General features: G+C 47.4%; 4 protein-coding genes and 1 pseudogene across 6 annotated transcripts in view; 1 reads left to right on the forward strand and 4 right to left on the reverse strand.

Moving 5' to 3' along the window:
* Positions 1–11,045: 11,045 nt before the first annotated feature.
* On the reverse strand, positions 11,046–17,349 carry SNAI1 (snail family transcriptional repressor 1). The gene is made up of 3 exons (XM_066235236.1): positions 17,193–17,349; positions 15,981–16,508; positions 11,046–11,969 (listed from the first exon to the last, which is right to left on the reverse strand). The coding sequence occupies exons 1-3, from the start codon at positions 17,272–17,274 to the stop codon at positions 11,785–11,787; spliced, it is 795 nt and encodes a 264-aa protein (XP_066091333.1). The 5' UTR covers positions 17,275–17,349; the 3' UTR covers positions 11,046–11,784.
* An 18,861-nt stretch (positions 17,350–36,210) lies between these two features.
* Positions 36,211–56,640, reverse strand: RNF114 (ring finger protein 114). Its single transcript, XM_066237993.1, has 6 exons — positions 56,476–56,640; positions 51,702–51,852; positions 48,204–48,310; positions 47,002–47,116; positions 40,626–40,733; positions 36,211–37,943 (listed from the first exon to the last, which is right to left on the reverse strand). Exons 1-6 carry the CDS (start codon positions 56,613–56,615, stop codon positions 37,878–37,880), a joined length of 687 nt encoding a protein of 228 aa, XP_066094090.1. The 5' UTR covers positions 56,616–56,640; the 3' UTR covers positions 36,211–37,877.
* On the reverse strand, positions 44,829–45,482 carry LOC136308403 (microtubule-associated proteins 1A/1B light chain 3B pseudogene; annotated as a pseudogene).
* A 15,820-nt stretch (positions 56,641–72,460) lies between the features above and the next one.
* SPATA2 (spermatogenesis associated 2) lies at positions 72,461–84,075 on the forward strand. Its single transcript, XM_066237992.1, has 3 exons — positions 72,461–72,618; positions 79,481–79,924; positions 80,969–84,075. Exons 2-3 carry the CDS (start codon positions 79,589–79,591, stop codon positions 82,193–82,195), a joined length of 1,563 nt encoding a protein of 520 aa, XP_066094089.1. The 5' UTR covers positions 72,461–72,618; positions 79,481–79,588; the 3' UTR covers positions 82,196–84,075.
* A 14,064-nt stretch (positions 84,076–98,139) lies between these two features.
* SLC9A8 (solute carrier family 9 member A8) overlaps positions 98,140–142,199 on the reverse strand; it is a 62,890-nt gene continuing 18,830 nt past the window's right edge. For 2 of the 3 annotated variants that reach the window (XM_066234253.1, XM_066234252.1), the window contains 13 exons: positions 138,660–138,718; positions 133,688–133,771; positions 128,443–128,544; positions 126,917–126,951; positions 121,902–122,045; positions 115,259–115,397; positions 113,740–113,845; positions 110,257–110,373; positions 107,569–107,651; positions 103,684–103,795; positions 102,727–102,947; positions 100,647–100,793; positions 98,140–99,733 (listed from right to left, as the gene is read on the reverse strand). In XM_066234253.1, coding sequence (XP_066090350.1) covers positions 99,626–99,733; positions 100,647–100,793; positions 102,727–102,947; positions 103,684–103,795; positions 107,569–107,651; positions 110,257–110,373; positions 113,740–113,845; positions 115,259–115,397; positions 121,902–122,045; positions 126,917–126,951; positions 128,443–128,544; positions 133,688–133,771; positions 138,660–138,718 — 1,457 coding nt within the window. In that variant the 3' untranslated portion in view covers positions 98,140–99,625. The remainder of the gene's footprint in view (positions 99,734–100,646; positions 100,794–102,726; positions 102,948–103,683; positions 103,796–107,568; positions 107,652–110,256; positions 110,374–113,739; positions 113,846–115,258; positions 115,398–121,901; positions 122,046–126,916; positions 126,952–128,442; positions 128,545–133,687; positions 133,772–138,659; positions 138,719–142,199) is intronic. The other variant, XM_066234254.1, reaches the window with a different exon arrangement.

A 142,199-nucleotide genomic window follows, 5' to 3' on the forward strand; every position in this document is an offset into this window, starting at 1 on the left:
TAGGGGAATGGTGGGGCCAGAGAGGGAGTGGACAACTGGGGGGACGCAGAGCCCAGGGTCTGTCTACTCGCTTGCTAGTGTGAGGCATCAGGACTCAGGCCCCAGGCCTCAGCTGAACGGGGAGGGTGGGGGGTTGGTTCTGGAAGAGATGGCTAGGGCAGGGTCCAGTGAGAAGAGAATTATAAAGAAATATGTTTCATCATTTCCCTCTCTGTCTCTTCTCCCAAGAGTCAGTTTTGTCAATTGGCACCACCATCCATCAGCCCCCTTCCCGTGGCTCAAGCCCACGTGCAGGAGTGCTGGAATCCTTCCTCCCATTCAATCACTCTCCACCCTCTCAGCTCATCCACAGATACATCTCCCACCCTTCTTCCTCCCACCACTCTCCAGCGGAAGCCACGGCCTGCAGGTGCCTCCTCTCTTGTCTCCCACTTCCTTTCAGTTCCCTTAGTCTGTTTCCCACAACAGCCAGAGGGAAGTCACTCCTCCGCATGAAATCCCCTGGCGGCTTCCCATGGCTTAGAATAAAATCCAAACACCTGGCTGGTGAGCCCCTGACCACCTCTCCCACCCCATCTCCCACCTCTGTCCCATCTTGTTCCCCTCCAGTCACATTGACCTCTTTGCCTCTTCTTGAACGCACCAAGCACATTCCCACCTCAGGATCTTTGCACTTACTATTCCTTCCGCTTTAAAGCTTCCTCCTCCCACTGGCATTCTCCTTGCCTGGCGAACTCCTGCTTCTTCAGCATCTCTGAGAAGGGTTCCTCGAATGTCCCTCACACATCACTCCACTCGCTGTTCTGTCAGCTCCCTGGAAACGTGCCTATCTATTTGCTGCTGCATCACTAGTGCCTGGAACAGTAGAGGTTCAGTGCATGCGTGCAGGATGCAACAGGACTGAGCTGCAGTCACAGGGGCTCACAGCTAAAGGTGCGGACCATCCGCAGACCTGCCCTTTGCCCAGAAAGACCAATGGGAGAGTCAGAGCTGAGGCCCATCAGGGGTACCCCAGCCTCTTCTTCCCAAGGCACTGGATCCCACCAGCAGAAATCACCCTGGCCTGGGGCAAGGCAGACCCTGGTTCAAATCCTGGTGCCTAAGTAAAGACCCCACAATTTTACTCCTTTATTGCCCAAGAGGAATAAAAACATCTAAATTATGCTTCTTTTTTTATATTTTTTACAGAGACAGAGAGAGAGTCAGATAGGCAGGAACAAAGAGAGATGAGAAGCATCAATCATCAGTTTTTCATTGTGACACATTAGTTGTTCATTGATTGCTTTCTCATATGTGCCTTGACTGTGGACCTTCAGCAGACTGAGTAACCCCTTGCTCAAGCCAGCGACCTTGGGTCCAAGCTGGTGAGCTTTGCCCAAACCAGATGAACCCACGCTCAAACTGGCAACCTCAGGGTCTCGAACCTGGGTCCTCCGCATCCCAGTTCAACGCTCTATCCACTGCGCCGCCACCCGGTCAGGCTAAATTATGCTTTATATACAGCAGTTTATTGTAGGTCGGTTATAGCTTGAGAAAACTGTTACACACTCACACACCTACTAAGTTGGCCGAAATACAAAATAAAAACCAATCATACCAAAGTGCTGGCAGGGACATAGTACAACTTGAACACTTCATTCATTGCTGTGGTCCGCACAAAACCTGTACGGGCATGTTCACAGCAGCATTCTTCATAAGAACCCAATAGTAGAAACCACCCAAATGCCCATCAACTGATGAATGGATAAACAAAATCTGGCATATCCATCAATGGAATATTACTGGGATGGAAGAAGGAAGTCCAGACACGCCACAACATAGATGAACCTCAAAAACATATGCTGAGTGACAAAAGCCAGACACAGAAGGACACATGGTGATTGGTACCATTAACTTATATACGTTCCATATTTGTATGAAAGGTCCAATTCCCTCTGCCAATCCGTAGAGATGGAAAGCAGATTACTGGTTGCCCAGGGGTGAGGGGAAGAGGAAACAGGGCGTGGCTGCTAATGGATATGGGGCTTCTTTTTCCGGTGATGAAATGTTCTGGAATTAGATAGTGGCGATGGTTGCACAACCTTGTGCGTACACTAACAAACCACTGAATTGTACCCTCTAGGCGGATGAATTGTACGGTATGTGAATTATATCTCAATGAAGCCGTTGAAGAAACACCTGGTGGCACCAATGACCTCACAGCTGCATGTCCTTGGGAAAGTCCCCCGTGCTTTCTGAGCTCAGTCTCTGCCTCGCTCACTCACTGGACTGACCTCCTCACGGCCAGTAAACAGCCTGCATGGTAAATATTTACACTCTTAGTGAATAACGGACCCACTGGGGCTGGAGAATGGGCCACCCAGAGACACAGAGGCTGAGAACGAATTCAACCCATGGGCAGTGCCCAGGGTGGACACCAAATGACGTCTAGATATCATCCCGCTGCCCTCAGGAAAGTGATAGGGTGGCCCTGGCCGGATACGTCCCTTGGTTAGAGCATCAGCCCGAAGCACAGAGGTTGCTGGTTCGATCCCCAGTCAGGGCACATATAGGAACAGATCGATGTTCCTGTCTCTCTCTCTCTCTCTCTCCCCTCCTCTCTGGCTAAAATCAATAAAAAAATTTTAAAAAAAATAAAATCTGTTACAAGTACTAATAACTATGAAAAAAAAAATAAAGAAAGTGATAGGGTGGCCATGACCATTCAACAAGAGTGTCTTCCTTCATCCTGCGACATTACCAATCTTGAAAATTGTTCTTCGGGGTATCTTTCTGTTTAGGAAACAAAAGACAAAAACTCACGAGTGCTTGTCATAGAGAATTCAGAAATACATGAAGAAGAGAATTTGAAGCCCAGCAACCCCGCCACCCAGACAGAACCATCATTGATCCTGGGGGCACACATTTCCCCGTCTGTGAGGGCAGAGGTGGATAAGAAACCGAGGTGACATTTATACGCACATGGAACCATACTGTTCCACTAGCTGCTCCCAGCACCTGTCAGCACATGTTGGCACCTTTTGAAATAAATATGTTATCATCTAGTTTATCCACAAAAAGATTGATTGATTGATTGATTGATTGATTATAAACCAAGAGGTGCTCTCACTGTGGGGAAGATAAACAATAACACAGAAGCAGAAAAGGTAAAAATGTTATAAAAATGCAACATCCTCCTCACTGGCACCTCAACCTATCCCTGGAGACAATCACCATGAATCGTGGTACACTTCTTACAAATCCTTTTTTTTCTTCCTCTTCTTCTTTTCTTCCTGACAACAGATATGCATTGAGTACCAACCACTCGTTTGTTCGTTCATTTAATCATTCAAGAAATATTTGGAGTGCTTGTCACGTGCCAGACATTTTTCTTTCTCTGTTCACGTGCTGCACACATGATACATATTTTAAGGACTGCATTGACGTTTGTAATAGGCGCAAAGCTCTCAGAGTAGGCGAGGACCCCAGTGGACACATTCAATCCCCTTGTGCTGGGCATGTAGGTTGCTTATGGTATTTTGCTCTTCTGAGAAGTGCTGGGGGCATGTGTTTATGTACTTTTTATTTTATTATTGGGTCAAAGGTTGAACACGTTTTACTGATGTGTAAAGTGAGGCCTAGAAAGGGACTCATCCAGGACCACGGAGTGAGGGATTGGTGGCACTCGGACCCACAAAGAAAGGATCGAGTGTCTTAGAAAAGCCTCTGATCAGCCCCAAACATGTTCCTGGGGGTAAAATTCTGTTTCCTTGTGGTCCTCCCGCCCCAAACACCCCCAAGGAAACACATGGGGTTCACATCTCCTTGTTTCTGACTTTTGTCCCCCCCATTAACATGTTTATTTCAGGTCATATCACCAGCTGAATAGAATTGGGTTTGGGAGCATCAACTGCCTTCACCTGAGACCCTTTCAGCTTGTACCCAGAGGGGTGGCGAACACCAGACTTCTCAGAGAATCTTCCAGCTACCCTGCACCCTGGTCATCCGGCACCACTGAAGGCTCCTGAGGACACGGGATACCAGACCCTGCGAGTCAGCAGGCCAGCTCAGGCCCCTAGACTTCCACAAGGGCGAGGAGACACAGAGAGTCAGAGACTTTAGGATTATCCTCTGTGTGACCTTGGTAAAGCTCTCTACCCTCCTGGAGTCCCCCAGTAGTCTATTTGTAAAATGGGCATTATAATAGCCAGTGTTTACTGAGGCTTTACTCTGTGCCAGGCCCTGAGGCCAAGCAATTTGTAAGTATTCACTTATTTAATCTGCACAACAAGCCTGGGAAGGAGGCACTCTTCTTCAGATGAGGAAACGGTCACAGAGAGGCTGGGCCTCTGGCTACAGGTCAGGTAGCAGGTAGGCAATGGAGGAGGGGTGTAAGCCCCAGCGGTCTGGCTCTGGCACCCACATCTTACACTCAGATTGCCCAGGGTTGTTGTCAAGATTAAATCTTTGCAAAACCTGTAGTGAACCTTCATGAAAGGTTTCGTTATTATTATTGTTATTAATTACCCGATTTATGGCTCTTTGCCTTGCTGGTCTTAATTTCCCTCAGTGGCTGAAAAACCCAGACAAGGCATCACTCTTGGCCCTCCCCTCACTCTTTGCATCCACAAGTTGCCAGACTTCCCAAATATCTCTGACTCCACCCTTCCCTCTGTCCTATCAGCCACACGGGCCACCACCGGCCACTGAGAGGGCTGGGACCTCCCTGCTGCTGGCCTTGCTCCCCACATAGCTTCCCAGAGGATCTTCCCAAAGAACAAATCTATTCATGTCCCTCCCCCTGCTCACACCCGCCCACGACTCCTCTGCTGGCAGTGCTGTCAGAATAAAGCCAGTTCCCCCTCAGGCCTGCGTGGCCCTGGCCCTAATCCCGGCTGACCCCGCCCACCTCAGCTGGCTCTCCGCCAGCCCCGGGGCCTCCTCACACTTCTGAGATCAGGGGTCAAAGGAGCTCTTGCCTTTGGCCCTCTCTCTTCCAGGAACCACAGGGGCAGAATTCAACTCCCACTCCTCCTCCTAAGGCTCCCCCCACCCCCACGCTTCCAGACTCTCCCTCAGGGTTTGGCAGGTAAATAATAAAAAGTTCCAGATCCATTCCAGACCCTGAGCAAGACCTGCAGCACCCTTGGCTCTGGCCACCTGTAGGGGGTTGAATTATGTCCCCCCAGAAAAGATATGTTCAAGTCTCAACTTCCAAAACATGTGAATGTGACCGTATTTGGAAACAGGGTCTCCCTAGATGTTATCGAGTTAAGATGAGGTCATACTGGGTTAGGGTGGGCCCTAATCCAATCGCTGGTGTCCTTATAAGAAGAAAGAACATGGAGAAATAGAACGCAGAAGCAGGCCCTGTGAAGATGGAGGCAGAGACGGAAACGAGGCAGCTACAAACCAAGGAATGCCAGGATTACCAGGAGCCGCCGCAAGAAGCTGGAAGCGGCAAGGAAAGCTTCTCCCCTCGAGCCTTGGGAGGGAGCACAGCCCTGCTGACACTTGATTTCAGACTTGTAGTCTCCAGAACTGTGAGAGAATTGACTTCTGTTGTTTTAAGCCACCCAATTTGTGGGAATTTTTTATGGCAACCCTAGGAAACTAATATATCACCCAACTGTGGTTGCCCAGACTGGGTCCAGGCCCTGGGTGGGGAGGGAAGTCTTGCCAGGTGGGTGGTCCGGCCCTCATGGAGCTCCTGGTCTGCAGGGACCACCTGGGTCCATCCTCCACCCCATATCTACAGATACCTTTGGCTGTCTACCTGGCTGGTGCAGGAGGTGTTAAAGGGTGAAACGAGCCCCTCTCTGTAAGAGGGTCTAGGCAAGCAAGTGTAGTAGTTAAAGACAAAGGCTTTGCTATACTTCGATTTTAAAAGTGTTTTGTGTTTTTTTTAATGTTCATTTTATTGATTTTGGAGAGAGGAAAGGAGAAAGAGACAGGGACGTCAATCCGTTCCTGTCTGTGCCCTGACCAGGGATCGAACTGGCAACCTCTGCATTTTGGGACGATGCTCTAACCAACCGCTATCTGGCCAGGGCTTAGTTTGAAAAATTTAATTATATTTATCCCAAAGGTAGAAAGAACAAAATAACAACAGTAATAAAAGAACTCAGGGTTCAAATCCCAGCTCTGCCACTTACATGTTGTGTGACCCTGGGCAAGTTATTTAATCTTTCTGTGTCCCAGTTTTCTCTTTCTGGGGTTGGCCGTGAAGGTTTAATGAGTTCATCTATGTGCGGTGCTCGGCCCTGTGCCTGACACATAGAAAGTGCTCCCAAGAGTGGTGATCACGCTGCATGTCCTGGGTTCACACATACATGCATTCATCACCCAGTCAGCAAAGTTCTACTGAGTATACGCTTCCTGTATTCAAGACATGAGGCACCAGGGACCTGGCAGTGAATAAAGCAGACAACATTTCCACCTGCGTGAAGCTGACCTTCTGGTGGGAGACACAGTCTACAGAGAAACTGTGAACAGTGAAATACGTGGTTTGTAACTGGTGACAAGTGCGATGGAAAAGAACAAGGGGGGGGGGGGCACTGGATGCAAAGGTGGGGAAAGCCGGCCATGTGACTCTCGGAGGGCTCAGTCCTCCCGGCAGAATTGTAAGTGCAAAGGCCCTGAGGTGGCAGAAAGCCCCCTGCGGCTGGAGGGAGTGAGGGAGGTGCGGGAGGGAAAGGTAGAGGTGATGGGGCCAGTAGTGCAGGTGCCTGTGGGCCAAGGTGAGGACTTTGGCTTTTCCTGCCAGTGAGATTAGAGCCAGATGTGCTTGTGAATATATATGTCTATTGTCTCTAATCTAAGAAGATATTCACAGCATCACACTGGGGACAGTAAAGGCATCAAGATGGGGTGATCACACATCACTTCAGCCTCACATCTAATCTTCATGTTTTTAAAAGAAAAAACAAATTCCAAAAACCTGTGTGAAATTGACACATTGAAAGCAACAAGGGGCAAGGAGGATCCAGATCCCTGCCCACCAGAATACCACCCATCCCAGCTCAAGGGACACCCATGAGTAGCTGCCGGGTCACTAATGAGGCCCAGATGTGCCCAGAGGTGGCCCCAGCCCCAGTCCTGCCTGCCTGGACACTCACATGATGATCGGCTTTATAGCCCATTTATTTTCTGGACTCGTTTTAAAGAAAAGTCCAGGGGAGGATCTCATGGCCCCAGCAGACCTTGCTGCTCCCCGTCCCACCTCTCCCAACCCCACAGCTCGGAGCCGCTGCCTGGACAGAGGAGAGAAAGCTCTTCCCTACAGTAGAAAACCAACCAGTAAAAATAGAAGAGACGATGGAGCTAGAAAATCACCATTTGGCAGCCACCTTAGTAGTAATTGATTTAAGCAAAAATCACCAGTGAGGGCTAAAACTCATGGGTGGAAGTTTGAGGAGTAACAGGATATTCACATGGTCTCGGAATGTCTCCCCACACGATATGGATTAAGTACAAAAGGGGAAAAAGAGGGCCTTTATCCAGGCAAAAGCTGGCAGGCACCATCTTAACCAAGTGGTCCAAGTTAACGTCAGCAGTAATGGTTCAAACTGACCTTGTGTGCCCCATGATACCTTGCGCTAAGACACAGCGCCGTTTCTGGGATTCTGCCAAAAGTGCACAGCCCAAATTTAATCACGAGGAAGCATTAGGAAAGTGCGATTTGGGGAACATCCTACAAAACAGTTGGCCTGAACTCTTGAAAAATGTCAAAGTCAACCCTGGCTGGTTAATTCAGTCAGAGCATTATCCTGAAACACCAAGTGTGTGGATTCGATCCTGGGTTGGGACACACAGGGGAAGCAACCAATGAAAGCACAACTAAATGGAACAACAAATGAATGCTTCTCTCTCTCTCCCTTACCCTCTCTGTCTCTCAAAAAGCAATCAATCAATACATAAACAACAACAACAACAAACCCAAATGTCAAAGTTACAAGAGACCAAGAAAGGAGTTGTGCCAGAACAGAAGAATAGACAGGCCAAGTAAAGGCAATTTGTAATCCTAGGTCTCTCCCGACCTCCAGCCTCGGAAGAACTTTGGAGGACATCATTGGAACAGTTGAAAAAACTTAATTATGACTGTCGATTAGACATAGCATTGCACTAATGGTAAATTTCCTGATTTTGATCATTGAACTATGGTTATATGAGAGGATGTCCTTATCCTCAAAAAATACATGCTTTCAAATGGTGCCGAAGAAAGTAACATGTGGGTATGCGAGGGAGAAAATGCAAACATGATAAAATGTTAACATGTGAAGAATTCGAATCAAAGATTCCAGTTTAGCCTGACCTGTGGTGGTGCAGTGGATAAAGCGTCAACCTGGAAACGCTGAGGTTGCCGGTTCAAAACCCTGGGCTTGCCTGGTCAAGGCACATATGGGAGTTGATGCTTCCTGCTCCTCCCCCCTTCTCTCTCTCTCTCTCTCCCCCCCCCCCTTTCTATAATGAATAAATAAAATCTTAAAAAAAAAAAAAGATTCCAGTTTATTGCACTTGTCTTACAACTTTTCTCCCCGGTTGAAATTATGTTGAAATCAAAAGCTTTAAAAAAACAACAACTAAGAAACTGCCCTGGCCGAGTGGCTCCATGGATAGAGCGTTGTCCTGGCATGCCGAGGTCGCGGGTTCGATCTTCGGGGCACATACACGAAGCAACTAGTGAGTGTACAACTAAATGGAGCAACTGAGTGGAAATTCGAGTTAATGCTTCTCTCTCTCTCTCCCTTCCCTCACCCCTTCTCTCTCTCAAATCATCCCGTTCCACCTCATGCAATGTCCCCCCACCCCAGAATACTTTTATTAGATTATTGTAAATCCTTCTAGTTTCCACAGGCAAGTGTAAATGAGAATGAATAATGTGCTCATCCCACCCCTCTTCTTCCCACAAAAGGGAGCATGACTGCATGTTATTTTTTCACGTAACAATGTGACTGTTCCAGGTCAAGTGGGTTCCTCATTCTTTTCAACTCCACCTCCACCCCCACCTGACCCACCCGGTCCAACGTCCCCTTTTAATGATCCCAAATAACTCAACCACTAACACTCAGGTGTGCCCAGCACAGTACCGCTGGCACACCTGCCACAAGGCTTCTTAAATCCGATTGTCCCCCAAAGCCTCCCCTGCCTTGGGTCAGGCCAGCTGGGCTCCCAGCCTGGTTCTCTCCTCCCGGAACCCTCTAACTCCATCCTCCACCAGGGGCCAGGGAATCTATAAGAGAAGCAGGCCTCAGCACTCCCCACTTAACAGCCCCAGCGGATGCCCTCTGGGCTGCACTGTGAGCCCAATCTCACAGGCTCTGTAGGATCTGGCAGGCTCACCAATCCCACCTGGCCTCCCCAGCCCCCAGGCCCCAGGTCTTTTGGGGGTAGGGGGCAGCTCTTCCCAGCCTCAGCCTTTGCACTTGCTGTACCCTCCCCTGGTTGGAACTTTCTCCTCCTTCAGGGTTCCACTGGAATGTCCGACTCTCCAGCTCTGGGCCAGCCTAATCAGAGGGAGCCCCACCCATTGCTCTCCAGCACGTGCTCACTTTAATTCCAGCTTGGCACCGTCACCGTAGGAAAGCAGCTTGTTTATTTAATCATTTGTTTGTTTTCTGTCTCCTCGGCTAGAACATAAGTTCTGTGAGTGCAGGGACTGTCCATCTGTCCACGGCTGTAACCCCAGGGCCTAGAACAGGACCTGGCACATGAGCTCATCAGAACCAGAGGAAGACACTATCATCAGCCTGTTTTAGAGAAGCAGAAACTGGGGATCCAGGAGAGCCTGGCAGCAGGCCCCCTGAGACGCACAGGCATGAGCCAGGCATACCTGGCTCCCGGGATAGACCGAGTATTGCACCTACTGTGGGGTGGATGTAAACAGCCTCCAGGGAACCTGGGACGTAGTAGGTCTTCAGAAAATTGGTGTCCAACCTCGCTTAACCCCCAACACGCTAACTTTCTCCCCCAAGTCTCTAACTTCCCTTCAGGGAGGCCGGCTACAATTTGGCGATTGTTAGAGAACTTTTTTTTTTCTTTTGGGAGGAAAGCTGCAAGTCATTAAGGGCTGCTCCCGGCCTGCGGGTCACCATTTCCTGTTTAGAAGAAAGAATCATCTCTCCTTTGGAACATGAAGCTCCCCCACCCCCAGCCTGACTCCGGGCCTCTGTGCTCTGGGACGCATGCACGCCTGCTCAGCTCCCTGCAGGAAACTGGCACCTTTAGCACCTTTTGTGCTCAAAAAGGACACTCATTTTCTCCTGGCCCCAGGAGGGCCCCAGAGGTGAGGTCACCAAGACAGCCTGCCAGCCAGGAGTGAATTATCCCAGCCCAGGACGCAAGCTGACCGTCTTTCCCGTCCTGTCCTGGAGCAGGAAGCTAAATGACCCCTACCCTTTGGGCCTGGCTTCTCACCCTCCTGGCTCCAGCCAGACAATTTCCTTGCATCAAAGGCCATTTGGTACCCAGCGGCCAGACAGAGGTGTGGGTCCAACAGGGAAGCCAGAGCTGGGCCCAGAGCCCTCGGAAACAGGAAGGACATCCTCTGTCCCCTTCTTGCTCACCGCACTCCACTCTATCAGCTGGGAGAAGCAGCCAATCCCTCTCTCAAATACTGTAGCTCAAGGCAAAGCCCCAGCCTGTCTAGTTGATAAGACCCAGGGAGCCAGCTTCTCAGCCCGGGGTCCTGGTCAGCTTCAAAGTGGGGCAACGAGAATCACACGAACAGAGCGCAGGAACCTGCACACAGCCCTACTGTCCAGCCCGCCACAGGTGTTTCCCAACCTCCACACCAGCAGGACACAGGGCTCAGAGGAAAATCCATTTGCACAAACAAGGTCCCTGACTGTCAAACCCAGGAGTCCAAAGTCACATGATGTTTAAGAGGACAAGATTTAAAGCTGTGTCAGGAATATCTGAGCTTCATTAATCCCTGCCCCCTCTCCCCTCCCTAAGTGCCCTTTGAAATACCCACTCCTCTAGAAAACCAAGACTTTGTTACATATAAATTAACCACTTTATTGAATATCAATAAACTGTACATATAACTATACAAAACGTTTCCTTAGTACAAAATGTTGCTTGCAATATAAATACCAGTGTACCTTTAAAAAATGTAAACATCTTCCTCCTGGGCCCACCTGTCAGGGCCCTGAAAATAGTTCTGGGAGACACATTGGTTGGGCCGAAGCACCCTACTTGGGCCTCCAACAATTGACGGCAATTACTCACATTCTCTTTTGAGATGCTGTTAAATTGCCCATGAAACAGGTGCCGCCATGATTAACAGGAGGCTGAAATAGCTGCCCAGGCCCGGGGGGCATCCTGGGGTCTAGACATGTCCTTGTGTCAGCGACCACGCAGCAGGCCCCGTGGGTGCCCTGGGGGTGGATTATTGCAGTTACTCACGCCTCCTGGAGAGGTGGCCTGAGGGTGTCGGGTGGGGAGGAGTGGGGTCCCCTGAGTGGGGCGGAAGCCTCCTATCAGTCTGTTGGCTTTTGTCCTGTAGCTCAAAGCAGCTGTATCCAAACAGTTTTGGATACACAAGCCCACACAGAAATGCTAACTCCAGAACGCTCGGGAGCTGCCAGAAGGGGCCACCCTCCCATCAGCCGTCCGCAGAGCCGGCCGAGGCCCCCAGAACACAACTGGAAACGGTCCTCAGTGTCCTGTGGGGCCGATACACCAAAAGGGGAGCTGAGAAGGGAGTTCTATGGCTGTGAGAAGGATGTGGGGTCCTTCCTTCCAGGGCTGGGGAGGCGGCTGCAGGGGAGGGTCTGAGAGGCAGTGGAAGGAGCCTCAGGGTCAGCGGGGGCCCCCTGAGCAGCCCGACTCTTCGTGTTTGTGGAGCAGGGACATGCGGGAGAAGGTGCGGGAGCAGGTCTTGCACTGGTACTTCTTGACATCGGAGTGGGTCTGGAGGTGGGCCCGCAAGTTGGAGCGGTCTGCGAAGGCGCGGTTGCAGTGGGAGCAGGAGAAGGGCTTCTCCCCTGGGGAGAGAAAGCAGGAGGCAGTCAGGAGACTGCGAAATAGCTTGGGGCAACAGCTGACATTTATTGAAACCCCTCCCCACCACCCCAAACCCTGAAGGAGTCCCATGACCCCAAATCCAGTGTCCAAAGGCCTGGTTTGGATTGGGAGCTGTGCCGCTCCCCAACGTGTGACCTGGAGCAAGTCGTCTGGCGTCTCTGAGCCTCCACTGGCCCATCTATAAAATACACCGTTCACCCCTCCTCACCGGGGCTGGTAACTGAAAGAAGGTATTCATCAACTAACAACGACGACGGCAACTGCACTGACCGGACACTCACTCCACAGTGAGGAGCGTTTTGCATTTCTCGTTTCATGCCACTTGCCTCGGATTAGAGATGGTGAAACTGAGGCACAGAAGTTAAACAGCGTATGCAGAGACACCCAGCAGGGACCCTGCAGCCCGACGCCAGAGTCCCGGATCCCGACCACTACCTCTCAATTAAGAAGGCCGTGGCGGGTGTTCCTTATTATCACTCCTACATTCACTTCATCTGGGCACAGAGCTCGAGTCAGTTTTAGTTTTCAAGGCCCCCTCTCCTCAGCGCTCCCCAACCCCAGCTGGTTTGGGCACTGCTCTGGGCCAAACTGACGCTGACCACGCTCAAGGTTATTGCACGTCTCCCTGTCTGCCCCCAAATCAGCCTGAGTCCTATGAGGGTAAGGGTCTCCCCTGAATCCAGCCCAGGGCCGGCCGCCCCCCCCCTCCCAGGAGGCTATGGAAACCTTTTACCCTCAGGACTTGTTTGAAACTCCCCCGCACCTGTGACCCTCCTGCCACTGACTGGCTAAGACTGTTTTTGGAAGTCTTGTACACAGGGCTGGCTGGGTACACGTAAGTGCTCAGTAAGTACTTGTACAATGAGTAGGTTTTATTTTTCTTTTTAAAGGCCTCAGAGGAGCCCAACACGTCAGTCACCATCAGATACCAACCACGTTCAACTTTTCATAATTTCTGCCAATTCCAACCAAGAGGATATACTGTTGTATATATATCACGGCCCAAGACACTGGCAATGTTATGTTGGGTTTTTTTTTTTTTTTTGGGGGGGGGGGTACAGCATTTCCCAAAAAGTCAGAATAGGCCCTGGCTAAGCAGCTCAGCTGGCTGCTGTCACCCTCATCCGCCAAGGTGGTGGGTTTGATCTCTGGTCGGGGCACACCCAAGAATCAACCAATGGATGCATAAATAAGTGGAACAACAAATTGATGTTTCTCACTCTCTCTAGAGTCAATAAATAAAAGTTTAAAACAGTAATTCATTAAATAAATACCTGTCAAGCTCCTACTATGAGCTGGGCAGTATTTTATAACACTCAATATTATCTTTTCTTTTCTAAAAAAATACAATTCTACTCTCCTACTGATTAGCCCCTAGGCCGTGGCCAACTGGTTAAATCCTGAGGCTGGAATCCAAGAATAGCAGGGAATGAATGAATTACAGCAGCTTACTGGGTGCCAGGAGCATTGTGCTGGGGCACTGGAAAGGAGGGGTCCAGAAGTCAGGTGCCTGAGGCTAACTGTGGAACCATCCAATCAAAGACGCAGTCTCCTGAGGCACAAAGGGGGCCACCTAGCCAGAGCATTGGGAAAGAAATATAATTTGCTTTGCCATTATTAAGCACCCTCTGCATACCAGGCCTGAAGGGTTTGATGATTGCCTTCTACAAGGTCTAAGTTCTTCCTCATTCACACACTTTGTGTGAATAAAGGTCTTACTATATGCAGATCTGGTCATGGGATGACTGTTCATTCTATATATTCCTCAGGGCACAGAAAGCCAATTCCCTCTTACCCACTTGGTGAGGTGAAGGAGCCCTGGCCCCAGCCTTATAAGCTGTGACTTGGGAAAGTAACATCCTGCTCTGTGCCTCAGTTTCCCCGTCTGTAAAGTGGAAATTATAGCACCTCCCTCCTAAGGCTGTTGATGGAGTTACTGCGTTAACACAGGTGAAGAAAGGCTCAGTGAACACTACCTTCATGTTATGTATGACTAGACAGAAACCTGACCAAAGTGGGAAGGAGGCCTTACAGGATGTGATGGGGTGGAGGTGCGTATGCAAGCAGGAGGCACAGACCTCCACCCCTGACTGCACTCCCACCCCCAGACGCTTTTATGGTGCTCCTGGTGTGAAATCGGCACCAGGCCGGCAGGGACAAAGGCCGCCAAGCGGGGCACTGTACATGTGATACTCCCTGGATTAAAGGGGCCTGACACGCTGTGGGCCAGCAGCTGCAACCCAGAACAGGTGCTGGGCACCGCTGCCCTATGCACCTGCTCCACCCCGCCAGCCCCCACCCGCTGGGGCCACCATTGAGGCACACAATGGGTGTCAACCAGGATGGCATGGCGATGGTGATTTTCAACAAGCTTTTTGTGTCTGCCATGCCTTTACATTAAAATAATGTCCCATGAGAGGAGAGAGGAGGACCAGGGGGACATCCACAGTTTCAACTCCCCCCAAATAGGGCCCCATCAGCTGGGTAGGCACCCAGGCCAGAGTCCTGGCAGTTGGACTTTTACAGGTTAAAATCAGGGCCATTTGTGCACAAAGTAAGAGAAATGGGTAGCCATAGTCTGCAAGCTGGGGGGAAGGGACATGCCAGGGCCACTCTGTAAGAGTAGTAACGACACCAATAATGCCTGTAAAATGCATTACTCACAAACCACCCCACTGACCCTCATGTCTCAGAGGTCAGCCCCTGGGCCAGGAAATGCCAGAACTGAGTCTCCAACTGGACAGCTTGACCCCAAAGTTGATAATATGACCCTTGAACCTTCTCCCTCGACCGTCACTCTCTGAAGAGCAGCCCCAAACATGGTAGCCTCCACCATTCAAGTTCTGAAAAGTGGCTACCTTTTGCCCATTTCCAGAATGTTAAAGGACGGAAAAGGCTCCACTTCACAATTTTCTGCACACTTAGTGTTACAGTTTATTTTTAATTTTTAAATAATTACATCCTTTAAACTTACTGATTTTAGAGATGGAGGGAGAGAGAAACATTAATTTGTTGTTCCACTTATTTATGCATTCATTGGTGGATTCTTTTAGGTGCCCTGACCAGGGTTCAAACCTGCAACCTTGGTGTATCAGGACAAATACTTTACAGCTGAGCTACTCAGCCAGGGCTAGTATTTGAAACACCAAGACATAATTGTATTTTCTGCTATCAAAGGTGTTCCCAGGTCTGTATGACGGGATTGAGTTTATCTACTCCATGATGGGGCTGGGGAGAGTAGATCTGAGAACCATCATAATAATAACTAATTATAAAGTGATTAAACAGACACTGAATCTTAATAACCTAGAAAACACTATCATAATCCATCCTATATTATCTTATCATAATCCTGAGGTTCAGAGAGATCAAATCACCTACTAAAGGTCACACAGCATAGAAGCAGAATGGCAACTACTCATCATGTACCAAGCACATCCCAGGTACTTTCTGTATTCTTTCTTTCATTTAACCCACACAAAAAAATCACCCCAAGGCATGTTATGCTCAATTTACAGATGAGGAAACTGAGGCTCAGAGTAAAACATCAGCCCAAGGTTTGAGGAAATTTTTAAAGCAAGATTCAGAAACAGAGCCAGCTGGGGGGGTCTCTAACAACATCCTGTCTGGCTAAGGTGGGGGTGGGCTGGGGGAGGGTGGAGCAAGGAGGGTCCCTTCACACCTGGCTCCAACAACAAGGTGTTGGTTGCACCTTTCCCATATCCAGCTCCAACCCATTTGGCTGAGAAGCTGAGACTGCAGAGGTATGTGCCCATCTGCTTAGCTGATGAATGAACGAATTTTTGTGCCAAACATTACAGAGAGCCAGGCCCCTGAACTCTTGAGCTAGAAGTCATAAGACTCGGTTTCTACAATCTGAAAATGATAGGAAGCTCTCTCTCACCAGAGCTGGTTGGTAAAGAAGGCTGTGGGGACAGCAAGAAGGGCAGCCAGCCCGCAGCGGCACTCACCAGTATGGGTCCGGACATGGCCCTGTAGCAGCCAGGGCCTGGAGAAGGCCTTCCCGCAGGTGCCGCAGACGCAGGGCAGAGTGTGGCTTCGGATGTGCATCTTGAGGGCACCCAGGCTGATGTACTCCTTGTTGCAGTATTTGCAGTTGAAGGCCTTGCGAGACTGAGGGTCCTTGGCCCCTGAGAGCCCGGACAGCTGCTTGGGTAATGGGCCCAAGCCTGGAAAGGCAGCATAACCTTCGGCCTCCAGGGAAGAGGCTGAGGTGGAAGAGAAGGAGGAAGGAGCTGGTGAAGGTGGGCTGGGGGGCTGGGAGCCTTTCCCACTGTCCTCATCTGACAGGGAGGTCAGCTCAACAGCCTTGGGAATCTCCTGGGGCAGAAGGGAGGCCCAGCCAATTGGCTGGGCTTGGGGTGCCAGGAGAGAGTCCCAGATGAGTGTGGGCAGTGAGGCAGTGGGGTTGAGGACCTCAGGAGGTGGGATGGCTGCCAGCAGGTGGGCCTGGTCATAGGGCTGCTGGAAGGTGAACTCTGAAGGGAGACAGAAAAAGGCAGGGTCAGGCATTAGATCATTCGGCCGGTCCGCAAACATTAGCCCAGTGTGGACCAGGGGCTAAGTGTGGCTGACAATACTTTTTAGATAAATCAAAGACTCGGACAGTAGGTTCCTGCCTTCCCAGAGCCCTTTCCTTACCCAAGTCCTGGTTCTCCCAACTCAGACTCCAGAACTTACAGGGAGGACTTCCCGCCCCTTCCCAACGCCAACTCAAGGGGGCCATTCCTGCGGAATTCCCAAGTCCGCAGCCTAAGGCAAGACCCCTTCACCCCAGCCCCTAATCACCCCAGCTCAGAGGCACCGCCCGTGTCCCGCCCCTCCCCCTACCCCAAATCCTCTGGACTCCGGACTCTTTCCAGCCCCTGACCGGTGTCTATTCCAAAGAAGTACCCCCGCTCTCATTTCTCACCCGCGGGGCTCCCCCGCCTCTCGCGGCTAAGAACTGCCTTCAAACCAAGACCGTCGCCCTCTAAAAGTCCTCCCCCAACCACTCGGATCCACCTGCCGCTGTCTCCTCACACCCCTCCTTACATTTCCCCCTGCTGAGTCCTTTGACTTGCTTCTGGCCTCTCGTCCTTCTCCCTATGTCCGCCACCCTAAAGTATCTCCTTCGCTTGTCTCCCCGCCAACCCACACCCCCGGGGTCCCCATCCACTCACCTGGAGAAGAGTCGTGCAGCTCGCTGTAGTTGGGCCTCCGGCGGGAGCAGGCAGACTTCCTTACGAGGAAAGAGCGCGGCATGGTGGCCGAAGCAAGCCGGGGTCGCCGAGCCGTGCTGGCGTCGCAAAGACCCTGTCCCGCGAGGCTGTGCCGCTGCGCTGTAGGCGAAGCCCAGCAGCAACTCCTTTAAGTAGCCCAGCCATAGAGGGCAGGGCCAAGGCAGGACACGCCCTCTTTGTCACCTCTGTGCCAATCGGGAGCGCCTTCGCCAGAGTCCACGCCCCAAGCAGGTGCGCAAGAGGCTGGCGGGGTTCGCGCCGCGTGGCGCTGAGACCCGGGCGGGGGCCACTCCGACGTGAGGCTCTGAGCGCTGTACTGACCGCTCCGCTGCGAGCTGCTGGGGGGCGGGGCGCCGAGAGCGGGGAACCCCAGGCAAGGCGGGACCCCCTTTCGGACCCCGCGCACCGGCCCGCTCAATGCTGACTGTCGCCCGTCTCTGGCGCCCCCTGGCGCTTCTGCGCACCGAGGTTCTAAGCACCTGACATTGTAACACCGCCTCCGCCTCGGGCTTAGGGAGGGGGCGGAAATTTCCTTGGCCCGCTGGTGCCTCGCAGAGAGCGTGAGATCGAGGAGGAGCAATACACTTTTCCGGGAGGATGCGAGGAAATGGACATCTTCACGTGGCTGCTGACAATGTATATACTACAGCTTTTTGGCAAAGTTATCTGGCATCATCTAACAAAATGCATTCGTTCCTTCACTTAGCAAGTGTTAACTGAGCGCCCACTATGGGCCAGGCACTGGTCCAGGAGCTGGGGATTCAGCCCTGAACGAAACACTCAGGGTCTCTACCGAAGGCTAGCTAGCTCCCTGTCCGGTAGGAGAGACAGATGAAGTAGACAATTACAATGCAAAGGACAATGTGCTTTGATGAGGGTTGGGAGAGGCCACAGGTGGGAGGCTGTGACAGTCAAGAAGAGGCAGGTCACCTGACAGGGGGTCCAAAGCAACTTCCCAGAAAAAATGCAGAAACACTGAGGGGAAAGGCCCGAGGTAAGAATTAGTAACTACTGCAGACATGGAGAGCAGCTCCCAGGGATGGGGGTGGGGTTGTAGACCGGGGAGGGGTCAGATCTGCTGGGCCTCCAGGGTCTAGAGGAGTTTGGACTTTGTCCCAATGACACTGGGGAGCCAAGGAAGGATTTTCAGCTGTGGAGGGACCTGTTTGAGTTTCACTGAGAAAGATCACCCTGGGCAGCTGAGGGAAGGGAGTAAGGAAGTGTGGTGCTGGGATGGGTTTCCTCACCTGTCTAAAGGACCTAACACTGGGCTGTGCCAGGGGCACCGACTGTCCCAATGTGGTTTGGGTCCGGAGGAGGGACAGCTGTACCCTCATCCCTAGCTCTTCTGTGAGCTCACTGACTTCAAACTGGGCCATGCCAGGTCTGGAGTAGAATGAATCAAGGACTGTGAAGATCTGTAAGTCCCTCCACTCATCACCTAGAATTAAGGCAGGAACGATTGTCTGGGTCAGTAGATGCTGGAGATAATAGCTGTGAACAAAATAATCGTCCTTACCCTGGTTCTATGGGTGAGTCCAGTGTAGGGTGGGGGAGACAGGCCATATGCAGTCATTACGAACATACTTTTCTCCTATGTCTGTGTAGTTCCAATCATGATTCTCCCTCCACATGCAGCTGGAGGGAGTAAGGCCACGTCCCTCTGCTCAGACCCTCCCATGTTCCTGTCTCACCCAGAGTAAAAACCGAAGTCCTTACCACAGCCCTCCACCTGATTTCCCCTCTGCTGACCTTGTCTGGAGCCTCTCTCCCCCCTCCCCGTGCATAGTGATCCCCTGTCCACATCTTTCTTTTCCTCACATCCCAGCCTTAGCCCAGCACAGGACCTTGGTACCTGCCCTTCATCCTCCCTGCCCCCTAAATCTCTCTTCCCCTAAACCTTCACATGGCTGGCTCCTTTGCAGTTTCTGTTTCAGCATTAATGTCACCAAGCACTCTGTCTCATTAGTAATGAGAGGAATGCAAATTTAAATCACAGTGAGATACAATTTCACACCCATCAGAAGGACAAAAAGTTAAAATTTGGTCAATATCAAGTGTTGATGAGGATGTGAGGACAGCAGGACCTTTGTCCCATGCTGGGGGGGAGTGTCAATGGGCCCAGGCACTGTGGAAAACTTTGGCATCAGCTAGTAACAGGTGACAATCTGCCTCTCAGCAATTCTCCCAAGTCAGCTACATCCCAGGGTTTTCAGCCCTTACTGCCCAAGCTTGGGACCCCCCATACATCCTGATTTAATCAGTCTGATAGAGAGGGGGCCTCTGGCATTAGCATTCTAAAAAACTCCCCAGGGGATTCTAATGAGCAGCCAAAGTTGAGAACTGATGCCCAGCCCTAAACCCAGAAGAAACAAATGAACATTCATTGTACTCTTGTTTCTAACAGCAAAAAACTGGAAACAGCCTTAATGTTTATCAATAGCAGAATGGATTAACAACTTGTGGTACACTCCAACGATGGAATACTACACAGCAATAAAAATGAACTACCACCTGACCTGTGGTGGCGCAGTGGATAAAGCGTCGACCTGGAAATGCTGAGGTCACCGGTTCGAAACCCTGGGCTTGCCTGGTCAAGGCACATATGGGAGTTGATGCTTCCAGCTCCTCCCCCCCCTTCTCTCTCTCTGTCTCTCCTCTCTCTCTCTCTGTCTCTCCCTCTCCTCTCTAAAATGAATAAATAATAAAAAATGAACTACCACTTCATGTAGCAGTAAGGGTAAATCTTTAAAACATAGTTTTATAAACAAGTTTTGCAAAGGATGTGGAGAAAAGGGAACCCTCTGTGCACTGTTGGTGGGATTGTAAATTGGAGCAACCACTATGGAAAACAGTATGGAGGTTCCTCAAAAAAATTAAAAATAGAACTACCATACAACTCAGCAATTCCATGTCTAGGTATTTATCTGAAGAAATTGAAAACACTAATTTGAAAAGATATATGTACCCATTTCTGTTCATTGCAGCATTATTTACAATAGCCAACATATGGAACCATCGATAGACAAATGGATAAAGAAGATGAGGTGCATATATACAATGAAATATTACTTGGCCATAAAAAAGAATGCAATCATGCCATTTGTGACATGAATTTTGGAGGGCATTATGATAAGTGAAACAAGTCAGACACAGAAAGACAAAATGCCATAAGATTTCACTTATATGTAGAAACTAAAAACCAAAAAAAATCAAAACAAAACAGAAACTCATAGATCCAAAGAACAAACCAATGGCTGCCGATGGAAAGGGGTGAAGGGATGGGTGAAAAAGTGAAAGAGATTAAGAAGTACAAATTGCCAGTTATAAAAACAGTCATGTGGATTTACATAAGGAATTTAGTCAATAATATAGCACAGCATAGGGAATATAGACAATGATACAGTATTGTAATAGCTATGTAAAATGACAGATGGGTACTAGAGTTATTTGCACAGTATATAAACATCTAATCACTATGTTTTACATCTAAAACTAATATAATATTGTATGTATACTATAATGTAAAAATTAATTTTGGCCCTGGCTGGTTAGCTCTTACGGTTAGAGCATCATCTGGAAATGCCAAGGCTGCGGGTTCAATCCCCAATCAGGGCACATATAGGGATCAACCAGTGAGTGCACAACTAAGTATAACAACAAACGAATGCCTCTTTCTCTCTCTTCCACTCTCTTTCTCTCTGAAATCACTCAAAAACGATAATTAAAAAGTTTCCTTTATTTAAAAAAAAAAGAGGGAAAAAATAAAAACATTTAAAAAAAAGAAAGTGGCCCTGGCTGGTTGGCTCAGCGGTGGAGCGTCGGCCTGGCGTGCGGGGGACCCGGGTTCGATTCCCGGTCAGGGCACATAGGAGAAGCGCCCATTTGCTTCTCCACCCCCCCCCCTTCCTCTCTGTCTCTCTCTTCCCCTCCCGCAGCCAAGGCTCCATTGGAGCAAAGATGGCCCGGGCGCTGGGGATGGCTCCTTGGCCTCTGCCCCAGGTGCTAGAGTGGCTCTGGTCACGGCAGAGCGACGCCCCGGAGGGGCAGAGCATCGCCCCTGGTGGGCGTGCCGGGTGGATACTGGTCAGGCGCATGTGGGAGTCTGTCTGACTGTCTCTCCCCATTTCCAGCTTCATATAGTTATTAAATAAAAGAAAAAAAAAAAAAAGAAAGCAATAATGGAGGAATCCAAGGAAAAACCCATCACATTGTAAAGTTTAAATGTTACAACTGTATTTGTCAATTATACCTCAATAAAACTAAAAGAAAAAAAAAGAACAAAATCAAAGCCATAGACAAAGGCATATAGTTAGTTGGATTTATATAAGGTTAAAAAGGTATATGGAGGTACAACTATAAAGAAAAGAGGAAATGTTTAATACAAAATTCTAAAAAAACCAAAAAGTTCTGGAGACTGTTTAGCAGGGGGAAGATGGGCTTCCAGAGTTCTTGGTCATGTTCTGTTTCTTCAGCACGGAAAAGTCTTTATTATTACTTTTTAAATTGAATGTAGGCAATTTAAACACTTTAGGTATAAGTGATATTAACAAAAGCAAAATTAAGTCACCTCCTCAAGGGAGCCTGCCCTGATCATCCACCCTAGCCAAAGCAGAACCCCGCCTGTCCCCGAACACCACTTTTTAAATTCCATTACCCTCTTCAATTTTCTTCAAAGCACTTAAGAGACTCAGTCGAGTACTTGGTGAATGACTACCTCTTCCTGAGTCAGCAGCCTGGGCAAGTTACCCAGCCTCTCTGAGCTTCAGCTCCCTCAATTGTAAAGGGTGGGTGACTTGTGGAGATACACAGATGGATCAAGAGCCCAGAGGCCCCTCAAACCATCTTCTGAGCCTCCACCTTTCCTTTTTCCTTAGGCACCTGTTCCAGGCAAGTGGTGTAAGGCCGGGGAGGGGCTTTATTAGATCTGGGCCGTCCCCTTCCTTCATATTCAATGGCCTAGCCGTCCCTTCTCTTGACCAGTCTTCACCTCCTCCCTCCCTCCTGTTGGCGGTGGAGACTTCGAGGTGGAAGGGGACTTTGGGCGAGGCCCGGGACCGCAGGGGAAGGCGAGACCACACCGTGGTGTCAGATCCTCCCGGAAATGGGCGGCCTCCGCCGCAGGGCTGCAGCGGACCGGCCAGCACCCGGTCTTCCTCCGTCCCTGGCTCCGGGGCGCGGTCCTCTGGAGCCATCTGCTGGCCAAGGCGTTCCCTGCGACCATCTCTGGGCCGAATTGTCGTGCGGGGTCGGGAACACAAGCCTTTGATAGGGGTAAGAACTGGTACAACTACCTTGGAAAGCAGTGTGGGAATATCTAATGTGACCCGGAAAGGTCTCTGAGAGGAAGATAAATTGGACTACAGCCCTGCATCTTCCACAGGTGTCCATCCCCCCAAAGTAAAAACAATAACTAAAAAATGTGATTTACCATTAACCAACCAAAAAAGAAAGTCTCCCTCCATCTCACATCTCCATGTTCCTCCCCAAAGGCAACTCTTCTTACCACTCAGTGTCTTGTATGACCTTTCAGAGATGGTCTTTATGGAGACAGAGATACATAGTATGTGTATATTTGTACCACATCCTTCCTTAGGTAACACAAGCGGGACCCTACACGTTTGCTTTTACTTAGTAAAATTCAGTGGCTTGAAAATTGTTACATATTGTTACACACAGCTATCTTTTGCAGGACTGGGCAGTTAGATCAGATCACACTTTTTTTTTTCTACTACAAACAAGATGGCAATTTCAATGAAATATCTTGTCATTCATCTTTGTTCTCTGGGTCAAAGGTATGTTATACAAAATGTTGATAGGATTTGTCCAAATGTCCTCCCAAAAGGTCAAACTAAATTATACTTCCACTAATAGGGAGGTGAGGGCCCATTCAAGAAACCTGGTCCAGGCAGGGTATTGTCTATTTTATCTTTGCCTATCTGATGAGGGAAAGTGAGATCTTCTGGTTACCATGTGCATTTCTCATGAGTGGATGGAGCACTTCTTCTTTTATTAACATACTCCAAAGCCATTTCTGTTTTTCTACATTCTGAACTGTCCTCTCATGTCCTTTGATCCATTGATGAAATTCTTAATTGCTAAGAGCTCTTTGCATATTAGACTAACTGGCCCCTGCTGATTAGATCATCAGTCAGAGTCCCAGAGTTAATCCAGACCTGGAAGAGTACATTGTCTATGGAAAGTTCAAACAAATGAGTCAAGGCTCAACCTCCACCTTTATCCTTGATTTAAAAAACAAAAACCTTTTGAGTGTCTCACACTGAAAACAGTGATTCAGCCTTGGGCCTGACCCAACAGGCCCCCTGGTGAAGCAATCAAAGTCACCGACCCAGGATACAAATGGCTTTCCGGGGAAGTTTCTGGGTTCAGGTCTGTTGGGTGCGGTCCAGAGTTGGGAGTGCCAAACAAGGTGTACCCGCCCTTCCATTCCCGTTTGCTGAGCACCTGCTTTATGCCAGGTTCTTGCACATGGGACCAGTTAATACACTCCAGTGCAGTCATAGTCCCCATCCATCAAAACGGAGAAAGTGCTGTATGTATTGGATGTGGACATTAAGTGGTTAAAAAGCAAGGTGCAGACAGAGTGTAGAACATAATGACATTTGCATAGAAACAGGGAGAAGTATGCAGATGTTTCTCAAAGACAGAAACTATGTCTGGAGGGAGACACTAGAAACTGGTTGTCTCTGAAGAGGGATGTGGCGGCTGCAGGGCAGGGCTGGGAAGGAGTTGACTACAAGCGCTTTCCTTTGTCTTCCATTTTTAAAACTATTTGCAAGTATTAACCTAATTAATTTTAATAGCTTAGCAAATTTGTCCATCATAGAGGACTTGTTAAATGTGTAAGCAGTGGAATATTTTGTAGCTGTGAAAATGTCCCCGCAGCCTGTCTGTGTGCACATAAACCCGCCCTGGTTCCCATCTCGCATAGGAAAAGCCAGTCTTCCTTACGGTCACGAGGTGCCTGCATGATCTGGCCCCTCGTGGCCCTCTGAGCTCACCCAGCCCCCAAGGCTCCTGCCACAACTACCCCACAAGCTCCAGCCTCGGAGTAGCTCACTCCCTGTTTTAACTTTTTTTCCCCCTACATGCATGGGACAGTTTGACACAATGTATGTTTTACTTATTTTGCTGATTGCCCTTCAGACCAGACTTTAGTAAACTACAGCCCACAGGCCAAATCTGACCTGAGGGTTTGTATGGTTCGTGTGTGAAAATAGCTTTCACTCACGAACATTTGCAATTTATTTGAGGTTAGGGCACTCTAACTTGGAGACCCAATTTACAGCGAAATGTTCATCTTCAAAAAAGAATTCCATTCTCATTATAAACCTATATTACAAAAAAAATTTATATTTAAATACTATTATATTTTGAACTTTGTCAATAAAAAATTGTGGAAATTTGTTTTCCCTTGTTATATAAGTATCTACATACTATCCTCACTATTGAGGCCTGCAAAACTTAAATATCCACTGTTGGTCAAATAAGTTTGTAAATATGATATATATGTTTGCTCGCTTATAGTTTGTACTGGGTGTGGGAGATAGGCTGTAAGCTGGCAGGGTCGTTATAGCCTAAGGCTTAGTTTTAAGACTAAGCTTTTCCCCACACCCTTGACTGATTGCATGATGTAGGGTGGCACTCTCAGAAGGAATCCCATCATGCCTCATATAAGTGACTTTGTATTAGAGACTTCCCTGTTTGTATATTGGATTAAAGGTTTTGATTTCTACACTATAAAGTGGGGCAGACTGGGAGCTCTCTCTCTCTCTCTGTTCCTGAGATTAGCATTAAAGAGGAGAGCAGAAGCAGCCAAGATGGTGGAGTGCTGAAGGAGAAGCCAGTTTGTGCAGAGAGAGAGAGATGGGGAACAGAGGTGAATAAGGTTGGTGAGCTAGAAACCTTTGATTCTAGGAAACTCAGATAAGTCAGTAGCTTTGTGAGCACTGAATGAGTGGGTTTCAGAGCCCAGTGTGTGTTTTTACTTGCCAGCTGGGTGCAAGCTAGGATTAAAGATGATGGCCCACCAGTTCTTGGCTCTGTTGTTTCATTACCGACTGTCCGAATCCAATGGGAACCTGCATGTGAATGGCCATGATGGAGGCCCCTGGCTTTACACCCACTCTCTGCTCTAGACAACTCCACCTGGACTGCATTCATTGGCTGACTCATGTATGTGCCCTGACTGGGGATCAATCCACAACCTTGGCATGTCAGGGTGATACTCAAACCAACTGAGCTACCCGGCCAGGGCAGGAACTGTCTTGTTTACTGCTGTGACCTAAAGACCCAGAACAGGGCCTGGTTTATAGTATGTGCTCAAGAAATATTAGCTGAATGGATGAATGAACTGATAGACTTTTAAGTGAAAAAAATGTCAACTGAGTAGAATATCTAATAGGCTGCAAATAAGTAAGATAGTATTATCTATGGTGTAGGCCCAACTGTCTGTGAAAGAAGACCATGAATCTGGCTCCTTCTGAGGAAGGGAGCAGACAGGTGGGAAGACTTCTTTTTCTCCAAACCCTTTTTGAAGGGTATGAATGTTTTATTTCAGATACATGCATCACCATTTCAAATAAAATACTTTTTCATGAAAAAGCCCAACCACGCCTGACCAGGCGTTGGCGCAGTGGATAGTGTTGGACTGGGATGCAGAGGACCCAGGTTCGAGACCCCGAGGTCGCCAGCTTGAGTGCAGGCTCATCTGGTTTGAGCAAAGCTCACCAGCTTGGACCCAAGGTCGCTGGCTCGAGCAAGGGGTTACTCGGTCTGCTGTAGCCCCATGGTCAAGGCACATATGAGAAATCAATCAATGAACTAAGGCGTCGCAACGAAAAACTGATAATTGATGCTTCTCATCTCTCTCCATTCCTGTCTGTCTGTCCCTATCTGTCCCTCTCTCTGCCTCTGTAAAAAAAAACCCCAACCACAAAACCAAGGCAGATATTAACTGCCTCTGAGACTCAGTTTCTTCATCTAACCAGTGGAGTAATAAGAAAGGGAACCTGGTTTGCCCGGATCTGAAGGAGTTCTGAGACCATCCTGGGCAACAAGAACCAGGTGGGCACTCTGGTTAAAAGAAAGTTGTTCAAGGCCCGGAGGGTGGTAGGTGGATGTGTGTGGACTGAGGGGGTCCTGAATCCAGGCTGGCCTAGCGTCACCCCCAGGAGGCCCACCCCGGCTCTTCAGAGCTGAGGCAGGTCGCTGGGATCTCTGTAAGGTGCAGACCACATCTTCCCCAGCTAATCTCCAAGCATCTGCCACTGGGGGCTTGCAGCACAGTATCTCTCAGACTATCTCGCCCTAGGACTAGACTGATAGCACCCTGTTATCTCCCCCCTCCTTCCTGGCAGAAGGCTGAACCTATCTCCAGGAAATGCCCCCAGGGCCGCCTCTCTCCCAGCACCCACCTGTCATACCTCTAGGAGACAGGCCAGGAGGGGAAGGTGTCAGCAAACGGTTTTCTCAGGTCAAGCTAGGTCTTTGTTTTGGACACAAAATAAAATCCCAACCCTGCTCAAGACACCACATTACTGGGGGCTCATCTCCCCCATTCTCGTCCTGGCTCATCTGCTCCTGCCTCGTTGGCCTTCCTTCCACTTCCTGTTCACACAGGTTCTTTCCCCTAACACTGCCTTTATTCTTGCTGTTTCCTCTGCCCCAAACACCCTTCCCCAGATGTTCCCAGAGCTTGTGTCAGTTCAAACATCATCACCTCAGAGATGCTAATGTCGTCTTCCTTTCCTCTCTCTGTCACATTGGCCCCTTTGATCCCCTCAGCCAGCCCTGCATGGCAGGCAAGAGCATCGGCCTCATTGCATAAATGCAGAAACTGAGGCCCAGAGAGGTGAGGTACCAACATGCTCGAGTCACAGTGAGCAAGCGATGGAGTGGACCTGGCCGAGTGGCCAGGCCACCGTGATAAATCAGACAGGACCCCACTCTCATGGGGCTCACAAGGTGAGGGAGCCAGGGTGAGTCAGGAGTGACTGCCAGACTGGCTCCAGGCTGAAGTCACAAGGATGGACAAGGGAGAGGATGAGAAAGTGAGAGGATATTCCAGGCAGCAATGACCAATGACCTCCATGATTAAGAAGCCTTGGGGCGGACAACACTGTAGAGATGGTGGGGGTGGGGGGGAAGTGGAAGAGGGTAATGGGGTGAAAACAGGGACAGAGAAGGCTTGACTCGGGGGGGGGGTGGTAAACTGACAATAGGTGTACAGAAATACGTTGTAGAATTGGGCACCTGAAACCTGTATACAGTCATGCCTGGCCATATCGTGGTTCATTTTTCATGGTCTCACTGTATTGTAGATTTTTAAATTGTATATATCTAATTTTGTATCACAGATTTTTCGCTATATCGCAGGATTTTGCAGTATTTTTATGTATTTATTAGTTTAGTTATGTTTGCGGTAAAATAAGCAAAATGAGTATGGAAAAGGTTAATAACAGCGTGGGAAAGGTTTGTAAGAGTGTGGGGAGAGTTTATAAAGCCTTAAAAATATAAATAAAATAAATATAAGGTCGCTTCTTCGCGGATTTTCGCCTATCGTGGGGGGTTCTGGAACAACCCCCGCGATAGACGAGGGGCCACTATAATTATGTTAACCAAGGTCACCCAATAAATTCAAAATAAATAAAAATAAAAATGGGGGGTGGGGAGCAGCAGCTCAGCGGTAGATGAGTGTTCCAGGATAGAAAGGCAGAGGCTCCAGCACTGAGGGCCTCAAACCCCTGAGAGTTTTCGAGACTCCCAGTATGTTTTTTTTTTTTAATTTTTAAATTTTTTTTTAAATTTATTTATTCATTTTAGAGAGGAGAGAGAGAGAGAGAGAGAGAGAGAGAGAGAGAGAAAGGGAGGAGGAGCAGGAAGTATCAACTCCCATATGTGCCTTGACCAGACTAGTGCAGGTCTCGAACCGGCGACCTCAGCATTCCAGGTCGACGCCTTATCCACTACGCCACCACAGGTCAGGCAACTCCCAGTATGTTTTAAAATCAGTAATGCTCAAATGGAGTCTAAAAATCTGTGGTCTCTTTAACATTTTTACATGAACACTCTGAAGACATATAAATTATTGCAAAGCACAAAGGTGGCACCCAGCCTAGACCTGCCACCTGTGGTTGTGAGACCCTGGATAAGTCCCTTCCCCTTAACTCTGACCACCCTGCAGGTAGGTCAGGAGTTAGAACCTCAAGAGCCACCTCAGAAGCCCTCTACACACACACCCTCTATTCCGACTTTTATCTTGCTGTTCTCACTGATCCTAGACATAGGGTTGCCAGATAACAAACAGATGCCCAATTAAATTAGAATTTCAAAGAGACAACAATGATAAGCTTTTAGTGTAAGAAGACTGCATGGGATAGAGTTCTTCTTTCTCTGAAATTCAAGTTTAACCGGGCCTCCTGTTTTTATTTGCTAAATCTGGCAGCCCAACCTGGAGACTGACTCCTATCAGCATTTCTGCACAATCTACAACTGGTGGGTAATTAGGTTGTTTCCCATCTTTTGCTTTTCAGGAACAATAGTTCCATAAAAATCCTTGCACAAAGGACTCTGACCTCATCTACAATTGTATCTGTAGGGTGTGTGTCTACAAGTCACTTAGTCATATCTTTGCCTGGATTTTTGTGGCCATACCTCAGGCAAGTGGCCCCTCAGTCACCCTGAAGAGCAGCAACTCTGGTCTCTCCCAGTCTCTCCCTCCACTGTGCACTCTTTCTCCTTCTCCATCTGTCTCCTAGTCTCTTCCTCCTGGTTTCTCCCTGTCTCTCTCCACCACTGTCTCTGTCTCTCACTGTCTCTCCTTGGGTGTGCCTCTTTCTCCCTAGTTCTGTCCCTCTCAACCTCTCTCCATTTGACCCAGCAGCTCTGCATATAAAATACTCAGGTAAGCAGGCTAAGATACAAATATTGTAAGGATTCTCTCTCTAGCACTGTCTATAACGGTCAAACTGGAAACAGCCAAAATACCCGTTGATAAATACAGTATGGTCCATCCTCACCTGGAGCACCATGCAGCCATTAAAAATACCACCACACTTGTCTGACCTGTGGTGGCGCAGTGGGTAGAAGCATCGACCTGGAACACTGAGGTTGCCGGTTCGAAACCCTGGGCTTCCCTGGTCAAGGCACATATGGGAGTTGATGCTTTCTGCTCCTCCCTCCCTTCTTTCTCTCTCTCTCTCTGTCTCCTCTCTCTAAAATGAATAAATAAAATCTAAAAAAAAAAAAATACCACCACACTGACATGAAGGATACTGACGGAGATTAAAACACAGGTTATAGGCAAGAAGCAAAGAATTCATCCATTTTAAGTTTCAACCAAAAATATGGTGATCCAAGGACATGTAAGTTATTCCACTATTGATGGAAGTGGTTGTCTGCGGGGTGGGATGAGCAATGGGTTCCATTTTCTTCTTTGTATTTTTCTGCCCTACCTGTCCTCTTTTTATTTATTTATTTAAATTTTTTTATTTTTTACAGAGACAGAGAGTGAATCAGAGAGAGGGATAGACAGGAACAGAGAGAGATGAGAAGCATCAATCATTAGTTTTTCATTGCCCGTTGTAACACCTTAGTTGTTCATTGATTGCTTTCTCATATGTGCCTTGACCGCGGGCCTTCAGCAGACCGAGTAACCCCTTGCTCGAGCCAGCGACCTTGGGTTCAAGCTAGTGGGATTTTGCTCAAACCAGATGAGCCCACACTCAAGCTGGCGACCTCGGGGTCTCGAACCTGGGTCCTCTGCATCCCAGTCCAATGCTCTATCCACTGTGCCACCGCCTAGTCAGGCCTGTCCTCTTTTCTTTTTTTTCTTTTTTTCTCTTTTCTTAAAAAAATAAAAAATAGCCTGACCTGTGGTGGCACAGTGGAAAAAGCGTCGACTTAGAATGCTGAGGTTGCTGGTTCAAAACCCTGGGCTTGCCTGGTCAAGGCCCATATGGGAGTTGATGCTTGCTGCTCCTCCCCCCTTCTCTCTCTCTCTTCTCAAATAAAAATAAATTAAAAAAAAAAAAGGCATAATAATGTTTAACTTTGTGCACGTCTGCTCTATCATATCCCTATCTATAGCTTCACACTTATACACAGGCATACACTATTTTTTTTCTGAACCATCTGACAGTAAATTGGAGATATCATGTCCCTTCCTTATAAGCTCTTCCATGCATATCTCTGTTAAGAACAAGGACATTCTTATGTAACTGTGGTATAATTGTCAAATTCAGGAGATCTTGCCTGACCTGTGGTGGCGCAGTGGGATAAAGCGTCGACCTGGAACACTGAGGTTGCCGGTTCGAAACCCTGGGCTTGCCTGGTCAAGGCACATATGGGAGTTGATGCTTCCTGCTCCTCCCCCTTCTCTCTCTCTCCCCTCTCTCTAAAAATCAATTAAAAAATCAATAAAAAAAAATAAATAAAAAAATAAAAAATTCAGGAGATCTTACACTGATAAAATATTATTATTATTATTATTATTATTTTTCTGAAGCTGGAAACAGGGAGAGACAGTCAGACAGACTCCCGCATGCGCCCGACCGGGATCCACCCGGCACTCCCATCAGGGGCGATGCTCTGCCCACCAGGGGGTGATGCTCTGCCCATCCTGGGGGTCGCCATGTTGCGACCAGAGCCACTCTAGCGCCTGGGGCAGAGGCCACAGAGCCATCCCCAGCGTCCGGGCCATCCTTGCTCCAATGGAGCCTTGGCTGCGGGAGGGGAAGAGAGAGACAGAGAGGAAAGCGCGGCAGAGGGGTGGAGAAGCAAATGGGCGCTTCTCCTGTGTGCCCTGGCCGGGAATCGAACCCGGGTCCTCCGCACGCTAGGCCGACGCTCTACCGCTGAGCCAACCGGCCAGGGCTGATAAAATATTATTGCTTATTCCACATTCTTATATAAATGTCAGCAATAAGCTCAGTAGCATCCTTTCTGGCAACCCTACCGATCAAGGATCCAATTCAGGACCCTGCATCATTGCAGTGAGTTCTCACACCTCTCCAGTCTCCTTTTATCTCACCTTGATATTTTGGAAGACTCCAGCTTTTGTTGAATGTCCCGTGATTTGGACGACTTGCCTGATTTTTCCTTACAATCAGACTCATGTTAGATGTTTTCCTATTGGAACCTCAGAAGCAGTGCTGCGTCCTCAGGAACCCAACAAGTCACCTGCGGTTTGTCCCGCTACCAGTGATACTAACTGATCACTTGGTGAAGAAGGTGTTTGCTAAGTTTCTCTACTAAAACGTTACTACTGTATTTCCCCGTGTATAAGACGCACCCTTTCCCGAAAAATTTGGGGTCTAAGAACTGGGTGCGTCTTGTACAGTGGTTGTACACTTTTTTACTTGCATTTCCTGCTTTTTTGCGCTTTTTTTGTGCTCATTGTTGAAGACAGTGATTCGTCACTAGACACAGATGAAGACAGGCTAATGGATGGGAATTTTGACAGTGATGAGTTGTATGAATTTTATGATGAATAAAACTTGAGTTCAGTAAGTTCATGTAATACATTTTTTTTTCAAATTTTGGGCCCCAAAATTAAAGTACATCTTATACATGGGAGCATCTTATACAGGGGGAAATACAGTAGTATTTTCCCTTTGCAAATAATTTGTGGGAGATCATTTGAGACCATAAATGTTCTAGGTGTTTTTTTATAATCAGAAAGGACATCACTCAAGTCTTGCGACCTGGAAGGCCTGAGCTTGTCCTCCTGATTCTAAACATCACAAGTTGTTTCCCCACCCCGGCTTCAATAGGTTTGGTGCAACACTTTATTTCCTGAACCAGCCTAAGGACTCATTTACCTGAGGCTCTTTGAGAAGATACAGATTCCCAGGCCTCGTCCACACCTACCAAGCAGAATCTCCAAAGGAGGGGCTAGGTAACTCATGTTTTCAGGCTGAGCTTGGGAAACACTTCATCTTAACAGTACCATTTAGTCATCAAACAGCTGCTGGCACCTGGCCAGGCGGTGGCACAGTGGATAGAGCATCGGACTGGGATGTGGAGGACCCAGGTTCAAAGCTCACCAGCATCCAAGGTCACTGGCTTGAGCAAGGGGTTACTTGGTCTGCTGAAGGCCCATGGTCAAGGCACATATGAGAAAGGCCCATGGTCAAGGCACATATGAGAAAGCAATCAATGAACTAAGGTGTCACAACGAAAAACTGGTAATTGATGCTTCTCATCTCTCTCCCTTCCTGTCTGTCTGTCTCTATCTATCCCTCTCTGACTCTCTCTGTCCCTGAAACAAACAAAGAAACAAAACAGCTGCTGGCTGCTTTGGTGGTGGTGGGGCACTGGACTGTCTCAGGAATGGATGAGAAATACAAGTAATTTTGGTAGCTCACATTTACTAAATACTTATTTTGTGCTAGGCCCTGTTCTAGTACTTTATGTGGATTATTTCACTAGATTCTCACAACGCTATGAGGAAGACACTTAAAAAACTAATTTATTGATTGACTTTAGAGATTCAGAGAGAGGAAGGAGGGTAAGCAGTCATTTCCTGTTCTACTTAAATTGTGCATCCATTAGTTGCTTCCCGTATATGCCCCTATGTGGGATGTAACCCACAAACTTGCTGTTACAGGACAACGTTCTTACTGAGATAACCGGCCAGGGCCGAGAAAGACATTTATCAACCCCATTCTATGGATGAGGAAACCAAGGCACAAAGAGATTCCAGTAACTTGTCCAAGGTCACACTGCTAGCAGTGTGGATGCTGGGAATAGGGGACCGTGCTGTGTGCTGGAGACTATCAGTCTAATGACGCCTCTACTTTGTAACACTTGGGCAAATTACTCACAGTCCCCAGCCTCCACTCCCTCATCTGTATAATGGGAATGTTATTAGTGCTCCTCCTGCAGGACTGTTTAAGAAGATTCAGGGTGATGGGTATGCAACATAATTAAATGTCAAAATAACCTGGAGATGTTTTCTCTGAACATATGTACCATGATTTATCAATGTCACTCCATTAAAATTAATAATAATAATAATAATAATAAAAAGAAGATTCAATGAGATGGACTTTTCCTGAGTAACCTCAATGTTTGGCTTTGGTCACCTTTCAGGAGCTAAAGGAGGGAGGGTAAAGTCAAATTTATTTATTTATTTATTTATTTATTTATTTATTACAGAGACAGAGAGTCAGAGAGAGGGATAGATAGGGACAGACAGACAGGAACGGAGAGAGATGAGAAGCATCAATCATCAGTTTTTCGTTGCAACACCTTAGTTGTTCATTGCTTTCTCATATATGCCTTGACCGTGGGCCTTCAGCAGACTGAGTAACCACTTGCTCAGAGTCAGCGACCTTGGGTGCAAGCTGGTGAGCTTTGCTCAAACCAGATGAGCTCATGCTCAAGCTGGTGACCTCGGGGTCTCGAACCTGGGTCTTCTGCATCCCAGTCTGACACTCTATCCACTGCGCCACCACCTGGTCAGGAAATTATGTCAAATTTATTTGAGGGCCAGCACTGTGTCAGGAACCCGGAATGGGAGAGATTAGCATCGTTGTCGTTAATCCTGTGTTCATAACGCCCAACTGGCCCCCATATGGGACATTCAGCAAGACATTGTGGAAGGCCAGGGCATAACGAGAGGAACAAAGGCAAGAGAGCATCCAGGGATCACTGTGAGGGCCTGGGCAGGTAAGGTCCCCACCAGGTAGCAGTGGTGGCCATCTTGTAGGCCCACCTGAGTCTCACCCCCTTTGTGAGACAAGTACCTGCTTATGCATGCACTTCAGATTCAAGGGCCAGCCCAAGCCTTGGGGAGACACTGCCCCCTTCAGGCTCTCCTTATCACTGCACTGGCCTCTAAATCCAGGCAGGAAGAGTGGCCATGGAAATAAGTACTATTGTAAAAGGGTCCCATTTCAGTTCCATTTCAATTCAAAAAATATTTATTTATTTATTTTATTCATTTTAGAGAGGAGAGAGGGGGGAGAGAGAGAAAGAGAGAGAGAGAGAGAAGGGGGAGGAGTAGGAAGCATCATGTGCCTTAACCAGGCAAGCCAGGGTTTTGTTTTTATTTTATTTATTCATTTTTTTTTTTTTAGAGAGGAGAGAGGGAGAGAGAGAGAGAGAGAGAAGGGGGGAGGAGCTGGAAGCATCAACTCCCATATGTGCCTTGACCAAGCAAGCCCAGGGTTTCGAACCGGTGACCTCAGCATTTCCAGGTTGACGCTTTATCCACTGTGCCACCCCAGGTCAGGCTCAAGGAATATTTATTGAGTCTTCTTGGGACTAAGTACAGAGGATAGTGGTGCACACAGTGGCATAGTCCTTGCCCACAAGAGGTTAACGTTTTGAGGATCTTTTTTTTTTTTTTTCTGTGACAGAGACAGAGAGAAGGACAGATAGGCACAGGCAGACAGGGAGAGAGAAGAGAAGCACCAATTCTTCACTGCGTCACCCTAGTTGTTCATTGATTGCCTTCCCACATGTGCCTTGACCAGGGGGTTAGAGCTGAGCAAATGACTCCTTGCTCAAGCCAGTGACGTTGGGTTCAAGCTAGTGAGCTGTGCTCAAACCAGATGAGCCCGCGCTCAAGCAGGCCACCTCGGGGTTTCAAACTTGGGTCTTCTGCGTCCCAGTCTGACACTCTATCCACTGCGCCACCGCCTGGTCAGGTTAACTTTTTAGGGTGGGAGACAGCCACTAAAATACTGCACAAATAATTTAATCACAAGGTGTGAGTTGCCCAGACATAGATTTCAGAACATTTATACTGCTAATATAAACTAGTACGGGTTCTAGACTTAACCAATAAAAATATGTACAGGATGCCTAAATTAATTTCAAACAATTTAGTATAAATATTCTTAGCATTCACTTCCTGACCCGGACTAATTATATTCCCAAATATTTGGTATGTAATTATTCTAAAAAGTTATTTGTTTGAAATGTACCTGCAAAAACAAAAAATTAATTATAAAAGCAATAAAAAGGCCCTGGCCAGTTTGCTCAGTGGTAGAGCATTGGCCCAGGATGTGGAAGTCCCAGGTTAGATTCCCGGCCAGGGTACACAGGAGAAGCACCCATCTGCTTCTCCATCTCTCCCCCTCTCCTTTCTCTCTCTCTTCCACTCCCGCAGCCAAGGCTCTATTGGAGCAAAGTTGGCCCGGGCGCTGAGGATGGCTCCATGGCCTCCGCCTCAGGCGCTAGAATGGCTCTGGTTGCAACAGAGCAAAAGCCCAGATAGGTGAAGCATTGCCCCCTGGTGGGCATGCGGTGGATCCCAGTCGGGCACATACGGGAGTCTCTCTGCCTCCCCGCTTCTCACTTCAGAAAAATACCAAAAAAAAAAAAAAAAAAAAAAAAAAAAAAAAAAAAGGCCTGACCTGTGGTGGTGCAGTGGGATAAAGCGTCCACCTGGAACACTGAGGTTGCCGGTTCAAAACCCTGGGCTTGCCTGGTCAAGGCACATATGGGAGTTGATGCTTCCTGCTCCTCCCCCTTCTCTCTCTCTCTCTATCCCCTCTCTAAAAATCAATAAATAAAATATTAAAAAAAAAAAGGCAACACAATACACTATGGCTGGGTATCTAAGTGGTTAGAGCATTGTCCAGATACACCAAAGTTGTGGGTTCGATCCCTGGTCAGGGCACATACAAGAATCCACCAGTGAATACATAAATAAGTGGAACAAATTGATGGTTCTCTCTCTCTCTCCCTCATCTATAAAATCAGTAAGTTATAAAAATGTGAGAAGTGGGAGCGTGTGCACCTTCCAGACAGGACAGGCCCAGCAAGGCTCAGCTGGTGCAGTGTCAGAGCCGAGATCAGAGTGGATGGGACTCTCGAGTGACAGACAAGAACTTCCCCTCACAAAGAGCAACAATCAGGTCCCTAGACCCAGACTTCAGCTAGTGGTAGTAATGAAAACAGGCACAGTAGCTTACCAGTTGGATAAATTATGAAATTTATTTATATTTCACCTTTTAAAAGCCAGAACGTAACAAATTTCACTTTCTGGAAAGTCATCTTATTAGAAATACATGAAGTGCACTTAATACAAGGAAATCAGTTTCCTGGTACCAACAGTAAGATGGACACGCTCTCTTCAGTTCCCTCAAATGAAAGTTTTATTCAATTTCCCTGTAAACTTAGACCGAGAGGATCTCAATTCAGGCAGGTCTGAGTGAACTCTTCCCCAAAGCTACAGTGATGAAGCTGACCTTAACATCTGTGCCCAAGTAACAGCACATTAGGAAAATTTACTTTGCTTCAAAAAGGTCCCATCTTTGCTGGTTACTAGGCACCTGCAGAACTTACTGGCAGGTAGGGAGGCCCACAGCAGCAATGCACAGGCATGAAGCTGTCCCTTGCAACCTCAGCCACTGACCAGAAGAAATTTCCGTAACAGACTAGAGAGATCTGATATGAAAAAGCGAACCTAAATCCAGATGCCCTTTGTTCGATCAGAGATTCTGCTTCTACAGATCTGACTGCCAGCTCTTAGCCTTGTGTTTATTAATATCATGAATGAAACATGTTGAACTTCAAGCTTCTTGAGCTGCTACCAAAGTAGGTTTCCAGGAGTCAGTTTCCATAAACAACTGCTCACAGGAGATGTTGTGCCTTTGAACAGTGTCTTGTCAGAAGAGACGGCAGGCTGTGGTACTAGATTACCTACCCCTCTCTGACAGAAAAGCAATGCTCAGTTTAGTCTAAGAACAAATTAAAACAAAACAAAACTGGTATCCACTTGGGCCCCAGAACCTCTTCCTTCTTACTCATTTGAGGACTCCTTTTTGTGCCTTAAAGACAAGAATGTAAGCAGGCGCCCAAATAAAGAAGTAAACATGACCTAGTCATTTGAAAATACCTCATTAATTTGAAAATCATAAGGAAAAAACTATGGTCCTCCAGTCTCTCTTAGCTGACCCTCCTCCCTACTTATGGAGAAATGGAGTTTAACCCAAGTTTCTAACCTAGAAACATGTATTTCCACTAAAAATATGTGGTTCCACCTATCCTAAAAAGGCACCATGCAGGCATTTAAGACTGAACTGGTTCATTCTAAGGGTGTACAGGAGTGGTAGGAAAATATCACTAATTAAAGCTTCCAGCATCAGAACATACACCCCAGCAGGACTTGTGAAAGGTTTCCTGGGAGGTAACTCCAGCTTCTGGCAGCTAAGGACCAACTAACAGGAACTTCCATGACTGAGCTCACACACCTCAGGGGCAAGGGGAGGAAACACTTGTCTCATTTGTGCTATTCACGACCCACAAGAGGCCCTGGCTGGCTCAGAGGACCTGAGAGATGAACACTGGAGAGGAACAAGTGTGACACAAGGACAAGTGGAGAAGCTGGGTTCTGTTCCGGAAGAGGAAGCAGAAGCTCCAGGAAGCAGCTGAGGAGCAATAAAAAACAAGACATGTGACAAACAGGGTTAACAGGGGAAGAGCCCAAAGGGAAGAAGGGCTTTGACCTGGGAAACTGTTCCCATGTTAGAAATGACTCTGTCTTAATATCACGGGGCTCACTTCCAGGCCTGTTGTATATTTAAGGTTTCACACATAACACATAATGGAAGCTCTGGAAAACGAGATAGACAGCAGAAGCTCTGCTCACTGATCGATAATGGAGCGTTGCAACACCTGATTCATCATGTCTTCTTCATCAACATCGTAATCCTAGGGGCAAAAGAGACAGAGCCTCAGCATTTATTTGCAGCTGCAAATACTTTCAGTAGAAGCAGGCAGGACAGCTGAGTGCGGGGCCCTGGGGAGAGGGCTGCCGGGGCCCAGATTCCAGCTCCACAGTTGGCAATGCTGGCCAAGTAATTTGGGGCAGATTGCTTGATCTCTCTGTGCCTCTGCTGCCTTATCTTGACAATGAAAATAATGATGGCTCCCTTAGATGGGGACTGAGGACCCAGATGGAGATGGACCTGGCACAGATGGAGTGCTCACATGTAGATGCACTGCAGTGAAAGTAGCCTTTCTAATTCCCTTTTAGAGAGAGAGAGAGAGAGAGAAAGAGAGAGAAAGAGAGAGAGAGAGAAAAGGAGAGAAAGGGAGGGGAGGGGAAGGGAGCATCAACTCGAAGATGTGGCACCTTAGTAGTTTATTGATTGCTTCTCATGTGTGCCTTGACTGGGGAGGGGGGGGGTCCAGTAACCTCTTGCTCAAGCCAGAGACCTTGGGCTTCAAGCCAGCAACCTTGGGGTTTTGAATCTGGGACCTCAGCATCCCAGGTTGATGCTCTATCCACTGCGCCACCCCCTGGTCAGGCTAGCCTTTCTAATTCAATAAGGCAAAGTTTTCTATTTGGGCATTATATTAATCTTTACAGCATTAACAAAAAGGACAGTTATTTTCAAGTCTGAGTTTCAGACACTGAACGAGGCCATGAATTAACACTCTTTATGACAACTTTGGAAAGAGTCATGTTTCCTTCTCAGGTTCTGTAATACAGTCATTAGGACTGACTAATACTTTAAAATTCTAACTTCCATGTATAATAAAAGGTTTATTCCAAGCAGCTGGCCAAATTTATCTATTACTATAATGCCAAAACACTAGTGTGCCCCTTCAAAACCACTCAGCTCTATAGAAAGGACACAAACCTAATGAGCATGTTTGGCTGGTGAATGTGTTTTGTTTGACCTTAAGTACTTTAAAAAATAAATTTGCAGCCTGACCAGGCAGTGGCGCAGTGGATAGAGCGTCGGACTGGGATGCAGAGGACCCAGGTTCGAGACCCCGAGGTCGCCAGCTTGAGCATGAGCTCATCTGGTTTGAGCAAAAGCCCAACAGCTTGAACCCAAGGTCACTGGCTCCAGCAAGGGGTTACTCGGTCTGCTGAAGGCCCGTAGTCAAGGCACATATGAGAAAGCAATCAATAAACAACTAAGGTATTGCAACACGCAACGAAAAACTAATGATTGATGCTTCTCATCTCTCTCCATTTCTGTCTGTCTGTCCCTGTCTATCCCTCTCTCTGACTCACTTTCTGTCTCTGTAAAAAATAAATAAATAAAAAATAAATTTGGGCCCTGGCCGGTTGGCTCAGCGGTAGAGCGTCGGCCTAGCGTGCGGAGGACCCGGGTTCGATTCCCGGCCAGGGCACACAGGAGAAGCGCCCATTTGCTTCTCCACCCCTCCAACGCGCTTTCCTCTCTGTCTCTCTCTTCCCCTCCCGCAGCCAAGGCTCCATTGGAGCAAAGATGGCCCGGGCGCTGGGGATGGCTCTGTGGCCTCTGCCTCAGGCGCTAGAGTGGCTCTGGTCGCAACATGGCGACGCCCAGGATGGGCAGAGCATCGCCCCCTGGTGGGCAGAGCATCACCCCTGGTGGGCGTGCCGGGTGGATCCCGGTCGGGCGCATGCGGGAGTCTGTCTGACTGTCTCTCCCTGTTTCCAGCTTCAGAAAAATGAAAAAAAATAAAAAAAAATAAATAAAAAATAAATAAATAAATTTGCAGCCCTGGCCAGTTGGCTCAGTGGTAGAGCACTAGCCTGGCGTGCAGGAGTCCAGGGTTCGATTCCCGGCCAGGGCACACAGGAGAAGCACCCATCTGCTTCTCCACCCCTCCCCCTCTCCTTCCTCTCTGACTCTCTCTTCCCCTCCCACAGCCAAGGCTCCATTGAAGCAAAGTTGGCCTGGGCGCTGAGGATGGCTCCATGGCCTCTGCCTCAGGCGCTAGAATGGCTCTGGCTGCAACAGAGTAATGCCCCAGATGGGCAGAGCATCGCCCCCTGGTGGGCATGCTGGGTGGATCCCAGTCAGGCGCATGTGGGAGTCTGTCTGACTGACTCCCCATTTCCAACTTCAGAAAAATACTAAATAAATAAATAAATAAATAAATAAATTTGCAATATTTTGTACAAAATTCTGCATTTCCAGCTTCTGCGGTTGGGGTGGGCGGAGGAGACAGGCAATATTGTGCCTATATTCCACATGACAACAATCAGCTTGGAGCTAGTGGCAACGTTAACAAGCCACACACAGTCCAGCCTGAAAACCCTATGGGGCCATTTCCATTACTTGCCTGGCCCCATGGGCAGCTAAGCTTAAGAATCCTAAACCAGGTTCTATATCAGGTAGAAACTACACATACCAAAAGAAAGTGGGCAATTTTGGGGAAAAACAAAGCAAAACAAAACAGGAGCAAACTGTCACTATATCTCAGTCTAGATGGCTGACCAGTTCATCTTCAAAACCACACAAAGAAGGCTGTGGCCGCTCACCTGGCTCACAGACCACGCAACTGCCATTCTAGGAAACCCACTACGTCAGTGACAAAACTCAGCAATGGGGCCCATAGTTCTCCAGGTAAGAGAGAGGGAAGGATCAGAGCCCAGGCCCTACTCACCACAAAAGTGTCATAAGAAAACTGGTGCCGCCGCTGGATGTGCTCGATGAAGTTGGCGCTGCGGTAGTTGGGGTCCCCCCAGGGCATTGAGGCACAGATCGGACAAACCTTTCAACAAAGAAGCATTGATATGAATATCAATTCATAGTCTTAGGCTCCTGATGTCTGAGCTGGCGTCCCCCCTCTGTGGCTTATGTGTGGCCCTCTTTCTTCCAGGACAGCTTTCCTGACACCAGTTCAGGGCCAGGTTACTCCCCTGCAAGTATGTTTACCTCCCAGAAACACCATCAGTCTCCTACTCAAGTCAAACGACACAGGGGGTTGGGTAAAGGCTTAAGCCATGATACAACCCTTTTCTTATCCCCTATTGTGGTCAGAACAATGCTGTCAGCCCAGTGGGAGCCCAGACTATGGCCTTCTAACCCGGCACATGAAATGATCCAAGACACAAAGAACACCAAAAAAATGACAGAGGAGCAATATCTCAAGGAAGCTAAAACACAGCCTTATATGCTATTTTTTACAAAGTAAATGCTCAGATGAGGGAGCTCAGGCTGAAAAGCTCTCAAAGCCCTCATACAAGAGGTTGACCCGAGCTTGAAACTGGGAGGTACTAGGAAAGACAAACAGAACATGAAAGGGTGTTCTAGAGGAGGGGCAGTGGTAGCAAGGAGAAAAGCCCAAGAGGCAGCATTAAAGGCAATAGGTAAATTTTTTTTAAAGCAAATGGTTCTTGTTCTTTAGAGATATGTGCTGAAGTATTCAGGGCCCAAGGTTCATACTTCTATTAACTTATTCTCGAATGGTCAGCAAAAAATCCATATACAAAAAGCATGGTTAAGCAAATATGGTAATATGTTATTAATCTGAAAATCTAGGTGAAAGATACAGAAAGAGTTTACTGTACTACTTTTCTGACCTTTTTTTGGTTATTTATGAATTTAATGTTACTTTTTCTTCAGAATTTTTTACGAGACATCTTTGTTCAGGAAAATCAAAAGCATTACTAATAAGAAGAGTGACAGCCTGACCTGTGGTGGCACAGTGAATATAGCGTCAGCCTGGTGGGGGCAGGGTGGGGAGCGGGAAGCATCAGTTCAGAGTAGTTGCTTCTCGTATGTGCCTTGACCAGGCAAGCCCCGGGTTTTGAACCTGCGACCTAAGCGTTCCAGGTTGACTCTATATCCACAGCGCCACCACAGGTCAGGCAATAAAATCTTTTTAAAAAATAAAAAGAGAACAGTGACATTCAGAAAAGTTTTAGAAAGTTAAAATTCTATTGCTTTTCCATTAAAAATCAGTTGTCAAGATTTCTTATTTTTCTGGAAAATTTTTTAAATGGGAAAACATGGTCACCATTAATTTAGTCACTTAACTGATTAGAAAAACACTCTAGAAAAAATTTTGGGCCTGACCTGTGGTGGCGCAGTGGGTAAAGCATCAACCTGGAAACGCTGAGGTTGCTGGTTCAAAACCCTGGGCTTGCCTGGTCGAGGCACATATGGGAGTTGATGCTTCCAGCTCCTCCCCCTTCTCTCTCTCTGTCTCTCTCTCCTCTCTCTCCCTCTCTGTCTCTCTCCTCTCTAACAATGAATAAATAAAATAAAATTAATAAAAAATAAAAAAAAAAAAAAGAAACCAGCTGACAGTCTTTGCCTGACCTGTGGTGGCGCAGTGGGATAAAGCGTCGACCTGGAACACTGAGGTTGCCGGTTCGAAACCTTGGGCTTGCCCGGTCAAGGCACATATGGGAGTTGATGCTTCCTGCTCCTCCCTCCCCTTCTCTCTCTCTCTCTCTCCTCTCTCTCTAAAAATTAATAAATAAAATATTAAAAAAAAAAAAATTTTTTGACTTCTACATTTCTCTTCCTTAAAAGTTAAGAACTAGACACTACCAGAAAGTGTTTAAGATGTTTAGAGACCATGAGCTACTAAGCACTAGTTCCTACTCTGTATTCCTGCATTCTTGGCTCCATTTCAACTTCTTATCAATAGTGTGGCAAGCACATCTCCCACATCAGGGCACGTTAAGTGCAGAGAAGCTGGAGGAACTTTCCTGTAGTTCCTGTTTTCTCGCCATCTTCCAGGTGGACTCTCACACCTGTCCCGTCCCCAGTGCCTGGATGAGGCCTTATGCTTATGTGCTCCCTCAGCTGGGCGCTTTCAGTTGTATTCCCGTCTTTCTGTCGTTAGCCTTTTTCCTCTTTAGTTCATTCTCTGTAAGAGTGACTGCCTTACCTAGAAACAGTTAAGAGCTCTCTACTGCCCAGACAAGCAAGGTCGAGGCCCACCTCAGTCAGACCAGCCTCTCCTTCCACCCCTTTCTCCATGCACGCTCTTCTCGGCTTCCTCCTTGCCTCACACACTGTGCCCTCCGTGTCTTCACTCCTCTGCGCATGCCACCCTCTCAGCCTGGAAACTGGTCCCCTGCTTTTTTATTGGTAACTTAAAATGCAAAGTATTTTATTTTATTTATTTATTTTTTTTACAGAGACAGAGAGAGTCAGAGAGAGGGACAGATGGGGACAGACAGGAACGGAGAGAGATGAGAAGAATCAATCATTGGTTTTTCATTGCGCGTTGCAACACCTTAGTTGTTCATTGATTGCTTTCTCATATGTGCCTTGACCGTAGGCCTTCAGCAGATCACGTAACCCCTTGCTTAAGCCAGTGACCTTGGGTCCAAGCTGGTGAGCTTTGCTCAAGCCAGATGAGCCCACGCTCAAGCTGGCAATCTCAGGGTCTTGAACCTGGGTCCTCTGCATCCCAGTCCAACGCTCTATCCACTGCGCCACTGCCTGGTCAGGCCAAAGTATTTTATTTTTAAACTTCTAAATTTGAAAACAAGACAGCCTAGGTTAAATAATATAGTTTTCCAAAGCTGAATGTGCTCACTTGAAGCTCAGTTTTTCTGCCTGAAGTACAAAAACAACTTTTTTTGTTTGTTTGTTTTGTTTTTCATTTTTCCGAAGCTGGAAACGGGGAGGCAGTCAGACAGACTCCCGCATGCGCCCGACCGGGATCCACCCAGCATGCCCACCAGGGGGCGATGTTCTGCCCCTCTGGGGCGTCGCTCTGTTGCATCCAGAGCCATTCTAGTGCCTGAGGTAGAGGCCACAGAGCCATCCCCAGCGCCCGGGCCATCTTTGCTCCAGTGGAGCCTCGGCTGCGGGAGGGGAAGAGAGAGACAGAGAGGAAGGAGAGGGGGAGGGGTGGAGAAGCAGATGGGCACTTCTCCTGTGTGCCCTGGCCGGGAATCGAACCCGGGACTCCTGCACGCCAGGCCGACGCTCTACTGCTGAGCCAACCGGCCAGGGCCCAAAAACAACTTTTTAAAATGCCTTGGCAGGAACACAACTGTCTTTGATGACCTGTGATTAAATGAGCTGGTCAATCTCAGTTGGCAACATCCCTTTTATTCACCACTGGTAAGGGTTTAAAACAGGGGTCAGGAACCTTTTTGGCTGAGAGAGCCATGAACATCACATATTTTAAAATGTAATTCTGTGAGAGCCATACAACAACCCGTATGTTACACATTATCCAATAAAAATTTGGTATTGTCTGGAGGACAGCTGTGATTGGCTCCAGCCACCTGCAACCATGAACATGAGTGGTAGGAAATGAATGGATTATAATACATGAGAATGTTTATTTATTTATTTATTTATTTATTTATTTATTTACTGTATTTTTCTGAAGTTGGAAACGGGGAGGCAGTCAGACAGACTCCCGCATGTGCCCGACCGGGATCTACCCGGCATGCCCACCAGGGGGCGATGCTCTGCCCGTCTGGGGCATTGCTCTGTTGCAACCAGAGCCATTCTAGCACCTGAGGCAGAGGCCATGGAGCCATCCTCAGCGCCTGGGCCAACTTTGCTCCAATGGAGCCCTGGCTGTGGGAGGGGAAGAGAGGGACAGAGAGGAAGGAGAGGGGGAGGGGTGGAGAAGCAGATGGGCGCCTCTCCTGTGTGCCCTGGCCAGGAATCAAACCCAGGATTCCTGCACGCCAGGCTGAAGCTCTACCACTGAGCCAACCGGCCAGGGCAAGAATGTTTTATATTTTTAACGTTATTACTTTTTTTTACTAAAGATTTGTCTGCGAGCCAGATGCAGCCATCAAAAGAGCCACATCTGGCTCATGAGCCATAAGTTCCCAACCCCTGGTTTAAAACATTCTAGGACAGATGCATTTTTCTAGTCTTATGACAATTTCATTCCAAGTGTCTCCTGAGAGGCATATACCATATACAGTAATCCATCTTCATCCTTCTTGCTTTCATCCATTTCCAAAATCGGTGTGGACACACTCACCAGCGGTGCCCATTCACCAATAGGAAGGCTTGATTAGTGTTGAACTGTAAGTGCCTTCTAATATCTTGATGAGTTTACTCATGTTGACATGATCAGGTACAAGAAACTTGGTTTTATCCAGAACCGGAAGCTGCTTCTGACCCTGCATAGTTCTATTATCACTGAGATTTTGGTCAGATACTGTTCTTGGATAATTCGAACGTTTTCTACTCTTTGTTGGAAGGTGTGGCACTGCTTGAAAGTCTTCTCCAGCGGTGTGGGAGGCTGGGAGGGGGCGACGAGGCAGAGGGTCCCAGCAGCTTTAGGTGATGATGGATCCGCTGTGGCAACAGTGACTTCCCTTATCCCTTCCCCTAGTTTCCATGTGAACAGTTTCTTTTAACTTTCTGGGCTCAACTCACTGCCTTTTACACCAAAGTCTTCCCAGTCCTCTTTAGGCACAAATCTATCCCTGCACTGAATCGTTTTAACACTCTACATATCTTTGTATGGCCCTCAGTACACAGTATTCTAATTATTTATACAGCGTGTCTGTAAAGTCATGGTGCACTTTTGACCGGTCACAGGAAAGCAACAAAAGATGATAAATGTGAAATCTGCACCAAATAAAAGGAAAACTCTCCCAGTTTCATACCTATTCAGTGCAGTTCGATGTGGGCTCATGCTGATTTTTTAGGGCTCCTTAGGTAGCTATCCTGTATAGCCTCTATACGGGACAGTGACACTCGTCACTGACTGATGGCCTACCAGAACGGGGTTTCTCCACCAAACTGCCAGTTTCCTTCAACTGCTTATCCCACCCAGTAATGTTATTCCTATGCAGTGGTGCTTCGTTATAAACGCGCCAATATTCACGTTGCACTTTGGTCACGAATTCGAATTTAGCGAGCCACAGAACACACTGAACTTTTCTCTGTACCGTCCACATCTTGACTGGCATGGCCATGGGCTGCTCCGCTGTATACACAGTGTTACATCATCATCTGCGCATGCGCACATGCTGCCACATCATCCTACAGAAACTGGGAGGGTTTTCCTTTTTTTTTTTTTTTTTTTTTGTATTTTTCCGAAGCTGGAAATGGGGAGAGACAGTCAGATAGTCTACTGCATGCACCCAACCGGGATCCACCCGGCACGCTCACCAGGGGCAATGCTCTGCCCACCAGGGGGCGATGCTCTGTCCCTCCGGGGCGTCGCTCTGCCGCAACCAGAGCCACTCTAGCGCCTGGGGCAGAGGCCAAGGAGCCATCCCCAGCGCCTGGGCCATCTTTGCTCCAATGGAGCCTTGGCTGCGGGAGGGGAAGAGAGAGACAGAGAGGAAGGGGGGGGTGGAGAAGCAGATGGGTGCTTTTCCTGTGTGCCCTGGCCGGGAATCGAACCGGGAATCGAACCGGGTCCCCCGCACGCCAGGCCGACGCTCTGCCGCTGAGCCAACCGGCCAGGGCCGGGTTTTCCTTTTATTTGGTGCAGATTTCACATTTAGTCTTTTGTTGCTTTCCTGTGACCGGTCAAAAGTGCATCGTGACTTTACGGACACACTGTATTTCCGCTGCTCTCAGTGACCTGTGCCTTCCACTAGAACACTGCTCCCTTTGGTTATCTTATACTATTGCTCTTTAGAAGTATTAATTGATGAAATATCCCTGTTGATAGGATTCTAGTTAGGAAACTATCATATTAACTATTATTAGTACACAAATTGCTGTTATGAAGAGGAAGATGATTGTTATAATTAAAACCAGAGCAACATTACCACCTCCATCATTTCTCCACACCTCCATTATCAACACTTTTGCCACCAAACCACCTTCACCTCTGTTCACATCACCACTTCCACTCTCCCTTCCCCCATCACCTCCACCACCATTTCTACCACTTTTGCCTCCACTACCCCACCACCCACCAACACCATCCCATCACCTGCACCTTTCCCACCTCCCCTACCTTACTGCCCATCACTTCCTTCATTCCCACCAGGTTCACCACTACTATTATCACCCTCACCCTTTATTGAGCACTGCCAGTCTTTTTCCCCATAAAAAGTATTTAAAAAGTTACTTACCACAGATTTGGTATCCGTGCTATGGGATAACTTGCAGTGTTCCACAAGTCCTTCTTGATCAAAGTTCTTCTCAGGACAGTAAGGGCAAGGAAAGGTGTAACGGTTTGGGACATTCCTAGAAGAGGAAAGGCAGGAAAAAAGAAAACACATCCGTGAGTATCTTTCATACAACTACAGCCACTGTACCCACCAAAAAGGAGCCAAGTTTACTGAATGTGTTTCAACAGAGATTGTGATGATTACTTTAGAATCAGGTCAAGTGTTCTGAAAATAACATCCACACAGCTAATATTTGAAGTGAACATCAGAGAGTCTTCCTCAAAACCACCTCCACGTAAAAACTTGTATCAGCTTTAGCCTGACCAGGTGGTGGCGCAGTGGATAGAGCGTCGGACTGGGATGTAGAGGACCCAGGTTCAAGACCCCGAGGTCACCAGCTTGAGCGTGGGCTCATCTGGTTTGAGCAAAGCTCACCAGCTTGGACCCAAGGTCGCTGGCTCAAGCAAGGGGTCACTCAGTCTGCTGTAGCCCCATGGTCAAGGCACAGATGAGAAATCAATCAATGAACTAAGGTGTTGCAACGAAAAACTGATGATTGATGCTTCTCATCTCCCTCCCTTCCTGTCTGTCTGTCCCTCTCCCTGACTCTCTCTTGTCTCTGCCACAAAAAAAAAACAACAAAAAACTTATCAGCTTTAACCAGCATAACAATTATACCTCCACTTTCTTTTTCTTTTTTTAGCATGCGTGAGAAAGAAAGAGAGAGAGAGAGACAGAGACAGGGAGAGAGATGAGAAGCATCAAATCTTCGTTGAGATACCTTGGTTGTTCATTGATTGCTTTCTCATATGTGCTTTGTCCAGGGGATCCTCCCGAGCCAGTCACACCTTGCTCAAGTCAGTAACCTTGGGCTCAGGCCAGAGATATCTTGGGCTTCAAGCCAGCGACCATAAGGTCTTGTTTATGATCCCATGCCCAAGCCAGTGGCCTCGCACTCAAGCTGGTGAGCCCGTGCTCAAGCTGGTGACCTCGGGGTTCTGAACCTAGGTCCTCTGCATCCCAGGCCAATGCTCTATCCACTGTGCCACCACTTATACTTCCACTTTCTAAAACACACACAACTCAACTCTGAACATGCAAAGTGTCCAATGCCTTTGTAGCAATAGATGACCTTGACCTAAGGGAGTGATTGAGTCATTTACCTTGCCTGAAGGGATGCATCCTTGGTGGTGGCCTTCACACCTTCCATAATGTAATTCTGGTATTTTGAACAGGTAGCTACGTGGGTCCGGATCTTGGATAGGACAAACTTGGACAGGAAGAATCAGAGGCCACAAGTTAGTCAGCACCTTGTACCAGGCCTAACATAATCCCAAAGCAAAGACAAGATGAAAACTAGACCCATTCCACCCTGGCAAACAATCTTACCAGTCCCCAGGCTCTGTGGATGAGGCTAAATCCCTGACTGTCTGTTGCAAGATTTTTGTTAAGACCAAGGCTGATGTTTTACTTGACCAAATCAGTATACAGTGGTACCTTGAGATACAAACAGACCAACATACGAATTTTTTAAGATACAAGCTGCGATTCGGTCCATATTTTTGTTCAAGATCTAAGAGAAATTCCGAGATATGAGTTATGATTCCGGAAGCTGCCGCTAGTTGGCGCGTTGGTGCATGGATCCAGTATTGGCAGTTCAATATATGAGCTGACTGCCTTACGAACTCAGTTACAGAATGAATTAAATTCTTATCTCAAGGTACCACTGTATGTGCTGCCAAAGCAAGCACTTACTTGACCAAATCAAGGTATCTGCTTCCCTAACTCTCCTAGAGGTTTGCTTTATTCACTATATGCTCTCTGCTCACAGACACACTCTAAACCCAGTGAAGTTTTAAAGTTTTTCATACTAGTATTTAAACTCCTCTCCTTACAGCAAGCCAGAACCACATTCCATTATGTGCAGCAGAGAAAAGTGACCATGCAAGTAAAAGGGAGAAAGGCTAGTAATCCTAAAGTACAAATTGCCAGATTGTAATAAGTGATCTTAAAAAGAAAACAAATCTAACTTCTATTTCTTCTATAAAATCTAGTCTTTGCAATATAACAAGAAAAAGAAAACCTAAAGAAGTACTTCATTACAGGTGTTCTAAAAAGAAAGAAAATATGGCCCTGGCCGGTTGGCTCAGCGGTAGAGCGTCGGCCTAGCGTGCGGAGGACCCGGGTTCGATTCCCGGCCAGGGCACACAGGAGAAGCGCCCATTTGCTTCTCCACCCCTCCGCCGCGCTTTCCCTCTCTGTCTCTCTCTTCCCCTCCCGCAGCCAAGGCTCCATTGGAGCAAAGATGGCCCGGGCGCTGGGGATGGCTCTGTGGCCTCTGCCCCAGGCGCTAGAGTGGCTCTGGTCGCAACATGGCGACGCCCAGGATGGGCAGAGCATCGCCCCCTGGTGGGCAGAGCTTCGCCCCTGGTGGGCGTGCCGGGTGGATCCCGGTCGGGCGCATGCGGGAGTCTGTCAGACTGTCTCTCCCTGTTTCCAGCTTCAGAAAAATGAAAAAAAAAAAAAAAAAAGAAAGAAAATATGTAAGGAAAGAAGAAGGGGGTTACAGGGAAGAAGATACATTTTTTTGAAGGTAAACTACAGTACAATCACTAATCTCTTTATTTTGGCTTATTGATTTTAGAGGGGGGAGGGCGAAATAGGGAGGGAAAGAGAGATGGAAAGAAGAGAGAGAGAGAAAGGGGGGAGAAGTGGGAAGCATCAACTCCCATATGTGCCTTGACCAGGCAAGCCCAGAGATTTGAATTAGCGACCTCAGCATCCCAGGTCGATGCTTTATCTACTGTGCCACCAAAGGTCAGACAATCACTAATCTTTAAAATGGAGAAAATCATAAGCATACAGGAAAAAAAACCCCAAACACTCCATTATGCAGGTATGAAAATGAAGGTAATAAACTTTATTTCAGTATCTTGAGTTTCTAAATTAAAGAAAACAAAACAAAACAAAACAAAACAAAAAAGCTTCCATATTTGAGCTCTGGCTTACCATGATGCTTGTTGTACCTCTAGCTAAAAGACTTAACTTCAAGCTGCCAACCAAAGAGCTCCCAATGAAAAGGGATGGGAAACAGCCCCATTCAGAACAGAACTATACCCACTGTGTACCTAGTGCTAATCACTCTAACAGGAAGGAGACTGTAAGGCAGGGGTCCCCAAACTACGGCCCGCAGGCCGCATGTGGCCCCTTGAGGCCATTTATCCGGCCCCCGCCGCAATTCCGGAAGGGGCACCTCTTTCATTGGTGGTCAGTGAGAGGAGCACATTGACCATCTCATTAGCCAGAAGCAGGCCCATAGTTCCCATTGAAATACTGGTCAGTTTGTTGATTTAAATTTACTTGTTCTTTATTTTAAATATATTTGTTCCCGTTTTGTTTTTTTTACTTTAAAATAAGATATGTGCAGTGTGCATAGGAATTTGTTCATAGTTTTTTTTTTATAGTCCGGCCCTCCAACGGTCTGAGGGACAGTGAACTGGCCCCTGTGTAAAAAGTTTGGGGACCCCTGCTGTAAGGTATATCCATACTGACTTCATTTTATATTAAACAATATTAAGGCCTGACCAGGCGGTGGCACAATGGATAGTGTCAGACTGGGATGCAGAGGACCCAGGTTCGAGACCCCAAGGTCGCCAGCTTGAGCGCAGGATCATCTGGTTTGAGCAAAAGCCCACCAGCTTGAACCTAAGGTTGCTAGCTCCAGCAAGGGGTTATTCAGTCTGCTGTAGCCCTATGGGTAAGGCACATAAGAGAAAGCAATCAATGAGAAAGCAACAATTAAGGTATTGCAATGTGCAATGAAAAACTAATGATTGATGCTTCTCATCTCTCTCCGTTCCTGTCTGTCTGTCCCTGTCTATCCCTCTCTCTGACTCTGTAAAAAATAAATTAATTAAATTTAAAAAAATATTAAGAAGTATCATCCAGGCCCTAGTCAGTTGGTTCAGTGGTAGTGCACTGGCCTGGAGTGTGGTCCCAGTTCGATTCCCAGTCAGGGCACACAGGAGAAGCGATCACCTGCTCTCCCACCCTTCCCCCTCTCCCTTCTCTCTATCTCTATCTCTCTCTTCTGCTCCCACAGCCATGGCACGGTTGGAGCAAGTTGGCCCTGGGCAGAGGACGGCTCCATGGCCTTGCCTCAGCTGCTAAAAATAGCTTGGTTGCCAAGCAACAGAGCAATGGCCCCAGATGGGCAGAGCATTGCCCAATAGGGGGCTTTCCAGGTGGATCCTGGTTGGGGTGCATGCAGGAGTCTGTCACTCTGCCTCCCTGCTTCTCACTTAAGGGAAAAAAAATAGAAAGAAATATCCTGCCATTAGAGTCTAATTAAAAGTGTACATAATGCTTTGAAAAAAATGGGTCTCTTATAAGAAAAAACTGAGATAACAGATTTCTATGGTTTCAAAGCTAAAATATGTAATACACTAAGCCAACTCTTAACACACACCCCCCAAAATAAACCAGAAACCCAGTAAGGTTACCAAAATGAAACAGCACAGCCATTGCCACAGAGAACTAGCATGCACACGTGCTATTAGTCATCTAATCATGCTCTACTTTCAGAAACTACACAGCAACAGCTCTACGTTTTACCCATTTCATCACAGAAAGACTGACTCTTCCGTTTTCCCTCCACATACATTTTTACGGCAGCCATGGCAAGAAGTCTCTGTGCTCTCAATCTGTCGCTCGAGCTCCACAGCTCGTTCACCAGGTGCCAGAGGGCTGCGACATACCCCACAGACAGGCTTCTTCGGCTTCAGACATTCCTGCAGGCATGCAGAGCAAAAGCTAGAACAAGACATACAGAGAACCTGAGTCATGCATTGTGGAGGCAAGACAACAAAAATGGATAAACTTTTAAAAATACATCAATGAGTAACAGGTTAAAGACAACTTGTTCCCTACTCCTGATTCAAATACTGAGTCCTTCTATGAAAGAAAAACGGGGGGGGGGGGGGGGGAGATCCTACAAAGAATCAGAGATCAGCACCAGAAACAAATGCAAACTACTGTAATACATGGAAAAAGGTATTACAGTTATGGTGCAGGTTGCAGTCTTCAAACAGCCCTCAGCACTGAGGGGTTTCCTGAATCTGCTTTTCCTCAGTGGAACAGAGACAGTAGTACTCACCGCTAGAAGTGCTGGGTGAAATATGTACATCAGACCTTAGTACAGTGAATAGCACACTTGAAATGCACCACCAACAGGAGCTGCTGTCATTTGAGGTGAATGCAAAGCACGATGGGAACACAAATACAAGAAAAACTAGTTGTAGCCCTGGCCCAGTAGCTCATTTGGTTAGAACGTCATCCTGATTAATGCCAAGGTTGCGGGTTCAATCCCCAGTCAGGGCACATATAAGACTCAACCAACAAATATATAAATAAGTGGAACAACAAACTGACATTTCTTTTTCTTCCTTTCTCTCAAATAAATAAATTAAAAAAATAAAAAAGAGCAACTAGTTGTGACCTAAGGACAGAGCTCAGAAGACTTCAGATGCAGCATCTACGAAAGACTTAAAAGAAAGAGTTCAGCTGGCGGAGCAAGGGAAGAATATTACAGACCTTCAGACTTAAAAAGTCATGATCTAGCCTGACCAGGCGGTGGTGCAGTGGACAGAGCATCAGACTGGGATGTGCAGGACTGGGGTTTCGAGACCCCAAGGTTGCCAGCTTGAGTGCGGGCTCATCAGGTTTGAGCAAAGCTCACTAGCGTGAGCCCAAGGTTACTGGCTCGAGCAAGGGGTCACTCGGTCTGCTATAGCAGTCCCCCAGTCAAGGCACATATGAGAAATCAATCAATGGACAACTAAGTAACCGCAACAAAGAAATGATGTTTCTCATCTCTCTCTCTCTCCCTTCCTGTCTGTCTGTCCCTATCTATCCCCTCTCTCTGACTCTGTCTCTGCCACAAAAAAAAAAAAAAAAATTCATGATCTGAGGAAATAAGAGCCTAACATTTTCCCTCATAAGCAGTAGGGATCCAGATATTTAAAGCAAAGACAGACAAGACCAAATCCAAATTTTAGAAAAACAACAAAAACAACTCTGAGATTTTGCCTTGTGTTAAGCTCCAAGGTCCTTCTTTTGTCTAACTAGTTTCTTAAAGCCTATTTCTTCTACCTCTAAATAAACTTTTCCTTATAAAAAAAATAACTCTGGGATTATCATAGCCAATAGTTTTTGGTTTTAAAATATCTTTTAGGTCCTTGCCAGTTGGCACAGTGGTAGAGTGTTGGCCTGGTGTGTAGATGTCCCAGGTTCAATTCCCAGTCAGGGCCCAAAGGAGAAGCACCCATCCGCTTCTCCACCTCTCCCCCTCTCACTTCTCTCCCTTTTTTTCCCCTCCTGCAGCCATGGTTTGATTGGAGAGAGTTGGCCCCAGTCGCTGAGGATGGCTGCATGGCCTCTGACTCAGGCACTAAAAAATGGCTCAAGTTGCAACGAAGCAAGGGCCCCATATGGGCAGAGCATTGCTCCCTAGTGGGCTTGCTGGGTGGATTCTGGTCCTGGCACATGTGGGAGTCTGTCTCTCCCTCCCCTTTTCTCACTAAATAAAAATAATAATAATTTTTTTTTTTTTTTGCATTTTTCTGAAGCTGGAAACGGGGAGAGACAGTCAGAAAGACTCCTGCATGCGCCCGACCGGGATCCCGGCACACTCACCAGGGGGCGATGCTCTGCCCATCCTGGGAGTCACTATGTTGCAACCAGAGCCACTCTAGCACCTGAGCAAAGCCATCCCCAGCGCCCGGGCCATCTTTGCTCCAATGGAGCTTTGGCTGTGGGAGGGGAAGAGAGAGACAGAGAGGAAGGAGAGGGGGAGGGGTGGAGAAGCAGATGGGCGCTTCTCCTGTGTGCCCTGGCTGAGAATCGAACCCGGGACTTCTGCACGCCAGGCCGACGCTCTACCACTGAGCCAACCGGCCAGGGCCAATAATAATATTTTTTAGGTGAGGAAAGATGAGAGGAGATCTGAAGTAGAAACCAAACAGAAGGCTAATGGCAAAGGATTGTGAGGCCTGACTGGGGCAGCAGAGAATGACGTCAGGACATGATTCAGGGCTGGAATCAGTAGCACTGCTACCCAACTGCATTTGGAAAAGAAAAAACTAAAATGAAAAATGATCAAGTTTATATCCTGAAGCCTAGGCAAGTGGTAATGCTGAGGGGTAATGCTGAGGTAAAGTACACAGAAAAAATGGATAAGAAGGCAAGAAAATACCCTGGCAGAATGTATAATCAAAGATAATCTGCACATTTAACAATGTTTTACTGTCTCTTAAGAATTTTTTTCCTTTGTCATTAAACTAGATGTTATTCTGCTAGGCAAATTCCAGACCAGGCTAGAAGAAGGTGAGGGGATCTACTGATTCACCAGAGGGCACAATGGTGACCTAACTAAGTCCTTGTCCTCATAATGCTTCTATTCCAGAGTGAAGCAAAACACAAATGTTAGTTTTAGATAGTGATTAAGTCACTGAGCTAATAAAGTGATGAGATCAGCTGGGGTGACCATAGAAAGCTTCTTTAAGGAGGTGGATTCATTTGAGCTGAGACCTAAAATTATGAGAAGCACAGACCTGGATGCAGAGTGCCACACAAAGATGACACCAAGTGCAGAAGGGTATCTGAAAGGAAGACTTTTGGGGCCATGAATCATGCCCAATAAAACAGCCTGCTTTCAGTTTCATTTCCTATTATACCGGGGTTTTTCTAGCTCAGCTTTCCAGATGCTCCACCCTTTCTGTTACAGTGCCATGTAAAAAGTCCCTTCTCCTGGGCACCCAGCCACCTGTCCTCTCCATTTAGAGCTTGAAATAAAGTTTAAAATCTTATTATTTTAATTAATTAATTAATTAATTTTAGTGATAGGAGAGGAGGCAGAGACAGACTCCCCATGCGCCCTGGCCAGAACCCACCCAGCATGCCCACTAGGGGCCTCTGCTGTTGAAACCTGTGCCATTTTTAGCTCTTGAGGCGAAGGCCATGGAGCCATCCTCAGTGCCTGAGGCCACCTCCCTCGAGCCACTCCAGCCATGGCTGTGGGAGATGAAGAGAGAGAGAGATAGAGGAGGGAAGGGCGAAGGGTAGAGAAGCAGATGGTCGCTTCTCCTGTGTGCCCTCCCCGAGAAGGGGACCCAGGACATCTAAACGCCAGGCCAACGCTCCACCACTGAGCCCACCCGCCAGGGAAAAGAAGATATTTTTTAATTGATTGATTGATTTTAAAAAAGAGGAAGGGCCTGACCTGTGGTGGTGCAGTGGGTAAAGCACTGACCTGGAACGCTGAGGTCACCAGTTCAAAAGCCCGGGCTTATGCTCTCGTTTCTCTTCAGATCACATAAATCTTTCGCCTTTTACAAAACCCCGGGCTTGCCTGGTCAAGGCACATATGGGAGTTGATGCTTCCTGCCCCTTCCCCCTTTCTCTCTCTCTCTCTCCTAAAAATGAATAAAACCTAAAAAAAAAAAAAGACTCAACCAGTGAAATCATGTGAAACAACATATCGATGTTGCTTTCTCTCTCTCTCTTCCTCTCTCGCCCTAAAAATAACTTTTATAAAATAAAATTAGAAGAAAAAAAAAGAAAAGAATGTCTGTGAGGCCCAACAAGTGCCTATTGTGACAACTGACCCTTGAAAAGGTCCTAAGACCAATGCCAAGGTGACGCCCCTTCTATGCGTTGAGGGAAGCCGTGAAGAAAATGCCAACTCCCAGAGGAAGAAGCAGGCGGCCAAGTTCTCTACAATTCTTTCAACTTAGGTGTTTATGTGTCTGATGGAGCAAGGCTGCGATTCAGATTCGGCCAAACTAGGACCGGGACATTGTCATGACACTGTCACACACACACCTCCTTTAGTCGTGTGTGACGACCAATGCACAGGCCACGGAGGCTTCACTTCAAATGGCGTGAAACACATCTGTATCCACGTAAGCAGTAACGCTAACAATCCCTACCTACCTCCTCTCAAGCCCCTTCACGGTTAAGGGCAGATGGGTCATATTTATGTGAAGACTTTCCTTTTGTTCTTTTAGTCTAGCTCGGTGTTTCTTCCACTTGAGGGCCCATTAGAATTACTCCGGCAGAGCTAGAAACCTGGGCGATGGACGCACTATTCAAGGGAAATTGGGGCGCTCGCGGGCAGACTCTGGACCCTACCTAACCCCCGGTGAGGTGGAAAGCCACTATCTCGCGTGGGAAGGAGCTGACAGGCCGCCTGGAACACAGTAGGAGCTCAACAGAAGGGCGGAATATTGGGGGAGTGAACAAGGCAAGACGGCAGAAGCGCCCTATAGGCCGATCCTCTTGCTCTCGCCCGAGACCCTCCCGGCCGGGGCCTCGCCCCTCAGCTCCATTCCCCTCCCAGTCAGACGCCCCCCGACCAGGCCCGGGCTCGCCGCTTACACGTGGCCGCAGAGTACCCGCACCGGCTTCTCGTACACCTCTAAGCACACGGGACACGTGAAGCGGCCCAGTGGGTCGGCCTCCGCCGCCGGCCCTGCCAGATGCGCACCAGCCTCACGAGCCTGCTGTTGTGCCGCCATCTTGCTGCTTCGGAGAGCAGCGTAACGGCGGCCGAGAAGTAGGAGACTGAGGGGGCGGGGCCCAGGGGGCCGGCCAGCGACGCGAGGGGCGGGGCGAGGGCGGGGCTTGTGGGCTGTGAGGGCTCAAGGGGCTTGGATTATGGGCTGAGCATCCGGCTGGGAGCGGGGCTAAGGGTGCGCCACGCCTCTTGGCCCCTCTGACAGGAGGGAGGGAGGAAGAGGCCGAGGGAAATCTGGAAAATATGGAAAACGGATTTTGAGTTGGCAAAATTGGGACCGGCTTTGTGCTTCAGCATGTTTTCTAAATTTAAATCATTATTACTCAATAATTTTTTTAACTTAAGCAAACAACGACAACAAAAAGAACAAATTTTTAAAGAAAAATAAATAAATAAACTTAAAAAGCAAATAAATTTTAAAGGTAGATCTGATATCACTCCTGAGCTACAAATAGAAAACCAGTTGTCACTTAATTCTACAAGGGAACTGTAAAAATACAATGGAAACAAAACAATATTATTAATTCATGCTGAATATACTGTTGACACTAAAAAGACATTAGCCATTATGCAAGAGGGGTTGAAGACAGGCTATCACCACGCTGACACTTGCTAGTGAAAGCAAAAGTAATGGGAAGCATGTCTCCCTCCCTGAGTCAACATTATTTAAAATTGTGTCCACATGCCTCCTGGTGGTAAGGTCCAGCTCATACTCTGTATAGATGGGGAAGCTGAGGCGTGATATGATAGACTAAACCTCAATCTCACAAGAAAGGAGCAGGCCTACATCCCAGATGTTTTGAATTTCAACTTTCCACTTTCTACTGCACCCACTTGCGTCTGGCACACACCCCATTGAACAACCATTTAACAGAAGAGACATCTTTTTTTTTTTAAAGCATCGTGTTTTTTGTTTGTTTGTTTTTTGTATTTTTCTGAAGCTAGAAACGGGGAGAGACAGTCAGACAGACTCCCGCATGCGCCCGACCGGGATCCACCCGGCACGCCCACCAGGGGCTACGCTCTGCCTACCAGGGGGCGATGCTCTGCCCCTCCGGGGGGCGTAGCTCTGCCCCTCCAGGGCGTAGCTCTGCTGGGACCAGAGCCACTCTAGCGCCTGGGGCAGAGGCCAAGGAGCCATCCCCAGCGCCCGAGCCATCTTTGCTCCAATGGAGCCTCGGCTGCGGGAGGGGAAGAGAGAGACAGAGAGGAAGGAGAGTGGGAGGGGTGGAGAAGCGCCCGCTTCTCCTGTGTGCCCTGGCCGGGAATCGAACCCGGGACTTATACACGCCAGGCCGACGCTCTACCACTGAGCCAACCGGCCAGGGTCTTACATGGTTTTCTTAACCTGGACAGTTAATGATCAATTAAACCTCTACTTGAAAAGCCACAAAGGCCTCACAGTGAGGAGTCTACATGGGATAAATAAATCATGTTGGTTAAACCAGGTTAATTGAATGCAAATTTGTGCCTTCTTTGTCTCACTCCCAAATGCCGGGATTGATTTTGCTTGACCCGGTGGCAGCAAGAAGAGTATTTATAGCTATTCATGTAGGCATCCTACAACAAACAATTTGGCAGGGAGGCAGCAGCCCAAAAGGGCCAATGCTTAGGCTTTCCCGTTTCTGTTTCCTGTTCCTATGCCAGACACTCACTCAGAGACAGAGGTGTGCTGTGGGTATTAGCGATTTGCGTTGGCCTTGTAACTGATGCCAGACCCTGTGGGGATGAAGAAGGGGGAGTGAGCAGGAGACCTCCACACCTGAGCTTCAAATCCACAGAGTGAGGCCTGACCTGTGGTGGCGCAGTGGATAAAGCATCAACCTGGAAATGCTGAGGTTGCAGGTTTGAAACCCTGGGCTTCCCTGGTCAAGGCACATATGGGAGTTGATGCTTCCAGCTCCTCCCCCCTTCTCTCTTCTCTGTCTCTCTCTCTCCCCCTCTCTCTCCTCTCTAAAAATGAATAATAATAAAAAAAACCCAAATCCATAGAGTGCCTCATTTGGGCTTTTTGTTTTTGTTTTTGTTTTAGAGACAGCAAGAGTCAGAAAGAGGGATAGATAGGGACAGACAGACAGGAATGGAGAGGGATGAGAAGCATCAATCATTAGTTTTTCGTTGCAGCAGCTTAGTTGTTCATTGATTGCTTTCTCATACGTTCCTTGACCGTGGGCCTTCAGCAGACCGAGTAACTCCTTGCTCAAGCCAGCAACCTTGGGTCCAAGCTGGTGAGCTTTTGCTCAAACCAGATGAGCCCACGCTCAAGCTGGCGACCTCGGGGTCTCAAACCTGGGTCCTCTGCGTCCCAGTCCGACGCTCTATCCACTGCACCACCGCCTGGTCAGGCTCATTTGGACTTTTGAAATGAACTTTCCACAACCTCATACACTTAGTTACAAAGACAAGAGGATAGGATTGACATAATATTAATAGTGAACTTTTTGGGGTGCTTATTATTATAACTACTTTGTATGAATAAATCCTCACAGTAACCTATATCTTGGGTCCTTTTATTAGTATCTCCTTTTACAGCTGTGCAAATCGAAGCACAGAGAGATTTAATTACCTTTTAACACAAATGGAAAATGAGAGTCAGGATTTGAATATCACATGCAGTCTGCCTTTGCCACCTGTGCCCTTCAGGGTGCCTGTACATCAGAGTCACCTGGGAGGCTTTTTAAAACACTGACTGCTGGAACCGACCTCCAGAGTGCCTGATCCAGCGCATCAGTAGGTCTGGGGATTTGCATTTGTAATTGTTTTCCAGGTGAGGCTGATGCTGCAGGACCCGGGGCCATACTTTGAGAACCACTAGCCTACATTGTCTTCCCCTACCCTCCAGCAATGCTGAGCTAGACGGAATGTGCTCCATCTCTTCCTGGTTTTCTGAAGTATCCCCATGGACAATGTCCCCAATTTCCCTTTTATTATTATTATTATTTATTTATTTATTAATTCATTCATTTTAGAGAGGAGAGGGAGAGAGGGAGAAAGGGGGGAGGAGCAGGAAGCATTAACTCCCATATGTGCCTTGACCAGACAAGTGCAGGGTTTTGAACCGGCGACCTCAGTGTTCCAGGTCAACGCTTTAACCACTGCGCCACTGCAGGTCAGGACATTTTCCCTTTCTTAGCTTGCAAATATATAACCAGTCCTTCTTCCTTCCCACTTATAACTTGGTTTCTCAGCAACTATCAACCTAATAATGTGTGTCAAACAAATGAAACGTACTCTTCCCATTTACCCTTATGTTTTTTATTTTTAATTTTTATTGATTGACTGATTGATTTTAGGGGGTGGGGAGAGAGCAAGAGAAACATTACTTGTTGTTCCACTTATTTATATATTCATTAGTTGATTCTTATATGTGTGTGCGCTGACTAGGGATGGAACCCATAACCCTGGCATATCGAGATGAAGCTCTAACCAACTGAGCTACGTAGCCAGGGTTCGCCTAAAAATTTTTTTTTGTATTTTTCTGAAGTTGGAAACAGGGAGGCAGTCAGACAGACTCCCGCATGCGCCCGACCGGGATCCACCCGGCATGCCCACCAGGGGACGATGCTCTGCCCATCTTGGGGCATCGTTCTGTTATAACCAGAGCCATTCTAGCGCCTGAGGCCACAGAGCCATCCTCAGCGCCCGGGCCAACTTTGCTCCAATGGAGCCTTGGCTGCGGGAGGGGAAGAGAGAGACAGAGAGGAAGGAGAGGGGGAGGGTGGAGAAGCAGATGGGCGCTTCTCCTGTGTGCCCTGGCCGGGAATTGGACCCAGGACTCCTGCACGCCAGGCCGATGCTCTACCACTGAGCCAACCGGCCAGGGCCCCTAAATGTTTTTAAGGAAAATATTTCCCACAGTAGTCTCTTCCTCTTCTTCAGCTTTTGGCAGCCTCTCCTAGGTTGTCCACACTGTCTAACCTCTTCTTGGGTTCCGTGAGCCTGGAGTGGGAGAATAGGTTTTGCTCAAAGCCTTTGCGAACTTGACTTTTACTGCCAAGGTAGACTCATTCATTCAGACAACAAAGAGTCCCTGTGGGTCTATTGTGTGCCAGGCCCTCTGCAGGGTGCAGGGGATAGATATAATTCTAGGAAGAAAGATGTGAGGTCGGTGGTGGCGGCCGGTGCTTTGAAAAGTTTTTCAACTAAATAATGATCCTAATGAAAGTTGCAGGGAGATTTCCTCTAGTGTGAGGCGATCTAGACATGTCAGGCCCACACTGCTCACCCACTGTGAGTGTGTTATTTAAGCCACTAAGTTTGTGGTCATTTGTTAGGCAACAACTGATAACTAATACAATCTCTTTAGTGGGTAATTTGCCTATAATTATAAAAGAAGAACACAGACCTTTTGATTTATCTCTTCTATAATATTTCAGGACTTTATCCCATAGACCAGAGCCATCCCATACTGTGGCTATTTAATTTTAAGTAAATTTTAAAAAATTCACTGTCTCTCCTGACCAGGCGGTGGCGCAGTCGACAGAGCGTCGGACTGGGATGCGGAAAGACCCAAGTTCGAGATCCCGAGGTTGCCAGTTTGAGCGCAGGCTCATCTAGTTTGAGCAAAAGCTCACCAGCATGGACCCAAGCTCGCTGGCTCGAGCAAGGAGTCACTCGGTCTGCTGAAGGTCCACGGTCAAGGCACATATGAGAAAGCAATCAATGAACAACTAAGGTGTCGCAATGAAAAACTGATTATTGATGCTTCTCATCTCTCTCTGTTCCTGTCTGTCCTTATCTATCCCTCTCTCTGACTCTCTCTGTCTCTGTAAAAAAAAAAAAATCACTGTCTCACTAGTAGCCATATTTCTAGTGCTCAATAGCCACATGTAGCTAAGTGGCTATGTATCAGGACACAGCAGATACAGAACATTTCCATCACCACAGAAAGTTCTGTGGATAGTGCTTCTATAGACCTACTCATAAATGTGAGAAGGATGTGGGCACACAGATGTCCAGGACAGGACTGGGTCATAGTAGCAAAGTGATTAAATAAATACAATAGAGGCACTGGCTGGTTGGCTCCGTGGTAGAACGTCAGCCCAGTGTGTAGAAGTCCCGGGTTCGATTCCTGGCCAGGGCACACAGGAGAAGAGCTCATCTGCTTCTCCACCCCTCTCTTCTCTCTCTGTCTCTTCCCCTCCCGCAGCCAAAGCTCCATTGGAACAAAGTTGGCCCGGGCTCTGAGGATGGCTCCATGGCCTCCACCTCAGGCACTAAATGGCTCCGTTTGCTACAGAGCAACACCCTGGATGGGCAGAGCATCGCCCCCTGGCGGGCATGCTGGGTAGATTCCGGTCGGGCACATGCAGGAGTCTGTCTCTCTGCCTCCCCGCTTCTCACTTCAGAAAAATACAAAAAAAAAAAAAAAAGAAAGAAAGAAAAGAAGAAATACAACAGATATAATTACTGGTGTGTCAACTCCATGAGGACAGGAATTTTGGTCCATTTTTTTTTTACTAGAAGTTGTTGTGTGTTTTTTTTACAGAGAGAGGGAAAGACAGGGACAGACAGACAGAAGTGAAGAGATGAGAAGCATCAATTATTAGTTTTTCGTTGCACATTAAGACACCTTAGTTGTTCATTGATTGCTTTCTCATATGTGCCTTGACCGCGGGCCTTCAGCAGACCAAGTAACCCCTTGCTCGAGCCAGCAACCTTGGGCTCAAGCTGGTAAGCTTTTGCTCAAACCAGATGAGCCCGCGCTCAAGCTGGCGACCTCAGGGTCTCGAACCTGGGTTCTCAGCATCCCAGTCCGACGCTCTATCTACTGCGCCACTGCTTGGTCAGGCTATATCTTTAGCTTTTAAAAGGTAGGTGACTCCATACATATTTGTTAAATAAATACACAGCTGATATGGAATGATCTTTGAAATATATATATTTTTTATTCATTTTTTTAAGGAAGTTACTTTATCCACTGCGCCACCACAGGTCAGGCTGAAATATATTTTTAGTTAAAATAACACCAAGATGCTGAGTTATATACCTGGTATACATTTGCGTATGAGGAATAGATGTCTCTGAAAGGTAAGGTGACCAATCGTCTGGGTTTGCCTGGAGTTGAGGGGGCTCCCAGGATGTCAGGCTTTCCTTGCTAAAGCTGGGAAGGTCCCGGGAGCAGCAATCACCCTGCTGGAAGGAGACCTGAGAATCTGGTACCAGTGTCTGTCATCAGCGAGGGAAACTAGGGACCAGGGGTCTAGGTTCTAGGCCTAGAGGAAGGCTTACTTGTCATTCTTTTCCCTCTCATATTATCTAAACTTTCCCCTCTTGTATTTTCTAAACTTTCCTGCATTGCTTTTCAGGTAAAAATGAAAGAATATTGCTTTAGGCCCTGTGGGAGAATAATTGAGATGATTAGACATGACACCAGCCCTCAAATCATGTAACCCTCAAGCCCTAGCTCTCAGCCTCGGGTCACATGTAAAACTTACTGCTATACTCATTTAAAGTAGGCAGAATTTACAGCATTTTGTATTACTACATTTATTAATCTATGGGCAGATAATTTCATTTTGATTTCAAGCTGGTAAGAGGAGATTCAGATTGCCAACTGGTAAGAGCCAAGAGGAATTTCCCCCTATACCACTAGGGGGCAGATGAGTACCTCACAGACTCGCCTGGCCCAACTACGTAGGTGAACAAGGCCTGCCTTAGTTTCTCCAGTTCTTTAAAGCAGTGGTTCTCAAAGTTTTTGAAGTTGGGGCGCATTTAAAAACCTACAAATAATTGTAGATGCACTATATACAAATTTCTGAGAAATATGTTATAATATTTCTCAGAAGTATTAAAGAAGTATTAAAGAAAAAAATATAAAGTCCAAGTGTGCTTTATGGTAATTAAATGAAATAAATATAACAAAATTAAATTTATTCTGACATTAAAAAACATTTTTATGTTACATTTTTTTAGTTATGCTTTTTTATTATTATTATTTTTTAATTTTTTAAATTTATTTATTTTTTACAGAGACAGACAGTCAGAGAGAGGGATAGACAGACAGGAATGGAGAGATGAGAAGCATCAATCATTAGTTTTTCATTGCGCGTTGCAACACCTTAGTTGTTCATTGACTGCTTTTCTCATATGTGCCTTGACCACGGACCTTCAGCAGACCAAGTAACCCCTTGCTAGAGCCAGCGACCTTGGGCTCAAGCTGGTGGGCTTCTGCTCAAACCAGATGAGCCTGCGCTCAAGCTTGGCGACCTCGGGGTCTCGAACCTGGGTCTTCTGCATCCCAGTCCGATGCTCTATCCACTGCGCCACTGCTCGGTCAGGTTGTTTTATATTTTTAACATTATTTTTTTTATTAAAGATTTGTCTGTGAGCCAGATGCAGCCATCAAAAGAGCCACATCATCTGGCTCACGAGCCATAGGTTCCCGACCCCTGCTCTACCAGCTCATTGTTTTCACATAGCATTTTACAGTTTATATTACATCAAGAATTGGCCACCTGACCAGGCGGTGGTGCAGTGGATAGAGCATCGAACTGGGATGCGGAGGACCCAGGTTCGAGACCCCAAGGTTGCCAGCTTGAGCACGGTCTCATCTGGTTTGAGCAAAATTCACCAGCTTGGACCCAAGGTCGCTGGCTTGAGCAAGGGGTTACTCAGTTTGCTGTAGCCCCACGGTCAAGGCACATATGAGAAAGCAATCAATGAACAACTAAGGTGTCTCAACGAAAAACTGATGATTGATGCTTCTCATCTCTCTTCGTTCCTATCTGTTCCTATCTATCCCTCTCTCTGACTCTCTGTCTCTGTAAAAAAAAATTAATTTAAAAAAAAAGAATTGGCCTGGCTAAATCTCCTCCTTTAATAAAACCCTTCAAAATTCATCTGGACTTGGTGTCTCTACATAAACCCGCAGAAGTGAGGTACGGTACTTTACAACACACCAAGGTTGAGGGTTCAATCCCCAGTCAGAGCATATCAAGAATCAACCAATGGCCTGACCAGGAGGTTGCGCAGTGGATAGAGCATCGGACTGGGATGCGAAGAACCCAGGTTCGAGACCCCGAGGTCACCAGCTTGAGCGTGGGCTCATCTGGTTCAAGTGAGGCTCACCAGCTTGCACCCAAGGTCACTGGCTTGAGCAAGGGGTTACTTGGTCTGCTGTAGCCCCACAGTCAAGGCATGTATGAGAAAGCAATCAATGAACAACTAAGGTGTCACAATGAAAAACTGATGATTGATGCTTCTCATCTCTCTCTGTCCTGTCTGTCCCTATCTGTCCGTCTCTCTGACTCTCTGTCTCTGTAAAAAAAAAAAATTAAAAAAGAATCAACCAATGGCCTGACTGGGCAGTGGCGCAGTGGATAGAGCGTCGGACTGGGATGCGGAGAACCCAGGTTTGAGACCCCGAGGTCTCCAGCTTGAGCACAGGCTCATCTGGTTTGAGCAAAGCTCACCAGCTTGCACCCAAGGTCGCTGACTCCGAGCAAGGGGTTACTCAGCCTGCTGTAGCCCCATGGTCAAGGCACATATGAGAAAGCAATCAATGGACAACTAAAGTGTCGCAACGAAAAACTAATGATTGATGCTTCTCATCTCTCTCCATTCCTGCCTGTCTGTCTCTATCTGTCCCTCTCTCTGACTCTCTGTCTCTGTAAAAAAAAAAAAAAAAAAAAAAAGAATCAACCAATGAATGCATAAATGAATGGTACAACAAATCAATGTTTCTTTCTCTCTCTCTCTCTCTCTCCTTTCCTCTCTCTCTAAAAAGCAATACATAAATAAAAATTTTAAAAATAATCATATCTAACAGGTTTTGAATGCTCACTCCGGCTGTCACCAGGAATTAGCTCATTTATTCTCTCAATCATTCTTGGAGGTATTTATTTCTATTAATCCTTTACTGATAAGGAAATCAAGGGCCACAGAAGTTAGATAGCTTGTCCAAAGTCACACAAATGGGAAGTGATAGAGCTGGGATCTGAATTCAGGCCTTTTAGCTTCACAATCCTTGGCCTTCCTGCCTTGGAATAACGTTGCTATATAACAAAGGCAACCTGTTTGTGGCTTTCCCTGGCCTGCTTCAAAGGAAGGACAAAGACGGCTGGTTCCATGTAGGTCAAATAAGTTTGTAAATATGATATAAATGTTTGCTTGCTTATAGTTTGCATTGGGTATGGGGGACAGGCTGTAAGCAGGCATGGTCATTGTGACCTAAGTTTTAGTTTTAAGATTAAGCCTTTCCCACCCTATGTGACTTTGTATCAGAGACTTCCTTGTTTGTATATAGTTTTGATTTCTACACTATAAAATGGGACAGACTGAGAGCTTGCTCTCTCTTGGTTCCTGAGATTAGCATTAGAGAGCAGAGAAAGGCCATGTGGAGGAGAGGAGAAGCAGCCAAGATGGCGGAGTGCTGAAGGAGAAGCCAGTTTGTGCAGAGAGAAGGAGATGGGGAACAGAGGTGCATAAGGCTGGTGAGGTACAAACCTTTGATCCTAGGAAAACTTGGATAAGTCAGTGGCTTTGGGAGCCCTGAATGGAAAGGGAAGTGTTTTCCCACTGTGTGTATTTCTTTCCTGCTGGGTGCAAGCTAGGATTAAAGCTAATGGCCCACCAGTTCTTGGCTCCATTGTTTCATTATTGTTTGTCCGAATCAAATGTGAACCTGCACGGGCCAGGCGGCTGTGATGGTGGCCGCAGCAACTGGCTTTACAATCCAGAAACAGTCCTTTGAAACCCAGTACTGTAAGAGACCAGTACAGTACACAGGAGCTCATAACCTCCCAGTTACTGCTTTCAGGAGTCACTTAGAAATATCCAGATGAGGTGCTGGCTGAGCTTTTGACATTTCCAAACCCATGAGCTGCGTCTCCATGGAGATGGGCTGGGCTGGGTGGATCCTGCTAATAAACAGTTCTTGGCCTGCTGGGTTACCTTTGGACTTTTGGTTGCCTCCCTCAGCAGACATGAAGACTTTGAAGTGACTGGCAGTTGGGTTTATATTGAGAATAAGGGGTGGGGGGACTTGTTTCCTGCTTATGAAGAGGGCTGAGCTTTCATTTTCTGACGAGCCTTCTTCAGGGATACTAAAAGCCCCAGCCCTGCCTCCACCTGTGGGTGGTCAGAATGAATTCTGAGGTTTGAGAATCAGATGGAATTCTTAGCCCACAGCAAATTTATGTTGTACAACAGTTATCCTAATTGCGGATAGCCTTAGGCTTATCTCCTTTCCATGGAGTGGGGTATTTTTCCTATGCATTAAGCATTTAATAAAAAAAGATTGACAATACTAGCTAATACCTAATGAGTTACTATGCTAAGTGCTCACCTGGACTGTCCCATAACCTGTATAGAAGAAGGTGCTATTGTATAAAAAAAAAGATAGAGAGAGAAGAGGAAGAAGTAGGTACTATTGAGGTACTATTGTTATCTTCCTTACATCACAGGTGAAAAAACTGAGACACAAAGAGGTCATTTTACATAGTAAACACCAAAGATTAACCTAGGCTTACCCAACTTACAGGGGTACTAAATGCTATACTTGAACCCAGATCTACTGGACACCTGGTTTGGAGAGCAAGGACTGTGATCACCATCTTTCTTGCTCATAGACAGTCAGTGGCTTCCAGGTGTTCACAGGGTTAAAGCCAGACTTGGCCTGATATTTGAGGTCCTTAGAGATTGGGCTGATCTCCTGTCACCCCAATTTCCCTGCTTGCCTGTGCACTCATATTCTTGGCACTCAGGTCCACATAGCCCTGGGCACATTCCTCTAGCAAACACAGTATTTTGTGTTGTTAGTTTATGTTGGGTATCAGTATCAAATCATATTTTCTTTCCCACCCCCCATACTAAGATATTATAGTTTGTTACTACCATTTATTTTTATGTTCAAATTGCCCCAGATTTGGCCAATTAGGAACCCCTCCAACCTGGCTTTTGTGTCCTTTTGACATGTCCCATTATTCTTTTTGCATTTTCTTACTTTTTGGCTCAGTAAGACATTCCAGACTCACAGTGCAATTTCCCCGCCCCAGCCCTGAGAATCAGTCATTTCTCCAAGGCGCCTTGGTTCCTTTTAGTGGTGAATGGTGTTTAGAAAGTAAGATCTGGGTTCTAGGCGCTGCTTGTTGCTACCGGTGTGTTATTTCTTGTGGGTCTTCTCAGCAGGCAGAACTAGGAAGTATATTTACACATGGTGTTTGTAATTAAGAAGTTTCATTTAAAAATCTGGACTTCTAGCTCCTCTTTAGAAACCTAAATATCTGATCACAATCAGCGGGGAAGTTGGCAACAACCAGCTGGAGCATGGAAGGGGTTCAACAATATTTGTTTTCTCATGAAAGTATTAAAGTCTCCTTTGAGCTAGGCACTATATTATATTACATTAATACTAATGTCTGGTACTATATCGTATGAGACTATCTACTCTGGTACCTAGTTATACTCATCTTATATGCTTGGAGGCAGTTGAGTTTCAGTTTCCAGTACTTGATTCTGATTGCTTTCTTCCCTCTAGCTGGAAGGAAAACTGGAGATCCTCACATGTCCAACTCACTCAAAGCCCAGCTCAAATGCCACCTCCTCCTTAAGGCTGTTCCCAGTTTGCCCTGTCAAAGGTCCCGTCTCCGTTCCGTAAACTCTATACCCCTCTCATAATGTTTATCACCTTTGATTCTGAATTACAGGTTTTCAGTTCATCCTACTCCTGGTTTATTAATACTCTCTTTCTGATAAGGAGACTGTACACTCCTTGAGGGCCGGGGCTATGTTTGTTTGCTCAGTTATGCCCTTTAAATCTGACATCAGTGAAAATTTCCATCAGGAACATACCGAGGAACCCCATTATTTTATGTGGGGCATATAGTAGTGATAAAATTGTGAGCAAAACATATAGCTGTGTTCTCATGGAGATACTGACTTCTGGGGGAGAAAGAAATTAATTAAAATCACATAGTAGGCCTGACCTGTGGTGGCGCAGTGGATAAAGCGTCGACCTGGAAATGCTGAGGTCGCCGGTTCGAAACCCTGGGCTTGCCTGGTCAAGGCACATATGGGAGTTGATGCTTCCAGCTCCTCCCCCCTTCTCTCTCTCTTCTCTGTCTCTCTCTCTCTCCTCTCTAAAATGAATAAATAAAAATTTTAAAAAAAGAAGCAAACATTATTAAAAAAAAAAAAAAGATCCCTCCTCCAAATGCCACCACATTGGGGAGTAGGGCTTCAAAAAAAAAATAAATAAATAAATAAAAATAAAATCACATAGTATGTATTTGTGGAATGATTTAAAACAAATTATCTATTTGCATTATTGTCCCCATATATACACACCCTTAGGAGATATATAGTATTGTTTGATGTTTTGTTTTCCATTTCAGAGTATGTCTTTCTTTTTCCATTCTGCTGCATCTCTTGCAGAGTTATGTAATCCTTTTAAAGTGGTACATAGTCATTAGTGTGATTATACCATTCCCCTACTGATGGACATTTAGAATGTTTTGGGGTTTTGTTTTTGCATTACCGACAATGATGGAACAGGTCTCTCACACACTTACACTTGTTTCTCTGATAGATTCCAGGAAATCAAATTGCTGGATCATAGGATTGCTTTTCTTTCTTTCTTTCTTTCTTTCTTTCTTTCTTTCTTTCTTTCTTTCTTTTTTTGTTCTATACACATCTGTATTGGTAGAATTCATGTCACTTCCATGATTAAAAAAAAAACACCTATAAAATAGAAAGAAGTAGGTATATTGTTTGTGTTGTTCGCTTTTAGGAAGTAAGGTGCCTAATCATTGTCACATGACTGTTATATAATCTGCTAATCATTATGTAATAAAATCTGAAAAAGATGCTCCTGTGATTCCACATCACCACGCAAAGAAATCTCGGGGCTTCAACCTTGTCTAAAAGATGAGAAATGTGGCTCTCTTCAGCGACTTTGGGCATTTTCTGATATGAAGTGTCACCAAATCTCCATGACCAGGGTTTCCTACTGGTAAAGCCTTCTTAAAAGTCTTTTTCCCTTTTGTCTGTCTGTCACAGAACCACAGAGCTGGAAGGGACTTATTAGCAGACTCACACAGGCAAGCAATAGTTTCGAAAGAACAGTTTTGAGTTGTTGCAAAGGGAGAGAGTTTGGGTAGGGCTGGAATTCCTGTAAACACCATCACCTTGCTGGCGATTGAGAGCTTAAACATGAGCTGATAAAGGCTGAAGTACACAAAGACCTTGAGTGGTGCTCAGACAGCAACAGATAAATATAGTAATCACTGCTATTTGAATAACAGGTTGCTGGTTCTCCAAATGCTTGCCCATGTATTATGTCACTGCATCCTGAGCCAAGACCCACCTGCTTTAGCTGGGGACACCAAGGCTGAGAGAGAGAATCCTGCAATTAAGTAACATCTGTTGCATGATCAGACTTGTTTAGACCTCAAGGAAAACATAGATGTGTAAGGAGCTCCAGGTCCTGTGGGGAGTCAGGTTTAAAAATACTGTATGAGGCCCTGGCCGGTTGGCTCAGCGGTAGAGCGTCGGCCTAGTGTGCAGAGGACCCGGGTTCGATTCCCGCCCAGGGCACACAGGAGAAGCGCCCATTTGCTTCTCCACCCCTCCGCCGTGCTTTCCTCTCTGTCTCTCTCTTCCCCTCCTGCAGCCAAAGCTCCATTGGAGCAAAGATGGCCCGGGCGCTGGGGATGGCTCTGTGGCCTCTGCCTCAGGTGCTAGAGTGGCTCTGGTCGCAACATGGTGATGCCCAGGATGGGCACAGCATCGCCCCCTGGTGGGCAGAGTGTTGCCCCTGGTGGGCGTGCCGGGTGGATCCCGGTCGGGCGCATGCGGGAGTCTGTCTGACTGTCTCTCCCTGTTTCCAAGCTTCAGAAAAATGAAAAAAAAAATACTGTATGTTATCCACTGTGGTAAGAGCTGAGATAAAATTGTGAGTGTTGTGGGGAACCAGACAAAGGCTGATCTTTGCATGAAGAAATCAGAGAAAGCTTCAGAAAAGATGTGAGGACTGAGCTGGGGCTGGAAGTCAAGAAAGCAAGGAAGGAATGAGGTGAGGGAAAGGACATTCACATGGAGGGAACAGCATTTAGACACAGAGGTCAGAAGGATAGAAGAGCATGGTAATGAAGGGAGCCAAGAGTATGTTGGAGGAAGAGAACTTGGCATAGAGTGAGCTCTAGTCTTTAATAAATATCTGGGATAAGTTAGAGAGATAGAATGAAAGGTTCAATTACAAATATGTTCAACAGTTGAGTACGTACTAGGCACTTTGTAAGCACTAGGGATTCAGTCAGTAGTGAGCCATGAAAATTGAGTCCTCTGGAAGCTCACAATGTGGTATGTGGGAGTAAAGACAAACCCATGATGTGAAGGAACAAGCTACCAGTATTGATGCCAACGCAGGCCACGCAGGTACCACAGATGCCTGGTGACAAGTCACAGAGAAGAAGGCAATATCTTGGGTCTTCCTCAACGCTGGCTTCCATTTAAGGAACTTGAGGGCAGAGAGGTTATTTCCTTTGACTTAACCAGATTTAAAGATGTATTTAGATCTTTATGCCAATTATTATCATTCTCATATGACTACCAGGAGACAGTACAGTATTATTATTATTATTTTTTTTTTTCAGAGACAGAGAGTCAGAGAGAGGGATAGACAAGGACAGACAGACAGGAACGGAGAGAGAGAAGCATCAATCATTAGTTTTTCGTTGCGTATTGTGACACCTTAGTTGTACATTGATTGCTTTCTCATATGTGCCTTGACCGCAGGCCTTCAGCAGACCGAGTAACCCCTTGCTCGAGCCAGCGACCTTGGGTCCAAGCTGGTGAGCTTTTTTGCTCAAACCAGATGAGCCTGTGCTCAAGCTGGCGGCCTCGGGGTCTCGAACCTGGGTCCTCTGCATCCCAGTCCGATGCTCTATCCACTGCGCCACCGCCTGGTCAGGCGGTACAGTATTATTATCGTTTGATTTTTTTAGGTTTAAAAACTAAGGCTTAGAGAAGTTAAGTAACTTGCCCAAGGTCACGCAGCTAGTACATGGCAAAGGCAAAGCTGGGACCCCACTTTTTTATTTATTTATTGACTTTACAGAGAGGACAAAGAGAGGGTGAAGCAGGAAGTACCAACTCATAGTTGCTTCAATTTAGTCGTTCATTGCTTGCTTGTTGCTTGTCATATGTGCCTTGAGCGGCAAGCCCAGGGTTTCCACCCAGTGATCTCAGCGTACCAGGTTGAGGCTCTATCCACTGCACTACCACTAGCCAGGCCAAAAACAAACCCTTTTTTAAAATTTATTTTAGAGAAGGAGAGAGAGAAACATCAACTTCTTGTTCCATTTATTTATGTATTCATTTGGGAACCCACTCTTAAGGACAGCCTGTAACATCAACAGTCCTCTCTAGGCTGGATTCAGTCTCGCGTGATCCTGGGCATCCCTTTCTTTAAGCCTCGGTATTTCCGCCTGTAAACAGGAGGCTAGAGATCCAACTGTCAGCTCCTGCTCAGGCGCGGTAGGGAGAGCAGTTCCGGATCATCTCCACGAAGGGCAAGACTGGGAACCGGAGGCCGAGGGTCGCTCAGTCTGCGCTAGCATCCCCGAGACTCCAACGCCCCGCTCCTTACCGGTTCCCATGACAACCCGGCAGGCTGCCATCCTAGGGCCGACAGCGTGCGTCACTTCCCGCCCGTTTATTTCCGGGTCCTAGCCCCAGCCTGGACAGCGGCCCTTTGGTCGCCAAAGTGAAATTCCGCGGCTTCTGTGCTCACTCTCTTGCCTCCTGTTTCTTCGCCCGCCGCCCGTGGGTATCGGCCTTTCCCGGCCCAGCGCGCAGTCGCGGTCCGGCCTCCCTTTGGGCCCGTCTCCTGCAGACGTCACTTCCTGGCCAATTGTTTCCGGGTCACTACTGGCCCCGGGATACTGCTCTCAATCCCCTGCAGCCGGCGGGAGCCGCGAGAGCTCACCGGGGCCCAGCTCCGGGGGCCGCTGCAGCTCCTTCTCGCTTTCCTCGGCCGGGGCACCTTCGGCGGCAGTATCCGGGTAGGAGCAGGCGTCCTCGGCGGAAACGGCCTCTGGGGCTTTCCCGGGCGGAGGGGCGCCCAACTCGGCGGGGCTCGGCGCTCCGAGCGGAGTCCACTTGCGGACGGCGGGAGCGACGGGCGCGCCCGCCTTTTCGGCACCTCGGGAACTTAGCTTGTTCTCAGGTTTTCTACTCGCAGATACCTAGGACGGGCCATGGGTGGCTGAGGGCAGCTCAGGAGGAACACTCCCTCTTCGGCGACTAACCAAGGAGGACACACACCCCAGTTCCACCTTGAGGCAGTTACGGCTCGGTGGCCCTCCGCCCAATGTTTGGCGGCTGACCAGGGTTTGTACTTACTGTGTGACCTTGGACAAGTCACTTAATCTTCTGAGCCTCAGTTGCCCCATTAATTAAATAGGAGTGAACTTGCTTGCTAGAACCGTAGTGGAGATGAGATAATGCGTGTGAAGTGCCATCTCTGCATCCAGCAGGCATCCAGTAAATGACAGCTACTGTTAATTCATTCATAGACCGCTGGGGAGGGCCCGAGTTTGGGGACTAGGATGTTTTTTTACAACTGACGTGACCCTCCAAGGCTGTAGGAATTGCTAGGCTGGGAATAGCAGCCGCCAGCTTCTGTCCCCTGCAGGGAGGGAAACGGCTTCTTTCAGAGTCCCTCGGAGAGGCAGCTGCCACTAGGGAAGCCCAATTTCAGCACCGCCGAGGTTATTTTCAGAGGTTTGGAAGGCCTCTCTCTCTGATTTTCTCTGGAATCTGGTTGGGATTTGGGAACCCTCTGGTGTTTCACAGCCAGTGGAAGGCGTCTTGGATGTATCTTCAGAACCTCGGGCTTGGAATGAGTGCAAAGGAGTGGGGTGCGGAGGTGGAGGGGTGGAACTGTTCTCCCCTTGCTGCTCTTAGGAGGCTGAGGGGAGTCTGAGCCCCCTGAAGCTCACCAGGAATCTGTAAACCTGTGGACTAGGGCAATGCTGGGACCAAAATAGCTCCTGCCTGTGCCTGTGCAGGGAGGGGGCGCCTTCATATGCAGCTTGGGGAATGTTTCTGCTTGAATGGGCCAGCTGAGGTAAAAGCCAAGCTAATGCTTTTCTACCCAGAATCATTTCAGTTCCATTTAATGGAGTTTTAAAAAGATACAGTTTTCCTTTGAGGTGTTTAAAAAAGAAAAATTAAAAAGCCATTGCTTCTTTGACTATAATACTTATCTCTTTATTGATTTGCTTTTCAAAAGGGGCTCAGATTGTGGGTGCAGTAAATGCTGACCAAGCCTTTTGGCTCTGGGCATCTGCCTGACTTTGTTAGGGATGTTCGAGCGTGCCCCCCCCCCCCCATCAGCCCGTCAGACGGGCATGTCTTAGCTTCCAATCCTTGGGTTGCCTGTAGAAAGTAACAGCTACTGTCACTGCACTGTATGGTCTGTTACCAGGCTTTTTGCAGCAAGCATGTTTTTGGTTCTTGCAGAGTGCTGGGAATAAATTGCTTGTTCTATGCTCAGAAAAGACACCGGCAATGGCCAGCTGTAATGCAGCCTGTATTCTCAGAAAATGTATTCAGGACTGATGATGTCAGCTGCTTTACCACTGGACGGTCTCTGGCCAGCCTCTTCCCTTGGCCCTTGAGCTTACATCATAGAGCTTTGTGGTTCTTCCAGCCCCATTCTGTGTGGGAAGATGTGAATTTTGCTACTACAGGAATTTTTGGACTCAACTTCGCTTTCCTTGCCATAGGGCATTCTAGCTTAGCTGAACCCTTTCAAGTAGGGCTGTCCAGCAGATACAACGGGACAACTTTGCTTAAAAGCAATGCAGCTCAGTGTTTGAGTCAGGGTTTTGGCATCAGACTGAGGTTCAGATCTCGATTCACTTCTTCCTAGCCTTGTGACTTAGGATAAGCGACTTGGCCTGTCAGAGACTGTTTCCTCTTCTTTAACCTTGGGGATGTCCTGTGAATTTCGTTGAGCCTCAGCAGAGGGCCCTTATGTATTGATACTAATCCCTTGGTGAATGGTAATGGTACTAATTTTAACAATAAATGAGTGAGATAAATGGGAAAAGGCACAGACCTCATAGTCAGCCAGCTCAAGTTCAGATTGCAGCTTTGACCCTTTGTAGCTCTGTTGGGCAGATTGTTTAATGACTGAGCCTTGATTTCCTCATAGCATTCTGTGGATTAAATGGGATGATGCAATTGAAGCAGAAAGCCCAATGCTCAGTACATGGCCCTCAATAATTGTTATTTCCCTTTCCTTATCTTTTAGCATTCATTTTTTCACCTTTTTTCTAACCTACCTAGGTTGGTTCAAGATTCTTCTTAGGTGGGTTTCCCATCCTTGACTTTAGGATTTGAACACCAGCTGGGCTATTTGGATCCCTCTTCCTTGTTTATTGTTTGCCAATAGCAGACAATGGTGTGGACTGTGTGGTATGATTACAGAGCAGCAGACGCGGAGCTTGAGGGCGGCTGACTTTGTTTAAAAAAAGAAAGTCAGCGTCTATGGGCACGAGGCTGACTTCCTTGGAGAAACCTCACAGCAGTGTTTAGGAGGCTTGATGTCCCTCTGTATAAATTGTTTTCAGGTGTACCAACAAACAGTCCTTGTGGCCAGAGGTAGGATGGACGCTTCTTTTAGATAAATAAAAAGTGGTAAATGCATATGAGTTTTTGTTAGCAAGGACAGTGATGTCTTCTTTCAGGTTACAATGCATTTTCTTTACTTTTTTTTTGTATTTTTCCGAAGTTAGAAGCGGGAGGCAATCAGACAGACTTCCACATGCACCGACCGGGATCCACCTGGCATGCCCACTAGGAAGCAATGCTCTGCCCATCTGGGGCGTTGCTCCGTTGCTGCCAGAGCCATTCTAGTGCCTGAGGCGGAGGTCATGGAGCCATCCTTAGCACCTGGACCAACTTTACTCCAGTGGAGCCTTGGCTGCAGAAAGGGAAGAGAGAGAGAGAGAGGAAGGAAAGGGGGGAGGGTGGAGAAGCAGATGGGTGCTTCTCCTGTGTGTCCTGGCCGGGAATCAAACCTGGGAACTTCCATATGCTGGGCCAACGCTCTACCACTGAGCCAACGGCCAGGTCCTGTATTTTCTTTTTTTTTTTTTTTCTTTTTTTTTTACAGAGACAGAGAGAGGGATAGACAGGGACAGAGAGACAGGAACAGAGAGATGAGAAGCATCAATTATTAGTTTTTCGTTGCACATTGCGACACCTTAGTTGTTCATTGATTGCTTTCTCATATGTGCCTTGACCGTGGGCCTTCAGCAGACCGAATAACCCCTTGCTCGAGCCAGCGACCTTGCATCCAAGCTGGCGAGCTTTTTGCTCAAGCCAGATGAGCCCGTGCTCAAACTGGCAACCTCGGGGTCTCGAACCTGGGTCTTCCGCATCCCAGACTGACGCTCTATCCACTGAGCCACCGCCTGGTCAGGCTGTATTTTCATTTTTTAAGAAAACATTTGTATTTTGATACTAGGCAGTTAACTCTCAATTAGAATTGAGGGCAGAGCTGTGTCTTCTACTTACCACCTCGTATCTGCCCAGCCCAGGGTTTGGCATGAGGTAAGTGCTGCGTAAAACTTGCTGAACTCAGGAATCATGGGGTGGTGGAAGGAACACAGGCTCCAAGTCAGAAGGCCAGGTTTGGAATCTCAGGTCCACCTTTGACTAACCCTGAACTACAGAGAGCATGTCATGTCATGGAGCCTCTGTTCTTTCTCTCTCCAGCTGATCTCCCAGGATTCTTTGGAGAGCTGAAGAAACTAAAAGGGTGGCATCATGATTGCTTACATCCTTTCCATCATTTATTTCATCTGTTTTATCAAACATCTGTTTGGCATCATGGTGAACAGAACAGATGTGGTCCTTGTCTTTGTGGAGCTTACTGGGTAATGAGGGGGAGACAGAGAGGAAGCTAGTGAATGAATAAATAAGGTTGATAAGTTTAGGTGGTGGTTATTGTAGGATAACCGAATAAGGGGATTGGGAAGGTGGAAGTTACTGAGCTGAGGTTGTCAGGGAGGGCTGCTGAGGGATGATATTTGAGCTGAGGCCTGAATGAGAGTGAGCTGGCTATGGGAAGAATCAGAGGAAGAAGATGGATGCAAAAGGAACATGTGCAAAGGTCCTGGGATAGAAAGGAGCTTGCCATGTTTGAGGAAGGGAAAGACTGCTATAAGAGCTAAGCAGAGGTCTCACCATGTAGAGCCTTTGACCTTGGTCAGGAGGTAGAATTTATCCTAATTGGACTTATGTTTGCCTTGTGAGCTCCTCAGAAACATTTGTTCCAGTTGTTTCTGAAACGCTGGACTCACAGGGCAGTGGGTGGGTGGGTGGAAGCGGCTTCTCTGTGTCCCTAGTTCTCCTGCAGGTCTCACCCCTCACTCCCCCAAACTGGGGAAGTCAGATGAGTAGTTCATTGAGACATGGGTAATTTTATTGACCTCATGATAGTTGTCAGGCTTGTAGGCCTTTAGGACTTCCTGAGCTGATTTCAGATCTGCCAGTGGACTCCACAGGTCTGTCCCATCTCACTACAGCTTCTTTATTGGTCCCTTGCCATTTCCCACTGCCCGAAGGAGCCTCCTTCACTCAGACTGCAGCTATTTCTAAAGCCATATACTCTGCTCCTGGCCCTGTGCTTAGGTTACCTTACTGAGTAATTGGGTCATGATTCCCACAACCATGGTGTTGTGGTCAGGAAACGTAGGGCAGATGAGTGTGAAAATGCACATCCATCAGCCAGTCAGATTTGTCCCACTCTGATCTTACCTTTTTGAGAAAGCTTGGCATCCTGGGAGGTATAGTACCTTCAGACACCAGGAATGGCTGCTTGTCTGTCGAGGACTTCTTTTAGGCTGGCTCTCTGTGAAGAGCTGTGTATACTGATTGCATTCAATCTTCCCATCAACTCTGGACTCTAGGTACTGTTACTAATGCCCTTTTTCAGATGAGAAAACTGAAGCCCAGAGAGGTTGAGTAGTTTGCTAAAGTAACCTAGAGAAGCAGACCCAGGATTCAATCCCTGTTTGTCACCCCTAGGCCATGTTGCCTGCCCCTGGCCCTGGCAATATAATATCCCCCAATCCCATTGCTCCCAGCATTGTGCCATCAGGAATATTGCTGGATCTATAAATGTTCTACTGACGGGTGGCCAAGCAGACAGCAAGAGTGTATAAATTCTGTGTCCCGGCTCAGAATGTTCTATCCTCTCCCTCCAGGACTGTAAACTGCTCTTAAGATAATGCAGCCCTCAAAAGCAGATAAAAGCACTCTCCAGGGGCTAGCAGCCAGCATGGTCTCTTTTTAAAATTGCAAATGGGATCATGTCCCTCTTCCCCTTGCTTTGAACTATTTGGGTACGTGCTTCACATGGCTCTTGGAATAAATATAAAATTCTTAGCTGCTCTTTGGGGCTTTGGGGGACGGATGCTGCAGTTGCCTGCAGCCTCACCTTTCCACTGCTCTGTGCTTCAGCCACACTAGAGGTTCTTTCTGTTCGTAGCCCGCTCCTGCCTGCCTGCCTCAGGAAAGCAGGGTGTGGTGGGTAAAGGCATGGACTTTGGAGCCCGACTGCCAGGGCTCTCATCTCAGCTCTGCTTGTGGATAGTTTGTAATTCTCAACAAGTTTTGTATCTTTTCTTTTTGACACTTAAAATATTTATTGAATAATTAATTTAAAATAACAATAATAAACTGGCCCTGGCCGGTTGGCTCAGCGGTAGAGTGTCGGCCTGGCGTGCGGGGGACCCGGGTTCGATTCCCGGCCAGGGCACATAGGAGAAGCGCCCATTTGCTTCTCCACCCCCCCTCCTTCCTCTCTGTCTCTCTCTTCCCCTCCCGCAGCGAGGCTCCATTGGAGCAGAGATGGCCCGGGCGCTGGGGATGGCTCCTTGGCCTCTGCCCCAGGCGCTAGAGTGGCTCTGGTCGCGGCAGAGCGTCGCCCCCTGGTGGGCAGAGCGTGCCCCTGGTGGGCGTGCTGGGTGGATCCTGGTCGCATGCGGGAGTCTGTCTGACTCTCTCCCCCCCCGTTTCCAGCTTCAGAAAAATACAAAAAAAAAAAAAAAATAACAATAATAAACTCATTACATATATTTGTTTCCTGAGGCTGCTATAAGATATTGCCAAAAATATGGTAGCTTAAAACAACAGAAATTTATTCTCTCGCAGTTATGGAGGCCAGAAGTCTGAAATGAAAATGTTGCCAGGTTTGATTCCTTCTGGAGAGTGAGAAAGAATCTGTTCCGTGACTTTCCCCTAGCCGCTGGAGGCTGTGGGCAGAAATTGGCAATCCTTGGCTTGTAGATGCATATGCCAGTCTCTGCCTTTGTCTTCACACGGCGTCCTCCCTGTGTGTCTGTCTGCGTGTCTCAGCCAGTTTCTTAGGTCTCGGTCTTTACACCTGTAAGATGGGGATAGCAGTAGTGCCTGTCTCCCAGGTGGTTTGAGAGGATGGAGGGCGTTAGTGCAGGTAAGTACCTGGCACATAGGCAGCACTGACAGCGTTAGCTCAGGGCTTTCTCCCTGCTGACGCCTCTGCTGTGACACCCTTCGCCCACCTCTTTGCCTGGCATACTCCTTATCCTTCAGTTCTGTCACCATCTCAGGAGGGCTTTTTAACACTCCTCCTTCTCCCCACAGAACCAGGTGGGGGCCCCTGATCAGATTTTTCGTTTGTGAGCTCAGTTGTGAATAGGTAATACGTGCGAGGTGAACGTGCTGAATGAAGGAGGAGAACGGGGCCCAGGGCTGGTGCTGCCCCCTGTACCTCGGGCCAGTGCTGTGTTTGGTTTTGCCGCAGCCGCCACAGCTGATTTGTGGACCATTGTGAGGAATGACGTGCTTCTCATCTTCCCCTTCCAGAGCACTTCGCTGGTCCAGGCGTGCACCATGTTCCTGCTCCTAGCCATGTCCCTGCCTCTCACCCGGAGGCCATGGTGGAGATAAGGTAGTCCCTCATCCTTGGATCAGATGAGGAAGCCCAGTTCAATGGATACAAAATATAAGGATGACTTATTTCGGAAGTATGTGCAGTTTCATGAGGGCAAAGTGGACACCACCCCCAGCAAGCAGCGGCCTGGCAGTGATGAGTACCTGCGGGTGGCAGCCTCGACCTTGCTCAGCCTGCACAAGGTGGATCCCTTTTATCGATTCCGGCTGATCCAGTTCTATGAGGTGGTGGAGAGCTCCTTGCGTGCACTGAGCTCCTCCAGCCTGCGGGCTTTGCACTGCGCCTTCAGTGTGTTGGAGACGGTGGGCGTCAACCTCTTTCTCTACCCATGGAAGAAGGAATTCAGAAGCATCAAGGTAAGGTCCAGGGAAGGGCCGTCCACACTGGTCTCCCTTCTGTTTTCTTGCTCCTTCCAGTCCATCTCGAGAGTGCTTGTGCCAGTTTGATCATATACCTGCTCTGCCTGCAGACCCTCCCACGGCCCCCACTGCCTTTGATATAACCAGAATTATCCCCATGGCTCCCCACCTTGCCTGTCTGCCTGGTGTCATCTCTTACCTGGGTCCCCACCCCTAGCAGCCTACGTCTGCAGCTGGGAGCTTGGAAAGGCAGGCGGCACCTGGGCTGTGCAGGGCCTTGAGGCCCAGGGCAGAGGGGAGGCTTTATCCTGAGGGAGCTGGGAAGCAGGACAGTGCCAGAATCAGTTTACATTTGAAGAGAATCCTTTCGGCTGGTACCTGCGCAGTAGACCAGAGGGGCAAGAGTAGGGCGGGGAGACCAGTTAGGAGGCTGCTGCAGAGGTCCGGAGAAACAGCAGTGAGGAGGCTGAATTTCAGAGAGTTCTGAATAGTTCTGAAGGCAGAGATGGCTCAGGAGGGTTTCCCCCGAGTCAGGTCTTAAGTCTGACCTACAGGTGGGGCAAAAGTAGGTCTACAGTTGCTCGTATGGAAAATAATACAAGACTTTGAAACCATGTTAACACGATAAATTAAAATTAAAAAAAAAAAATAACTTAAAAAGAATAATACAAGACTAAGCTCTGTTTTATGTACTCATAACTGTAAACCTACTCTTGCCTCACCCTGTATTCAGACCTTTGTAGAAATACCAGAAAGGAATATTCTCATTGCTCATCAGGCACCTGCCTGTGATCCAGTCCAGTCCTGTTCCTTCACCAAGTTTGCCCTGCTCCTCCTCAGAGAGCAAAGCTGCGTGCCCTACAGAGAGCCAATGGCTTTGTTCTGTACCTTTAAGAGAGGAGAAGCCATTGGGATCATCCCCTTCCCTTTCTGCGGTTTCCCGTGCTCCAGTCCAGACTGGGGTGTACTGTGCTTTCAGGCAGTCTTTCTTGTGTGTCTCAGAGAGAAAGTCCCTCCTCTTTGTCCCCTTCCTTCTCCTAGACCTATACTGGCCCCTTCGTTTATTATGTCAAGTCCACGTTACTGGAAGAGGACATCCGAACCATCCTGAATTACATGGGCTACGTGCCCGAGTTGGGGACTGCGTACAAGCTCACAGAGTTTGTGGAGACACTCCAGGTGAAAATGGTCTCCTTTGAACTCTTTCTGGCCAAGGTGGAGTGTGAGCAGATGCTGGAAATACACTCACAAGTCAAGGACAAGGGCTACTCAGAGCTGGACGTGGTGAGCGAGCGCAAGAGCAGCGCAGAGGACGTGCGGGGCTGCTCGGATGCACTGCGGCGTCGGGCTGAGGGCCGGGAGCACCTGCCAGCCACGGTGGCCCGGGTGGCGCTCCAGAAATCGGCCAGCGAGCGGGCAGCCAAGGACTACTACAAGCCCCGTGTGACCAAACTCTCGAGGTCAGTGGATGCCTACGACAGCTACTGGGAGAGCCGGAAGCCACCCCTGAAGGCCTCATTGAGCCTGCGTAAGGAGCCCATGGCAGCAGACATGGGGGATGACCTCAAGGACGAGATCATCCGCCCATCCCCCTCTCTCCTGACCATGTCTAGCTCCCCCCATGGCAGCCCTGATGATGTTCCATCCTCCGCCCCCAGCAATGGCCTTGGGCTGCTGCGCGGCCCTTACTTACCGGCCCAGGATGACGTGGATCTGTACACGGACTCAGAACCCAGGGCCGCATACCGGAGACAGGATGCCCTGCGGCCGGATGTGTGGCTGGTCAGAAATGATGCCCACCCCCTCTACCACAAGCGCTTGCCCCCTGCCAAAGAGTCCGCTCTATCCAAGTGCCAAAACTGCGGCCTGTCCTGTAGCTCCTCCCTCTGCCAGCGCTGCGACAGCCTGCACCCCTGTCCCCCATCCTCCCAGCCCAGCGCCTTCCCCAGCAAGTCCTCTGCCCACGACAGCCTGGCCCACGGGTCATCTCTGAGGGAGAAATACGCAGGCCAGACCCAGGGCCTGGACCGGTTGACGTACCTCCACTCAAAATCCAAGCCCTCCAGCACGGTCACCTCCCGCTGTGGCTTCTGTAACCGTCCAGGTGCCACCAACACCTGCACCCAGTGTTCAAAGGTTTCCTGCGATGCCTGCCTCGTCGCTTACCATTATGACCCCTGCTGCAAAAAGAATGAGCTGCACAGGTTCATGCCCAACAACCAGCTGAACTACAAGTCCACCCAGTTCTCCCATCTTGTGTACAGATAGATAGACTGGACCCTGCACCTCCCTGCTACAAGGGCTACACCACTGACCTTTCTTTCATGGGGAAGAAGTGGTAGAGAACAGATCTGGGAAGCAGATTCCTGCACTTGACCATGTTGGTACCGGGGATGTGGGTTGGCTGTACCATGTGGGAGTTCATTTAATGACTGACATGTTTCAACTGATGGCTGCTTTGTCACCTGATGGGAGAGGGTGGCACTTCTGGTCAGATTCATTTTTGCTAATCTCTCCACTCCCTGTTTTTTATTTTTAAGAGGATTTCTATCTCTGGGACTCTTGCCACATCTACCCCTCCCACTGCAAAGCCAGCTTGGACTGGGAAGGGCCCTCCGGTCACCTCCAAATGCCCACCTGGAACGGCAAGCTAGAGGCCTGTTGGCTTGTGAAATGAGCCCTCCTGCCACACTGGGCCTCTTCCAGTGGCTCATCCCTTCACCACCCCACCCAGATACAAGGATCCCTACCTGCACTCCCTGCCCCTGACTCGCCCTGCTCACCAGGGTTCAAAGGTGAGCCAAGTCCAGTATTAGCTGAGTATCATCCTGCTGCTGCCACAGCTCAGTTCAGTCCATGGTGTTTGTGACTTGGCTCCACCACTTAGAGGTATGGACCTTCCACAGCAGGACTGACTTCCCCCTTTCTGTTGTTTGCACATGCTTCTCTTACTGTACTGTAAATAGATATTTTTGAAATTTATTTTTAAATAAATACTCAACTTGCTGTGTATTTCAAAGTGGTTAAAACATGTAGCTATTTATAAAAATGCCCCGGGTTCTTTAGTCTTCCAAGGGAGGGTCTCATGTCCTTCTGTACTGTATATTCCACTCAGCCCAGCCCAAAGGTCGAGTGGAATGTGTGGGGCAGAGGAGGAACAGAGACAATGTCCCTGAGTCGGTGGAGAGCCACTGTCTTCCCTACAGTAAGTCTCTATACACCTACCTCCAGTGTGCACTTCGGGGGATAGTGCGGGCCGCGAGGTCTGTGCTCCTGCAGACTCTGAGGACCTAGTGATGAAGGAGTCAGGAGCCTCACCTGTGGATCTACATCCTGGTCTTTGCCACTTGTCGAGTGTGAACCTTGCACTCCAAGTTCATGAGTCTCGCTTCAGAAGGAAACTCATTTGGGATTCCCATCACTCTCCATCTCAGTCCTCTTCTCTTCACCTGTTCCTGGGACTCTGCAACATTTGCTATCTTTTTGCACTAAAAGTGGGCAGGAGTTGGTGTGTGCCCATCAGACGATGTTTCCTGAGATTCTCAGCTGAGCTTAAGCGCTTCCAAAACCGAAGGCCCCTTAAACTCCTCATGTGAATGACTGACCCCTGGATTTCCTTCTGGGGTTCAGAGCAGGAGTGGGGCAAGAGTGAAAGTAAAACTGCTAGCTTGTGAAATAATAATATATTCTAGCCATAAGTGTTTGTAATATACAGAATGTTAAAGGAATTTACATGCAGTGGGTTTTCTGGTGGAAGGAGGTATTCAGCTCTTGAACAAATTTAAATCTGGCTGAATCCTGAGGCCACTGTGAATTTGCTGGTGTCCTTCCAACTCAGTTGAGTGATTTTAAGGTTTTTCAAATCTTCTATGGCTTTTTTATATATCTAGTAGATCACATGTAGATAGATACTCAGTGTGTATATAAAGCTGAATTTCAACCAACTTTATTACTAAGACCACCCCATTCTGGGGCATTCAGCTCTGATGTTCTTCCTTTACACATTTCAGAAGTGTCAATGCCTGGTCCACTCCTGAGAGCCCTAGTTTTCTGGTTTCCCATTTCCAGACTACCCCAGCACTACAGTAACTCTTAACCAACCATGATGCCACGTAACTTACGCAGTGGACAGAAGCAGGAATGCCTAATCCTTGGAGAGAAAGTCCAGTGTGTGTATCATCACGGAAATACTGTGTTCGTGGACTGGAACAGGACATGCTCTGACCATGCTCCTCCTCGGTGTGTGTCTTACTGTATGAGGTTGCTGTGAGTGAGAGATTTAAATATATGCTAATTTAAAAATGCAGATGTTTTGCATTTGATTTCTACCGAGAGTCGAAATGTTGAGAAATTATTTAAAAAAAAAATAAAGTGTCTTCCATTATTAAATAAAGTGTTTGGGGTTTTATGTCCCCCTTCCCTTTGAAGTTTGAGTTGCTCAAGTTTTGTGGTTTTTTTTCCTCTCAAGTCATATTTAGTTCTTTAATGACATTTTCTCCATGAACCTGACAAATAATAAGAGCCAGCATTTGTGTGCTTATTCTGTGAGCCAGACATTTTATTTGCTGAGACGTTGCATGCATGATCTGTTCTTATATAATAGTCTCAACACTCCTATGAGATTATTATGATCCCCATTGTACAGATGGAGAAACAGGTGTACAGAGTTGCCCAGGAGAATGCCCAGCCATGTTGCCCAGGAGAAATGACACGGTGGGGAGTAATAGGCATTAAATAACATTGAAGGCTGTTATGAAAAAAAATTCCATTTTTAGTTCTTTCGATTTAAATGCTTCAAGGAGGAAGTCAGTTTAATGCTGGCTTGTCTTTAACAAAGAGAAAATAGGTGTGGGGCTCCAAGCCTTTGGCAGAATCTTAGCTAGGTTTGCTGTTACCTTCTTTTTAGTGTGGGCTGTACTGGTTTCCTTTTTCTTTAAGATTTTTTTTGGGGGGGTATTTTTCTGAAGTTGGAAACAGGGAGGCAGTTAGACTCTCGCATGCACCCGACCGGGATCTACCCGGCTTGCCCACCAGGGGGCAATGCTCTGCCCATCTGAGGTGTCGCTCTGTTGTAACCAGAGCCATTCTAGTGCCTGAGGCAGAGGCCACAGAGCCATCCTCAGCGCCCGGGCCAACTTTGCTCCAATGGAGCTTGGCTGCGGGAGGGGAAGAGAGAGACAGAGAGGAAGGAGAGGGGGAGGGGTGGAGAAGCAGATGGGTGCATCTCCTGTGTGCCCTGGCCGGGAATCGAACCTGGGGCTCCTGTATGCTAGGCCAATGCTCTACCACTGAGCCAACTGGCTAGGGCCTCTTTAAGATTTTATTTATTGATTTTAGGGAGAAGAGAGAGAGAAGGGGCAGGGGGCATGAAGCAGGAAGCATCAGCTTGTAGTGGTTACTCGTACATGCTTTGACCAGGCAATCCTGGGGCCTTGAATCCAGCGACCTCAGCGTTTCAGATCAAGGCTTTATCCAATGTGTCACCACAGGTCAGGCTGTACGGGTTTTCTGTCTATAGCAATGATAGGAGATTTCTTTAAAAATCAATTTAAGGGCCTGACCTGTGGTGGCGCAGTGGATAAAGCTTTGACCTGGAATGCTGAAGTCTCTGGTTCAAAACCCTGGGCTTGCCTGGTCAAGGCACATATGGGAGTTGATGCTTCCTGCTCCTTCCTTCTCTCTCTCTCTTCTCTAAAATGAATAAATAAATAAAGTCTAAAAAAAATCAGTTTAAAGTATTTAAAAAAAAATGACGATTGCCCTGGCTGGATAGCTCAGTTATTTAGAGCTTTGTCCTGAGATGCAAAGGTTGCGAGTTCGATCCCTGGACAGGGCATATACAGGAACATGATCTATGTTTCTGTTTCTCCCTTTCTTTCTCTTTAAAATAAACTTTAGCCTGACCAGGTGGTGGTGCAGTAGATAGAATGTCGGACTGGGATGTGGAGGACCCAGGTTTGAAACCCCGAGGTCACCAGCTTGAGCCCAAGGTTGCTTCTTGAGCAAGAGGTCACTCGATCTGTTGTATCCCCTGTCCCCCTCCCCAGGTACATATGAGAAAGCAATCAATAACTAAGGTGCCACAGTGAAGAATTGATGCTTCTCATCTCTGTCTTTGTTCTTCTCTCTGTCTCTCTTTCTCTGTCACACACACATACAAAATAAATAAACTTTTAAAAAATGTCTTTTTTCATTTTATGTTTTTGTTTTTTGTGTTTGTTTTTTTGTATTTTTCTGAAGCTGGAAACGGGGAGGCAGTCAGACAGACTGCTGCATGCACCCGACCAGGATGCACCCGGCATGCCCACTAGAGGGCGATGCTCTGCCCATCTTGGGGCATCGCTCTGCCGCAATCAGAGCCATTCTAGCGCCTGAGGCAGAGGCCACAGAGCCATCCTCAGCGGCCGGGCAAACTTTGCTCCAATGGAGCTTTGGCTGCGGGAGGGGAAGAGAGAGACAGAAAGGAAGGAGAGGGGGAGGGGTGGAGAAGCAAATGGGCGCTTCTCCTGTGTGCCCTGGCCGGGAATCGAACCCTGGACTTCCACACGCCAGGGCGATGCTCTACCACTGAACCAACCGGCCAGGGCCATGTTTTTGTTTTTAAGACTTTATTTATTCATTTTAGAGAGAAGAGAGAGAAGGGGGGAGGAGCGTGAAGTATCATCTCCCGTATGTGCCAGGCAAGCCCAGGGTTTTGAACCTGTGACCTTAGCATTCCAGGTTGATGCTTTATCTGCTGCACCACCGCAGGTCACTTTTTTTCTGCCAAAGATTTTATTCATTTTAGAGAAGAGAGAGAGAAGGAAGAGAGAAAGGGGAGAGAGCAGGAAGCATCAACTCCCATATGTGCTTGAACAGGCAAGCCCAAAGTTTCAAACCGGCAACCTCAGTGTTCCGGGTCAACGCTTTATCCACTGTGCCATCACAGGTCAGGAAAAAAAAAAGTTCTAAGAAAGAAAGAATAATAGTGGTTGACTCAAAAGCAAAATATGGCCCTGGCCAGTTGGCTCAATGGTAGAGCATTGGCCTGGCATGTGGAAGTCCCAGGTTCAGCCTGACCAGGCGGTGGCGCAGTGGATAAAGTGTCGGACTGGGATGCAGAGAACCCAGGTTCGAGACCCCGAGGTTGCCAGCTTGAGCGCAGGCTTATCTGGCTTGAGCAAAAAAAAAAGCTTACCAGCTTGGACCCAAGGTCACTGGCTCGAGCAAGGGGTTACTCCGTCTGCTGAAGGCCCGTGGTCAAGGCACATGAGAAAGCAATCAATGAACAACTAAGGTGTCGCAATGAAAAACTGATGATTGATGCTTCTCATCTCTCTCCATTCCTGTCTGTCTGTCCCTGTCTATCCCTCTCTCTGACTCTCTCTCTGTCCCTGTAAAAAAAAAACAAAAAAAACCCCGGGTTTGATTCCTGGCCAGGGCGCACAGAAGTGCCCATCTGTTTCTCCACCCCTCCCCCTCTCCTTCCTCTCTCTCTCTCTCTCTTCCCCTCCTGCAGCCAAGGCTCCATTGGAGCAAAGTTGACCGGGCCCTGAGGATGGCTTCATGGCCTCCACCTCGTGCTAGAATGGCTCCAGCCGCAACAGAGCAATGCCCCAGATGGGCAGAGCATCGTCCCCTGGTGGCATGCTGGGGGGTCTGACTGCCTCCCTGCTTCTAACTTTGGCGGGGGGAGTTTAAAAAAGCAAAATATATGGCAAAAATCTGAAGGGTGGTATAAGAGCAACTGTGGTTTAAGACATCCTGGCTTATGTGCCCATGATGCTGACTATTGCATTGGCCTGGTGAGGTGGCTTAGCTGCCGGGGAAGAAACTGAACAGGTTTCTCCATTTCATACACAGGCCTTGTGCCAGATCAAGGCCCAGGTGCTGGGTTTGGTTTCAGCTACAGCATAGGAAATGGCACCTGCCATCCTGGCTGCCAGAAACAGCAGCTTCCTAGAGGTGAACACCCTGCCTGGGAGAGCAAAGGAAGCCAGACACTCGCTTCTGAATCCAAAGTGGAGTGGAGACTTCTGCAGATTGCTTAATTTGTATATGTAGATGACAAGCATATTTAAACATCATCGGGCCTACCAGCTGCACAACGTTAGCTCGGCTGCCAGCTCCGAGCACTGATCTGCAGCACCCCCCCACGCCTGTACCAAGGTCAGAGGTGTTAGAACTGTGGCAGATGCTGCAAATCAAATCCTGATCTCCTCTCACCCCTTCTCCCTTGGTAATGGAAGTCCTGATTTTCAGACATATGGCCATCCAGAATAAGAACTGCCTTTCCCAGCCTGCCCTGCAGCCAGGCACGGTCATATAACTATGTCTGGTCCCTGGGATGGAAGAGTGCTTTGTGTGGCTCTCTGAACGTCCTTCCCACCCTGACCCTCCTTTCCGGCTGGAGTGGCAGTGCTGGGGAATGAAGCAGCCACGAGACTCAGGTGGAAGCCAAGTGAAGAAGAGTGTGGGGCCGTAGCTGGAAGGAGTGGGTCCCTGATGCTGTTATCTTCCTTAAACCACACCCCCCCATTTGCTCATTTAAAAACCTTTTGTTTGTTTGTTTGTTTTTTGTATTTTTTTGTATTTTTCTGAAGTTGGAAACAGGGAGGCAGTCAGACAGACTCCTGCATGCGCCTGACTGGGATCCACCCAGCATGCCCACCAGGGGGCGAGGCTTCACCCATCTGGGGCGTTGCTCTGTTGGAACCAGAGCCATTCTAGTGCCTGAGGCAGAGGCCATAGAGCCATCCTCAGCGCCCGGGCCAACTTTGCTCCAATGGAGCTTTGGCTGTGGGAGGAGAAGAGAGAGACAGAGAGGAAGGAGAGGGGGAGGGGTGGAGAAGCAGATGGGCGCTTCTCCTGTGTGCCCTGGCCGGGAATCGAACCCAGGACTCCTGCACACCAGGCCTACGCTCTACCACTGAGCCAACTGGCCAGGGCCTAAAAACCTTTTTATTTATTTATTTATTTTTATTTTTACAGAGGCAGAGATAGACAGGGACAGACAGACAGGAACGGAGAGAGATGAGAAGCATCAATCATCAGTTTCTCATTGTGTGTTGCGACTTCTTAGTTGTTCATTGATTGCTTTCTCACATGTGCCTTGACCTTGGGCCTTCAGCAGACCGAGTAACCCCCTGCTGGAGCCAGCGACCTTGGGTCCAAGCTGGTGAGCTCTTTGCTCAAGCCAGATGAGCCCGTGCTCAAGCTGGCAACCTCAGGGTCTCAAACCTGGGTCCTTCCTCATCCCAGTCCGACGCTCTATCCACTGCGCCACCACCTGGTCAGGCCTAAAAACCTTTTTATAAAAGAAATATAATGAACCTTCACATTCACTGAATTCAGCTTTATTGGTACAACAGTTTCCACTTTTGCCATCTTGGTTTCCTCTCTGCCTGATCATCCACTTCCGCACTCCTAAATTCCTTTGAAGCAAATTCCAGATTCTATGTCATCTGTAACTATTTCAGTATATGTGTCTAAAAGACAAGGGCTTTTAAAATGTAATACCAGCCCAAGCCAGCTGGCTCAGTGGATAGAGCATCATACCAACACAACAAGGTTTTGGGTTTGATTCCTGGTCAGTGCACATGGGATATGAGAAGCAACTAATGAGTGCACAAATAAGAGGAATATGGTCAATGTTTTTCTCTTAAAATCAATGGGAAAAAATGCAGTACCATTATATCCTTTTTTTTTTTTAATTGACTTGAAATACAGGGAAAGAGAGAGAGAGAGAGAAGCATTCATTTATTCCACTTAGTTGTGCATTCATTGGTTGCTTCACAAATGTGCCGACTGGGAATCGAACCCATAACCTTAGTGTTTGAGGTCGATGCTCTAACCAACTGAGTTAACCAGCCAGGGCCTAATACCATTATATCTAAATTTTTATAACAATAGCAATGAATATCCAGTCCCCATAAAATAAATTCAAATAAATCCATATTTTACAATTTGTATCAGGGCTCAACTAAGATCTCCACATTGCAATTGATGGATAGCTCTTTAAGTCACAGTTACTCTATAAAATATCCCTATAGAATGTCAACACCCCATCTTTATCTTTTTCCTTGAAATGTATCTGTTGAAGAAACCAGAATGTTCTTTAGCGTTTGCTGGAGTCTGTCTACATTTTGCTCATTGCAGCCCCTGCTATTCCTCTGTTCTTTCAGTCTTCTGAAGATTAGTAACTGGCTCTTCTGCAGCTTCATAAATGAGGGGTGAGAAGAAATAACTTACGGCCTACATGGGGCTTAGTGCATAAATAAGGTCTGGGCCCTGGGGTAGGTCTCTGGACCTGATGGCAGGTCTCCACTGGCAACACATTTCCAGTTCCATGTGAGGAGGCAGAAGAGGTGGAAAGTGACAGGCCTCAAGGCAACCTTGGGAGTTCTTTGGGGCCTTCTGGGGATGGTGAAGCCAGTGACAGGTGGCCTGGGGGCTGGGGCCTGCTATAGACTGAGCCAAGACACAGACCTGGAGTTTGGAGTAGATGTGTCACAGCCTAGAAAGGAGCTGGCCCAGGACAACCCCCAGTGACAAGTCAGCCATGGTTCCCAGGACATCTGTGTCAAGTCTAGCTCAGCCCCTGAGGCCACAGGGTGCTCCTCAGGTCCCTGGTTCTGGGGAAGAGGTGAGAACTGCAGCTCTAGTTAATGAGAGCCACTCCTCCAAGGTGTTCTTGGCCTTCTTGAAGGCCTCCAGCTCCTGCGGTAACGGAGAGTGGAACCTGACAATGCGGCAGCCCCTCTTGGTTATAGTGAGCTAGAAAGTTGGGGCAGGGCCTGCTTGTTAGCCAGGCTCACTGGGCAGTCCCAACTGATGTAAGGGAAAAGCAAAAGGAAATTGGCATCTCCACTTTGAGAAAGCATAAATGGGTGAGGCCTGGTCCCGTGCCAAGAATAAAAGAGAAACTAAGCCTGACCTGTGGTGGCTCAGTGGGTAAAGCATCAACCTGGAATGCTGAGGTCGCCGGTTCAAAACCCCAGGCTTGCCTAGTCAAGGCACATATGGGAGTTGATGCTTTCTGCTCCTCCCCCCCTTCTCCCTCTCTCTCTCTCTCTCTCTCTCTCTCTCTCTTTCTCTCTCTCTCTCTATATATATATATATCCTCTCTCTAAAATGAATAAATTAAAAAAAAAAAGAAACTAAAATTCAGTCACAGGGAGAGCCTGGTTTCTGAGAAGTCCCGTTCCTGGAGACTGTGTAGGACTCTGAGGCAGCCTTCAGCTAGCTGACTTTGGGGAGCCCCTTACTGAGGCCGAGGCAGGGGGAGGGATAGGAAACTGGCTGGAGGACTCCTAGTGGGGCAGGGACCGGGCGATGTGGGTGAGGCTGCCTGAGCAGCAGAAAGGGAGTATCCCTTTGATGTGCAGAATAGTTTTTGTAATTTTCAGATTGTTCATGTTTTATTTATTTTATTTTTTTAGTGAGAGAGACAGAGAGAGGGACAGATAGGGACAGACAGGAAGGGAGAGAGATGAGAGGCATCAATTCTTCGTTGTGGCACCTTAGTTGTTCACTGATTTCTTTCTCATATGTGCCTTGACCTGGTGGTGGTGGGGGGCTACAGCAGAGCAAGTGACCCCTTCCTTGCTCAAGCCAGAGAGACCTTGGACTCAAGCCAGCAACCACAGGGTCATGTCTATGATCCCACACTCAAGCCAGTGACCCCCCACTCTAGCCAACCTCTGGATTTTGAACCTGGGTCCTCTGCATCCCAGGCAGACACTGTCTACTGCACCACCACCTGGTCAGGCAGATTGTTGTGAATGTATAGAAAGCAAGTGATATTTGTTGATTTTGAATCCTGCAACTTGGATGAATTCATTTATTCTTTTTTATTTCTTTTAAGATTTTATTTATTGCTTTTTAGAGGTAGGGGAGAGAGAGAAAGGAGAAGCTGGAAGCCTCAACTCATAGTTGCTTCTCATATGTGCCTTGATCAGGCAAGCCCAGGGCTTCGTACCAGTGACCTCAGCATTCTAGGTTGATGCTTTATCCACTGTGCCACCAGAAGTCAGACTGAATTCATTTATTCTAACAGGGCTTTTTAAAAAAAATTTGGGCCTGACCTGTGGTGGCGCAGTGGATAAGCGTCGACCTGGAAATTTGAGGTCGCCGGTTCAAAACCCTGGGCTTGCCTGGTCAAGGCACATATGGGAGTTGATGCTTCTAGCTCCTCCCTCCTTCTCTCTCTCTGTCTCTCTCTCCTCTCTCTCCCTCTCTGTTTCCTCTCTCCCTCTCTCTCTCCTTTCTAAAAATGAATAAATAAATTAAAAAAAAAAGAAAAGAAAACCCTTTGGATTTTTGTCAATGGCCTATTTGGGCAAATGATATAAAAAAAAATTGAGGGGTAGAATATTTAGGGTTTTCTACATATAAAATCATGTCATCTGAGAATAGATATAATTTTACTTCTAATTTTGATGTCTTTTTTTTTTCTTGCCTAATTGCTCTGGTTGGTACTTCCAGTATTATGTTGAATAGAAGTGGCGAGAGGGCGCCCTCACCTTGTTCGTGATCTCTGAGGAAAGCTGCTGTTAGTCTTTCACCACTGAGTGTGTTCGTGATCTCTGAGGAAAGCTGCTGTTAGTCTTTCACCACTGAGTGTGTTCGTGATCTCTGAGGAAAGCTGCTGTTAGTCTTTCACCACTGAGTGTGACGTCAGCTGTGGCGTGTATACTTCCACATGTAGCCTTTGTTATGTTGAAGTCATTTTGTTCTGTTCCTTGTTTGTTTTATCATGAAAGCATGTTACTTTTTTTTTTTTTTTTACTATTCCCTTTAGAGAAAGAGAGAGCGACAGGGTGGGGGGAGGAGCAAGAAATCCTAACTCCTGTATGTACTGTCGTGACGGGGCAAGCCCAGGGTTTCGAACCGGAGACCTCGGCGTTCCAGATCGACACTTTATCCACTGTGCCACCACTGGTCAGGGGAGAGCGTGTTAAATTTTGTCAAATGCTTTTTCTGTATTGCTTGAGGAGATCATGTGGGTTTTGTCCTTTGTTAGTGTGGTGTATCACATGGTAGTTGACCTTTGAGGCATGCTCAGATTTGGGTTTGATCCTTTTGGTCGGAATACTTCCTAGATGTATTCTTTGATCAGGAGGCACATGATGTCCTATTCCCTCCCTTTGGGATATTAACAGCTGTTAGTATTTAGACCCATTTCTTCATTGGAGGTTGCAAAATGGAGATATTTCAATTTAGTGTTCTTTCTTTGGCAACTGGGACACTATAAAAAGAAACTTCCCTGTGGTGGTGTGAGTCTACAGGTGATAAGATTTCACAGAACTAAACACACACATACATGCAGGAGTACCTGTGAGATGGGGTAGTCTGAACAGGGTTGTAGAATCCTACCAATGTCAGTTCCTGCTTGTGGTATTGTTCTGTATCTGTGCAAGATGTTACCACTGGGGGACACTGAGTGAAGGGTACATGGGACCTTTCTGTACTATATATTTTTTGCAATTTCCTATAAACCTATGTTGTTGTTTTTAAGTTAAAGATGGAGAAACTTCCCTCATCTACTATTTGACTACCAGTGGTATAGGAAAGGCAGGATAAAGCTTAATTCTTTCCTTTTATTTTTACTTAGAATAATGAGTTGATGCCATAGAATTCCCCAAGAGTAGCTGACTTTCAATCATTATGAACCTGTTGATTTCAGTATAGTTTTAAGCATTTTAGTGCATTGTTGTTATTTTTTTTTATTTTTATTTTTTTATATTTTTCTGAAGCTAGAAACTGGGAGAGACAGACAGACTCCCGCATGCACCCAACCGGGATCCACGCCCACCAGGGGGCGACGCTCTGCCCACCAGGGGGCGATGCTCTGCCCCTCCAGGGCATCGCTCTGTTGCGACCAGAGCCACTCTAGCGCCTGGGGCAGAGGCCAAGGAGCCATCCCCAGCACCCGGGCCATCTTTGCTCCAATGGAGCCTCACTGCGGGAGGAGAAGAGAGAGACAGAGAGGAAGGAGAAGGGGAGGGGTGGAGAAGCAGATGGGCGCTTCTCCTGTGTGCCCTGGCCGGGAATCGAACCCAGGACTTCTGCACGCCAGGCCGACGCTCTACCACTGAGCCAATCTGCCAGGGTGCATTGTTGTTATTGATGCTCAGATTCCCATATTGGGCCAATAGGAACCTCTTCAGCTGGCTCCTGAGTTCTTGTGCCATGACCCCGAGGTCTGATTGCTTCCTCACTGTCTGGTACAACAAGGTGCTCCAGGTCCATCCTGTACGTTTGGCCCAAGTCCTGGAATCAGATATTTCTCTAGAGTCCTGGGTCCTTTCACTGTGAAATGACATTTGGAGACCCTAGTCTGAGCACTCAGGGTGCTGACTGTCACTGGGTCAGTCACTGTTTTTAGGTGTTTTCAATGGGCAGAGGTAGGAACAGGTTGATGTTAAAAAAAAAACACATATAAGTTCATGCTTATATTTTATTAAATTTAGGACGACAGTGTTTTCACTTAATCTCATTTGCCTTTTCTCCCCCATGCTGACAATCCTGGTTGTCAAGGACTCCAGGGAAGCCACCACTAATTTTGACTTTGCCATTCATAACTAAAGCCAATCCTGACTGATGTGAGGGCTTCGTGGACCTGCCATGGCTCTTGGCGAGTGACTCAGTTATTCACCAGAGCTGGGGCGAGGGACTGAGGCTCAGAGAGCAGGAGGCGCATGTGCAAGTTCGCACATATGATGAACTTGTAGGGAACGAAACAACAGGAATACAGGGGAAGCCAGGGTGGGTGAAATGTGGTTTAAACGCTGTTCCTCTAAGATGCCGCCACGAAGAATTGATGCTTCTCATCTCTCTCCTTTCCTGTCTGTCTGTCCCTCTCTCTGTCTCCATCACAAAAGAAAAGTAATAAATAAATAAGTAAATAAATAAATGCCATTCTTCACCTTCCTCCCCTAGCCCAGAGGGGCCGGGGTGACCTTTTCAGCCTTTCCTCACACTCTCGCTACACTCGTCCCCATCTCTAAGCATCATCGTTTCACATTATTCTGCATGGTTTTGTATGTATCATACTTCTGCATTCTGCAGCTTGCTTTCCTCCCTTCTCTCAACTTTCTCCATGTTGATATGTTCTTTCTAGTTTCATTTATGTGTCCGTTCTCACTGCTGTGTAGTGTTCTACTGCATTACTGTGCCTAATTTATACATTCTCTTAGTGACATTTAGCTTGTGTCTAACATGTTGCTATTACAAATATTCCTGTAGGTTCCTCCTGGTGCATGAGTGGTGGATAAGAAGTTCTCTAGAGCAAGGCAGGGGTTGGTAAACTTTTTCTGTAAATGACCAGATAGTAAACATTTTAGCTTTGGGAGCTAAAAGGAAAAATGAAAAGAAAAAAAGAAAAAGTAGGTACTTACATAACGAGAGAAAACAATTTTCCATAATTTTTATTTATTTGTTGATTGATTTTACAGAGAGGAGGGGGGAGGGGAGAGAGATGTCAATTTGTTGATTAGCTTATTTATGCATCATTGGTTGATTCTCGTATGTGCCCTGACCAGGATGAAACCCACAGCCTTGGCGTATCAGGATGACGCTCTGACCAACTGAGCTACCCAGCCAAGGCAGAAAGAATCCTTCATTTTAACAAAGAAAATTGCTTTAAAAAACACAAGATTCTGATTCACTTTGAAACAAATCAAGCTTTGCAGGAGCTATGTGTGGAGAAAATGTTACAGCCTTTGGTAAGCCAGGAACCTCACAGCTATCCAGCAAGCAAGGAGACACCCCCGGCCCCAGTTCCTCAGAGCAGGGCTAGGGCTGCGAATAAGTACCAGGAATGTGCTAACAGGCCCGTCCACGTGGCCGGCGGCCCACAGGTGACCTGCATTCCCCCTCCAATCACAGGGCCATGGGGTCTGCGCAGCCGCACTCGGCACTGTGCTCTCACCCGACATCAGGCAGGTCCTGCAGAGCAGCCTGGAGGACACCAACTCCCTCGGTAAGAAAGCCGGTACTCATTTCCCCTTTGGGATAATGTTGGCAGGGCGGGAAGGAGTGAAAAACAGGCTGGGCCAGTGGGATGGTTGGACCAGGGGAAATTAGAAAGTCTTTCTTTTGCCATATGACCAATGAAGTCCCTGAATATCTAACTCCATTTGTGTGAGAAGTGGCAGGAGCCTAAATGTCAGGGAGTGTGGCTACTTTTTCCCTTTGCACCTTTACTCTGTGGAGTTTTTGTTTAAAACGTATGGCCTGGGGCCTTGGGGACTGGGTTTCTGGTAGAACAACTGCTTAATGATTCTGACTGCTCTATCAGGAACGTTTCAGATTTGATTTCCTACTTACCACCAGCAGGAGTTGCATTTAAAGGTCTAACTAATACTGGCAGAGCATTGCTGCTGAGAGACCTTCTCACACTTGACTCAGGGACCAAGGACCAGTTCTAAGAGCCTTGTAACGCCTGCAACTTGACAGCCACGACTTGGCTGAGGAGAACTGGCCACCACCCTGGCTCTCTCACCAAAGCAGAAGCGGGATCTCGTCTCTGGCCACCCTGCTGAGGACTTGGCCGAGTGTGTGGGTCCCTGTGCGAATGTGGAACTGAGACGAGACCTCATGAGGCCCAGTCTTGCTGATGGCACCTCTGACATGGGTTTTAAGGAGAGAAGGACTCCCACATACTAGTCTTTCCACATTCCACACACAAAGGAATCTGTAGGCAGACCATGGCCTGTCTGGGCCGACTTGGGGCAGTTGGGGGCTGTCCACATTCTGGTCCAGGCCCTTCTCCTTGGCTTCACAACAGCCAGGGCCTGGCCCACATGCCCACTGTGAAAAGGGGTGGCTGGCCTGTGGTGGGAGGGTTCAGTTTGCTTCTGGGCCGACTGTCCGAGCACCTTCTGCCTGGCCCAGGCCCAGGCCTGCCCAAACTTGATTTCTGGCGACCTAGGAAAGCCACCTCCTTTTCTTGTAAGGTCTCACACCCTGAGCCTCAGGTCTGGGTGTTCCCAGAGGCCCTACAACAACAGGGCTGCAGAGGAAATCCTGGGGTATGGGTATCCCCAGCTCCCCAGGACCAGCAGTCTTCTGAGCACTGGCTCCGTGGCCAGACCCGCAAAGGCACCCACTGACTTCAGCCTACTCTGAAGTATCACATTCTCTATGTGCTACATATAGCTCTCCTGACCCATGGCCTAACTTTGGTTGGCAAACCATGGCGCACGAGCCACATGCGGCTCTTTGGCCCCTTGAGTGTAGGCGCAAAGGCCAGCTTAGGAGTACCCTAACTAAGATAATAACAATGTACCTACCTATATAGTTTTAAAAATTTGGCTCTCAAAAGAAATTTCAGTCGTTGTACTGTTGATATTTGGCTCTGTTGACTAATGAGTTTGCCGACCACTGGCCTAGACCTAAAATATATTTATATATGTGAGAAGTTAGCATTACATTGGTTTTGTTTTTCATTTTCTAGGCATTTATTACCCCAAATAATGTAATTATTAGGTATGCTAAAGGCAGGTAGCAGTAAGTTTTGATTCTCAGGCAAAAACATTTGAAAAAATCCAGAAAAATATATCTATGGGCTTTTGCCTGTTTCAAAGATGACTAGCCAGACAGACTGCTGAGGAACACGGGTTACTCTGGTTTCCGTGGAAATGCTTTCCCAGGCTAAGCCCTCACTCAGCCAGCAGGGGGCAGAAGAGCCCTATGGGAGATCCAGGCCAGTGCTGTACCTGCTAGAAAAGGTGCGCCTGCCCCATAGCCACGCCTTGGGAAACTTCCACTAGTTGCCCACGTGCTTCTCTACCAGTGTCATTTTCAGGTCTCAGTTAAAAGTGGGAGGCCAGGCAGGACCTGGTGACAGTCTGAACTGAAATGGATCTGTTTTCATTGCTTACTCTGAACTGAAAAAAAAATTTTTCTGGCAAGCTATTGAGCTTGCAATGCAACTTCCACCTCTGAGATCAGACCTTGAGTTGTAGGGGAGAAAGGAATTTACTTGTGAATTGGGGGATGAGAGAACAACCTGGTCCCAGATCCTGCCCAGTCCCCCCCTCATGTGGACAAAGGTCCCTCCCTCTTTGATCTCCTCTCACCTTTCCACTAAAAGGCGGTAGGAAACCACGAGCCCAGAATACGCATGCATTACTCCTCCACTGGGGCTATCAGGTGGAGTAAAAGGGTCCTGTTTGGCTCAAATTATGGGGTTGAGGTGGGAGATTACAAAAACAAAAATGATCATATTGTAGCTCTCTCAAATACAAATTTACTTCCCATGCATGAAAAGAAAGCTGCTTGCTTCCTGCTGACGGGCCTTATACTTACGCTGCTGGGGAAGGAAAGGGGTTGGGAGAGGGGCCTGGCCTCGTGGGCCAGACGCATGCGTCCTGAAGGGTCCCAAGGTCAGTCCCCCTGACACCCAGGGCCCAGGCTGGCCCACTGGGTCCCTACAGAGGGACGTGCGAATTGTTAACAGCCTGAAGATGTGTATGTGTGTGTGTGTGTGTGTGTGTGTGTGTGTGAGAGAGAGAGAGAGAGAGAGAGAGAGCGCACGAGAGCACAGACCAGGTCCTGGCGTCTCAGTGGCTGCTTGAGGATTGCAGGTGAGGACTGGCTGCATCTGGCTGCAGGCCACTGGGCGTCCTGGGGAGCGGTGGCAGGCTCTGGCCCATCTTCATGTTTGGGTGAGCTGGGACCCGACATGAAGGACAAACGGGTTCCAAAATAGAACTGGGAGAGGAAATGCTGATTAGCAGTGAAGGTGGCAGCAGGTAAATGGTGGGCAGGTCCCCCGGAGCCCAGGAAAAGGGCCTTGGGACATGCAAGGACGCTGAGTAGGGAGTCAAGGCGAGGGAGGGAGGTGACTGCTAGTTTCTTACCACTTTGTTCAAGTGCATGAATTTAAACTAAATTCCAACAGCAGTTGCTGGCCCACTTAAGCACTGTACTGCTAGTTTTTCCCGCTAGAGGGCACTCTGACCCCACAGAATAGGCTCATTCACCCCCCAAACCCAGGGATGCAGCTTCCAAGGGGCTCTAGAGAAGGGTCTGTGCCTGGTCAGCGTAAACATTCACAGTATTCCCAGAGAAGGGTGGCGGCTGCCTGCCACCCAGGGAGACAGCCCGGGAGCGCTCATCAGAGGTAAAGAAGAAAAAGGTCACTCTGTTTTTCTTTCTCTGGATGTGCAAGCAATATCACAGAGGGGAGTGTGAGGTTTTCAAGATTTCTGAGCCTGCCACTTAAGTCAGAATCCCTGTTGAGGCCCGAGGCTCCTTGATGATGCTGAGGAAACTGGCAGCTGGCTCCTCGGCCTGCCGGCTCCGGGGCTTGTGACGTTGGCAGTGCCTGGGAATGGCAGAAACGGCATACCAGCACTCCCCGAGGACACCCAGTCACAGCAGCACCCGCTCTGCAGGACGCCTGTCAGCCACTTCACTGGACAGATGACTGCCTTGGCCGCAGAAGCAAAAGGAAACCTTTCCCTGGACAGGGGTTCCCTCTAATCTGCAGGCTGAGAGTGACACCGGCCAGCAGAGGTCCGGCTCCTGAGGAGTGGGGAGCTGACAAGTCCAGAAGCCAGCCGGCTCTGAGCGCCGGGATGGTCCGGATGCAGACAGCAGCGCCTGGGCTTCACCCTGCTTCCACCTCCCCTGCAGGGGCCGCAAATGCACACGCCACGGGACGCGTGCTGGGCGTCCATCCTGGGGCTGCGGGGAGGCCCTGCTTGCTCACAGCAGCTCCTGCTCATCGTTCTCGGAGCCGGAGGGGCCCTGGCGCACCTCCTCGTACCACTTGTTGGTGAGGGTTTTCATCTGGATGCGCCCGTGGTGGAGGTCCTGAGGAGGAACACAACCAAGCCAGCCGGTCAGGGTCAGGGTCGAGGGAGGGAGAGGGCTGCTCTGTTTCCTGTGGGTGCACGGGCCACAGGCAATTTCAAAGCGTTAGCTGACTAACTCAGCTGGGATTCTTCTTTGTGGGGGTGGAGATAACAGGAGGTGTCACTCAAACAGGAGAGTGGGCGGCAGGATGGCATGATGTTAAAACACGTGGCTCTGGAATCAGACCCACTCGGGCTCTACTCCCAGCTTCACCTCCTACTGGCTGTGTGACCTCAGGGGCCCACCTTACCTATCTGGGCCTCAGCCTCCCCAGCTGTCAAGTGAGATAACAGCTGCCTCTGCTGCACGGGTTGTTGGGAGAATGAACCAAGCAATTGTGAACATTTGGTGCAGCACCTGGCTCGTAGTAAGAGCTCACAGCCAGCACTGAGACTGCCAAGGGAGGGAACCGGCTTGGAAACAATGGGGGCATCAGCTGGAGGACCCACCCTCAAGGCCTGCATCGGGTAGGGTGGCTGGGTCAGCAAAGCAGGCCCAAGCTAGCCCCATGAGACTGCCTCACAGGCTGTCGCTCAGAGGCCAGCATGCCCAGAAGGATGGAACAAGGGCCTGAGCCTGGGGCCATTGCCTGTGGTCCCGGCATGTCTGAAATTCCTCAGCTCAGATTCAGTAGTTGATCAATGTCCTGAGTCTATCATCCAGGCAAAGCAAACTGTGTTAACAAGTCTATTATTAAACTAGCACTAAATTCGGCAGCAAAGGAAAAACAGCAGATGCGCTCCTGGGAAGGAGAGCCAAGCGGAGGCGGCGGCCTGGCTGCCTCTCCCCACAGCACGTGCCTTCCCTGCCCCCTGCTGGTCCTGAGGGAGCAGGCAAGGGCCCCCGCTGGGTGGTGCCGGCCTGTGCCCACCTCCTGGGTCAGCCTCCGCGTGAAGAAGGGGTTCAGGTACTTGGCGTCCAGCCACAGGAAGCCTTTGAGGTCCTGCTGCCTGACGTAGTGGGCTTCGTACTCCTCCTCCGTGAGCTCAGACAGGTGCTCCGACTCCACCGTGTTGCCCTGCAGGGGAAGAAGGCCGCTGAGGGTTGGGAGATGGGCTGGCATCTTCCTGGAAGACCCCACACCTTCCAGCCTACCTAGCGGCCCTTCACCTCTGGCCACCAGTGTCCCCAACCCTAACTGCACTTCTGAATCAATTCAGTGTGTCTGTGGGCAGCAGAGGGCTTCCTGGGAGCCTGTAGGGAGGCTGGAAGGTTTGAAAAAATGTGATGGATTCCCGGGAATAAGTCAGAAGTTCTTGGGCTGGGGCTGGGCTTGGTTTGTAAGCATCCAGGAGACTGAGACGCGCAGGTCAGTGCTGGGGGGCGGGGGGGGGGGGGGAGGGACACAGACACAGTCCTGGCAGAGCCAGAGAAACGAAGGGGTGGCTACCCAGGTCTGGAAGGCAAGCAGGTCTCAGGCTCACTGGACCTCAGCCCTGCTCCAGGGTTCCACAGAGCTGGCCTTATGGGAGCTGAACTCAGTATATACTACTTTACCAGAGGGGCTGCTCTCCAGCCACGGGCACCTAATTGGGCCTCCACCGAGGAGCCCCGAGGTACAAGGTTTAGAGGGCTTGTGAATCCACACAACGCTGGGCCCACTCACAGAGTCCCTGACTCAGGAAGTCTGAGACGGGGCCCAGGAATCTGCATTCCTCACAAGTTTCCAGCGACGCTGCTGGTCCAGGAGCCTCAGGTGGGGCCCGCTGATGGAGACGGGCGGTTAAGAGTGCAGGCTCCGGTCCGTGTGACCTTGGCTGTGTGACTGTGCCTCTCTGCATCAGTGCTCTCATCTGCATAACTTAGGGCCTCTGCTTCCTGCAGGTTTTGGGTGACCTGAGACGCTCCGAGGAGACTGTCCTTGGACGTTCCTTGGTCAGCACAGCATGTGTAAACGTGCCACTACCACTAGGACCAGGGGCTCCTGGCAATCTTTCCGGATGCAACTTCTTTCCAGCCCCCCCGCTGGGACCCTGGAGCCCTTCACCCATTCTGACAGCCACCGCAGGTTTCAGAACCGACACTGAGCTTCTGTTAAAAACAGCGTTGGTGGCTGAGGCCAGCAGAGAAGGCCCGAGAAGGGGGAGAGTTGAAGCAGCCGGCAGTCCTCCGGAGATTTCTTCCAGCTGCGCAGGGACAGACTGGACTTTCAGTGAGAAGTGGGCACATCCCCTTTCCAGGTCTCCTGGTTGAGGATTTCTGTGCCATTTGTGACTAATTCAAGTTACTGATGGCCTCAAGTAAGGCAACTAGAAAAAGATGCATTTATGGCAATTCGTGTGTATGGGGGAGGTGGGCGCAGACAGGTGGGAGGAGAGGCAGGGCAGCCTCTGCCGCTGCCCGAGTCCTGTCAGCACATGGAGCTGGGGGGGACACAGGGCAGGGAAGGCATGACCGCAGCTGGCTTGGGCAGGAGGGTGGCTTGGAGGACACAGGGGTGGGCAGACGTATAGGGGGCCTCAGGCTCACTGCAGCTGGGCCCTGGGCACCTCAGACCCAAATCAGGCCCTTGTCTGGCCTCAAAGGAGGGAAGGGGTTCTCATGGCCCTCAAAGCCACCATAAGCACCTTCCCTCACGGGGACCCAAAAGGAGGAGCTCAGTAAACATGGGGGAACGGTGTGAATTTGAACCCTTCCAGTCCTGGGCCCTGATGGGGTAACGCGGTTACTGGCAGGGAGGAATGCTGCTGGGAGAGTCTGACACAGGTCTGAGCTACCCCTCCATGACCTCCATGGCTGTGCCAGGCCAGGAGGCTGGCAGACGAGCTAGAAAGAGCCACACTTCAAAACCTTAGTTCAACCTCCTTGTCATGTTGGGCAACTGTGGGTACGTGTGTGTGGGTGCATGTGGGTGTCCATGCACAGGTGCTGAGGGTTCTCAAATCGTGTCTCATTTACCCATTTCCTGGCCGTCCAACCCTTTGCCCCGCCCGGCCCCACCAAGCACTCACCATCTTCTCCGTCTTGCTGAGGTTGACGTCCTTCTTGTTCCGGCGACGCACCTTGGCGTCCTCGATGTCCATGAGGCGGATGAGGGGCATGGTGCTGCCGCCCAGCAGCAGGATGGTGAAGAGCACGATGATGATGGTGGTGGTGCCGATGAGCTGCCGCTTCTCCATGGGCTCCAGGTCCAGGTGCAGGCTCAGCGCGTAGGGGATGGCGCCCCGCAGGCCTGTCCGGAGTGAGGGGAGTGAGGAGAGACGGAGGGAGGAAAAGGCAGTCGCAATCCTGACTCTGGGGACCCGAGGATGGTCCCGGCACCATGGCCGGTTGAACAGCCTAACAGACCCTTCTGGAGAGCACAGGCCCATCCTGTGAGGCTCTGGGTGCAAGAAAGGCGGGCCGCAGGGGAGTGGGGCCCAGGTGGAAGCTTGTCCCCACCTCACAGCGCGGTTGAGCCGAGCACATGAGGTGCCCTGTCCAGGCTGTGTGTGTGTGTGTGTGTGTGTGTGTGTGTGTGTGAGAGAGAGAGAGAGAGAGAGAGAGAGAGAGTGATTATGAAGTCCGACACATCTTAGAAATAATGACAGCTAGTGCAAACCGAACCCTCCCGTGTGTGAGCCAGGCCCTGTGCTGCATGCCCGCGGTGCACGGTCTCATTGATCTTCACAGGAAACGCTGTAAAGCAGGTCCTCTCGTTCTCCACTGCCTGCAGATGAGGAGCTGAGACCGGGAGAACAGCGTCTCCCAGGGCCACACAGCTTTAAAGGCAACAGCACAGAACGCAGTTCTGTCCAGTGCCCCCTGCGTGGCTCCTGGCAGCACTGCAGGCTTGGGAACTTGTATTAGTTTTGCCTGATGAGGAACACTTGTTTTGAAAGGGCTCTAGGCACACATGCCCTCTGCACTGTGTGTGCCACTGTAAGAGAAGTATCTTCCCTCCCCTGTTCATTCAAGACTGGACTTACCACTAAACCACATGATGAACATCATCTTCGGCGTGATTTTATGATCACGGAAGAAGTTCAGAAGGTAGGAAAGAGGGAAAATGTTCACTGCTCTGCCGAACAGCACAAGCACCTGTTAAAGCAACAAACCAAGTCTTAGGCGGAAACCTCTGGCTCTTCAAGTTGAAGCTTGCTGAAGCTCCCACAGGCCTTGTAGCACACCCACTATAAACAGCACTCCCGTGATTATAAAAGGCATGAATAACAATGCTAGTCAGAAACCCAGTTGGGGGGTGTTGTCCTCATTGCCTCGTTTCTATTGTGTTGGGAAAGGATAAAGCTTTGTATGTTACATCTCAGTAGTCAGCAAGAGAAGACTAACAGGGTATCAGCCATGGCTTTAGTAATGAGACCAGAACAGAACCAAATGCCAGGAGGCCATACTAGAGTACCCAGAGATTAATTTAAGGGCAATCACACTCCTCCAGAGGTGCTCAACCATGGGACAGCGCTGTGCTAAGCTGTGCTAATGGTTCCCAACAGGCTGGCTCTGGAGGGCAGACAAGGTGTTCTGCCTCTCCCATGGGGGCCCTAGCCCTCAGGGAAAGGAGGAAAGACTAAGAAGGGCCAACCCAGCCACATCCACCTGGCTCTCCAAGCAAAAGGAGTGCCTTGGTAGATTCTAAAGGGCTCACACAACCCAGCCAGTTGCCTGCCATGGCTTTTTCTTTTTTCTTTTTGTAATGTTTATTGATTTTAGCGAGAGGGAGAGAGACCCACACACAGGAACAGCGATCTGTTCTGTATGTGCCATGACTGGGGACTGAACTGGCAACCTCTGCACTTCAGCATGATGCTCTAACCAACTGAGCCATCTGGTCAGGGCTATCATGGTTTTTTGTTCCTAACCATCTCCAAAGGCATATTGGTCTTAACCAAATATAGCTTAATGTGAAGTTTAAATCTTATCCAAGTGGATTTTTAGAGCTACTTGTTAGTTTATTTCCATTTTTTAATCTTGAAAAGGATAATATACACACATCCTGTAGGCTCTAAGTTTATCCTTTTAACCAGCACCAACTGAGTGTGCTTTGGAGCGTGTGCCTTGGATGGGCAAGTTCATGACGGCTCTCATCATCTAACATTTATATGCCAGACAATGTGCTAAGCATTTTATATGCATTATCTTGTTAAATTTAGATTCTGCAATGGTCTTATGAAGTAGGTATTACCGTCTCCATTTTAGAGACAAGGAAATGAAGACATAAAGAAGTAACTGACCCAAGCTGATCCAGGCAGGAAGTGGGGGAGCCAAGTGTCAAACCTGGTTCGGTCCGCAAAGCCCCTGCCCTCAACCACAGAGCAGAGGTAATCAATCCATCTGCAGAGCACAGGCTGCCCCCGGGAGCGGCCGGCCAGCTGTGTGCCCAGGGCAAACCGAATCACCCACCACTCCCGGGCATCTTCTACTTTCCCTCCCAGCCTGTGGCTGACAGTCACCTCCCTATTTCACCTCTGGAACCCGATCTTCCATTCCTACACTTGAGTTTCAGGTTTGACCAAAAGTGGCCCCTTTTACCCAGTGACCTCACTAAAGACTATTATACCTTCTGAAAAGACTTGCTGCTGTCCTCTTGTCCTAAAACCCGAGTTTGGAGGACAGCTAACAGTGACAGAAGCCACATGCTCTTGCTGACTGAGAGGTGAAAGCACCCAGATCGTAAGGAGAAACCTCTTTCTTCTTAGGGCTCCTTATCTTGTCTGGGTCTCTGTCCCCATATGCCCAATAGGTAGGCCTCCCTGGTGTGCACATGGTAGATGACTGTGCAAAATAAAAAGTTTGCCTCTTAATACTTGTATTTTGGTAAGTGGAGTTGGTAATAATAGTTAACTGAAATATAACTCAACAGTGCTAAGGTATATTTCCTAAGTGCCTTAAGTAACATAGGAGCTAAAAAGACGACAGAGATCGGATTCGGGGTTGGAGTGGGAATCAGCAGGAGGCCTGTGGGAGATGAGCTCATTCCGAGGGACTGGACTAGAGACACAGGAGGACACAGACAAGTGACCCGGGAACAACAGGCAAAATGCCCAAACTGTTTGTCATTCATGTCACTTTGATCAGATGCTTGAGAGCTAGACCTTGCTTTTAAATGCTAAGCTTTTATTTTCTCCCACAAGGATTTTATTCTACTGCAAATGATTAAGCTGCTACTTTCCTTTTTTAGAGGTGTATTTTAATTTGTCTCCTACTGCCACCCCCAGTCCAATTAAAACAGTTTCCCAAACCTTCTTGATGGTAAGAATCACCTGGGGTGAGTCCCCTGGATGAATCTCCAGGGAGCTAAGGGCCTGGTCATCTCTACGCTACCCAGTGGTCAAGGTCATGCTTATGAAAGGACACATCTGGAGAGAACCACAGTAAGAAATACATGCGTGATAAATTATCCAGAAAACACAAAACAAGAGAAAGAATCATCCTCAGTTCTGCAAGCACTGGGAACATTTGGCTAAATTTTTTCTTTTTTCTATGCATAATGTTTTTTACATGGTTATGCTCAATTATATATTCAATTCTGAAATCTGCTTTACCACCTAACATAAAAACACATAAACTTGTACTTTTATTTTTTAAGCAATTTTTAAAATTCATTTTAGAGGAGAGAGAGAAAGAAGGGGGAGGGAAGGAGCTAGAAGCATCAACTCCCATATGTGCTTTGACCAGGTAAGTCTGGGGTTTCGAACTGGCGACCTCAGCGTTCCAGTGTTGATGCTTTATCCGCTGCGCCACCACAGGTCACATTAAACTTGTACTTTTAAAAGAAGACCGTAGGGCCTGACCAGGCGGTGGTGCAGTGGATAGAGCGTTGGACTGGGATGTGGAGGACCCAGGTTCAAGATCCCAAGGTCGCCAGCTTGAGCACGGGCTCATATGGTTTGAGCAAGGCTCACCAGCTTGGACCTAAGGTCGCTGGCTCGAGCAAGGGGTCACTCCGTCTGTTGTACCCCCCCCCCCCAGTCAAGGCACATATGAGAAATCAATCAATGAACAAACAACCAAGGAGCCGCAATGAAGAGTTGATGTTTTTCGTCTCTCTCCTTTCCTCTCTGTCCCTATCTGTCCCTCTCTCTGTCTCTGCCAAAAAATAAAAAAATAAAAGAAGACCATGGGTCTGACCAGGCTGTGGTGCAGTGGATAGAGTGTGGGATTGGGACACGGAGGACCCAAGTTTGAAACCCCAACGTCATTGGCTTGAGCGCAGGTTCACTAGCTAGAGCGCGGGGTCGCCGGCTTGAGCAGGGGTTCACTGGCTTGGCTGTAGACCCACAGAAAAGGCACATATGAGAAAGCAATCAATGAACAACTAAGGTGCTGCAACGAAGAACTGATGATTGATGCTTCTCATCTCTCTCCGTTCCTGTCTGTATGTCCCTCTCTGTCTCTCTTGCCAAAAAATAAAAAAAGACCATGGCCCTGGCCAAGTAGCTCAATTGGTTAGTGGGTCATCCCGATATGCCAGGGTTGTGGGTTCAAATTCTGGTCAGGGCACATACAAGAATCCACCAATGAATGCATAAATGAGTGGAACAACAAATTGATGTTTCTCTCTTTGCCTTCCTCCTCTCTCTCTCTCAAATCAATCAAAAAGAAGAAGAAGGCTATAACATTCAAAGCCATATAAAAAGAAGCAAAATTTCTTTTCTGGGGATATTCAGTCACTTAATTCCATCCCTTTATTTTTATGTTTGTGACTTTTTTCTTAAAAGAAACTTTAAACAGAAGAGCGTCTATGTAGCTGTTGACTTTGAACAGTTTAACAGTTACATAAATGAATCCAGAACAAGTGGTTATTGAGTTATGAATAAGTAATTAAATTTAAAAAAACAAACAAGGAAAATACTTACTATGCACCAGACGACAAAGGAAATTTCAAACTTGTGAGGAAAACTAAAAATGGACAGGCCAAGAAATGCAAACACACATGTTTCTGAAACAAACCAAAGAATAGATTATTCAGCCCCAACTATTTCTTGCAATACAGTCCTAGGCTGTTAAGCAAGCAAACATTCACAAGACCGACTCCAATATAACACTTTGCTTATTTTCTGGAATATCCTGCAACCAATACTTGGTAAAGCTTGTACTACGATTCTCCCATTCTTTTCTGTCACACAAGCAATGTGCGCTTGCTATTCAGAATCTCCTAATTTAATGAGGCAACTGGTGTATACTCGTGCATATAAGTACTCAGTCCATTTGCTGAACACTGTGAGTAGCAAGGATCCCGACTGCCAGCAAAGTGGCAAAAATTCAGAACCAATGGCTGCAGACGCCACATGACTAGTGTGAAAGGGCCCTTTGTTACCTTCCTTGCCAGAGCAGACAAAGCCAAGTGATTGACCTCACATACTTAATGTCGCCACAGGTTTAGAGGCTGGCTCACACCCTGCAGGCTTTGCAGGAAGAGGGAGATACATTTCCAGCTGTTGGCTCCACTCCACAAGTTAAAACGAGCCTGACATTTATGCTCCTTGTACAAGCAGTTGCTGTGTATCTTAAGGAAAGGTACCTTATACATTTTCAGCACTAGGCTCCCTGCTTAAACTGTGACGCCCCCCAGAACAGCCTCATAATCAGGAGAAAATACCATAACTTTAAAATAGTTAAACATTTCGGCCATGTTTTTTCCTTCAATGTGTGTCCCTTTAAAACAAGTCACAAGCTGGACAGCAGACTCATTTGTTTCCTCCTTGAATTTTTTTCTGATCCATTAAATATATTTTTGTGGTTTTTTCCAAATCAGCTCATTTAGAACACACTGAGATCTACATTATGCTTTTTTATTGCAGCATAAATTCTATACAGAGTGGGCAAAAGTCAGTTTACAGTTGTGAGTACACAAAACAGTTTATTCTTGTATTATTATTATTATATTATTTTCCACATGGACAACTGTGAGCCTACTTTTGCCCAACCCTGTATGGGTATGTCATGGTTAATTTAACAAATCTTTTGTTGATGCTTATTTTGACTGTTTCTACTTCTAATAATACAAACTACAAATAACAATACAAATTCCTGGTGGTAGCATTGTGGGTCAAAGAGCATGCGCTTTTGAAATTCAGACATGCCACCAATAACCCTCCAAAGAGAGGGCATTATATGCACGCCCATCAGCAGGGCCTGTTTTCCATAGACCTGTGCCGGAGGTGGGAATTCTCAAACTTAAAATTTACTACCTGAAGCCCTGGCCGGTTGGCTCAGTGGTAGAGCGTCGGCCTAGCGTGCGGAGGACCCGGGTTCGATTCCCGGCCAGGGCACACAGGAGAAGCGCCCATTTGCTTCTCCACCCCTCCGCCGTGCTTTCCTCTCTGTCTCTCTCTTCCCCTCCCGCAGCCAAGGCTCCATTGGAGCAAAGATGGCCCGGGCGCTGGGGATGGCTCTGTGGCCTCTGCCTCAGGCGCTAGAGTGGCTCTGGTTGCAACATGGCGACGCCCAGGATGGGCAGAGCATCGCCCCCTGGTGGGCAGAGCGTCGTCCCATGGTGGGCGTGCCGGGTGGATCCCGGTCGGGCACATGCGGGAGTCTGTCTGACTGTCTCTCCCTGTTTCCAGCTTCAGAAAAATGAAAAAAAAAAAAAAATTTACTACCTGTAATGGGTACAAAATAGAATTTGATGGATGTTTTCCTATATACTTCTTTAATTATGAAAGTCCAGGTCAAAGTCTTTAGCCATGACTTTCTGAGAGGGGTGCTTTGGGAAAAATACCCACTGGACCAGAGACAGACCTGGATTCAGAGTCAGCTTCTGAGCCATGAAACTGTGGGGCAAGTCTCCTTATCCATGAAATGAAGTCTCTGCACAGCCTGCCCCTGCTTCCGAGCATGTGACAGCGTGGAGCGCATGCTTCAACATGAGACAAGCCCCCGGAAAGGCCAGGGGAGATGCTGATGGTGACGGCCAGGGCACAGGCTCTTGGGCACCAGTGCAAAGGGACAGTGTGAGGATGGTCCCTTCACCCCCAGGTATAAAGTGGGGAGGAGGTATGTGGGGGAAATAGCCATCCTGGTGGACGCCAGCCCAGCCAGGACACTTCCTCAACTTGTCTTTTAAGATGCTCTTGTGAACAAAGGGGTCTGTGGAAAAGTTTGAAAAATGCTGTAACTATATTGCGCTCTCAGAAGTGCGCAATGCATGCTAGCTGAAGTCTTGCAGTTCAGAAACCGGTTACTCTATTTACCCCAGGATTTCCCAAACTCGTCTTTGACTATGGGGTCTTTATTCAGCTAATCCTCATCAATATCAGTTCCAAGGAAAACATTTTTGGGAATCTCACTTTAATACGTTCATAAATAGTAGTTCTCATTATTTTTGCTTTTAAAATTGTATGTGTCAAATGTTCCATTTGTTAGGTATTAGGTTAGTTTATGGAATTTGAAAGCCAGAGTAACAAACAGAGGGTAAGGGAGCAGTTTCTGGCCCTGAGGGATCCCGCTGTCTCTTCTGCCAGGGAAAAGTCTGACTCCTAAAACAAGGTAAGAAGAGCGATCAACTCTGGGGAGGCCCTGGACCGCAGAGAAGCAGAACTCACCGCACAAGAAGGCCACGGTCCGGAGGGTTTGCTGCATGAGGATCTGGGTGACCGGGGACAGGTTATGGTGCGTATAGTGGGACATCACGATGCCTGAGAACAGGATGGCCATGATGCCTGCATAGGGACAAGTAGGAAAAGTGCCCAGATATGAATAGAGCAGAAGAGCACCTGCCATGCGACCCACAAATAAAATGTCACACTTCCTACAAGTTCTCGGAGCTTACAGGGTTACAGGTTTTAAGAAAAAGGAGTAGAGACTAATACTCGAGACCTCCCAGAGGCTGCAGAGAAATGCTCAGGGCCCCTTCTGCCTGGGAGCTTCACTATCAGTTGGCTGACCTTAGGCCAAGTTCCTGCCCCCCCAAGCCTCAGTTTTCTCAGCTGAACAGTAGAATTAATAGTACCCACTATGAACTGTTAGCAGGGTAATGAAGATAGCCATGCAAAGTGCCCATCATCGGCAGGTGTGGGCTGTCACTGCTATCCACAGATAGGAGGGGGCAGATGAGCCACTCTTGGTGAGAAAGAAAGCCTAAAAATCTGGGTAGATTTTCATTTACTTTGATATGCTTTTCCTTAATTTTGAATTTCACTGTAATCGCCGTGAAATACTCTTAAAATATAAAAGGAGAGATGTGTTATAACACACATATTAAAGAGAGGTCTCCTCTTGAAAGCTCCCCATGAGGGCTTACTGCCTCCACTGTTCACTAAGGTGTGGAGTCTCAACACTGCCTGCCGCCCCCTCACCCGGAGGCACTTCGCATGGGTTTCCTCTCAGAGTCTCTCGGTCTGGGGTCTCTATTTCACGCAAGGAAGCTGACGTTTTTACAAAGTCACTAAATAAGCCAAAATATATATGAACTGCAAGTCAGACTTTATAAGGGAAATTTTAACTCTTTCTGCCACTTTGTAGAAACAGGGATTACTAGGGAACTTTCCATTTATAAAAGGGTGAAAATTTATAGAGTTGCATCACAGACATTTCAACAGCTAAGCTTACTGTATACACCACATCCTACAAGACAGAGGAAGACCTACTCTGTGTTGCCCAACAGGCATCTATCTGCTGGCCTGAGTGACACCGGGCGCTGGGACATTCTATCTCCCCTTAGGAAACAGCGAATTCTTTGTTCTCTCATTTTCCTGTACAAAGGCTGCGAGACGGGGACATTCCAGCGACGCTGCCCACAGCCACACCCGACAGATGGGCAAAGGACCGGAGTGGCGGGAGACTTCTGCACTCGCCACGCAGCGGACAGAGCAGCCTCAGGGTCTTTCCGAGCCACTGCTCTGTGACAGCAAACCTCCCCGGGTTCTCCCAGTATGTTCCCGCAGACAACTACCTGGAGGGCTGACCTTTCCTGATCCTGTAACAACACCATCAGGAGGCAAGGCAACGGGAGGCAGAGATGGCTGTCTTTGGCCCCACTAGTGTGGACAGCAGAGGTTCTTAAGGAAACAAATCCCTACAAACAGAAAACACTGCCTCTCTGCAGGAAAGAAAAATACTCCCGTTTTAACCACAAATGACAATTGGATGTATGAAATATATCTTTGCCACTAGGTACTCAGTGTTCAGCTCAAGGGGAGAACAATTTAGAAAAACAGAGGTAAAAATAGCTAGGCTAGCGCCAACCAAATGACTCACAGACAATGTTTATGCGAGCGCCAAAATTTAGGAAAGACAAGAAAAACTTGGAGGTATGAAATTATCCAAGAAATGTGGCTTGGGATTTAAAACAAAACAAAACAAAAAACAACTCAATGTTTACGAGTTCTCCAGTGAAATGGACAGAGTTCTCTCTGCTTCCTCCGTGGCAAGATCTACTCACAGAGCACCCACGTGTGATTCCAGAAAGTGATCTGTGGAAAGACTTCTGTTCAATGGAGTCATTAAAAACCACCAGGGACTTCCACTTTGCCCCTTAGGAAATAATTGCTGTGCAAATTGCTATCCTGCCATCAACAACTAGAAAACTTGATAGAAGATATAAAATAAAACCATCTTCTGACATTGGGTGCCGGGCAGGGTAAAAGACAAACAAACAAGGGGCCATATCTACTCCAGGCCCAGGCCCAGCTTACAGCCTGAACGTCATTTCCAGGTTGGGCTTCCCCAACCTGAGCCCAGCAGTCTCAGTCTTACTGAGCAGAGGAGACAGATGAGGGCTGGGGGAGGCCAGAGAGGCTAGAACACCAGAGAGAAGAAGCTACACAGAAAGAGAGCTCCTGAGAGCTACAATCAAGTCCCCCTGAATCTTGGACTGATTTGATCTGTACACACATGGGGTGAGATCCCAGAGGCTGGGAAAGAATCACTAAAAAGCAACAGGATGAGCTATTCCCAAAGCACATGCAAGGCTGGGAAGAGTGTGTGTTTCCAAGGCCAGAGTGGAGTGACCGTGTAGTCCACAGGACATGAGGTCGAGTCCTCAGAAGGGCAATGCATTAGTTCCTAGTGCTACTCTGGACCTGCCTTGACAAAGTTTAAAATTAAATCTCAAAAGGATTAAACTGATTCCAGGAAACTTAGATATATGGCAGAAGAAAACCCAAAACTCTGTGAAGAATACACTAAAATCTATTAATCAACAGCGTAACTTCACAATGACTGGCATCCAATCAAAAATTAATATGCAAACAAAGAGCAGCTATACATGACTTTTAAAGATTTTTTAAAATTCATTTTAGAGAGAAGAGAGAGAGTGTGTGTGTGTGTGTGTGTGTGTGAGAGAGAGAGAGAGAGAGAGAGAAGGGGGGAGGAGCAGGAAGCATCAACTTCCATATGTGCCTTGACCAGGCAAGCCCAGGGTTTCGAACCAGCGACCTCAGCATTTCAGGTTAATGCTTTATCCACTGTGCCACAACAGGTCAGGCTATACATGGTTTTTAAACAAAAGAAAACTAGTTAACAAAAACAGACCTAGAATTGACATAGATGAAGGAATTAGCAAACAAGGATATTAAAATAGCCGTTATAAATAGGTTCCATGTGCTCAAGAATGTAGACACAATCATGACTATGATAGATGCAAAACACGATGTCACTCAAGAATGTTATGATAACGGAAGGAAATAAGACACAAAAGACTGCATACTATAAGACCTCACTTATACACTATTATGGAAAAAGAAAACTATAGTGATAGAATGCAGCTCATGCGTGCCAGGCAGTCTGACCCCACCGTTGGTGGGAAGGCTCTTCAGAGCCCTTGTTCTAGCAAAGAGGCAAACCTGGAGGTGATACTGTGATCTCTGCTACAGGATGGTCAGTAAAGAGAAATGTGACCGATTACATGGAGGCCCTGGTCTAAACCCAGATGTATCCCTAGAGGGCCAGTAGATTCCCTTTGTTGCTTAAGCTCTTCTGAGTTGTGACTGTCTCTTGTGATTGAAAGTGATCCAATGGACAAAACCTCTCTCACCAGACAGGATAACGAGCCATCACTCAGCATTTCCATGCTCTCGTTCACTTACCCGAGAGTGAGATTCCTTCCGCCAGCCCATAAGGAAGATACGCAAAAATGATCATCATGCCAAACTCCAAGGAAGGTGTTTTCCTCAAGTCAATGTGCTTTAGCACGTAAATGATAGTTGTCAAGGAAAAGGAATCAAGGGAGAGTTGATGGGAGATCTAGTGAAGTCAGGAAACCGCTGCCTTCCAAATATGCAAGTGAAACAACGGATACAAAAGATTTTGGAGCATTCCATAAGTTAGAACCTGTCATCATGGAATTTTTTTTCTTTGCAGGGAGACCACTGTTTTAAGACAGGGAATCTAACAAAACTAAGAAATGTAAATTCCTGAGACAAATGGTGGTGGTGGTGGGGGGGATAAAAATCAACCGGAAGTCTGCTCATTAGAAGAGGCTGACTTGGAGGCTGGAATGTTCCGGGGCGGGGCGGGGCTGGGGCTGCAGACGGACTGAGGACGCCCACACGTTCCCCTCCTCTATCAGCTGAGATGAACTAACAGGGGCTCCAGAACTCTGGGGTCCAAGGCCCCATTGAAGGGCCGTCTTTCCTATTCCTGGCGGTTTCCAAACTCATGCTCCTGTAGGAGGAGAGCCTTCTCTACGCCCCAGTGTTGGTCCCAGGCCCACGCTGGAGCTCAGCACCCAGTCACCTGGCTTCATTACAGCAGATGCTCCCCCGCCCCTTTTAGGCCAGAGATGAAGATGGACGCGAGTACTGAGCTGGAAAAAGCTCTTTTCCATTCTGCTTATTGGTATGGTATTGAAGTCAACCAACTCAACAGGGCCTTTAGACGTCTAGGACGAAGGAGTCGAAGGGAAAATTCAACAGGATGGCGGACAAGCATGCCTGTTACAGCAAAAGAGGCTTTTCCGGCCATCTGCGAGACAAACTGCTCGTGGCGAAGGCCAGGTGGCCGTCGCCCGGAGACAGGCTTAGGCTCGCACAGAAATGGGGTGCTGCCTACTCCTGTGAGGAACATGACGAATTTTCTACTGCAATCAAGGTGTTATTGGCCCTCACAAACCTCCATCCTCCTCTGGCTGGAAAAGCTTCTGGGTTGTTAAGCAAGAAAATCAGTGCAAATAACTTTGATGAGCTCACTTTGAAAGACTCTTTTCTGGGCCTAGAAAAACACTTCCAGATTTGCTCAAATTGACATTTTCAAAGGAAATTAGCCTCCAATTTTTTGAATGTGAAAAGTGAGCAGAAAATGAAAATCATCTGAAGGCGGTTGTCATCCTCCAGGAACCAAGAAGCCTCCCAAGTCAGAGCTGATAACCAACAGGGGACATGCTTTTTCAACTTTAAAAAGTGACATCCTAAATTTCACATTAACTGAAAAAAACCCTGAGTTTAAATTAAAGTGCTCCTCAAACCAAAACTAAGCATTAAAATCTTTCATCAAACACAACCTTAGACTGAAATTGGTCCCCTTAAGGACCCGGAGAAAATGGCTGGAGATGGATGTAATTAAGAGTAATTTTCTCCGCCACGCATGTTCATCACAGTAAAAGGATATTAATGCAGAGATTAAGCCAGTGAGAGTGCCGAGCGCTGCCGAGCCAAAGAACATTTTGAGGAAGTAGCCGAGGGCTTGTAAAAATGTTTGCCACCCACTGACATCTGACATATTTTTTCTTGTTAAGCCTTCAGCTGTGCTAGGAAAGAAAAGAAAAACAGAAAGAAGTTAAAATGTTATGGACAAAGTTATTAGAAATGAATTTAGAACCCCAAACTTATTTCGTGATTATTCTCTCATTCATTCGTTCCATCACTCAGTGAGTCACACACATTTGTTTGTTCGCCTGCTTTGTTCCAGGCACTGTGTCAGTTTCTGGGGGTTCAGAGATGACAGCAAAGTCCCTCTCCTTGGGCTCCCCCAGCCTATTGAGATGGGAACTAATGGCTATCTGGGGTAAGGGCAAAGGGTTGCAGAAACATCAAGTGGGCACCTCACCTCAAGGAGGTTCTTCATGACATACAGGCTGGGTTTTGATTTAGGATAAAGAACAACGAGGGACAGCACCCGGCAGAGGGCACGGCACGCGCAGAGGCAGAACGCCCGAAAATACAAGCACATTCTGGGAGCATTCAATTACGTGGGTTAATATGGATAAAACACAGAAGCAGAAAGGGGGGAGGTCGCAGTGGGAGGACAGTGGCAAGAGGTAAGGCCAGAGCAGCAGGCAGCACAGGACCTGGGAAAGGCTTTTGATGAACCGGGCTGAGGATTTGGTGTTTCATCCCGAAGGCCCTGGAGAGTGTTTCCAGCCCCCGGGGGGGGGGGGTCCAGTGGTAAAACCTGAAATTGAGGCTATGGCACGAAGCCAGATTAGAATGGAGCCACCTGAAGAGCTGCCGCTGGGTACAGGCAAAGAGGGTGGACTGAGGAGGCATTAGGAGAAAGAACTGAAAGAACTTTCCTTTCATTGTAACAACAGAACAAAGTAAAACTTTCAGATGCCATTAAATTCAATTGTTGGTTTTATCCCCAAAGGGGAAAACTGTTATACCATTAAAATGGAGTTAGTCTTATTAAATATCCTTCTCTTGTAGTCTGATTCTACCTTTAGAGTGTCTCTTAAATCCATCCACTTCTCTTCCTTCCTGCCCTATTATCTGCTGTCCCTGGGTTTATGCCTCATTACTTTCCATATACGTCCTTGTCTTCCTAGGGACCATCCATTCTCCAGTGGCCTGAATGATTCCCACGAAGTGCACATCTGATCAGGTTATTGGCCTGCACAAAACCCATCAACAGTGTCCTGCTGCTTTGCAGGAGGAAGCCTGGTCTTCTTAGCATGACCTTGTTACCTGTGTTGGGGTTCTTGAGCTCCCCAAGACAGAAACTGAGAAGAAATGCGAGAGAAATTTCCAGACAGATTTTATTTTATTTTTTTTTTAATTTTTTTTTTTTTTTTTTTGTATTTTTCTGAAGCTGGAAACGGGGAGAGGCAGTCAGACAGACTCCCGCATGCGCCCGACCAGGATCCACCCGGCACGCCCACCAGGGGCGACACTCTGCCCACCAGGGGGCGATGCTCTGCCCCTCCGGGGCGTCGCTCTGCCACGACCAGAGCCACTCTAGCGCCTGGGGCAGAGGCCAAGGAGCCATCCCCAGCGCCCGGGCCATCCTTGCTCCAATGGAGCCTTGGCTGCGGGAGGGGAAAAGAGAGACAGAGAGGAAGGAGGGGGGTTGGAGAAGCAAATGGGCGCTTCTCCTATGTGCCCTGGCCGGGAATTGAACCCGGGTCCCCCGCATACCAGGCCGACGCTCTACCGCTGAGCCAACCAGCCAGGGCCAGACAGATTTTATTAAGCTTATGCTCGAGCACAGGGAGGCAGCACAGAGGGAAGGACGGTCCTCTAAACTGGCTCAGGGGCTGGCCCTGCTTGGCTGCTTTTGCAAGCTGGAGACAAAGTGGGCTTGCATGATAAGGCAGGCATTTTGTGAAGACAGACTTGCAGAATTTTTTATTTCAGGGTGGGGTGACTTTCTTATCCTGCTGCGTTGCCTGGTACTACATTCACACCTGCGCTGTTGGGGCAAGATGGCAGACTGCTTGTTACCACCACCCTAGGAAGGTCGTAGAGCAGTCAAACCTTGACTGACCGTGGATGCGGGTCAGTAGTTTAAGCAGTTAGAAGGGAGATAGAATCAGCTACCTCTGTGTTTCTGAGTAGGGAGTGGAGGGGTGGTGACACTTTTGTTCTTTCTAGTCACCTGGTCTTAACTTGGCTTCCTGGCCATTCAGGGCTCAGGTTCTATGCTGTTTCAGCCTGACTTCTCTCCCCTCCTTATTCAGAGTATCCCCATTGTCACTGGCCCCTCCTCGTTATCACCTTTTGCTCTTCCGTGGCCCCAGCTGACTTCCTGGTTTGTTTCTCGGAACCCAGGGTCAGTGTTATCTCCTTGGGGACACCTGCCTTGACTCCTTCAACAGGCCAGCCATTACAGGCCCTCCGTTGCCTGCCTTCTCCACAGCGAGTGCAAACTAGGGCATCGTTCCACGAGGGCCAATCCTGTTCAACTGCTGTATGTCCAGTGCCTAAGGCAGAGCCTCGCACACAAAAGACACTTAATAAATGTTTGCTGAATCAGTAAACAAAGTGAATTGTCAGCAGTAATATTTAGCATTTCATGAATTGGTATAATTATAAAGCAGGATAATCTCTGGTAAAATTAGGTAGCTTGGTCAAATAACCTCAGAAAGTTTTTTACGGTGATTCACTGCACAATGCAACATAATAAAGGTTTTGAGAAGTCCTGTAAAAGAGAAATCTAATTATTTTCACACAAATGTTTTCCAAACTCACCTAAATGCACAATCTCCCCCATTCCCTTTCTTTCCTAGTAGATCACAGGCTAACATCCCACCTTGGGGAATGCTGGGATCCAACAAGGGTTCTTTCTGGGAAAGAGCCTTTGAAAGCTGAGGTCACGCACAGTTTCCAAACGACCTGTGGACCACATGCATAGTGCTCAGCCTCCACCTTGGCTGGTACACCAGTTCGTGTCACCACTTTCTCTTTAGGCAGAGAAGGCTTAGATCGCTGGTTTCTGAACTCAAGATAAGTAGGATTTGGACTCTTTCTGGCCTGGTGACTCTGTTTTTTCTTTTCCCGAAGCATGCTTCAGGATCCACTTCATGAGCTTAAGCTGCAGCTGGAGAGAACAAAAGGGTTCTTCTACAGCGATTATTTTAAGAATAAATCGTCATAGCAACAAATCAAAGCTAAAAATAATTTAATTAAAGTTAATGAAGAAACAGTAGATACTGTAGATACTTAGCTTTCTGGAACTTGTGAAAGTGAAAACATTAAAAAAGGGATAATTCATTCCTATTCCTATGTTCAGGTGCAAAGATTAATGTGTCAGATCATTTTGGAAACAATTGTTTATGAAGTACACCCTTAAAAACAAGATGTGATTCTACCTCATAACCATGGAAAGCTGACAATAGCTCCCTCCTATAATGCAAAGAAGGGGCAGGCCTACCATACCCCCTTCTCGCGCCTCTTCCTCTTCTGTCTGAAAATGCTACTGGCTCACAAGCCAGTTCACCCGAGAGGCCTTGTTCGATCCTTCAGAGTGACCGTTTCCCCCCTGGACCACTATGTTCACTTCTCTGTGTGCATCCTTCTCACACCGTGGATTGAATTTGTCAAGTCCAACTGGTCTCTGAACAGTGTCTGGAACACTGAGGGCCCTTGCCAAGTGCTGATGGTGGACAACCAGCCACCCTAGGGCATGTCTGGATTCACGGTGAGGCTGGACATGGCTTAGGTCAGCGGCTCCTGCCTGTGTCCCGGCAGTGGTGGAGGCGGAGGCTGGGAGCTACGCATGTGGTCCACAGCTCCAGTTGCAGAACTGTCATCATAGGTGATCGTGGCCTTCAAAAGCACTTTTCCAGGAAGAACCTTTTGCTACTTATAATGAATGACTCCATCATTTCTCACTTTAAAAAGAAAGTATCTCCTAATCTTTGGCCTTTCTGTGGCAGAGAGACCTGGAAAAGCTCAGCAGAGGTCCTACTTCTGACAGATTTTTAAAAACAAAATAAATTAGAGACAAAACAGCTGAGTTTAGCTCCTAATGTATAAAAATAACTCATGATGTCATCTCCAATTTGGGCAAAAATTCTTTATCACAAATGCTCAATATGCAGCCAGGATATGAGATAAAATCAAAACCAGAAAGCTAAGAAGCTTTCAGAGTACATCTTAAATAAGAAAAGACATTGCCATCAGATGTCTTAAAGGTCTTACAGCACGATGTACGAGAATTTCCCAATAAAGCAACTGAAATTTTTGCCAAGAGAAATGTAAAAAACACAGTAACTGGGGCCTGACCTGTGGTGGCGCAGTGGATAAAGCGTCGACCTGGAAATGCTGAGGTTGCCGGTTCGAAACCCTGGGCTTGCCCGGTCAAGGCACATATGGGAGTTGATGCTTCCAGCTCCTCCCCGCTCCTCTCTCTCTGTCTCTCTCTCTCCTCTCTCTCCCTCTCTGTCTCTCTCTCTCCCTCTCTCTCTCCTCTCTAAAAATGAATAAATAAATAAATAAATAAATAAATAAATAAATAAAAAACAGCCCTGGCCGGTTGGCTCAGCGGTAGAGCTTCGGCCTAGCGTGCGGAGGACCCGGGTTCGATTCCCGGCCAGGGCACACAGGAGAAGCGCCCATTTGCTTCTCCACCCCTCCGCCGCGCTTTCCTCTCTGTCTCTCTCTTCCCCTCCCGCAGCCAAGGCTCCATTGGAGCAAAGATGGCCCGGGCGCTGGGGATGGCTCTGTGGCCTCTGCCTCAGGCGCTAGAGTGGCTCTGGTCACAACATGGCGACACCCAGGATGGGCAGAGTATCGCCCTCTGGTGGGCAGAGCGTCGCCCCTGGTGGGCGTGCCGGGTGGATCCCAGTCGGGCGCATGCGGGAGTCTGTCTGACTGTCTCTCCCTGTTTCCAGCTTCAGAAAAGTGAAAAAAACAAAAACAAAACAAAACACAGTAACAGGGAATTGGTTAAATAGGTAGTAGTAAGTTCATAAAAAGGAATAGTCTGTAACCAGTAAAATGATGTCATAGAAGATTTTTATCAACTTTGTTCAGTGGAAAAGCTATAATACAGTATATAGGATATAAGCCCATCTAAATAAAATATATGTATACTTCTACCAAATTGTTAATTGTAATTATCTCTGGGTAACAACACATGTAATTTTTCTTTATTTTATTTTATTTTTTTGCTTGTGTGTTCTAAATTTCACATGAACAGTATATGTACTACTTTTAGAATAACAAAAAATATTTTAAAGTTTGTTTTGTTTGGGTCTGCTGAGCACCTCTTGCAATTAAGCAACCTTTGGTAAGTTCTTCCAATAAAAGTAGAATAAAACCAGGGAAAACAGTGAAACAATAATGGGGACAGGAGTAGAAAAGGAAAGATATATTAATTGATGTCAGATGCTTTTCACATAGTGCCATCCTTAACTATTCAATCCTCAGACCCAGTCCTAGGAGGAGGCATTATCACCCTCACTAGACTACTGAGAAGCCCGCGGCTCAGAGAGGCGAAGGAGCTGACCCAGGATCACACAGCTATGAGCAACAGCACCGAGCCTTGAACTCAGGTCAGTCTGACTCCAAAAGCTGGGTTCTCTCCACTGGAACACATCCTTTTACTCCAACATAAGAATTCTGAATGTAGTCTATGATAAAACTCAAGAAAATGCTAACTACCACAGAGCGTTACGCTTAGCAGGGAAGCTCGCGACAAAGGAAACAAGTCAGAATTCAGATCCCAGACATTCTGTTCTCGAACAGAACACCGACTGCCTCCCCAAATCCGTGTCTCTATCCACTGCTCAGGGCTCTTTTCTCCAACTGCTTTGGCTGCTGGTGCCTTTTCTCTTTTTTTGGCTAAACTGTTTGGGTCTCTTGCCCACACATGCTAATGAACAGCACAAAATGCAGAGTTCAGGGAACTCTGTTTATGCATTTGATAAACACATTTGAAATGATCTTGAATTCATTTCCCTTTCCCAATGACATTTTATGATTCACCTTTCATTCCTCCCATCCCATCAACAAGGGCAATAATACCAACGAACATTTGAGAACAATTTGCGGTTTCCAAAGTGGCTATCACCCAGTAGCATCTTAAGGAGGGATGCCTAATAGTATCACTACCTTCTTTCACAGCTGTGAAAAGGAAGGTGCCCCGCAACAGCTGCTCAGTGGGAGAGTCAGGCCTCTGTCTATTGTCTGCAATAATGCCGTCCAAACACGAATCCCTCAGTGGGCTGGGGCTGCTCCATCATCGTCTGGGGCAATTACTAAATACCTCTGTTCTAAGGACTCACCCCAGACCAGCCACTGCCTTGGCAGCTCTGAGGGTGGGGCCGGGAATGCTAATTTAATAAGCACCCCCAGTGATGGAGATGAGGAGCTGCACTCAAAATTACTGCTACAAGGTAGGTTATAAAGGTGGATTGCCACAGACCCCGACAGTATCCCTGGGGCATGACAAAGCTTGTCAGGACAGAATGATGGAGAAGCCGGTGAACTGGTCACCCAGAGGACAAGCAACTGCACACGCAACTGCATGCAAACATCTGTCCTTTGTTACAGGGACCTTTATTTCCGTCCCTTTAAGAAAGCATACTTACTTGGTCAAGACAATGGAGACGGCATCGTTGAGAATACTCTCTCCAAAAACCAGCATGTTGAGCACTGGGTCCACGTGAAGGGCATTGAAAATAGCAATAGTAGCCACTGGATCGACAGCAGAAATCAGGGAGCCAAATGCAAAACTGGGAAAGAAGGGAACAGGAAGGGGAGATTCTGTGATGCTCACCACTTGGTCCACATAGTAAAGCATTAAAGCCAGGGACTGCATTGATACGACATGATAGTACACACACTGTAGCTGAAGTGATGACAGAAGATGGCACACTTTTTTTCTCCTATGATATCTGCAAATTGACATTGGGGGTGGAGCAGTGAAGCGCCCACTCTAAAAACAGTCGTTAGAAATGGCCTGGTTTCCCACTGTCCCTATCAGGACTTTGACCAATGATGGATGGAAGACATTTGCTTAAATGCATTAGACTTCCCAGCCTTTTTGGTCTGAGCAGTTGGAGCCATGATGGCTCAGAGGCCTCCCCCAAGTGATCCATGGGGTCCTAGGTCTGATCTCTGCTTACCCCTTGCCACCATCTATGACTGACCCCAGCCTCCACTCAGATTTGTAACATCTACAAAAATGCCAAGAGCCAGCATCGACTCTAGTGTTTCAGGGATGGGCGGCTTGGCGGCCTCCCACCAGGCCAGCGGCTCTCATCGACCGTTCCCATGAAGGTCCCATTACCTCCAACAAATATGCATTAACGGTTTAGTATGTTTCAGGCGCATTTATGTGGCACTTCCCAAGTCCAGGTATTGAACTAAGCTCTCTACATATAGTAACTCAATACTCCACACAGCCACCGCATGAGAAGGTACTATCATTGCCCCGATTACACAGGAGAAAACTGAGGGACAGTGATGTTAAGGACCTTGTCCAAGGTTGGCCAGCTGACAAGTGGCAGAGCCGGATTCCAACACAGGCCATCTGGCTCAGGATTGCTGCCCCTAAACCCCTAACCACAACACTGGATATAGCAATATTCAGAGGCTGAGACGTTTTACACAGGAAATCAGGATGATGAGAGGAAAAGTAACCTGGCAGGGAGGGGAAGGGGGCAGTTAGCTTGAGTAGTTAGGAAATCCCTCTCTGAAGAAATGATACTCACTGAACAAGGACCTGAACAAGCAGCAGGTGGCCAGACAGAGGGGGGCAGTGGCAACAGCAAGCTACCTCTGAGGGGGGAGGCAGCCTGGCTGCCTGAGAAGCAAAGGGCAGGCGTGGCAGCTGCGTGCTGGGGGCGAGGCGAGGGCGAGTGGCAGCGGTGGCGTGGCGGAGGCCGTGAGGGACGCAGGGCCGGCTCACCCTGGGGGGCCTCGTGGGCCACCCACATGGTTCGTTCCCTCAGCCCAGTTCTCTTTGTTCTACCTCAGTGTTCCTGACGCCTCTGATGCCCTCAGACTGCTACACTCAGCACTGCCTTCTTCCTCCGTCAGCAGACGGGTTAGGCCTGCCCCCTCCTACAACACCAGGCAAAACCTGGAACCCCAGTGGGCCAGCCCTGTGTGAGGACTAAGCCAGAGACCAGCCACCTCCGACCCCGCCGTCACCAGCTCCCAGACTCCGGGCTCAGGGAAGACTGCTGGCGGGGGAGATGCTTGGCTGCCTTACTAGGTACTGTTCTCCTTGGAAATCAGCAACCTGGAGTTCTGGTTTCCATGGTAGCTCCCTGCGAGCTGATGCACGTGAACTCGTGCAGGGGAGCCCCCTCACCTCAAGGAGAGCCTCCAGATCCCACGTTGAGGACCAGACGCAAAAGATGGTCTCAGCTCACACCCCGGTTGCCAGACTTTCCCTGTCCTCGTAGAAGTTGTCACATGTATTATGAGCTGGGACTCGACATGCTTCTTGCCTCACTGTGAGTGCCAGGGGTGTGGGCGCTGGTATATTGCCAGGACTGGTACTGAGCATGGCCCAGGCGCAGTGGTTAGCAAATTGCAGTTCGTGAACCACATGTGGCTCTGGCCCCTTGAGTGTGGCTCTTCCACAAAATACCACGTGTGGGCGCTACCTTGATAAGGAATGTACTTACCTATATAGTTTAAGTTTAAAATTTTTGGCTCTCAAAAGAAATGTCAATCGTTGTACTGTTGATACTTGGCTCTGCTGACAAATGAGTTTGCCGACCACTGGCCCAGACAGACTCACGGAAGGCAGGCAAGTAGAGTGGGAGGGACAGGTGGCAGTCTCTGCCACCAAATGACTGCCAAGTTGGGAGGCCCTGTTTGGTTGGCAGCTGGCCTTGGGGCCCTTGTGCTGAAAGCAGACACCGACCCTCTTGTCTCTCCTTTTATCCCTACTCTCATCAGCCAGGGCAGCATCACAGGGACCTCGCAGGAGGAGGAATGTCTTCTGTAAGTGTGTTCTGAGGCGGCAGGGCCGGGGCCCTGGGAGCCCCTGGTGGGCTGTGGGCTGCGTGCTGACTCCGCTTGGCTCAGCTGGGCCCTCCTGCCCTCCCTGAGTGCCACGCAGTCCGGCTTTGTAACAGTACCCCAATTTTCCTTTGGGAAGCCACCTCCCCATCTCTCTATCCATGGAGCTGTGTGGGACTCTAGGAGTGGACAGGGGCCCCAAGCTTGGTCAGTGAGGGCCATCACCAGGCATGTACCAGGGCATCAGGTTGGCCCTTCCAGCAGAGGTGATGAGAGCCCAGAGCCATCAGCGCTGCCACATAGGGCGAGGTGCCCAAGGATGAGCTGAGCTGAGCTGAGCTGAGCTGAGCCGGCAGAGGAGAGAGACCTGCCGTTGTGGGCCCTGGAGGCTGTCATGCCAGAAGCCACCACTCTGGTGACACTTCAGTTCTCTGCATGAACAAACTTACACTTTCTTTGCTGAAGCTAAAGCTCCTCTGCACCGGGTTTCAGTTGCTCTAAAGAGGACGCACAGTCCCTGAGGCATCCTGAACTGGAAACCAGAGAGCAGGGGCCGGAGGATGGACTGATGGCTGGACAGGGGGACGGAGCAGCGGAAAGGTCTGTATTGAAGCTAACCTAGCGCGACAGTAGCTGTGGGCTCTGGGTGGTGGTCATGTGGGTGTCCACTGTACAGCGCCCACCTTTGCGGGATGTTTGAGATGTTCATAACAAAGGGCTGGGGGAAATGCTTTGCATAAATTATATAACACATGTGGCTTTGGTTGGGAATCTAAACTGGGGCAGAACACTTCTGACAGTGACGAAGAGAAGTCTGAAATATGAACGGCCGACTCATCAAGAGGCCCGGACTGAAGGCGTCGTTCAGTCTCCGCTTCGCACCTTCGTGACCCAGTTTCTCCAAAGGCCAGAAGTTACAAGTTCAACTTAAAAATGTGATTTTTTGATTCCATCATCTCAAAGGGTAGCAACATCAGAAGCAAAAAGGAAATGGTCTCGGGTGCTAAAAGAGGTCAGGGTGTCCTATGAGTAAAATAACTCTCCAGCAGAAATATCACTAAAATAATATGAAACAAAGTTTTGGCTTTTTTTTTTTTAATGTTTTCTCTAGCTCAGCAGTCTGTGAGTCCCGTTTGGCCTGCATGGTTATTTAAAAAAAAACAAAAACAAATAAATTCGCAACATCTGAAAACTGGAAAATTGCTTCTTAAAATCTAAAAACCTGGTCTCTTTTGAAAAATAATTTATTTTTTAATATCTAGTAAATCTGGGTCCATAATGGTAATTACTAGTGGAGCTGAGAAGTGGCTGTCCCCTCAGGCCCTGCAGCGATGGGGTCTGCAACTGCTGGCTAACTTTCCCAGGGCACCTGCCATCTGTGGATGGTCACTTTGTACCAGGAAACGAAGTGTGGGCGCCTGGGAGAAGCAAGCTCCGCCCGGCTGTTACTAGGCTTGTCTAAGCAGCAAGTCTCCTCCTCCTATGCCCCAACATCCCGACCTTTGGTTCAGTTCAGTTGCACACGGATTTATCGAGCATTTTCTGTATCTAACCAGCTGCCCCCAAACAGGGCGCAAGGCTGAACGCTGTGACCTCTTCCTTTACCTGGACTGGGTTTGGGGCATTTTTCTCCTCTGACAAAATACCTACAAAATGCAGGGCATCAGTTCTGTTTTATTTCCAGCTCCTTGTGGAAGAGAAATGTGCCTTTTGCTACCGTTTATATATCAAAACTATCTTACGACCAAAGCTCTGAAATTTATGTCCCTGGGAGGAAAATGAGATTGGACTTCATGTTATCAGAAACACATTTCCCATGAGAAGGGCTCCAAGATTCTAGTCCCCAGGGTGCTGCTAAAGACCTCAAGCTCTGGCTGGCCGGATGGGAGGGATGTGGGTGCAGGGCTCAGCCCCACTTCCTAGCTCGCCAGCCGGGCCACAGGACAGAACCACTGCTGATGGTCGAGGTACAGACACGGAGCAGGGCTGCATCCTTGCTGGACTTCTCCGAGAGGGAAAACCAGGCTGACCTCTGCTTGTGCACTTTCTCTGGGACCTTCTGAGAGACCACTGCCTAGGCCGCTTCTTGCTAAATCAACTATGGAAATTCCTGGCTCCTGGGCAGCAGCTCTGAGAGGTCCCTAGAGTAGCTGCAGGCCAAGGACATGCGCAACAGAGCCCTGGACCCTGTCTGCTTCCCCCAAATCAGCCCCCCCCAGACTTGGTGGAAAGCCCAGGGTAACAGTTCACACCTTACTCCCCCCCATCAAGAAGATAACTTTTCATTGTGGCCACTGAAAAGACTTAGAAATCAGTTGAAGAGGCTTCTTAATAAAACAATGGTGTAGCGTGTGGTGTGGGCAGGCAGTTAACTCATGAGTTATTCCTCCCAGAGCTTAAACTAAATTCATTGTTTCAGTCAGCAATGTTCTGACTAGAGATCTTCAAAATAGCCTCCGTCTAGTTTTGCTTCATTTCAGAGACCTGAATTAATTCAGACTAGATTTTTACAGAGAAGTCATCAGCAAAACAAAGAGAAAGAATAGAGAGGTACCACACCCAGGAATTAATGTGAACACTCCCCGGTCTAAAAAGCAGTATGGGTGTTACAGTATGAAAGATTTACCTGTCTGTCATGTTGAGTTTAGAGATTACATCAGCCTGTAAAATAAAACACACAAACATACAGACACACACAAAAAAAACCCCTGGAGAACAGCCAAGAAGATTAAACTGTCCATTAGTGCTTTATCACAAACTTATAATAAGGACATTCATCTTCAGTACTCAAACCACTTGAAAAATTTTAAAAATCTCAGTTTTAGTTTGAACATGCATTTTGATCATCATACAACAGAAGTATGGAAAAGAATGTGACATTTTTCAAGCCAGATTAACTAGTTTTCTTCTCTAAAGTTTATTCTCATTTGGTACTAGAAGTGGGGCAATGAAGAAGGCTGCATGGCAGACAGATTTATTCTGGTGCCACTGAGGCAGCAATGAACGTGGAAATCAGCTGGAATGGCCTTAGGTGACAGCCACCAAAAGCAGCATGCTCACCTGCCTGTCACCCAGCTGCCTGAACCTCAAACTAACTTTACAGAGCTGGGGCAGGCACACTTCCTGCTCCCTGCATAGGTGTGCAGAATGCAAGCCACAGATGCTGCCTTCCTCGGAGGGTTTGATTTAAACAAAGCCAAATAATTTGAACCGCAAGTACAGGACCCGCAACTGATGACACCAGGAACTGGTTTAGCACGGTAGAAAATACAGTGCACATAAGTCTGCGGGTGATGAGTTAAAAGTGAATGAACACATTATGAATCATCTTTGATTTTTCAAACACAAATTTTAATTTTATTATTTATTATTTATTTATTTATTTATTTATTTTAATTTTTCTGAAGCTGGAAACGGGGAGGCAGTCAGACAGACTCCCGCATGTGCCTGACCAGGATCCACCCGGCATGCCCACCAGGGGGCGATGCTCTGCCCATCTGGGGCGTCACTCTGTTGTGACCAGAGCCATTCTAGTGCCTGAGGCAGAGGCCATAGAGCCATCCTCAGTGCCTGGGCCAACTTTGCTCCAGTGGAGCCTTGGCTGTGGGAGGGGAAGAGAGAGACAGAGAGGAAGGAGAGGGGGAGGGGTAGAGAAGCAGATGGGCGCTTCTCCTGTGTGCCCTGGCTGGGAATCAAACCCGGGACTCTTGCACGACAGGCTGATGCTCTACCACTGAGCCAACCAGCCAGGGCCCACAAATTTTATTTTTAAAAAGAGCATTTCACCCTGATTCAGTGTATCTAACAATGCAGCTACTGTTAGAATCTGAAGACTTTGATGGTATATAGATTCTGCTTTATCTTTAGGTACAGTATTCCAACTTAATACAATATTTTTAAGATAAGTATTTGCGAGTAAAAGCAAATAAATACTTTTGAGAACTATGGAAAAGATTCACTCCACCCCAGACATCAGAGCTCTTTGAGGACCCTGAGAAACAATGTTAGCCCACTTGGCTGTGCCTCGCCGGGGTCTGGATTCCCTTCCCGGGAGCGTCTACCTGGACGGTGAAACCCAGGCCCCACCAGGTGGCCCTCACCCACCTCCCTGCACTAGCTCTAAGAATGTAAGATTTTCAAAGATGTTCTTACCTGACCCAGAAAATAAATTCCTCCACCTACTACAAAAGCAGAAATTGCTGTACCAAAAACAGAAAACAAGGTGATGGAACCAATATTTTGAAAGAAGTTACCCTGTTTGAAAGAGCAGAAATGAGAGAAATGATTAGAAAAGCCGGTCCTGTCAATGAAGGCACGGCCCCCGCACCTGGCCCTCCTCACATGCTTGATTCTCCGCGAAGGGCACAGTCACCATCACCCAGCCCGTTTGGCACGCTGGAAACCTGGGAGTCTTCCCTCCGGCCCCTCCTACCGCACAGCCTCGCCCTGCGGCTTTACCTTCCCCTTGCTGCTCACAGCTCACACCTCCCTGCTCCTCTCCGCCGTTACCTCCCCGGCCCTCGCCTAAGCCCTGTCAGCCTCCCGCCCCAGGACCACTGCAGCAGCTCCTAACGAGTCTCAACCACTCCTGGTTCCTTGCCCTCCACTCTCCAATGGCTTCTAGAATGATCTTTCAAAAGACAAATCTGGTTGTGCTGCCTTCACTCTGACCCCTCCACTTCCACTCAAAATGCAACTAAAACCAACCAAAGCCTGGACGGCTGGACTCCTGTGCAGACCTCTACCCTCCTTCTTTGTTTTCTGGGTGCCATGCACATTGGTGGCTTTTCATTTTCAAACGCGCTATACTCCCTGGGTTTGGACCACTCTTCCTTCCTCTTTGTTTGGTGAACTCATTCATTTATTTAAATTTTTTTTTTATTATTTATTGATGTTAGAGAGAAGGGGGCGAGATTGATTTGTTGTTCAACTTATTTATGCATTCATTGGTTGACTCCTGTATGTGCCCTGATCAGGGATCAAACCTGCAACCTTAGCACATCAGGGTGACGCTCTAACCAACTGACCTACCTGGCCAGGGCATGTTTGGTGAACTTTAATCACCCTAAGATCTCAGGACATTTTCACTATTTCTAAGAAGGAAGCCTTCTCTGATCCCTTAGCAAGGTCAGATCCTGTTCTATGCTCTCAATGCAAATGACCCTCTCCTGATAGGACCTGATATGGCTGAATATTTACACTTATTTATGTAACTATTTGACTGACGTCTGTCTATTCCACTAGGCTGCAGGCTCAATGGGGGCAATGACCACATATGCTTTTGTTCAATGTCATTAACATAATACCTATCAGATGCAAAGTGCCCAATGAATAGGTACCAAAGGACTGTTTCATGTCTGATCAAAGTCCAAAGTTTATACAATTATAATTTTTCATTTAATTAAGAAAAGGTACATTACTACGAAGAATATCAAGAGAGTAGGTTTTACTTAGAAACTCCTTTTTGCTGTCCAGGTCTTTTATTTTTTATTTATTTATTTTTTTATAAAGATTTTATTTATTCATTATAGAGAGGGGAGAGAGAGAGAGAGAGAGAGAGAAGGGGGGAGGAGCAGAAAGCATCAACTTCCATATGTGCCTTGACCAGGCAAGCCCAGGGTTTTGAACCGGCAACCTCAGCGTTTCCAGGTTGACACTTTATCCACTGCGCCACCACAGGTCAGGCTGTCCAGGTCTTTTAAATAGTTTTACTTTACTCTATTAGTACCATCATCAACTATAAATATGGCAGATAAAACATATTTTTTCATCTATACTCTATGGCATTTAAGAGAAAATATTTGAGTCCCAAGTAGCATGGTAACATCTTTCAAATTTCCATAAAATTCAGAAAATTAGCTGTTTATCAGAATCCTGTAGTCCCTCTAGGGAGTCACACCAGGGAGCCTTGATGACCCCTTGATTGTGAGCATGGACAAGGGGATCCCATCTTTTTGCTCAGGAATTGGCAAGCCATAGACAACAGGAACTGACATGTTAAACCACACTTCAAAAGGATGTCCTCAGCTCAGTGCTGGCAGCCCACTAATCCTGTCTCCTTCAGGAAGTTTCTCTGCTTCATTCATGGCAGTTTTGATCTGGCTGCCCCTAATCTGACATTCAATTACTTGGTTTGGCATATCAATCCTTAGAGCACAAAGAACTTTAAAATAACTCAAGGCAAACACAATGATTTGTTTTTTCTAAACAAAAGGCTTTCATCTATGAGTTTTTCTTTGCAAAAGATGCTTTGTTTTGTTATTTTAAAATAGATTAAACTAAGTCTTGGTCTGTTTATAGGGAGCTAATTCTGATAAAAATATATGTAATTGGTTAATATTAATGTGGATATTGAAAATTTACCCAAATATAAGTTACCACACTGTAAGAACTTCCCTTTGCTATACAAAGTGAATTTGTTTCTGACATAATGTCCTATTCTTTGCATATTAATACTTTTTTTTTTGTATTTTTCTGAAGCTGGAAACGGGGAGAGACAGTCAGACTGACTCCCGCATGCGCCCGACCAGGATCCACCTGGCACGCCCACCAGGGGGCGATGCTCTGCCCCTCCGGGGCATCGCTCTGTTGCGACCAGAGCCACTCTAGCGCCTGGGGCAGTGGCCAAGGAGCCATCCCCAGCGCCCGGGCCATCTTTGCTCCAATGGAGCCTCAGCTGTGGGAGGGGAAGAGAGAGATAGAGAGGAAGGAGAGGGGGAGGGGTGGAGAAGCAGATGGGTGCTTCTCCTGTGTGCCCTGGCCGGGAATCGAACCTGGGACCTCTGCATGCCAGGCCGATGCTCTACCACTGAGCCAACCGGCCAGGGCACATATTAATAATTTAAAGAACCAATACATGCATATCAACTTAGAATATTCTTACTGAATTTTTTATTCCACATCCAAATTTGTTAGAAAATACAGCAATATTAAAATAAAACATTCAAAGTTGATTTCCTATCTTTTTTGGGGAAGGATAAGAAGTAGTCTCTGAATTTGCATTTCCAAATCACATTAGTCCCTTTCACATAAATTATCACATTTTCTGCTGAACATCTATTTTCAAAGAAGTAATTTTTAAAAATTAAATTTGCCTGATCAGGCAGTAGTGCAGTGGATAGAGTGTTGGACTGGGATGCCGAGGACCCAGGTTTGAGACCCCGAGGTCGCCAGCTTGAGCATGGGCTCACCAGCTTGGACCCAAGGTCGCTGGCTCGAGCAAGGGGTTACTCGGTCTGCCGAAGGCCCGCGGTCAAGGCACATATGAGAATGCAATCAATGAACAACTAAGGTGTTGCAAAGTACAATGAAAAACTGATGATTGATGCTTCTCATCTCTATGTTCCTGTGTGTCCCTGTCTATCCCTCTCTCTGTCTCTCTCTCTGTTTTTGTAAAAAAAATAAATAAAAATAAATAAATAAATAAAAATTAAATTTAATGGGGTGACATTGATTAATAAAATTATATAGGTTTCAGGTGTACAGCATCAGGATACTGTATTGTGTGTTCACCACCCCAAGTAAAGTAATGGTTTCTAAAGAAACTTATTTTCCTCAAATTTTGAACAAGTTTATTTCTTCTCTCTCCAAAAACTTAGAAAATAAAACTTCCCATGCTCTAACATAATAATCAAAGTATGTTTTTAAGTCAAAATCAAATCCATTTCCTCAACACTATTTTGAAATATTTTCATAACCTGCTGATAGTTCTTTTAAGAATTATTTACAAAATGTAAGAAATTAAAGAGAAGACATTGACTTCCAATTCCTTCTTGCTTGTTTTCTTTTTAACAATTATCTATTAGTAATGGTTTAGAAGACTTGGGATTTTTTTTCTTCACTAAACTTCCTTTTTAAATCTTCTGTGGATATATGATGAAATATCTTTTTTTTACAATCTGGACTCCCCTTGCCAGATAGCTCAGCTGGTCACAGTGTTGTCCCGATACATGAAAGTTGTGGGTTTGATCCCCAGTCAGGGCACTTACAGAAACAGATGGATGTTTCAGTTTCTCTCTCTCTTTCTCTCTAAAATTAGTAAATAAATTTAAAAAGTATATGGACTGAACATCTTAGAATATTTTTGCTTTGGTACCCAAGTGAAAAATTAAAGATTAATTTGTATGTTTTAAACAAAATCCTCCTAATTTAACTCTCAAATTTATTATGTTATTGTTCATAATACTACTAGTAATGTTAATACTATCAATAATATATATTATTATTAATAACAAGAAGCACTACCATTTATTTAATGTGGTGGGTGGTACTTTGTATATAATCTTTCACCTAGTGTCAATTTCAAAGCAACCTAACAGGTAGGGTTTTTGGGGTTTTGTTTTTAATTTTTAATTCTACTGTACCCAACAGGAATCCATAGGGGGCAGCACATGATTAGATCTAGGTCTCTGGCTCCAAAGTCCAGGTTCTTTCCAAGGGTAGGCCAAACCTTAGTCTTTCCAACCTTCAACATTTTTTTTATCACACTCACAGAATAACTTTTGTATTACTGACATTTTAATTCAAATTGAATCATCTATTTTAGAACTTAAATACATTTCTGTTTGAAGAAAACTCAGAGGTAAAGAAAAAATCCCATGCACACACACAAAACTGGTTTAAAAGTGAGAAGCTCTTACCCGGGCAGAAAGAGTTGGAGACCAGAGACCAGAAATGACAAGGCAAAGCAGAGAATCTGCAGGGGCCAGAGATGCCGCTCTTCAGGGTGGAGCCAGGGAGCCAAGCCAGGGTGGGAAAGGGTGCATGTGCCAGAAGGAGCTTGAAGGCGAGGCAGAGGATGGGGCGCCAGCCTGTGAGTGGCTGGGCAGGGGAGAGGCAGGGGAGAGGTAGGTGGAGATGGGGGGCGGGGGGGGGATGACACACATGACAGGGAGTACCAGCTGGGAGCTGAGGCCCAGGCCAGGGTTCTGAGAGGGGAGACGCTGAAGGATGAATGGGCCAAGGAGGGAGAAGGCCCCACACAGAGAGCTGAGAGAGAATCAAAAGGCCCTGAGCACATGTCCCTGCTCACCCAGGACACAGTCTATCCCTTTAACATGTGTCAGTCTGTGTCCAACAAGAAGGGTCAATGTGTCATCTGTGTCCCACTTAAAATCACTCTGGCCATCTTCCTAGGCAAAGCACCCTTCTATGGAGAACGCTAGCTCAATATGCCAGACTGCCCAAACCATGAAAGCAGCCCATTGACCATGGCCGCTCGGGTCCACAGGTCAGGCGGTCCGGTCCAGCTTCTACCGTGCACACCCAGGATGTGCACACCCAGGATGTGCACACACAGACACCGCTGCTAAATGAACACCCAAGCTTTTAAGGAAGTTGCCTTACTGACATGGGAAGCCATCCAGACCAAAAGCACTAACGTGTGCCTGAGTCCTACCTTGTGTAATGAATATCCTGACTCAAATATGATAGGTGGAAGCAACAGAAGGAAAAACATATTTGGACGAAACATTTCTTCTTCCTGTAAATATAAAATGGGTATTTTCAGAGGCATGAAATTTATGTAATTAAGAAATAAATCCATCAATGAAGAGCCAAGGTAATTCTCTCAGGCCTGGCCCAGTGGAAACACCATGTTTAAATAACTACCTGATAAAAACACCAAGCAGGAGGACAAGAAAACAACCCCACCCCACCGCAAGAAAACAAAACATGCATTGAAAAACGCAGGACAAGTGAGTTTAAAAGGTGACCAGCAAAAGAAAAAGCAGAACAAATCACTTCCAAACACACAGTTGTATGCTTTTTATCCTTTCCTAAGGAAAGAAAATTAATTTTAATGACAAGTCCACAAATTGGAATCCTCTAGGATAAAGCAGTGGTGAGGCTAAAACAGCCCACTTGGAGGAAGAGTAATCCCTACACATGTTAAAGACAACCCCACCTTTTCTCTGCCTGTCACAGACAACTGCCATTTTCCTAATTCTGACTGTGCTCAAGAGTCCCCACCTGATGCCCTCACGATCTGGGACATGGCTCCAGTCCCTCACATGCTTTCAGATTCAATTATTAAGTACGATTATGGAAGGTATTTCTAGATATAGCCATCTTTGGAGGGATAATACTTGAATTTTCTATATTAATATATTTCTCGGCCCTGGCCGGTTGGCTCAGTGGTAGAGCGTTGGCCTGGTGTGCAGAAGTCCCGGGTTCGATTCCCGGCCAGGGCACACAGGAGAAGCTCCCATCTGCTTCTCCACCTCTCCTCCCTGTCTGTCTCTCTCTTCCCCTCCCGCAGCTGAGGCTCCATTGGAGCAAAGATGGCCCGGGCGCTGGGGATGGCTCCTTGGCCTCTGCCCCAGGCGCTAGAGTGGCTCTGGTCGCAACAGAGAGACGCCCCGGAGGGGCAGAGCATCGCCCCCTGGTGGGCAGAGTGTCGCCCCCTGGTGGGCGTGCCGGGTGGATCCCGGTGGGGCGCATGCGGGAGTCTGACTGTCTCTCCCCGTTTCTAGCTTCAGAAAAAAAAAAAAAATATATATATATAATATATATATATTATATATATATATATTTCTCTAATTGTTGGTAGACTGGGGGAATGCATAGTGGTCCTCAAGCCCAAAATGATTACATGTGTACTAAATATACAGTCTATTAAATACCGCAAAATCAGGTCCTTTTCCATATGAAAATTTCTATACCACAATCTTGACAATCTGATTTTTTGTAAAAATCCCCATTCAAAAGGATAATTAAATGTATTCCTACAAATGTACAGCTGTTACCATATGACTAAAATAGCATTTTAAAAAGGCTCAAAATAGAAGCAAATTATGACTCCTGATTAAGTCTTAAAATAATTGCCTCTACAACAGGCTCATGACTCAGATGGGGACCATATGAATAGAAATGGGCCGATCTCTGCGTTGTATGGGGCAACCACTTCTCTGGATCTGTGCAGTGGGGCCGCTGTACAGATTCTCTTGGAGTTTCAGAAACTAAACTCTCCTGGGAAAAGGAGGCCCCGCCTACAATTGTGTAGTATCTTCCAGCCCCAGTTCATGTCCACCTGGAACCTCAGAAGGTAACCTCATTGGAAATCGGGTCTTGGTAGATGTTATTAAGGGAAGAATCCAGATGAGATCATACTGGATTGGCGTGAGTCCCAAACCCAATGACAATGTTCTTGTTAGGGACAGAAAAGGTCACACAGACACAGAGAAGGCCATGGGGAGATGGGCTGAGGCAGAGAGACAGCCAAGGAAGGCCTGGGACCCCAGAAGGTAGCAGAGGCAATGAGGGGTTCTTCCCGAGAGGGAGTGTGGCTCTACCAACACCCTGTTTCAGACTTCTAGCTTCCAGAACCATGAAGAAATCTCTGTTGTTTTAAGTCACCCAGATTGTGGCAATCTGTTATAGCAGTCACAAGAAACGCACCCACCACCTTATGGTGAGCAGTGTTACAGAAAGGTCCCTGGTTCTGTTTGGCAGCATCTCCCCCAAAGTAGCCTGAAGTGGTTTTCAGAGGCGCTGGAGACAGGCAACATCAAATACCGCTGCCCTGCGGACTGAGAAAGCCAGCCCTCGGACTCTTTTCCAATCTCAACTCAAAGCCTCTCTCCAGTGTGCTGATCTCTCTTTCTGACAGAGAACAGGCTTGACCACAGAGGCTTTAGTAGGCCATGGACTCCTTTGTTTTTATTGCGTTTATTTATAAAAACAATGCTGGTTTTCCATTTAAAATAGTATTCTGATGTTTCCTTGGAAATAAATGTATATCTAGTATGCCAATGTTCACAGCAGCATTATTTACAACAGCCAAAAAGTGGAAACAACCCAAGGGTCTGTCAACGAATGGTGTGGCTCTGTGGAATATTATTCAGCTGTAAAAAGAAAGGCAATTCTGATACACGCTACAACATGGATGAAACAACATGCTAAGTAAAAGAGCCAGACACAAAAGGCCAAATATTGTATGATTTCATTTACATGAAGTACCTAGAATAGGTAAATTCAGAAAGACAGAAAGTAGAATAGGGCTACGAAAAAATACTAAACAAATAGAAAGTGGAACAGAAAGCAGGGAGGGGGGATGGGGAGTTGTTCAAACAGTAGAATTTCTACGTGGGATGAGAGAAAAATTCTGGAAATGATGATGACTATATAACATTGGGGTGTATTTAATGCTACTAAAGTTTATGCTTAAAAATAGATAAAATGGTAAATTTTATGTTATGTATATTTTACCACAGTAAAACTTTTAAAATGCTACAAAAACGTATGTCAATAAAAAAGCAAGTTGATTTAAAGAAATATATTAAGCATAGGGCAGACAATACAGGTAGAAGGCCAACCCAGCAAGAGTCTGAGAACAGAACCACTCAGAGAAAACATACCAAGCTCCTTGTTTTTCTTATCTCCAACTGCTTCCTGCAGCATGCAGGTTCCAAACAGGTGTCCTGCTTCCCACTTCGGCTTCCACAAACACCTGTTCTTCCAGGAAGCCTGCCCCAACTGGCCCTGCCAGAAACCTGGTCCTTTTCTGAGGTCCACACTGGTTGCCTGGAAGGCTCTCTAGTCACTTATATTCACCACCCAACACTGGTTCACTTATCTGTGCTATTAAATGTATTACTATTATTTTAACTTGAAAAGAAACATCTTGAAAAATAAATTCAAGAACACTGAAGCATATAAAACTAAAGGTGACAGAGCACCTCCCCTCCCTTCCTCCCATGACTCAGGGCTGAGTTGGGGTCACCCACTCAGAAGCTTCCAGGGGCCACACAGCATTACCAAGACAGCAGCTGCCCCTGCGCCTCGGATCTCTGCTGGGCTGAACGTGGGCTACTGTTAAGAGAGCTGCTTTTTAAACAGAAGCTAGAAGTTCAGAGTTTTATGTGAAAGTTCCAGAATTTTATATACACTAATAATATTTTAAAATCAAACAAAGAATTTTTCATTGTTTTTAAATCAATTCCTATTTTCATCAAGTGATTTTAAATCAACTAAAATGTGTTAGGTGCAATTCTCTACCTATCGGGCTATAACAAACCTAGGTGTAGAGAGAGGGTCCTAGCCTGTACCTCACAGCCTAGGACGAGCCACATTGAGGATGGTTACATTTGACAAGTTGCAGGAAGGCAGAAATGCCATTCCCAGTGTGCTCCCCTGGGGCCTGGCCAGCCTCAGCCCCGGCTGTGGGCAGTTCTGAAATATCAGGAGCTGAATATATATTTATAAATTCATTTAATTACATACAATATTTCCTGAAAATTATTTATAAGTTTCAAACTGGGTTTTAGGTCAGACTATACGGCTTGTTTTACAAATTTTACGCTCTATAGTTTAACAGGCAAATTAATCCAGGGTGGGGGCTCAAATGTGATACATTTTAGCCATCCAATTCTTTCATATTTTGAAATGGACCTTGTTTCCATTCAGAAATTCAATTTTGTAACACACTTGTTAATCTCTCTACTCAAGATGGATGCTCAAGTTTAAGTTGAAATTCAAGTTTCAAATAGTCCTCATACCACACCATGCTGCTCATGCTCTAGTGGCCACGGTGTAAACAAAAAGGTATGGACAGCCACAAACTGAGGACAGCATGGTGCCGCAGAGAAAAGACAGAATACACAGGCCCACAGGGTCTAGACACAGGACTCGACTCAGCCGCTTTCCAGTTCTGTGACACTGTACACGTCCTGACTTCTCTGGGCATTACTTTCCTCATCTGTAAAAATGGGGTGTGACAATACTCAGTCTACCTCCCGTGAGTATCATGAGACAACATGAGCCACAGTTTGTAAAATATTCTGTAAGCTATACAGTGCCAGACAAATATGTTTTATTAGTCTCAGCTGTGAGAATGGAACTGGGAGCAATACACTTTAATATTTAATGCTAATAAGAGCCTTTGTCTCAGATTATAAAAACGTGCATAAATAACAAAACATTCATAGTAAAATAGAGTCGCTCCCATGTTAACCTGAAATAGTGTGAGATTTATGCTTTAAGAAAAACTCACATGTAAAGTTATCAACCCTAATCTGGTAGAATGTTAAATAAATCAATGGGATAATGTAAACTGCACTGATAAGAAAGCCACCAAAGCCTGACCTGTGGTGGCGCAGTGGATAAAGCGTCGACCTGGAAATGCTGAGGTTGCCGGTTCAAAACCCTGGGCTTGCCTGGTCAAGGCACATATGGGAGTTGATGCTTCCTGCTCCTCCCCCCTTCTCTATCTCCTCTCTCTCCCCCCCCCTCCTTTCTAAAATGAATAAATAAATAAAGATGTTTAAAAAAAAAAAAAAAGAAAGCCACCAAAACCATAAGTGTTACTGAAATTAAGAACAACCAATAAAAATTGTAATTATGTTAAAAAACATACAGTTGGGCAAACCTACCTTCCAATTTGCCAGTTTTTTAAACTCTATAATTTTTATAATCGCTCCCATGAGAATACCTAGAAGAGAAAATGTAGAGTTGAACACAAATTTAAGGCACGAGAAAGATTACTCAGGTTTAGTATTCTAGAGAAACTGTTATTATGTCTCGAAATGGCTTTTATGGATTTCTGTAAGTTTTATGTCTGAAAACATAAAAATGGAAATCAGTGTGAAGTTTGAAGAGTTACACGAGTTTTTTTCTCACTTGCATCTCACAAAACATAAAATAATGAAGTCTACAGAAACCTGGGGGAAGAAAAAGCTTTATAAAATAGGACCCAAGGATAGACACAGAAGATTTTTTTTTTTTTTTTTTTTTTTTACAGAGACAGAGAGAGAGCCAGAGAGAGGGATAGATAGGGACAGACAGATAGGAACAGAGAGAGATGAGAAGCATCAATCATCAGTTTTTTGTTGCAACACCTTAGTTGTTCATTGATTGCTTTCTCATATGTGCGTTGACCGGGGGGCTACAGCAGACCAAGTAACCCCTTGCTCAAGCCAGTGATATTGGGTCCAAGCTGGTGAGCTTTGCTCAAACCAGATGAGCCTGCGCTCAAGCTGGCAACCTCGGGGTCTCGAACCTGGGTCCTCGCATCCCAGTCCAATGCTCTATCCACTGCGCCACCGCCTGGTCAGGAGACACAGAAGATTTAATCTCTCTCTCTCTCTCTCTCTCTGAGAAAGAGAAGTATCCACTCGTTCCAGTTAGTTATGAAATTGATTGCTTCTCATGCATACCTTGACTGTGGATCAAACCAGCAACCTCAAGGTCCAGCTGGTGACCCTGGACTCAAGCCAGCAACCTCTGGGTCGAGCCAGCAACTCTGGAATCATATCAAGTGACCTTAGGTTTGGAGCTGGTGAGTTCAGGATCATGTCGGTGACCCCATGCTGAAGCCAGCGACCTCAGGTTCCAAGCTGGTGACCTCAGTGTTCAGGTCAACGTTCTTGATTGCACCACCAGTGGTCAGGCTTACATCCACCCATTTTCAATGTGAAATGGGAGAAAGCTTATAAGCTAAGTTTGCCCCTTATCCCAATCATTTTCAAAAATGACTCCAACATCGCTTTCTCGGACTCAGATGGTAGTTCAATGTAGAGCATATAGTTAGAGATAAAACCCCAATACTGAAAATAATCTAAAAATTCTATGAAATTCCTGGAACAAAACAGACCATCTAAGTTCAGGCTTGTTTCCATAAAGCTGACAGGCTCATTACTCTCTCACAAAGAACCTACCAAAAATAATTCTCAAGGAAGCATCACAGGTACAAATTATGATCGCTGTGTTACTCATTAGATAAATGATTTTAACCCTGTTGGCCCATCAGAATCACCATGGAGCTTTCTATAAAATAAAGACAGCAGAGCAGAACTCCAGACCGACTGAATTATAGCCTCCGGTTGGGGGCGAGACAAAGCAAGCCTGAAGACCACTGTCATAGACACTTAAAGACAAAGACTCCCCTTTCCCCCATCAACTCCAGAAAGCAGAAAGAAGAAACATACCTTTTTGGGAGGGATGCGAAGACAATACTAGAACACAGAGTTTATTAGGAAAAGGAGCCGCACTAATACTAATTGCCATGGGGAAGGAGGAACTTGAGGCCAAGAGAGGAGATGGGCAATTTTAACTTTATAAACCTCTGCTATTTAGATTGTTAGATATTATTAAAACAGTAATAAAGTTACCCTGGAAAAAAAGATCGGCCTTGGCCCTGGCCGGATAGCTCAGTTGGTTGGAGCATCATCCCGAATCAAAGAGGTTGCCAGTTCAATTCCTGGTCAGGGCACATACAGGAACAGCTTGATGTTCCTGTCTCTATCACTCTCCCTTCCTTCCTCTCCCTCTCAAATAAATAAAACAAACATTAAAAAAAAAAAAAGATCGGCCTTGGTCAGATGGCTCAGTGGTGGAGCACTGCCCTGGTGTGTGGATGTCCTGGGTTCAATTCCCAGTCAGGGCACACAGGAGAAGCAACCATCTGCTTCTCCACCCCTTTACCTTCCCTCTTCTCTCTCTCTCAGTCTCTCTCTCTTCCTTTCCTGCAGCCATGGCTCAAATGGTTTGAGCAAGTTAGCCCATGTGCTGAGGATGGCTCCATGGCCTCTCCTCAAATGCTAAAAATAGCTTGGTTGCCAAGCAACAGAACAGTGGCCCCAGATGGGCAGAACATCGCCTGGTAGGGAGCTTGCCAAATGGATCCCAGTCCGGGCACATGTGGGAGTCTGTTTCTCTACCTCCCTGCCTCTCAAATACTTTAAAAAACAAACAAATAAAATCAAACAAACAAACAAAAAAAAAAAACAAGACAAGCCAGATCTAAGCTATAAAGGGAGTCAAGGACCATATCTGCAGATCAGGAGTTGGACAGTCACTTGCCAGATGGTGGGAAGGCACTGATTCTACCCCCTCCAACTAGAGTTCCCCAATGGCTTCTTTTACCTTATCTTTTCAAATCAGGTATACACTTTAAGGAGTTTTATACAAATTTTTAGTAAGCAAAGAGTTCATGAATACTTTATAAGTGTTATAAAGAATACAAAAATCCCTTTTGATGAGATCCCAAGCCCTACTCTCATCTTAGTTCTCTCTCTTCCTGTCTCAAGGTAACCAACCACCTTAATAAGTGTGGGGAATATTCTACCAGGCTCTTCTGTATCCCTTTACATAATTTATATTTAACCATACAGTCCTGGTTGTGTGTGTGCGTGTATAAAGGCACACCTGTGTGTATTTATATAAGATTTATGGTGTTGTATCTTTCTACTATTTGCTATTTTGCTCAGTGTTAAATTTTAATCTATATGTATTAGTAGATCAGGGATTATTATAAGCATATCTGCCATATGACTTTTAATAGCTCTATTGCGTAGCATAAAAATGCCACAGATTGAATAGATATTTCTCCAAAGAAGATACACAAATGGCCAACAAGCATGGGAAAAGATGCTGCACAACATTAGTCTTATGGAAATGCAAATCAAAACCACAATGAGATACCTCTTCATACCCATTTACGATGGTTTTAATAAAAAAAATGCGGGAAAAAGAGTTGGCAGGCTATAGAGAAACTGGAACAATCGTGCACTGCTCATGGAAATGTAAAATGGCACAACTGTGGTGGAAAAACAGTTTGGCAGTTTCTTGAAAAGTTAAACTGAGTCACCATAGGACTCAGGAATTTCACCAAGACAACTGAAAACATACTTTGCTACAGAAACTTGTACGTGGATGTTCATTAACAGCATTATTCATAATAGCCCAAATGTGGATAACAACCCAAATGTCCATCAACTGGTTAATGGATTAAAAACTGTGGTGTAGCCTGACCAGGTAGTGGTGCAGTAGATAGAGCATCAGATTGGGATGCAGAGGACTCAGGAGGTTCCAAACTCCACGGTCGCCAGCTTGAACACGGGCTCATCTGGCTTGAGCATAGGTTCACCAGCTTGAGGTTGGGGTCGCTAGCTTGAGCACGGGGTTGCTGGCTT

The sequence above is a fragment of the Saccopteryx bilineata genome, chromosome 6, assembly GCF_036850765.1.
Source record: "Saccopteryx bilineata isolate mSacBil1 chromosome 6, mSacBil1_pri_phased_curated, whole genome shotgun sequence".
Taxonomy (NCBI): Eukaryota; Metazoa; Chordata; class Mammalia; order Chiroptera; family Emballonuridae; genus Saccopteryx; species Saccopteryx bilineata.

Bases quoted from the DNA above. Each gene is read 5' to 3' on its own strand.
- SNAI1 (XM_066235236.1), bottom strand. From the start codon at position 17,274: ATGCCGCGCTCTTTCCTCGTAAGGAAGTCTGCCTGCTCCCGCCGGAGG. The intron at 16,509-17,192 runs GTGAGTGGATGG...GTCTCCCTTCAG, and splicing joins GCTGCACGACTCTTCTCCAG to AGTTCACCTTCCAGCAGCCC. The intron at 11,970-15,980 runs GTGAGTGCCGCT...TTCTCTCCCCAG, and splicing joins CCATGTCCGGACCCATACTG to GGGAGAAGCCCTTCTCCTGC.
- RNF114 (XM_066237993.1), bottom strand. From the start codon at position 56,615: ATGGCGGCACAACAGCAGGCTCGTGAGGCTGGTGCGCATCTGGCAGGG. The intron at 48,311-51,701 runs GTATGTGGAGGG...TTCCTGTCCAAG, and splicing joins GCCATGGCTGCCGTAAAAAT to TTTGTCCTATCCAAGATCCG. The intron at 37,944-40,625 runs GTGAGTAGGGCC...TTTTGCCCCTAG, and splicing joins TTTCTTATGACACTTTTGTG to GATTACGATGTTGATGAAGA.
- SPATA2 (XM_066237992.1), top strand. From the start codon at position 79,589: ATGAGGAAGCCCAGTTCAATGGATACAAAATATAAGGATGACTTATTT. The intron at 79,925-80,968 runs GTAAGGTCCAGG...TCCTTCTCCTAG, and splicing joins AGGAATTCAGAAGCATCAAG to ACCTATACTGGCCCCTTCGT.